The 144,179-nt window shown below is 36.3% G+C and overlaps 2 protein-coding genes across 3 annotated transcripts in view; both read right to left on the bottom strand.

The window, feature by feature from the left end:
* Positions 1–24,957, bottom strand: part of LOC116270319 (dynein heavy chain 6, axonemal-like) — a 58,956-nt gene extending 33,999 nt beyond the window's left edge. Inside the window, exons 1-6 of the mRNA XM_031655385.1 lie at positions 24,677–24,957; positions 23,792–24,161; positions 21,798–21,988; positions 18,465–18,710; positions 6,937–7,058; positions 2,875–3,046 (exon numbers count right to left, since the gene is read on the bottom strand). Of these exons, the coding sequence (XP_031511245.1) occupies positions 2,875–3,046; positions 6,937–7,058; positions 18,465–18,710; positions 21,798–21,988; positions 23,792–24,161; positions 24,677–24,784 (1,209 nt within the window). The 5' untranslated portion in view covers positions 24,785–24,957. The remainder of the gene's footprint in view (positions 1–2,874; positions 3,047–6,936; positions 7,059–18,464; positions 18,711–21,797; positions 21,989–23,791; positions 24,162–24,676) is intronic.
* An 11,311-nt stretch (positions 24,958–36,268) lies between these two features.
* Positions 36,269–139,951, bottom strand: LOC116268619 (dynein heavy chain 14, axonemal-like). 2 transcript variants are annotated; one of them, XM_031655382.1, is made up of 16 exons: positions 139,152–139,951; positions 136,869–137,005; positions 125,475–125,579; positions 121,182–121,312; positions 118,212–118,364; positions 116,784–116,899; positions 113,108–113,170; positions 92,386–92,530; positions 87,742–87,873; positions 71,625–71,875; positions 57,264–57,393; positions 53,687–53,966; positions 53,023–53,068; positions 52,829–52,926; positions 40,377–40,543; positions 36,269–39,305 (listed from the first exon to the last, which is right to left on the bottom strand). In XM_031655382.1, exons 1-16 carry the CDS (start codon positions 139,226–139,228, stop codon positions 38,931–38,933), a joined length of 2,406 nt encoding a protein of 801 aa, XP_031511242.1. In that variant the 5' UTR covers positions 139,229–139,951; the 3' UTR covers positions 36,269–38,930. The 2 variants fall into 2 exon arrangements, with proteins under 2 accessions (XP_031511242.1, XP_031511236.1); XM_031655376.1 differs by having other exon boundaries at positions 36,271–39,305; positions 125,475–125,624.
* Positions 139,952–144,179: the final 4,228 nt, after the last annotated feature.

Genomic DNA, 144,179 nt, shown 5'->3' with positions numbered 1-144,179 from the left:
AGACTCCTGTCTTTTGTCATATACAAAAATCAAATTAAAATGGATTTACCACTTAAATCTGAGACCTCAAATTATTAAACTACTAAAAGAAAATGCTGTGGAAATTCTGCAGGATATTAGACTGGGCAAAGATTTCTTGAGTAGTACCTCATGAGCACAGACAACCACAGGAAAAATGGACAAATGGGATCATATCAAGTTAAAAAGCTTTTGCACAACAAAGGAAACAATCAACAACATAATGAAGAGGCAATCCACAGAATGGGAGAAAATACTTTTAAACTATCCATCTGACAAGGGATTAATAACTATTAATAGAATATACATGGAGTTCAAACAGCTCTATAGGAAAAAAAGTAATAGTAATTTAATAATCTGATTTTAAAATGGGCAAAATATCTGAACAGACATTTCTCAAAAGAAGACATACAAATGCCTACCAGGTTGTATTAGGGTTCTCTAGAGGGAAGGGACTAATCGGATAGAAGTATATATGAAAGGGAGTTTATTAAGGAGTATTGACTAACACAAATCACAAGGTGAAGTCCCACAGTAGGTCGTCTGCAAGCTGAGAAGCAAGAAAGTCAGTTGGAGTCCCAAAACCTCAAAGGTAGGGAAGCCAACAGTGCAGCCTTTGAAGGCCTGAGAGCCCCTGGCAAACCACTGGTGTAAGTCCAATAGTCCAAAAGCTGAAGAACTTGGAGTCTGATGTTCAAGGGCAGGAAGCATCCAGCAAGGGAAAAAGATAAAGGCCAGAAGACTCAGCCAGTCTAGTCCTTCCACATTCCTCTCCCTGTTTTTATCCTAGCTGCACTGGCAGCTGATTAGATGGTGTCCACCCAGACTGAGAGTGGGTCTGCCTCTCCCAGTCCACTGACTCAAATGTTAATCTCCTTTGGCAACACCCTCACAGACACACCCAGGAACAATACTTTGCATCCTTTAATACAGTAAAGTTGACACAAAACTAACCATCACACAGGTATACGAAAAAGTGTTTATTATCACTGATCATCAGGGAAATGCAAATCAAAGTGACAATGAGATATCATCTCACTTCAGTTAAAATGGCTTTTATCTAAAAGACAGGCAATAACAAATGTTGGCAAGGATATGGAGAAAAGGGAACCCTTGTACACTGTGGGAATGTAAATTAGTACAACCACTATGGAGAACAATTTGGAGGTTCCTCAAAAAACCAAAAATAGAGCTACCATAAGATTCAGCAACTCCACTGTTAGGTATATACCCAAAAGGAAGGAAATCAGTATACTGAAGCTGTATCTGCACTCTGTGTTTATTGCAGCACTATTCACAATAACCAAAATTTGGAAGCAACCCAAGTGTTTGTCAACAGATGAATGGATAAAGAAAATGTGGTATATATACAAAATGGAGTATTATTCAGCCATAAAAAAGAATGAGATCTTGTCATCTGCAACAACATGGATGGAACTGGAGGTCATTATGTTAAGCAAAAAAAAGCCAGGCACAAAAACACAAACTTCATATGTTCTCATTTATTTGTGGGAACTGAAATTCCCACAAATAAATTTCAAACTGAAATTTGAAGCAACTGAAATCATGGAGATAGACAGTAGAAGGATAATTACCAGAGGATAGGAGGAGTAGTGGAGAGAATGGGAGAGAGAGAAGAAGAAATAGTTAATGGGTACAAAAAACAGAATGAATAAGGTCTAGTATTTGATAGCTGAATGGGGTGACCATACTCAACAATAATTTAATTTTACATTTAAAAATAACTAAAAGATTATCATTGGATTATTTTTAACACAAAGGGTAAGTGCTTGAGGCTATGGATACCCCTTTTACCTTGATGTGATTATTTTATATTGTATGCCTGCATTAAAATATCTCATGTACCCCATAAATATATACACCTACTATGTATCTACAAAAATTAAAAACTAACAATATATATATATATATATATTTATTTGAGTTTTGTTTCAGCCCAGGTGTTGAGCCAGATTCAAGCCTACTGCAAGCTCCGCCTGCCCACGCCATTCCTGCCTCAGCCTCCCGAGTAGCTGGGACTACAGCCTCACCACCCGCCTGCCAGTTTTTTGTATTTTAGTAGAGACGGGGTTTCACCGTGTTAGCTAGGATGGTCTCATCTCCTGACCTCGCGGATCCGGGCCTGCCTCGCCTCCCAAAGTGCTGGGACAGGGTTTGAGCCACCAAGGCCCGCCAAACTAACAATATTTTAAAAAGTATTAACCTTCTGAAGGAAGTCATGTCTTATATTAAAAAAAAAGATAGGATATCTCTCTTGAAAAATAAAACGTAAGGCCGGGCACGGTGGCTCACGCCTGTAATCCCAGCACTTTGGGAGGCCGGTATTGCATGGATCAATGGTGGTCAGGAGAGATCGAGACTATCCGGCCAACATGGTGAAACCCGTCTCTACTAAAGATACAAAAAATTAGCCGGGTGTGGTGGCGGTTGCCTGTAGTTCCAGCTGCTCAGGAGGCTGAGGCAGGAGAATGATGTGAATCTGGCAGGCAGAGCTTGCAGTGAGCCGAGATCGTGCCACTGTACTCCAGCCTGGGCGACAGAGCAAGACTCCATGTCAAAAATAAATAAATAAATAAATAAAAATAAAAATAAAAGGTAAGGGAACCTGGGCATTCAAAAGTTTGATAATTTGCCAATGGTCATTTAGATTAGTCCATACACTTTTCCTTTTGATAATATTTTTATTAACTCTATAGGTACTAAGAGTTTAAAAAATTGTTGGCAGCTAAAATAAAGAAAATCTGCACTGGAATTAGCTTCTGCAGTAGATTACATTATAACTTTTACTTTACTTCTGTTAAATGATTCACTGCTTTAGAATTGCTATAGTTTTACCTCAAGGCTTTTCTTTATATGTTCAAGATGTATATTACAATTTTGCAGAATTTCAAGGACTCCTGCAGAAGTGGTTATTTGCAAAGCATTCTGTTTGTTTTGTATTTTTGACATTATTTTTTTCCACATGGAAATCACTTGAGAGAAAAGTTCTGTTTCTGCTGGGAGTTGCCTTTAGAAACAAAATTAGATGTCATTTTATTTTTTTGAAGGCACTATAATTAAAATCTATAATGTAATGCATTGCCTTGGAATACTGTTTGAGTTATAAAACATTTGATGTTAAATTTTATTGATAAATCATCAAAGATAGGTTTTAAGTGCCTATTATGTACAAGTGATGTACATGGTAAGAAATGGATAAATTAGACACAACAACCATCAGTTAACAAGATTATACTTAGTATACAGTTGAAGACAGATATATAGAAATTCTACGTAAGGTAAGTAGAAATAATTTGTGTCCTAAGAAATGTAATAAAACAAAGGGTTACTGACATTCTGGAGCAGAAATGGTATCTGCCAAGAGCTTCTTGGAGAAGACACTATTTAATCCGTGTTTTAAAGGAGTAGAGCTTTGATGTGAATAGAAGACACAGACGGCATTCAGCTTAGAAGCAAGAGTATAGAGGTATGTATAAAAACACTGAAGTTCTATTAATGGTCATCTCATCTTAGAGGATAAGAAAATGTAAGGGCCATGTCAGCCTTGGTATATAAATTTTCCTTTACAGAATATTATCATTATTTTCTCCCTTTGGAAAAGGGAAGCAAAACCCACATGTGAGGTGATAAACCGTTAATATATTTAGTTTTGTTTCTGCTGTTATTGGAATTGAATGAGGGAGATATTTTCTACAATTATATAGTTGCATTCTTTCACTTTTTTTCTCTTCACCTATATTTCCTACTCCTCTCCCACCCTAGCCTCAACCTGATTCAAACTCCTCTTGGCTCTGAAGTTGAAGAGGGGAGGAATTTAGAGGGACTTTTTTTTCTTAACTCAGCTAGTGTTACTTTGAATCCTGTTTTGCCTCTTGCATGCCCTCTGTCATGGCAGATATCCATAAGCTACATTGCTGGAGATTTCAGAGCACCCCAACAGGAACCTCTATATCGCAACCTCTTGGCGCTTGCCAGCTGACCTCTTACAACCATTCCTCAAGCTCCTGCTCTAAGTAATACACTTCTGGGACTCCCTTGTTCTGCCATTTTGGGGTGGAGATCTTCCAAGGTGGCTCTAGCTTGGAAACTCCTGCTATGTCTGTCAGGATTTCTCAGTTTCTGCACTGTTGACATTTTGGACTACATAATTCTTTGTTTGGTGTGGGGGGTTGGGGGTAGGGAGAGGTTCTGGTACACTGTAGAATGTTCAACAATATCCTGACCTATACCCATGAGATGCCAGTAGTATCCCCTCACTTGTGACAAGTAAAAATGTTTCCAGACTGTGAAATGTCCCCCAGAGGTCAAAAAATCACCTCTGGTTGAAAACCACTGGTCTAAGATAACCATGTATTCTTGTACTTCTTCCTTGCCCTGTTATTAAAGGCTGCTTTAAAATTCTCCAGAGAAGAGGCAAGCGCTAGTTTCTAATGTCCCTACACTCTAGGGAAATACATGTCAAAATCTCCCAAGAACCCTTCCACTATTATCCCATTCCCTATCTTGTATGATGGACCTAGAAGTTTTCTGTAGCTCAGCAAAAATCCTATCAAGGAGGAGACTTCAGTCTTACCTTCTCTTAAGTATCCTTCCAATGTCTCTGGGATGTCCTAGCACAGCCCTCATAGTTAGTTTGGAGCTCTGGTAAACAGCACTGCATTCTATACTCTCATATATTCCCTTTAGATAGTCTGCCCCTGTAATGCATCTCTTGTCCCATTCTTCTTCTTCATGCTTTTTCCCTGGTATCAGGGCTCATCATCCTGCTCCATTACTCAAAGGCAGATCCATTATAGACCCACTTTTTCTTTTCTTTAGATCTATTATATAGATGCCTTAAGAATCCTATAGTTGAAAACATCTTTTTCAACTTCAGAAAATCCTACAAAGGAACCATTTAGTGACACTTTGAACGCTCTTGCCAAGGATTCTGATCTTTAGTAAAAGGTAGTATTAAAGTTTAAACTTAAGGCTCAACGTTGTTGCATCCATAAGGACATACACCTTAGATATGTGGTTTCACCTTTGAGAACTTTCAGAACAACTACAGATCAATCAAATAAAAGAATCCCAAGCATTCGTATAAGAAATATACATGTGTAACACACATAAGAAATATACATGTGTAATACAAATGGATATTGTTCCCCACAAAGCAATACTTATATTTAAACTGTTCCCTTTTGTAATCTAATGGCTTCCCTTTGCCTCCAAAATAAAATACAAAATACTTGACATAATATTTTGCATTTATGTAAGCCTTATTACTTGACTTATTTTCTAAGCCTTATTACTTGACTATTGGTATAAAAATATAAAGAGCTAAGAAAGAATTGCTAATACATCATTATTGGCTGGGCACATTCACTCACGCCTGTAATCCCAGCACTTTGGGAGGCTGAGGCAGGTGGATCACTTGAGGTCAGGAGTTCAAGACCAGCCTGGCCAACATGGTGAAACCCTGTCTCTACTAAACATACAAAAATTAGGTGGGCATGGTGGTGGGCACCTGCAATCCCAGCTAAAATGATATAATATTTTACACTTGTGTATTTATGTAGCAACCCTGGCTGTATTTTTTTTAAGATGTGGGGTTTCCCTACGTTGCCCAGGATGGCCTCAATATTATGACATAAGATTTTCCAGATTTTCCATTGCTATAATAGGCCTTTCAAATATACACCCAATGTTTTCCTACCTTATTTCAGAATGGCTGCTAAACTAGCTTGTATGATTTGCTATCAATAGTTTAAATTCTGCCTAATTTATTTGTCTCAACTTGAGCACCCTTAAGACCAATCACTTTAAAAAGTCAGAGGTCAATTAATTGGAATGGTATGGTGTTTTTTAAAGGTGGAATTTTTAACAATTGCCGAGGCCCTCTATTCTTCCATCTGGCGCAAAGTAATAGTAATAAATTTATTTATTTATTTATTTATTTTCTTGAAACAGTGTCTCTCTGTGGTATGGATCAGGCTGGGGTGCCATCGTGCAGTCACAGCTCATTGCAGCCATGGCCTTCTGGGTCCAAGCCATCCTCTCACCTCAACCTCCCAAGTTGCTGGGTGGGACCACAGGCATGTGATACCAACCCTGGCTGGGTTTTTTTGGTTTTTTTTTTAGACATGGGCTTTCCCTATGTTGCCCAGGATGGTCTCAAACTCCTGTGCTCAGGTGATCTTGGCCTCTCAAAGTGTTGGGATTACAGGCATGAGCCATCACACTCAGCCTAAGAAATTCTTACTAATGTATGAATGCTACTAAAAACATGTTTATGATTCACATCAAAACCACACTAGTATTCCAGAACGAAAGAGACACATAATATTGTAGTTTTGGGATTATAATGATGTATCTGATACTTTTTTAAAAATACAGAGCAATGCTCTGTCGCCCAGGCTGGAGCAGTGGCACAATCTTGGCTCACTGCAACCTCCACTTCCCAGGTTCAAGTGATTCTCCTGCCTCAGCCCCCCGAGTAGTGGGATTGCAGGTGCCCACCACCATGCCCACCTAATTTTTGTATGTTTAATAGACACAGGGTTTCACCATGTTGGCCAGGCTGGTCTTGAACTCCTGACCTCAAGTGATCCACCTGCCTCGGCCTCCCAAAGTGCTGAGATTACAGGCGTGAGTGAATGTGCCCAGCCAATAATGATGTATTAACACTTCTTTCTTAGCTCTTTATATTTTTATACCAATAGTCAAGTAATAAGGTTTACAAAAATGTGCTTATAATCTTTTATAAAAGAAAAATAATAATGATTCAGCAAATTATACTCCTGTGTCTATAAGTAGGATAGGATAGCTTGACTGTTCATTGAAGAAATGATTTCTCAAGAATTAAAGAAAATAAATTACTCACAATGCATTTTTAACCCGTATATGGTATTTTACCTTCTTATTTCTGAAGAATGAAAGATTGGTTCAAGATAAAGCCAATTTCTTTGACAATTCATCCATTCCTCAAGGGTGTAAGAAAAGAGAGTCAAGTTTTGATCCCATTCATTCACAAGATCCTACAATGATAGAAACAGATATACAAACAAATCGAAATATATAAAATTCTTCTTTAAGAGTTACATAACAGAAACAGATCAAAGGTGATTATCAGTCATTGACATACAGAAATAATTAATAGAAGGTCACATAAATGAATACAGATCTAATTATATTTAGTTGTAGGAGAGGTTTAAGATGTCCTGTTCATCCATTTGCTGTCATATTTATTATACAACAAGCAAATATTTTTGTAAAAGATTTGAGTAACACACATATACATGTAGAAATTAACATGTATGTCTAGCACTCAACACTTATTTCCTACTTCTTATCACAGAGGAAACATAACCAGAAATGTGATATGCATATTATTTCAGTCCTTTCTTTAAGCATAATTTCACATATAGATACACATACAATATCCCTAATGTATTATATAAATATAAATACAACCATATTATATACGTTGTTTTATAACTTGCATTTCATAACAAATAATGTCTTCTAGAGAGGTTTTATGTCAGTACTTACACGTTTTCTTCACTATTTTAATGATTTCAGAAAATTCCATTGTATGGCTATAGTGTCTTTTTCCAACTGCTATGTTTATTAAAATAATAGGAAAATGGTTAAAAATAAATTAATACTAAAAGGCTTATTTGGAAACCAGTGGACTTGCCCATCGCCTAACTCTCTGGCTCCTCATGGGGAACCATTTATAACTCATTTATATTTGACTTCTGGTACTTACCTCCATATTTCTTACTTTTTAACTTTATTTTATATTTCAATAGCTTTATTAAGGTATCACTGATACACAAGAAACTGCACATACTTAAAGTATACAATTTTGTCCGTGCACGGTGGCTCACACCTGTAATCCCAGCACTTTGGGAAGATGAGGCACGCAGATCACTTGAGGTCAGGAGTTTCAGACCAGCCTGGCCAACATGGTGAAACCCCATCTCCACTAAAAATACAACAACAACAACAACAACAAATTAGCCAGGCATGGTGGCAGGTGCCGGTAATCCCAGATACTCAGTGGGCAGAGGCTGTGCCACTGCACTCCAGCCTGGGTGACAAAGCAAGACTCCATATAAAAAATAAATACATTAATTAAAGTATACAATTCTATGAATTTTAACATGTTCTTCTACCTGTCAAATGACCACTACAATCAAGATAACAAACATATCCATTACCCTGAAAGCGTTCTTTGTGTCCTGTTGGAATTCCTTCCTCCTATCCCTTCCTACCCCTACCACCAGGCAACCACTGATCTACTTTCTGAAACTATAGTTTGTATTTTCCAGAATTTTATATAAACAGAAGCATACAACATGTATTCCCTTTGCTCTGACTTCTTTCACTTAGCATAATTATTTTGAGACTGATCCATATTGTTACTTATATCAATAGTTCATTCCCTTTTTCTGTATAACTTTTAGGTTCACGAGTACATGTGCAGATTATACAAGTAAATTGCATGTCACAGGGATTTGGTATACAGGTTATTTTGTTACCCAGGTAATAACATAGCACACAATAGGTAGCTTTTTTATCCTCACCCTTCTCCAACCCTCCACCCTCAAGTAGGCCCCAGTCTCTGTTGTTCCATTCTTTGTGTCCATGTGTACTCAATGTTTAGCTCCCATTTATGAGTGAGAACATGCAGTATTTGGTTTACTGTTCCTGTCTTAGTTTGCTTAGGAAAATGACCTCCATCTCCATCCAAGATGCTACAAAGAACATGATCTCATTCTTCTGGCTGTATAGTATCCCTTGGGATATATGTACCACATTTTCTTTATCCAGTCTACTGTTGATGGGCATTTAGGTTGATTCCACATCTTTGCTATTGTGAATAGTACTGTGATGAACATAAGCATGCATGTGTCTTTATGATAGAACAATTTTATATTCCTTTGGGTATATAGCCAATAATGGGATTGCTAGGTTGAATGGTAGTTCTGTTTTAGGTACTTTGAGAAATCACCACACTAATTTACATTCCCACCAGCAATGTATAAGCATTCCCTTTTCTCTGCAACCTCACCAGCATCTGTTATTTTTTGACCTTATAATAATAGCCATTCTGACTGGTGTGAGATGGTATCTTATTGTGGTTTTGATTGGTATTTCTCTCATGATTAGTGATGAGAAATGTTTCATATGCTTGTTGGCCATGTGTATGTCTTCTTTTGAAAAGTGTCTGTTCATGTCCTTTACTCACTTTTTAATGGAGTTGTTTGTTTTTTACCTGTAAATGTGCTTAAGTTCCTTATAGATTCTGGATATTATACCTTCATCAGATGCATAGTTTGCAAAAATTTTTTCCCATGCTATAGGTTGTCTGTTTACTCTGTTGATAGGTTTTTGTTTTTTGTTTTTTGTTTTTTTTTTTCCCTGTGCAGAAGCTCTCTAGTTTAATTAGGTCCCATTTGTCAATTTTTGTTTGTATTGCAATGGCTTTTGGTGACTTTGTTATGAAATCTTTGCCTTGGCTCCTAGAATGGTATTTCCTAGGTTATTTTCCAGGGCTTTTACAGATTTAGGTTTTACAGTTAAGTCTTTAATCCATGTTTAATTGATTTTTGTATATGTTGAAAGGAAGGGTTCCAGTTTCAATCTTCTGCATATGGCTAGCCAGTTATTCCATAGAATATAAAATTCTTTCCCTGTGTCTTGTTTTCATCAACTCTGTCAAAGATCAGATGGTCATAGGTGTGTGGCTTTATTTCTGGGTTCTCTATTCTGTTCCACTGTTCTATGTGTCTGTTTTTGTACCAGTACCATGCTGTTTTGGTTACTGTAGCCTTGAAGTATAGTTTGAAGTTAGGTGATGTAATGCCTCCAGCTTTGTTCTTTTGCTTAGTATTGACTTGGCTATTTGGGCTCTTTTTGGTTTCATATGAATTTTAAAACATTTTTCTAATTCTGTGAAGAATGTCATTGGTAGCATGATAAGAACAGCACTGAATCTGTAAAACACTTTGGGCAGTATGGCCATTTTAGTAATATTGATTCGTCCTATCCATGAGTGTGGGATGGTTTTCTCTTTTGTTTGTGTCATCTCTGATTTCTTTGAGCAAGCTTTGTAATTCTTGTAAAGATGTTTCACTTTCCTGGTTTGCTGTATTCCTAGTATCATATTCTTTTTGTGCCTATTGTGAAGGGGACTGATTCTTGATTTGGCTCTCAGGCTGGATGTTGTTGGTGTACAGAAATGCTACTGATTTTTGTACATTAACTTTGTATCCTGAAACTTTGCTGAAGTTGTTTATCAGATCTAGGAGCTTTTGTGCAGAAATACGTGGCATTTTCTAGGTAGATAATCATATGGTCTACAAACTGAGACAGTTTGACTTCCTTTCTTCCTATTTGGATGCCTTTCATTTCTTTCTCTTCCCTAATTGCTCTGGCTAGAACTTCTAGCACTATGGTGAATAGGAGTGATGAGAGATAGCGTCCTTGTCTTCTTCTGATCTTCAAGGGGAATGCTTCCAGCTTTTGCTTATACAGTATGATGTTGGCTGTGGGTTTGTCATATATGGCTTTTATTATTTTGAAGTATGTTCCTTGAAAGCCTAGTTTGTTAAGGGTTTTTAACATAAAGGAATGTTTATCAAAAGCTTTTTCTGCATCTATTGAAATAATCATGTGATTTTTGTTTTTAGTTCTGTCTATGTGATAAATCACATTTATTCATTTGTGTATGTTGAGCCAGCTTTGTATCCTAGGATAAAGTCTGCTTCATCAGAGTGGCTTAGATTTTTTGATGTGCTGCTGGATTCAGTTTGCTAGTATTTGTATGTCCATGTTCATCAAGGATATTGGCCTGAAGTTTTTTTTCATTGTGTTCTGCCAGGTTTTGGTATCAGGATGATTCTGGCATCACAGAATGAGTCACGGAGGAGTCCTCCTCCTGAACTTTTTGGAATCATTTCAGTAGGAATGGTACCAGCTCCTTTATACATCTGGTGGAATTTGGCTGTGATCTATTCTTGAGCTTTTTATTACATATTCAATTTTTGAACTCATTACTGGTCTGTTCAATGATTCAATTTCTTCCTGGTTCAGTCTTTAGAGGTTGTATGGGCCCAGAAATTCACCTCTTTCTTCTGGTGTTTCTAGTTTGTGTGCATAGTGGTGTTCATAGTAGTCACTGAAGGTTTCTTGTATTTCTGTCAGATCAGTGGTAATGTCCCCTTTGTCATTTATAATTGCGTTTATTTGGATCTTCTCTATTTTTTTCTTATGATTGTAGCTAGAAGTCTGTGTATCTTAATTTTTCCAAATTACCAACTCCTCAACTCAGTCTTTTGGATGGCTTTCCACATCTCAATTTCCTTCAGTTCAGCTCTGATTTGGGTTATTTATTATCTTCTCCTAGCTTTGGGGTTGGTTTGCTCTTGTTTCTCTAATTCCTCTGGTTGTATTGTTAGGTTGTTAATTTGAGCTCTTTCTTTTTCATGTGGGAGTTTTAGATTGTTAATTTGAGCTCTTTCTTTTTCATGTGGGAGTTTAGTGCTATAAATTTCCCTGTTAACATTGCATTAGCTGTATCCCAGATATCTGGTATGTTGTATATTTGTTCTCATTAGTTTCAAAGAATTTCTTAATTTCTCTCTGAATTTCATTATTTACCCAATAGTCATTCAGGTTATTCAATTTCCATGTAATTGTATGGTTTTGAGAAATTTTCTTAGTATTGATTTCTATTTTTATTGCACTGTGGACTGAGAGTGTGGTTGGTACGATTTAACTATTTTAAGTTTGCTGAGAATTGTTTTCTGTGCCATGTACATAGGAGAAGAATGTACATTCTGTTGTTTTGGGGTGAAGAGTTCTGTAGATTTCTATTAGGTCCATTTGATCAAGTGCAAAGTTTAGGTCCTGAATATCTTTGTTAATTTTCTGCCTCAATAATCTGTCTAATACTGTTAGCAGGGCATTGAATTCTCTCACTATTATTGTGTCATTATCTAAGTCTCTTCCTAGGTCTTTAAGAACTTGCTTTATATATCTGTGTGCTCCTGTATTGGGTGCATATATATTTAGAAGAGTTAGGTCTTCTTGTTGAATTGAACCCTTTACCATTATGTAAAGCCCTTCTTTGTCTTTTTTGATCTTTGTTGGTTTCTAAAGTCGCTTTTGTCTGAAATTAGAATAGCAACTCCTGCTTTTTTCTGTTTACTGTTTTCTTGGTAGATTTTTCTCCATGCTTTTCTTTGACCCTATGATGTCATTGCAGTTAAGATGGGTCTCTTGAAGACAGTACGTTATTGGGTCTTATTTATCCAACTTGCCACTCTTTGCCTTTTAATAGGGGTACACTGTTTACATTCAAGGTTAGTAGTGATATGTGTATATTTTATTCTGTCACTGTGTTGTTCACTGGGTATTATTCAGACTTGATTGTGTAGTTGCTTTATAGTGTCAATGGTCTATGTATTTAAGTGTGTATTTTAATGACCAGTAGTAGTCTTTCCTTTTCTTATTTAGTGCTCCCTTCAGGACCTCTTTTAAGGCAGGTTTGGTGGTAACAAATTCCCTCAGCATTTGCTTGTCAGAAAAGGATCTTATTTCTCCTTTGCTTATGAAATCTAATTTGGCTGGATATGAAAATCTTGGTCGGAATTTCTATTTTGTAAGAATTCTGAATGTAGGCCCCAATCTCTTTTGGTTTGTAGGGTTTCTACGGAGACGTCTGCTCTTAACCTGATAGGGTTTTCTTTGTAGAGTTGCCCCTTCTCTCTAGCTGACTTTAACATTTTTTCTCTTATTTCAAACTTGGAGAATCTGACAACTATGTGTCTTGGGGATGGTCATCTTGTACTGTATCTCACAGGGGTTCTCTGTGTTTCCTGAATTTGAGTGTTGGCCTCTAGTAAAGCTGAAGAAATTTTCATAAACAATATCCTGAAATATGTTTTCTAAGTTGTTTTCTTTCTCTGCCTCTCTTTCAGGAACACCAATGAGTCATAGATTTGATCTCTTTACATAATCCTATATTTCTTGAAGGTTTTGTTCACTCTTAATCTTTTTCCTTTATTTTTAATTTCCTTTTTAATGCCAAGTAGTATTCCAAAGTATATGTATACATGTATGATAATGCTTATCACTTACCTGTTGTACACTTGGGCTGTTTCCAGTTTTTACTGTTACAGATAAAACTGCTATGAACATTGCATTTACAAGTCTTTATATAAACCTAGCTTTCCTTTCTCTTGGGTAAATACCTAGGAGTGAAATAGCTGGATCATATGATAGATGTATTTTTAACTTTTTAAGTGCTTGTAACATTTTACATTCTGCACAGCAGTGTGTGAGAGTTCTAATTCCTGAATATCCACACCAACACTTGGGATGATCTTTTATTAGTCATTTCTTAAGGTGTGTAGTGGTATCTCATGATAGCACCATCTCCCTAATGTAGTTAAACATCTTTTAATGTGTTCTTTTCCATTCATATATCCACTTTGGTAAAGTCTCTATTTTAATATTTTGCCCATTTCTTTACAGGATTATTTTGTTTTCTTATCATTGAATTTTGATAGTTCTTTATATATTCTGGATACAAGTCCTTTATCAGATGTATGCTTTCAAATGTTTTCTCCCAGTCTCTGGTTTGTATTTTTGTTCACTTAAAAGTGTCTTTCTAGGAGCACACATTTTTAATTTTTATGAAATCTAATACATAAATTTTCCTTCTATGGATAGTGCTTTTGGTGCCATATTGAAGAAATCTGCATAAAGCAAGGTCACAAAAATATCTCTTATGTTTTTTTCTCATAGTTTTATAGTTTTAGGTTTTGCATTTAAGTCCATAATCCTTTTTTTGTGTTAAATGTTGTGTATGTTGTAAGATGTGGCTTAAGGGTTTTTTGTTTGTTTTGCATATGATTGTTCAATTATGTTAGCCCCATTTCTTTAAAAATTGGCTGGTTTTTCTCTGAATTATCTTTGCATATTTGTTGAAAATCAGTTGTCCATATGTATGTGGGTCTATTTCTGTACTCTGTCTTTCTTGTCTATTTTTAAACCAAAAAAAAAAACCTGTTTGGATAACTCTGGCCTTATAATGAGCCTCTGAATAAGTAGTTTTAATACTCCAACTTTGTTCTTCTTTTGTAAAATTGTTTACACTATTTTAGGACCTTTACATTTCCATAAGAATTGTAGAATCAGCTTGTCAATTTCTACAAGTAGTCTACTAGGATTCTGATTAGGATTGTATTGAATCTAGAGATCCAATTGGTGATATTTGACATGTTTATTAGGTCTTTCAATGGATGAACACAATGTATCTTCCATTTTTTAAGCCTTCTTTAATTTCTCTCTGCAGGGTTTTGAAGTTTTTTGTGTACAGATCTTATATATTTTTCTCGGGTTTATATATCTTATTTTTACGCTATTTCTCAATGCCAGTATATATAATGAAGTTGACTTTGTATACTAATCATGTATCCTGCAAACTTGCTAAAATAAGTTTAGTTTGTTTGTAAATTTTGTTTGATTTTGTTACATAGGTAATCATGGCATCTGAATATAAATAATATTTTACTTCTTCTTTTTCAATCCAGACATCTTTTATTTCTCTTTCTTACTTCAGTATACTGGCTGGAAACTCCAGTAAAACACTGAATATAATTGGTAAGGGAGAACATCCTTATTCTTGATCTTAGGGGAAAAGTGTTCAGTCTTTCACCATTAAGGACAATATGTTTTTCATAGATGTTCTTTATTCAGAATGTTATCTTCTATTCTTAATTTGTTGAGAGATATTTTAATCAGGAATGAATGTTGAAATTCTGTAAAAATTTTTTTAACATGTACTGAGAATATCATCTGGTTTTTCTTTTTATGTTTAATATGGCAAATTATAGATTGATTTTTGAATGTTAAACCAACCTTGCATTTCTCAAGTTAATCTCTCTTGGTAATAATACAACATTCTCTATATATTAATGGACTTGATTTGGACATTTTTCTTTACAATGTTTGCATCTATATTTAAGAGGGCTATTGATTTCTAGGTTTTTTTTATTTTATTAATATCTCCTTTCTAAATCTGTTGTTTTCTTTCTTTTTTCTTCTTTTCTTTTTTTTTTGATTCGCTCTTGTTGCCCAGGCTGGAGTGCAAATACACGATCTTAGCTCACTGCAACCTCTGCCTTCCAGGTTCAAGCGATTCTCCTGCCTCAGCCTCCCTAGCAGCTGGGATTACAGGCACCCACCACCACACCCAGCTAATTTTTGTATTTTTAGTAGATACGAGGTTTCACCATGTTGGCCAGGTTGGTCTCAAACTCCTGACCTCAGGTGATCCGCCTGCCTCGGCCTCCCAAAGTGCTGGGATTATAGGCGTGAGTCACCGCACCCAGCCTGTTTTCTTATAATATCTTGGTCTTGCTTTGGTGTCAGGGTAATACTGGCCTCACAGAATGTGTTACAGAGGATTCCTTTCTCCACACTTTTCTGAAAAAGTTGGTGCATAACTGATATTATTTTTTCCATAAAAGTTTTGCACAAGCCATCTGGGTCAAGACTATTCCTTGTAGGAAAGTTTTAAACCGTTTTTAACTATCAATTCTATATCTTTAGTACATATTATAGTTATTCCAGTTATCCATTTCTTCTTGAACAAGCTTTATTAATTTGCATATTTTAAGGAATTTGCCTATTTAAGTACTTAAATTTATTAACTTAAAGTTGTTTTTAATATTTCAGTTTACCTTTTAATAACTACAGAATCTGTAGTAATGTCACCTCTTCTATTCCTAGTATTGGTCATTTGTCTATTTTCCCCACTGGTATTGAGAAATTATGATGTTTCTTGTGCTTAAGAATGTAATGAGCGTAAATCTATGGCTTTATGGTTTTCAATACACTTGGAAAATTTCTGGTCATTATTTTCTCAGTAATTTTTTCTGTTTCTCCGTCTCACTCCTCCTCTTGGGGAACGCCAACTATTTATCTGGTAGGTTGCCTGAAGCTTTCCCACAGCTCACTGATGCTCTTTTCATTTTTAACATTTCTCTTTCTCCCTATGTTTCATGTGGAATCATTTCCAATGTTATATTTTTAAATTCACCAATCTTTTCTTCTGCACTGTTTAATCTGTGTTAATTTCCTCCAATGTATTTTTCACTTCAGACACTGTAAATGTTTTCATCTCTAGAGGTTTAATTTTGGTATTTTTTATATTTGTACCTCTCTCTAAACTTTTTAAATATATGGAATAAATGTATAATCATTTTAATGTCCTTTTCTCTAATTTTAATAACTGTGTCAGTTCAGATTCAATTTCCATTGGTTAAATTTTCATCATGAGTTCTATTTTTGGTTCTTTTTTGCATGTCTACTAATCTTTGATGGCATTCTAGAAATTGTACATTTTATCTTATTGGGTACTGGATATTATTATATTTCTATAGTCTTGAGCTTTGATCTGGGTGCAGTTAAATTACTTACAGTTTCATCATTTTAGGTCTTGCTTTTAAGATCTATTAGGGAGGACAAGAGCAACATTTAATTCAGGACTAGTTATTCCATATTACTGTGGCAAGACTCTTTGAGTGCTTATGAATTATGAGGTTTTCGGTTCTGACCGTGCATGCAGGCACTATTCCCAGCCCTATGTGAGCACCAGGCATTGTTCCCTCCAATTTTCTCAAGTAGTTGCTTCCCTGACCTCTGGCAGTTTCACGTGTCATTGATTGGGTCTACTGAATGCTTGTGTAGGGACCCGCCACAAATCTATGAAGATCTCTGTCTCTGCAGCTTTATCTTCCCTGGTAGTTTATCCTAAATACTGTAGCCTACATTGGTTCTCCAGACCTTCAACAGCATCTCCTCATATCAGAAGTCTGCCAGGCTCTGCCTGTATTCCTCCCTATCTCCCCTCTCCAAGGTCTGGAAACTCAAGAAGATAAGTTGGTAGAATCGTAAGGCTTACCTTGTGTGTTTCTCATCTCTCAGGGATCCTTGTCCTTCATTGCCTGATGTCCAGTGTCCCAAAAACCATTGTTCCATATATTTTGTCTAGTCTGATTCGGCTATTTCAGGCAAGCAGGTGCTATGGTTTGAATGTCCCCTCCAAAACCCATATTGAAATTCAATTGCCATTGTAACAGTGGTGACATCTGGGGTCTTTAAGAGGTTATTAGATAATGAGGGCTCTGCCCTAATGAATAGATTACTGCCATTATCACAGGGATGGATTAGTTATTGTGGGAATTCAGCCCCCTTTCTCTCTCCATCTTGTGCTTTCACTTGCTCTTCTGCCTCCACCATAAGATAATAATGCAGCACAAAGGCCCTGGCAAGATGCCAGCCCCATGATCTTGGACTTCCCAGCCTCCAGAACCGTAAGCCAAATAAATTTCTTTTTGTTATAAATCATCTAGTGTGTGGTATTGTTAAGGCAACACTAAGTAGACTAAGACAGATGGTAAATCTGGTCCCTATACTCCATCTTGCTTAGAAGTAGAAGGCTGTGTGTGTGTGTGTGTGTGTGTGTGTTGTTGTTGTTGTTGTTCTTTTCAGTTTCTTGAATGTGCTTATTTATCATTTATTAAATTCACTTTTCATTTTTAATGGAGGCATTTAATGCTTAAACATTCATTTTTGTAGGGCTCTAGCCAATTGTGACAGGTTTGAAACGTGATTTTCTCCTGTTCCTTACTTTTAAATTTAAAAAAATTAGATTACATTTCCTGTATATTCTGATGGTTGCTTTTAAATTTCTATTGTTTTGGGTGTTTTGTTTTGTCTGCCATTTTTGCTGTTTTTCTGCTGTTCATTTTTTTTTGTACTGCATGTGATTAAAGAATAAAGTGTATTGGGTTTATTTTATTCTGTAATTTATTGAGTTTTTTCCCTCAAAGTTTCAGTTAACTGACATTTTCCCTAAATCCTACAAATAATGTGAGTTCCCTTTGTTGTGTATATACTTTCTCTCTCTCCCCATCTATTTATATAGATGCACGTACATATATGTGTGTATATGATTATGTTAATTTTGCTACTTACTATCTCTATTTTATTACATGTCATGTTGAGTTTCTTTACATCTGAAAATAATTATTAGGTATATTACCAGATGTGGGGTTGCACAGTGAGGGACTATCAGGGAACACTGTACACTGGTGATAAAAGTCACGGTAATAAGGTCGTATTTTTCTATGATCTAAATTTATCTTTTCTGCCAAAATAAAACTTTGACATTTCCTCATGAACAATTAAGGCTTCCACAAAAAGTTATTTTTGGTATTCAAACTAGTAAATATTCAATGTAATTTGTATATAAGTACATGAATGATTTATACAATTCAAAGGCAAACTGTAGACTGCAAAAGATTAAAATAATAAAACTATGGAAAAAGAAAACATTTTTCCTTTGCCATAATACTTACTTTAATGGGCCCAATGTGGGGAGATCCTTTAATTGTTGCAAGTATGACTTGAGACTCTTCTAACTGAGCTGATATGTCATCTATAGATGGTATTATGAAGATAGAGTAAATCTCTGTGTGGTGAAGAACTAAATGCAAAGGAGTAATGTTCCAAAAATCAATAATCTTAAATAGCATTTTTTCAAGAGCAGCTTCATTAGTTGCTGAAGTTGACATATCATTTATTTCATTTTCATACTGAAACATCTAAAATGAACAAATTATTCTTTAGTATCCAGTATAGCAAATAATTCCTATGTCTAAAATGGAAATTTTAAATGCATGTTTTGAAAGGCACATCAAAAATATTGAAGATCTAATTCCAGTTAGGTTTACATCCTTACCAGCAACTTTATGGTCTAACCTTCACGACATATCCCTTTGCACTTTAAAATCATCCTATTTCACGCTTTTCATAATCAGTGAAAATTTCCAACTTTCCTCTGATTCTAGCCAGTTATAAAGAGTATATACCTTCTGTATACGTGTAGGTGGTATTATTTCCTTCAGCATTCTTTCCTCTGCCCTAATGCCAACTGCTGAATTACTTTGTGACATGCTTTTACTCTCTACAATATTCTTGGGATATATTCATGTAAGAGAATGCAATTCTGATGGATCCCAAATTCCATGGCTTCCATTTCTTTGCCTCATTTCTTTCAGGATACATGTTTCTTAAAATACATTAGTGGAGTATATACAGACCTTCTTACCATGTGCACTACCCTGCAATTCCTGTAGGACAAGATCCTGATATAAGATCTCCAGAGTCACTCACTACAATAGAGATACTCAGAGACCTTCTCATCTACACATCTTAGAATTAACTAGTTGGGCTTATTGTTTTATAGCTGGTAGGTAAGACTCTGCCACCATTCCTGTATGTCATCTCTATAGTGTTAAAGAATAATGCCCAATCCCTATGTTTTAGTAACGCAACTCAGTGGGGATTATGAATAGATATGACTAGTTTTCATCATTTCTCTTATATGCTTGCCAAAGATGAATTATAAGGATGGTGGGATCAGTTACTTCTTATGGCCTTAAGTAACAGTTTTGGAAAAGAAGCCTACCTTTTGACATAGATTATTCAGTCAAAGGCAGATAAAGAACTATAGAACCATCAAAGTTCGTGCCTAATGCTAACATTCTGAGATTGCTAAAAACTAAATCCAGACACTGATAATGTGTAAAGCAAAATTTCAGTGAAGTGAATCTAGCCTTGTCAAGTCTTTATGGTCAAAGTATGGGACCTGACTGACAAATAGTCAGATCTTCCAACTGACTTGATAATAGCTGGGTGGTTTCAGCTGAATCTTGACGGTTGTAATTAATTATCTAACTTCATTATAAAGCATATGGCTTTCCAAAGTGAAAATTATCAACCATAAAATGATTGATAAGTGTTCATCGCATGCATACCATTGAGCTCTTGCTCTTAATTTACTTCATGAAATGATTTTCATGTGGTAGGTTTTTCAGAGCCTGCACAACATCTTGGACAAAATGGTTGTCATATAACTGCAAGCCATCATACTTTATTCATTTAATAAAACTTCTAATATGACCTATCTTGGAAAGTCTTGCAGCGTGACCACCACCTCTGGGTCAATCCTCCAAAATGCAAGTTTTAATAAATGAAGACTGAGTTTCTGGGCCAAATCCTGTCCATTTTGGCATCTACATTATACTGGATACATTGTCAAATTTCTACAGGATGACCAAAATCATCCAGGAACTCTTAGAGTTCACTTGAAATTACCAGCTGATTGCCTTCTTATCCCTTCTATTATTACAATTATCTTCAAGAAGAAGAAGGAGTTCCTCTAACTCCTCACTGCAGTATTTCAAAGGCTGAAGACCTTGCTCACTTTTGTTCACATGTCAAACTGTCCTAATTGGGGCCCTCTAAAAAATGCATAGGACTTCCTTTCTAAACTATCTATTAATGTTAGACATGTAATAGCTGATTGGAACCCTTTGAGTTATTACAGGCCACCATCCCCATGTAGGCCACCAGCTGCTATCATATGTACCTATCTACCCTAACTTTTATAGCTTGCTGCTACATTTAGTCTGAAAAATTCTCACCCTTTATCTAACTTTACCCAAGAATAGTTCCAATAACCCAAGACTGGAAATAAAAATACCACTAAAATTGTGGTAGATTTTATGCATGCTGATTTGAAATAAATTCATCTGTTGGTATTTGCTCTTATGCTCTGACATCATCTAGCTACCTTGCTGAATTCCCCTTGGCATGTATATCAGTTGGGCATGTATATCAGTTAGGAAGCTCTAAAATGAGATATTTAGATACGATGAATAGTATGAAGAAGATTCAGAATTATTTCATGATTTTTAGTGTAAACAATTGGAAGAATGGAACTACCATCAACTGAGATAAGAAACACAGAGGAAGAGTAGAATTTGGAGATGGAGAATGAAAGGTGAATGTTTTTGACATGTTTTGATACGTTTTTGACATATCTCAACTTAGACATATAAGTTGAGATACTGAATAGGAAATTGCATATGTGAATTTGGAGTTCAGGAGAAAGTTGAGATTAGGGCTGGTGATAAAAAATAATCTAATTTTTAAAAATGAAAGTTGTTTTTTAAAAAATTCTTCTTTTGAAATTCTTTTAAAAAAAAGTGCCCATGTTCCTCATTACAACAGATTATTTAGTAGAGAATTACAGGAATAAAATACGTGTTTTGATTACATTATATGTTGTCAGCCATGAAACATTAAACATAAATGAAGCTTATTGCAAGTTAGGCATGAAAATAGAAAATTTTTAATCATGGAAAAATTGAAAAAAGTATTTTTTATTATAAAACTTACATGGAAAGTCAAATAGTTGTTTATTATGCATTTTAAATATAATGTCAAGTTATATATATGTTAAGGTAGGGCAATTCTTACATGTCTTAACATATTTTCATTTTACATATAATGAACACAGTGGTTTTGATATTTCCATTCCTATAAAATGTGTTCTGTATTAGTAGTACTGTTAAATAATGAAGCACTAATTTCATTTGTCATACATGAAAACCAGTATTACTGTTTTTTAATCACCTAAATAATAATGGAATAATTAATAGCTTACCCAATATCTCCAATTAAATAATTTCCTATCACCTATTATTCTACAAACGTACTATTATTTTCCCAGGCACTCATAAACTTCCTTTCCTAATTCCTATTCGTTGTATATTTACTTGCCTATTTAAAATTGGCCCATCTGGTATTTCAACCTATTTTTTTAAAAAACCATTTTTATTTACCTTGAGAGCTAGAAGATTCTCTACTTTACAGTTTTTATCAAGGGTAACTGACTTCCCAATAGTCTCCTGGAGAGCCTCCCAATGCCTTGGCTTGAGACAGGGATTTCCCAGAGCTATAATGATAGGCAGCTCTTGTTTAAACTCTGTTACCACTTGCTTAAGATGTGTCAGCATATCGCTTTTAGGTAAACCTATAAATGACAATGGGTCAGTAGGCTTACAATATGTTCATTATATTTTTTAAACAAAAAAATTGAGAAAAGATTTTTTTTCTTTAAAATTTGTTAAACACTCCTTTATCAATTATTAAACTACATTAAAATAACATGAAGCAGTGAGCTTTATTAACATCACCCTTCCATGAGAATCAACTATGCATTAAAATAAAGAGAAATAGTTATAAGGACTGCTGACTAAAGCCCAACTATCACAACCAAATTATCTTAGAAAATTTGATACCAGGAGTGGCCAGCTACCACAGGTTTCCCAGATTTTCCCTGACATGATAAATATACAGACACATGGGTACACATGCACATGCACACACACGTGAGCACACACACACAAACACACACACAGCACAAACATTCAGAAGACTGTCATAGATTCTGGGTATTTATTTATTTAAATAACATCTTAACATAGCAAGATGAGGTCTTGCTGTGTTGCCCAGACTGGTCTCAAACTCCTGGCCTTGAATGATCCGACCACCTCAGCCTCCCCAAGTGCTGTGATTACAGGCATGAGCCACTGTACTCAGCTGGTTTGGGTTTTTTAAAGTTTTGGTAAGTAGGGAAGAACATCAAGGGAAAAAATATACCATCACTACGATTTCATTAAAAAATACTTTAACACCAAAATGTAGGAAATGTAGGTGACAGCTTTGCCACAGACCAGCACTAGTCTGTCCTCTGCCACTGACAAACCACTGAAGTACAGGATTCAAAACCTATGGAGTGGAAGATTCAACTCTTACAACCTTTTTACTCAACTTGTAAAAGAAAGAGGAGGGGGCCAAAGTTAGAGACTCAGGAGAACTGAAAACTTCACCCATACACTCAAAAAACCAATTTGTATACATGGGGCTTCTTTTATAAAGCCATATTAAATAGTAATATGTTTTTAAGACCTGATTAAATACAAGATCAAGAGTGTAACTTTAGTTTTGCCAGTCTAGACTTTGGCAAACAGCAAGATTTTATCTGGGGAACCATGGGTAAAAGAAGGTATCATCTAGTTGTTACTTTACTGTTCTCTGAAGCATGTATATAACAAAATATTAAGAGGGGATGCACACAATGAGTGTTATGTTAAAGAGACTGCAATTTGCCCCCAATTGTTCTCTTTTCTAAACTTCTGTGCTATTGTTATACTTCTTACATAATTTTAAAACAACTGAAATAAAGTGTTTTTCTGGCTTTTCTGGAGAAGAAATTTTAGTTTAAGGTATAGCTGAGTGATAGGGGAGAAGTCTTTAAAAAAAATACAAAGATATTCTCTTGGCCAGGTGAAACAACATCTCCCTTTTGGAAAGGGATATGATCTTACAGAAATGCTCTCACAAAAAGCAGTATCTTTGCATTGGCAAGATTTCAAATTTGATAATTAAAATAAAATAAACCTCTAAAAATTACACTGTTTACCCACTGCCCTAAAGATAATGATTATGCAGATGGTCCTTTATCATCAAAACATCTCCGACTAGTGCCCTAAGAAGGGCCATACTCAGGGTGAGGTAGCTGGGGTTCTATGCAGGGAACCAACTTTTAAAGGACATAAAAATTGTTAATTACTTAATAAAACTTTTTTGACAAGGACTTAATCTCTTTTTTGCTTCAATAAAATTCCTACCTATACTCCTGTACTGTAGCTCTAGCCATAATGGTCAACCCCTGAGAACAGGTAAAGAAACAAGCCAAGGACAATGCTCTTGATGTCCAAAGGCCATTTGGTACATAGATCTAGGTGGGAAAATTTGAGAAACACATTTTTACCTTTTTCTAATACCGAGATTATGTGCATCAGTTTTGAAACATTTTTCTGTACTGATTCAACATCAATACTTTGAAGAGAACAATTCCTCCATTCCGAAGAGGCTTGCCTCCACTCCTCTTGTGCTTCCCATAATTTTTTCCTCAAAGTCAAGTCACATTCAATGTCAGAGATCTCTGAAAGCACAATCTGCGTAATTTCTTCCACATTAATAGAATGCATATGAGATTGAGAATCACTGAAACAATCCTGATAGCTTGAATATGCTTTAGCTTTGTTAGTTAAACTTGCAGCTTCCCCTGAGAGAGTCTGGATCATTTCCATTGCCGTTGACACTTGAGTACCAGCACATAACAAAAGAGGAGTTCTTATCTAAAAAATAAGAGTAGGACTTTCTAAGAGAAATCAGTATGTCTAGAACATACTTGTTTTACTGGCAGTGAAAGCATTTTAGTACATAATCTAGGCTTTTACCTGATAAGTGAGTGAAATTGGAACTATCATTACCATTTTGCCCAGACAAAGATAAAGACTGGCCCAGAAAGATTTCAGGGGGTTTTAGTCCTTTTTATGCCATGAGCCCATTTGGCAGTCTCTTGAAGCCTATGGTAAAAGTCACCAGCCATGCTGCTGTTTGTTCCCTACATTCACTCATAGTTGAGAAAATGCTAAGTTCCAGTTAGAAATTAGTGAAAATGGAGATGTAATTTTACTTCCCATTCAAATTCACAAATCACCAAAATTCTGTCTGTGAATCCCAGTTTAAGAATACTTGTATTAAATTGTTTAGCCAAAATTCCACTGAAAGCAAATACCCAAATGCCTGGACTTATGAGACTAAGGTCAAGTTTTTAATTTAAAAAATCCGAAAAAACCTAAAAACTTACCTTGGCTTTTAAATTGCTAACATCAACACGTAGACCACTGATACATGCTTCCAAGTTATCTCTGAATTTAGTTAAAGCAGTGTCTTTATTTACTATACTTAACTTCATAGATGATTTTAGTTGACTAAACTTAATATGAAGAACTTGGAATATGGCAATTTGCTCTTCTGAAATATGGATCTGGTGATGGGTTACAACAGAATATAGCTGAGAAATTGTTAAGTACTCTTTTTCTAATTTAGATATTTTTGAGGAAATTGTATTCAAAAAAATAAAATGCTCTCACCAGTGCCCCCATTTCAACATGTGGGGATTACAATTTGAGCAGCTGCAGATTATGGTTGGGGACACAGAGCCTGAAATCAACATATCACTTATAATCTAGACATAATTCTAAGCATTATTTAAGTACTGGGGCATTAACATGACCAAATCCTTCTACTGTTAACAAAAGGCACTTGAATGTATCCCACAATAATAAAAACATCATATATTAGTCTATTAAGACACTAAAATAAAGTAAATGCTGTGAGACTAACTAATTTTTGAAGAAATGTAAGTATAAATGGCACACAGTTCCATAGACTGTACAATGTAGAACGGCTGCGAGGCCTAATGAATTGCTACAACTTTTTGAGCATGTATTTGATAGGTTCTTTAGGTACATGATCATACTTTATTCAGATAGCATATTTCCTAATTAAGTATTTTTTTCTAATTTGCACAGGAGGAAACTCAGTCTTAGAGGGATTTATTGTACCAAGATCAGAAATGTAGTAAGTTACAGAACTGTGATTCAAACCCAAATTGATTCCAGATCTCATTATTTTCCACCATACTTATATCTATTATATTTATAACCTCTATACTTTTCAAAGGTGTATATAAATTACTCCATAAAATGCTTGAAGTAATTGCATTTCTGTGCTGGAATTACAATTTTGTCATATTTTTTCATGTTTCAAGAGCTCTTAAGGAGTATGCCTGCATAATTTTATGTAATTTTGGTATGAAAGTCAGTTCAATTTTTAATCTTCACAGCCTTGAATTAATTTCATATATGTGTGTGTCTAATGTGATATTAAAATAAATGTTCATGCAAAAATCACAATACACAAAAGTTTATAAGATGGAAAAGTTTATCAGATGGTCAACTATTATTCCATTACCGAGAGATTACCATTGTTAATCCATCAGAAATTTTATTATGGGGTATGTGTGTGTCTCCTTGCCATAGAGTTTATATTAAGAGGCCTTAAAATCAGAGAAACTTATTTTTGAAACCAGCCTCAGTATTTACTAACTGCATGAACCTCAGCAAATAGCTTTATTCTAATAAACTTATTGTCCTCATCTGTACTTTGGAGATCAAATAAAATAATTTAGTAATGGACTTATAATGTACCTGGCACATGGAAGGTGCACCAAGAATGATCATGTCAGTAGACTGAGTAAACATAACTATTTAGACTCCAATACAGATACTAATCAAATGCCCCCCAAATTTTAAAATACATATTTATATCACAAACAACGAAATAATTCCAATCTCATATAAACCAAGAGAATATAAAAAGGTAAAATATACCCAAACTTCATTTATGACACTAGCAACATATTGATACCAAAACCAGATAAGGATGGTAAAAGAAAATTATAGATAACTTTCACTTATAAACATAAATACAAAAACCTTAAAAATAATATGTATGCATGTGTATGCACATGCCGGTAAGGTAAATGTATCAATTTGGATGTGAGATTACCCTTAGAAAGTCAATTAATATAACTCCCCACAAGGTTAAAGGAAAACTGCAAGATTATCTCAATAGATGTAATGAATAAGCATTTGATAAAATTCATTTACAATAAAAACAATAGAAAGTACTTTCTTATTGTTCAATTCCCACCTATGAGTGAGAACATGTGGTGTTTCGTTTTCGGTCCTTGTGACAGTTTGCTGAGAATCATGATTTCCAACTTGGACACAGGGCGGGGAACATCACACACTGGGGCCTTTGTGGGGGTGAGGGGCTGGGGGAGGGATAGCATTAGGAAAAATACTTAATGTAAGTGATGAGTTGATGGGTACAGCAAACCAACATGGCACATGTATACCTATGTATCAAACCTGCACGTTGTGCACACGTACCCTAGAACTTAAAGCATAATAATAAAAAAGAGTATTTTATTTAACCATATAAAGGGAAGCTACCAAAACCCTCAGGAAATATAAATACACCCAGGATAAGCAGCAGCCAGAAAGAGGATGAATAAACAGAACTTTCAGAACAGATTCTTTGAAAAATAGCTCAGAAACAACCTTCTGGTACTGGTACAAGAAAAGGCACATAGACCAAGGGAACAGAACGGAAAACCCGGAAATAGGACCACACACCTACAACTATCTGATCTTCGACAAACCTGACAAAGAGAAGCAATGGGGAAAGGATTCCCTCTTCAATAAATGGTACTGGGATAACTGGTTAGCCACATGCTGAAGATTGAAATTGAACCCCTTCCTTATGCCATATACAAAATTTAACTCAAGATGAATTAAAGACTTAAATGTAAAACCCCAAACTATAAAAACCCTGGAAGATGACCCAGGCAATACCATTCATGACATAGGCACGGGCAAAGATTTCATGATGACGATGCCAAAAGCAATTGCAATAAAAGCAAAAATTGACAAATGGAATCTAATTAAACTAAAGAGCTTCTGCACAGCAAGAGACTATGAACAGAGTAAACAGCCCAGAGAATGGGAGACAATTTTTGCAAACTAGTCATCCAACAGAGATCTAATATCCGGCCTCTATAAGGAATGTAAACAAATTTACAAGAAAAAATCAAACAACTCAATAAAAAAGTGGGTAAAGGACATGAACAGTCACTACATGCAGCCAACAATTACATGGAAAAAAAGCTCAACATAACTGATCATTAGAGAAATGCAAATCAAAACCACAATGAGCTACCATCTAATACCAGTCAGGATGGCGATTATTAAAAAGTCAAAAAATAACCGATGCCTGTGAGGTTGTGGAGAAAAAGGAATACTTATACACTGTTGATGAGAGTGTAAATTAGTTCAGCCATTGTGGAAGACAGTGTGGCGATTCCTCAAAGACCTAAAGATGGAACTACCATTTGACCCAGCAATGCCATTACTGGGTATATATGCAAAGGAATATAAATCATTCTATTATAAAGACACATGCATGCATATATCCATTGCAGCACTGTTCACGATAGTAAAGACATGGAATCAACCTAAATGCCCATCAATGATAGACTAGCTGAAGAAAACATGGTATGTATACACTATGGAATATTATGCAGCCATAAAAAGAATGAGATCATATTCTGTGCAGGGACATGGATGAAACTGGAGGCCATTATCCTTAGCAAACTAATGCAGGAATAGAAAACCAAATACCACATGTTCTCACTTGTAAGTAGGAGCTAAATGATGACAGCACATGGACACATAGAGGGGAACAACACACACTGGGGCCTACTGGAGGGTGGAAAGTGGGAGGAGGGAGAGAGTAAGGAAAAATAAGTAATAGATTAATACATGGCTGATTAAATAATCTGTATAACAAACTCCTTTGACATGTTTACCTATGTAACAAATCTGCACGTTCTGCACGTTCCCCTGAACTTAAAAGTTAAAAAAAGACACAGGTACACACGTTTATAGCACCACATTTTACAACTGCAGAAATATGGAAACAATCTAAGTGCCCATCAACCAATAAGTGGGTAAATTAAATGCGGTATATACACATCATGGAATACTACTCAACTATAAAAAAGGAACAAAACAATGTCTTTTGCAGAAACTTGGATGGAGCTGGAGGCCATTATTCTAAGTGAAGTAACCCAGGAATGGAAAACCAAGTATAATATGTTCTCACTTATACGTGGGAGCTAAGCTATAAGGATGCAAAGGCATAAGAACAATATAATAAACTTTGGGGACTCAGGTGGGAAGGGTGGGAGGGGGATGTGAGATAAAAGACTACATATTGGGTACAGTGTATACTGCTCAGTTGATAGGTGCACCAAAATTTCAGAAATCACCACTAAAGAACTTATCCATGTAACCAATAATCACTTGTACCCCAAAACTATTGAAAAAAAATATATAATAAAAATAAATTAAAAATTAAAAAATGAAGACTGAAAACTGTAAAACTTCTAGAAGAAGACAGGGGCAAAGCTCCATGATGTTGGTCTAAGCAATGATTTCTTGGATATGACCCTGAAAGCACAAGCAACAAAAGCAAAATGAGATGAATAGGATTACATCAAACTAAAAATCTTCTGCAAACCAAAGGAAACAATTCATAGACTGAAGGGACAGCCTATGAATTTGGAGAAAATATTTTGCAAGCTATACATCTGATAAGGGGATAATTTATAAGCAACTCAAATACCTTTACAGAAAGAAAATAAACAATCCAATAAAAAGTAGATATGTCTCAAGAGAAGACATACAAATGGCTAACAGATATATGAAAAAAAAATGCTCAATACCACTAATCACTAGGGAAATTCAAGTTAAAATCACAATGAGTCATCACCTTACACCTATCAGAATAGCTATTATCAAAATGATGAAAGTACATGTGGCAAGGATTTGGAGAAAAGAGGACAGTTGAACACTGTTGTTTGGAATATAATTTCATACTGCCCTTTTGGAAAACTGTATGGAGGTTCCTCAAAAAACTAAAAATAGAATTACCACATGATCCAACAATCTCACTTCTGGGTATTTACCCAAAAGATCTGAAACAAGTATGTCAGAGATATCTGCACTTGCATGTTCCTTTTAGCACTATTCACTTATGGACACTTATGGACACTACCTGTCTATCAAGAGATGAATGGACAAATAAAATGTATTATATGTACACAATAACATACTATTCAGCGTTAAAGAAGAAATTCAATCTGTCATTTGTGTCAATATGGATGGAACTGGAAGACACACTAAATAAAATAAGCTAGGCACAGCAAGGCACTGAAAGACAAATATCACATATTCTCAATTATATGTGGAATCTCAAACAGTGGAACTCATAAAAGAAGAGAGGAGAATGGTGTTTACTAAAGGCTATGAGTGGGGGAAATGGAATGATGGTCAAAGGGTACAAAGCCTCAGATGGAAGGAGTAAGATTTGTGTGTGGGGGGTTTTTTTTTTTTTTGAGATGCATTGCACAGCATGGTGAATATTTTAATAATAGTGTATTGCACATTTCAAAATCACCAAGAGAATAAATTTCAAATGTCTTTATCATAAAAATGATAAGTATTTGAGATGATGGTTATGTTAATTAGTTTAATTATTCCTTATGTTCATAAATCATTATATCACTTTGTACCCTATAAATACATACAACAATATAAATATACACAACAATGTAAAACCCTAAACTGTAAAAACTCTGGAAGATAACCTAGGCAATACCATTCAGGACATAGGCATGGGCAAAGATTTCATGATGCATTTGTTCATTTGCAATAAAACTTTTCAAAAAGACAAAAAATAAAATTAAGAAACAGCTTTGCAATGATTAACTTAATTCCACAACCATTCTAGGTAGGGTAATAATATTATCCCTAACTTACCTTTGAGGAAACTATGGTACAGACAGGATATCTCTATTAATACCTTCCTTCAAATAGTAAACAGAACAGCTAGGTTTTTTAAAAAATCATTTGCATTGAAACATAATTTTTATATAGAAAAATGCTAATTGTTCATTTTGATGAGTTTTAAACACTCATATATATTTGTAACTACCTCCATAAACAAAATATAGAAAACTTCACCGTCCTAGAAAGATGCCTTGTGACCCATCCCAATCTCCTCCCATCCCTGGCTTCAGAAAACAATCTGTCTAGTTATTGTTGCTATAGATCAAATTTGTCTTGTCAAGTTTCATATATGAGTACATGGAATCACATAGTAGGTACTCCTTTGTGTCTGGCTTTTGTTCAACATGTTTTTGATATTTATCCAAGTTGTTGCATGTAGTAGTGTTTTTTTTTTTGTTTTTTTTGTTTGTTTGTTTTTTACTGCTGCATGCTATTCTAATACATGAATATATCAAATATATATCAAATTTTTCTTATCTGTTCACCTATTTATATACACTTGGATTGTTTTCAGGTTTTGGCAATTGCAAATAAAGCTTCTCTGACCACTTGGGTGCAAGTCTTTGTGTGGACTTGCTTTCATTTTTCATGGGTGAATAATATGGAATGGAACTGATGGATTAAATGGTGAGTATTTAACTTTAAAAGTAATTGCCAGTTTTCCAAAGTGACTGTACCATTTTGCATTATCACCTGCAATGTATGAAACTTCTAGTTTCCCCATACCTTTTTTAACATCTGATATTGTCAGTATTTTAATTTTAGCCATTCCAATGTCTATATAGTGAATTGTCATTGGAGTTTTAATGTACGTTTCCCTGAAGACTGTGATGTTTAGCACAGATTGTATCTATTTGTCATCTTCTTTCATTAAATGTCTGATCAAATACTTTGCACACTTTTTATTGGGTTGTCTTGTATTTTTATAGGTACTTTGTCTTGTAAGAGGTCTTCCTTATGTATGATGGATACAAGTCCTTTGTTAGATACACAAAATCCAAAGAGATTTTTCTCTCTTTAAAAATGTTACTCCATTGCCTTCTTTCTTACATAATTTCTCACCAGAAGTCTGTGAAATTTCTTATTTTTCTGTTTATCATTCTTTATCTTTTTTTGGGGAGGAGGTCTTGCTGCATTTACAATTTTCTCCTTTTCACTGGTTTTCAGTAATTTTATTATGTTTTGGGCATTGTTTTCTTTTTTGTTTTCATTGAATTTCATTGAGCTCCTCAAATCTATTGGTTTATACTTTTCATCAAATTTGGAAACTATTTCATCATTTTTCAGATATCTTTTGTCCGTCCACCTTCTCTTTTCCCATGGAACTATAATTACACATGTGATAGGTCACTTGGTATTATCCCACAGACAACTGAGGCTCTGCTTTTGTTTGATTTCTTAGTCTTCTTTCCTCTCTGTGCTTCCTTTGTAATTGATTCTATTTCTTTTTTTTTTTTTTTTCTGTGGTAGAACAATTTATTTTCCTTGGGGTCTATTCCCAGTAGTGGAATTGCTGGGTTAAAAAGTAGCTCTTTTTTAAGTTCTTTGAGAAATCTCCAACTGCTTTCCACAGTAGCTAAACTAACCTACATTCCCACCAACAGTCTATACGTGTTTCATTTTCTCTGCAACCTCACCTACATCTGTTATTTATTTATTTATTTATTTTTTACTTTATTTTTTAATTTTTTTTTATTTTTTAATTTTTTTTATTTTTTTATTTTTTTTATTATTATTATACTTTAAGTTCTAGGGTACATGTGCATAACGTGCAGGTTTGTTACATATGTATACTTGTGCCATGTTGCTGTGCTGCACCCATCAACTCGTCAGCACCCAACTACTCATCATTTACATCAGCTATAACTTCCAATGCAATCCCTCCCCCCTCCCCATAATAGGCCCCGGTGTGTGATGTCCCCCTTCCCGAGTCCAAGTGATCTCTTTGTTCAGTTCCCACCTATGAGTGAGAACATGCGGTGTTTGGTTTTCTGTTCTTGTGATAGTTTGCTGAGAATGATGGTTTCCAGCTGCATCCATGTCCCTACAAAGGACACAAACTCATCCTTTTTTATGGCTGCATAGTATTCCATGGTGTATATGTGCCACATTTTCTTAATTCAATCTGTCACTGATGGACATTTGGGTTGATTCCAAGTCTTTGCTATTGTGAATAGTGCCGCAATAAACATACATGTGCATGTGTCTTTATAGCAGCAAATGGGATCTCATTAAACTGAAAAGCTTCTGCACAGCAAAAGAAACTACCATCAGGGTGAACAGGCAACCTACAGAATGGGAGAAAATTTTTGCAATCTACTCATCTGACAAAGGGCTAATATCCAGAACCTACAAAGAACTCAAACAAATTTACAAGAAAAAAACAAACAACCCCATCAAAAAGTGGGCAAAGGATATTTTGAGACATTTCTCAAAAGAAGACATTCATACAGCCAACAGACACATGAAAAAATGCTCATCATCACTGGCCATCAGAGAAATGCAAATCAAAACCACAATGAGATACCATCTCACACCAGTTAGAATGGCAATCATTAAAAAGTCAGGAAACAACAGGTGCTGGAGAGGATGTGGAGAAATAGGAACACTTTTACACTGTTGGTGGGATTGTAAACTAGTTCAACCATTATGGAAAATTGATTCTATTTCTATTTTTTCAAGTTCAGATTTTTTTCTGCAGTGTCTAATCTCCTATTAATCTCATCAAGTTAAATTTTCATTTAGGATACAGTCAGCCATCCATGTCTGTGGGTTTCACACCCATGGGTTCAACCAACCACAAATGGAAAGTGTTTTTAAAAAACAATTAAAAAATTAAAACAATAAAAAATATACAATACCATATAAAAATTACATAGCATTTACATTGCATTTGGCATTAAAAGTAATCTAGAGGTGATTTAAAGTATACAGGAGGATGTGGGTAGGTTATATGTAAATACATGATTTACATAAGGGACTTGAGTATCTGTGGGTTTTTGTATCCTTGGAGCCCTGAAACCAATCCTCCACAAATACAAAGGGATGACTGTATTGTATTTTTCATCTCTTTAAGTTTTGCTATTTTGCTCTTTTTAAATATCTTTCATTTGTCTATTTGTTATGTTCATGTTTTCATTTAAATACTTGTACATAAATATATAATCTGTTTTAGTGTCCTTTTCTGATAGCCCCATTTTGTCATTTCTGTTTCCATTGATTTTTTTTCTCTCAGTTGTAGGTCACATTTTACTGTTTCTGGGCATGTTTAATAATATCTGGTTGAAAATCAGGCATTGTCAATGTTGCATGTTATATATCTGATTTTTGCTGTTTTCATTTAAAGAGTGTTGTCTTTCATTTTTTCAGGTAATTAAATGCAGATCAGTTTGATCTCTTTGAGGTCTATCTTTAATCTTTGGAAGGGTAGGTATAAAACAGACTTTCCTTTAGGGATAGTTGGCTCTATTGCTAAGGTTTACCCATTCGGGGTCCACATTAATGCCTTGTATAATCACTGAGATCCTCCACTCTGGGCAGTCAGAACTTGGTGATTTCTAAAGATTGTTCTGCTTACAAGTACTGGTTCCAATTCATCTTTGTGAACTTTCACCCTACGAACATTCAGCCTACTAAGCAGAGTCACAGGACCCCAGGGCAGATTTCTGGGGCTTTTTATTTTCTTCATAGCTTCCTTCTTTATAGGACTCTGCCCTAAAAATTTCAGCCATTTCCTCAACTTATTGAGGCCAGTTCCCCCACCCTGTACATATTTGTAGTCCAAAAACTATCCCCAGGCAGAAATCCTCTCTCTCACTTGTTTCCCTTATTTCCAGAATCATAATCCTGTACTACCTGCTAATCAGTGTCTGAAGGTATTTATTTATTTCTCTTTCTCTCTCTCTCTCTCTCTCTTTTTGAGAAATAGTCTTACTCTGTTGACCATGCTAGAGTGCAGTGGCATGATCAACTCACTGCAGCCTCAACTTCCTGGGATCAAGCCATCCTCCCACCTCAGCCTCCTGAGTAGCTGGGACCACAGGTGTGCACCACCATGCCTGACTAGTTTTCTTGCACTTTTTGTAGAGATGGGTTTTCACTACATTGTCCAGGCTAGTCTTGAACTCTTCAGCTCAAGCACTCCACCCGCCTTGGCCTCCCAAATTGCTGGCATTACAGAGGCATGAACCAATGTACCCCACCAGTATTTCTTTCCTTTATTTTATTTAGTTGTTTATGGAAGGAGGTTAAGTTCAGTCTTTGTTTCTCCAACATGGCTAGATCACAGATTTTGAACTTAGGCAGTCTCACATCATAATCAATGTTGTAAACATTATATTCTCATTCCTGTCTACATAGCTAAATGGATGAAGATGAACTTTCTGGGAGTATGTAATTTATGTGCTATATAAGGACTTTTAAAACAGAAAATACAACCAGGTGGTGGTTTATGCCTATAATCCCAGCTATTCAGGAGGCTGAAAGGATCACTTGAGGCCAGGAGTTAGAGATCAGCCTGGGCAACATAACAAGATCCCATCTTTAAAAAAAAAAAAAAAATCTAGCTATAGTGGCACACGCCCATAGTCCCAGCTACTCTGGAGGCCCAGGTGGGAGGATTACTTGAGTTTGAGGTTGCAGTAAGCTATGATCACCATTGCACTATAGCCCCCAACACTGAAAATAAAGAAAAGACATACTTCTATTTCAGTAATAGTCTAGAACTGAAAGTACTAAGCTATCTCAGTGAAGACTAACTGTTGAGTAGGGAGTGGGAGTTCGGTTGTTCCAACATCTCATTTCTGGAGAAGGGGAGAATTAGAAAGCAACACCATTCTTGAGATCTCATTTTATTGGCCTGAGGAAATGCTATGGAGGAATATGGCATGTTAGAGGATAAACATTTTGTTTTCTCTTAATAGCAGATAAATACATTTTATTGTGAGAATCAGGAGAGGGAAGATTATCATTAAAGAAATTTAAAAGTAGAATAAAACTCCCAAAATCAACATAGTGAAAAAAAAAAAAAAAGGGAGGTCACTGAAGATCAGCCAATCAATAGAGCAAAAATAAGGACAAAAACTTTAAGGAAAAAGTAAAATATAAGGTGAAATGGAAAAAAAGTGCATTAATTGTTATAAGTTAACAAACTGATTTTTCTTTTTAAAAGATAATTATTAACTGAGTTATAAAACAAAATTCAGAATTACGCTATTTATAAGAAGCACACTTGAAGAGAATATAAAAAATAAAGCAATGGGCAAAAATTAACTTGGCAAATATACATACACAAAAGAAACAGAAGTTAGTTTTTATCAGGCAAGTTAAAAGTACTTTAAAGATTTTTATAACGTTTCGATAAACGACATGCTTTGTGAAGATGATTTAACAGTCATAAACTGGCTGGGCGTGGTGACTCATGCCTGTAATCTCAGCACTTTGGGAGGTACAGGTGGGTGGATCCCGAGGTCAGGAGTTCAAGAGCAGCCTGGCCAAGATGGTAAAACCCCGTCTCTACTAAAAATACAAAAAAATTAGCCGGGCCGGTGGCACGCGCCTGTAATCCCAGCTACTCTGGAGGCTGAGGTAGAGAATTGCTTAAACCTGGAGGGGCGGAGGTTGCAGTGAGCCGAGATCACGCCACTGCACTCCAGCCTAGGCGACAGAGTGAGACTCTGTCTCAAAAATAAATAAATAAATAAACAAATAAGTAGTCATAAACCATACAGTATAGAAGCTACTATATATAGGAAAAACCACCAGAAATGCAAGAAGAAATTTATTTAAAGCATAATTATAATGAAAAGTTTTAAACAGATTTTCAGGATTTGTATATGTCTGATACACAAAAAATAAATAAGGATATAGAAGAAATATGTAATATCCTAAAACTATTAATTTGTAAGAGTAGAACTTTATAGACAGTATTATAATGACATAACTTAATTTTTCCTCCCACTTTTGGGGGTTTAAATGAAGAAAAGACCTTTGGATAAAATATACATCAATACCCAAGACTTTTCTGGTCACAAAGAGATAATAAAGTCCTCTGGTCACTTTTAATTTTAAAAATCCATAAATTAAAAATCAAGTCCCTATGTATTAATAATAGTCAAGGCTCCAAAATTTATTTAAAATTAATGTCTGCAGTAGAGAAGGTGGGTGTGTAATTAGCTGCTTTTGTATTTGTATGCCTTTTATTTATTCAATTACTTCCAGTTCCTAGCCACATCTTCTGACCCCTCCAGGGGTATAGTAGGAGACAGGAGGAGAGAGAAGAGGCAGAAAATGTCTTTACTGCCTGCCACTGTCTGACCTGGCATTAACGTCTCTGAGCTGGGCAGATGTTTAGAGCTGACTCTGTCTCATGGAGAGCACTCACAGATTCCTCAGTGATTCTCCACTGGGAACCCCACAACTGTAATTTCCTGGTTCTTTAGGTTTCTGTTGTAGGTTCTCTTCTAGTCTCCCTATACACATAAACAAGGGCATTGTCATTCACTCTGTTGATTTCAACAACCACTTGTTTCTGATCATTTAAATATATATATTTCCAGTGTAGATACTTTCTTGATACCCAGATATGTATATCTGGTTATCCCTACTTGAATATTATTATGCAATTTAACAAGTACTATGTTCCTCCTCCCAATAATTTGCATCACTGCCCACCCTGTTGCCCAACCCAAAACCTGAAAACATAATTAACTTTATCCTATTCCTTATATTCAGTCAATACCATATCCTCTTGATTCATCTCCTAGATGTATCTCATATCTATATATTGCTCAGAGTTCTCATTGTTACTACACTGAATCAGGCTATCGTCACCTCTCCCCTAGATTATGGAAACAGCTTTCCTCCTGTTTTGCCCAACTTCAATCTATTCTTCACACTGCAGCCAGAGGGTCCACACAAAAATGCAAATTACATCATGTCACTTCTCGGCTTAAAACCTCTCAATAATTCCCATAGTCTTAACAATAATGTTCCAGGTGCCTGACATGGCTTACAAGGTCCTCTTCTCCATTTCTTAGCTGCACCTCTTGCCAGTCCCTTTTCACAGACTATATTCCCACCTAACTGGCTTCATTCAGGTCTTCTTTAGGTATGCCTTGTTCTCTTTTGACATTTCACTTGCTGTCCCCATTTTCTGATGTCAGTTTCTGCTTGATGCCTACCCCAAACTTCATTTTCCTTCACCACTTTAGTAAAAAATCCTGAGTTTGTTTGGGGTATCATGCTCCCAGTTAAAAGACTACCATTCTCAGTCAGTCCTGCAGCTAGGCGAGGGCACATAACTAAGTTCTAGTAAATAAAATAAAAGTAAAAGTGTGGGGGAACCTCTGGGAAATATCAAGTGGAATTGAGAGATTTTCTTTGCTGCCTTCTTCCATCCTGCTGCCTGGAATGAGGATATGACAACCAGTGCATGAGTATCATGCTCTAGGGAAGGCAGAGTGGTAAGCTAGAAGCATCCTATGTCCCTGATGGCTTCGTGAAGCCAGCCATACTAGTCCTATGTGGTCTGTTTCTCCACTAATTTTACCTGAGAGATAAATTAGTTTTATACTTGTGTAACCCACTGTTATCTTTTGTTTTCTGTCATATGCAACTGAATCTAAATTAAATCAACCTACTCCTGCAATATTCTGACCTTTCTTTCCAGTGTTTCCACACCATCTCCCATTGACAAGGCAACTCCCACTCCTCCTTTAGATGGTAAGACTTTTTCTAGCAAATTGTCTGTGATTGTTCACCTGGGTTATGTTAGGTATTTCAGCTAGCATATTCTTCTAGATTAGACTCTATTGAATCTATCCCTCTCACCATTACATTTCAGGGGCTTAGCACAATGCCTGGCACACGATCAATGCTCAACAAATATTTGTGGTCTGACTTAACAAATTAACAAATAGTAGGTATTATTATAAATTCATATCCTTAAACAGGTCTGAGGTACAGCTGTGGTTGCTCGTATGGACAATGGCTGGTCTATTAGGATCTAAGCTGTCCTACAAACTTATATGGATGATAGGTAGGAATAATTAATGAAGGGGCAGGTTATTTTGCTCCCAGATCTTCATACTTTCTCAGCTTGGGAATCTCCATAGTCTCTCCAAACCACTGTGGTCCCACAGGAGATCTGCCCACCCAGAATACTTCCTTAAAGAGGTCAGCCCTAATATACAGTGAAACTCCAATATTCATCTGTATTCAAAGATTTATCTTAGATACTCCATAGTATGATGAAGCTTACATTCTAATGGAATAGACGATCAACAAACAAACAAATACATAACATAATCAGGTAGTAATGTATGTCATAAAGATAAAACAGGGAAAGAAGCAGGAAAGTGATATGGAATGCAATAGAAGTGGTGATCAGAGGTTTTTTGAGGAAGTGATATTTTATCAAAAACACAAACAAATGTAATACACATTAAAATTTTCTGAGGATAATATTTATCATGCATATCTTCATTTTTTCAATTTTATCATACTCTGCATGTGACATCTGATATCATATATTCTCTAAGTATATATTTTAAATTTAAAATTTACTAATCTGAAACATTATTACACAATAAGAATTTTCAAAATACTTACTTCCAATAAATTTTTGTTCTTTTTTTCAATTACAGATCGCATGAGGGTGTGACTCATATGTATGACGTTGTCAATATACGGTAAGCATTCTGATTGATAATCAAGACTTACAACCTTGAAAATACCAATACGCTTCTCAATGGCCATATTCACAATATGTCTAAAATAATTTCCGAATCTATTTAAAATAGCTTCAAATTCTTTTGAAGTTAATTCTCCCATAGATGATATTTTCATACTCATGATTTTGGCCTTTTCTACCATGGTACAATACTTCATAAACTTGCAGCTGTAAGCATTAACTAGGCCCATTGAATTACCAACAATAGTCAGGAGATTCACAATCTGTAATTAAGAATGTTAAGATGTTAGAATTTTTATTTTTAGAGTGAAAAATGGTTTGACATGCTAATAGTTTCTGAGAAAATAAAATAATAGTGCCATGTGGAGTTTAAGAACTGCTATTAAAAATCTAAATATATTGGAAACATAAGACTTTAAGAAATTTAGATGGCTTTCTAATATTTGGCTTTTACCTAAAGGCTTATTAGGCTATTTAACTTTATAATTAACATGTTATTTTGAGCCATGTACTGGAGACACCAACCATTTATCCCCTTGCTTGTTACCCCGTTTTAGAGTACACTATGCTTAGCCCGAGAAAAGGCCAGGCCCCAACCCCCAGGCCGGAGAGCAGTGCCAGTCCATGATCCGTTAGGAACTATGCCACACAGCAGGAGGTGAGCAGTGGGTGAGCGAGCACTACTGCCTCAGGTCCACCTCCTGCCAGATCAGCCGTGGCATTAGATTCTCATAGGAGCTCAAACCCTATTGTGAATTGCACATGTGAGGGATCTAGGTTGTGTGTCCTTTATGACAATCTAACTAATGCCTGATGATCTGAGGTGGAACAGTTTCATCCTGAAACCACCCCTCAGCTGCTGTCCATGGACAAACTGTATTCCACAAAACCAGCCCCTGGTGCCAAAAAGGTTAAGGGCAGCTGGTATATAGTATGTGACCTCACCCAATTCAGCAAAGACATAACTATTTAGAGGGGGTAGAATCCTAAATCAAGCTAAGCCAATTAGATTCTCTTGTAAATTTGGACAAAAATACCCAGTTGATGCTAATGGGAAGAGTTAAGGCATGGCAAGTCAACAACTGATGAGTCTACATTATGAGGGAGCCATAAAAGAGCAAGCTTATTTTCACAGAAGTTGGAAAAATCACACAGAGGTGAGCAGTGATGACAGATCATGGGGAAAACAAATGGGGAGATAAGCTGGGAATGATTTTCCAATTGCTATGAATATAATACCCTAATTTTTCAATAAATTCATTTCATGTAAGAATTCAGTGGGTCTCTGCTCCTTAAAGTAAATATTCCCTAAAATGAACTGTTTTAAAACTTACTATATTTTGGTAGGCAGGATCCATTTCAAAAAGGATGTGACAATCTGGCCATCTGGTCTGCTCTGTATAATGTATTATGCTTCCTATCTTATTAGGTAAATCCATTGTTGAAACCAAATCAATGAAGATAGACAGGTGAGGATCTTGGCAAAGAGGAGTAATTGTGGCTAAAATACATAATTTAAAAGTCAGTACTTCAGATATGCCATTGAAAGCAACACTTCAAAATTATCCATGACATCTAGAACTATTGAAATTGGGGGCTGATTTATTATGAGGGCTAGACAACATTCTATACTTATAACTGGAATTTAAAAACAGGTGTAAAGATTTAGATTTAATATTATAGAAACAAAAGAGCCACTCACACATAACTGAGTGGAGGTGATGGGAGGCATGATTGAAACATAAACTGAAAATAAGTCATTCAGTTTACAAATATTTGACATGTATCTATTATGTGGAGGGTATTATACCATTACAAGGATACAAAAATCAGGAGACACGGCCTCAAGAGTTCACAGTCTAGATGAACAACGGGATGTCCACAGGCCTAGATAGACAGACAGACAGACAGATAGATAAACAAACCTCAACCTATACCTCACACTTTATAAACAATTTCAACTCAAGATGAGTCATATACCTAAATATAAAACACAAATCCATAAATCATCAAGGGGAAAATATAGGAGAGAAAATCTGTGTGATTTGAGTAAGGTAAAAAGTTTTTAGAAACAAAACCAAAAGTATAACCCATAAAAGAAAAAAACCAGGGAGCTGTACTTTATCAAAAGTAAGTAGTTAAGCTCTGTGAAAGATAATGAAATAATAAGACACAGATTGGGAGAAAATCTCACACAGATTGTTTGCAAGTCACATATACAATAAAAGAATTATATTCAGAGTATGTATAAAGACCTCTCACAAACCAACAATAAGAAAACAAAAATCTCAATTTAAAAAAAATAGGTGCTGGGTGTGGTGGCTCATGCCTGTAATCCCAGCACTTTGGGAGGCTGAGGCGGGTAGATCACAAGGTCAGGAGTTTAAGACCAACCTGGCCAAGATGGTGAAATCCTGTCTCTACTAAAAATACAAAAAAAAATTAGCTGGGCATGATGGTAGGCACCTGTAATCTCAGCTGCTCAAGAGGTTGAGGCAGAGAATTGTTTGAACCTGGGAGGCGGAGGTTGCAGTGAGCTGAGATTGTGCCACTGCACTCCAGCCTGGGTGACAGAGCAAGACTCCATCTTAAAAGAAAAAAAAAAAAAAAGCAGAGGAGGTTCCAAGATGGCCAAATAGGAACAGCTCCAGTTTACAGTTCCCAGCGTGAGTGATGCAGAAGATGGGTGATTTCTGCATTTCCAACTGAGGTACTGGGTTCATCTCACTGGGGCTTGTCGGACACTGGGTGCAGCCCATGGAGCATGAGCTGAAGCAGGGCGGGGCATTGTCTCACCTGGGAAGCGCAAGGGGTAAGGGAATTCCCTTTCCTAGCCAAGGGGAGCTGTAACAGATGGTACCCGGAAAATTAGGACACTCCTACCCTAATACTGCGCTTTTCCAATGGTCTTAGCAAATGGAACACCAGAAGACTATATCCTGCTCCTGGCTCAGAGGGTCCCATGCCCACAAAGCCTTGCTCACTGCTAGTACAGCAGTCTGAAATCGAACTGCAAGGTGGCAGCGAGGCTGGGGGAGGGGCGTCCGCCCTTGCTGAGGCTTGAGTAGGTAAACAAAGCAGTCGGGAGACTCGAACTGGGTAGAGCCCACGACAGCTCAAGGAGGCCTGACTGTCTCTGTAGACTTCACCTCTGGGGGCAGGGCATAGCTGAACAAAAGGCAGTAGAAACTTCTGCAGACTTAAACGTCCCTGTCTGACAACTTTGAAGACAGTAGTCGTTCTCCCAAGGAGTTTGAGATCTGAGAACGGACAGACTGCCTCCTCAAGTGGGTCCCTGACCCCCAAGTAGCCTAACTGGGAGGCATCTCCCAGTAGCGGCTGACTTACACCTCATACGGCCGGGTGACTCTCTGAGATGAAGCTTCCAGAGGAAGGATCAGGTAGCAACATTTGCCATTCTGCCTTATTTGCTATTCTGCAGCTTTCGCTGGTGATACCCAGGCAAACAGGGTCTAGAGTGGACTTCCAACAAACTCCAACAGACCTGCAGCTGAGGGTCCTGACTGTTAGAAGGAAAACTAACAAAGAGAAAGGACATCCACACCAAAATCCCATCTGTATGTCACCATCATCAAAGACCAAAGGTAGATAAAACCACAAAGATGGGGAGAAACCAGAGCAGAAAAGCTGAAAATTCTAAAAGTCACAGCGCCTCTTCTCCTCCAAAGGAACACAGCTCGCCAGCAGTGGAACAAACCTGGACAGAGAATGACTTTGACGAGTTGATAGAAGAAGGCTTCAGACAATTGGTAATAACAAACTTCCCTGAACCAAGGGAAGATGTTCAAACCCATCACAAAGAAGCTAAAAACCTTGAAAAAAGATTAGATGAATGGCTAACTGGAATAAACAGCATAGAGAAGACCTTAAATGACCTAATGGAGCTGAAAACCATGGCATGAGAACCACATGACACATGAACAAACTTCAGAAGCCGATTCAGTCAAGTGGAAGAAAGGGTATCAGTGATTGCAGATCAAATGAATGAAAGGAAATGAGAAGAGAAATTTAGAGAAAAAACAACAAAAACAAACGAACAAAGCCTCCAAGAAATATGGGACTATGTGAAAAAACCAAATCGACGTCTGATTGGTGTACCTGAAAGTGACGGGGAGAATGGAAACAAGTTGGAAAACACTCTTCAGGATATTATCCAGCAGAACTTCCCCAACCTAGCAAGGCAGGCCAACATTCAAATTCAGGAAATACAGAGAATGCCACAAAGATACTCCTCGAGAAAAGCAACTCCAAGACACATAATTGTCAGATTCACCAAAGTTGAAACGAAGGAAAAATTGTTAAGGGCAGCCAGAGAGAAAGGTCGGGTTACCCAAAAAGGGAAGCCCATCAGACTAACAGCGGATCTCCTGGCAGAAACTCTATAAGCCAAAAGAGAGTGGGGACCAATATTCAACATTCTTAAAGAAAAGAATTTTAAACCCAGAATTTCATATTCAGCCAAACTAAGCTTCCTAAGTGAAGGAGAAATAAAAGCTACAGACAAGTAAATGCTGAGACATTTTGTCATCACCAGGCCTGCCTTACGAGAGCTGCTGAAGGAAGCACTAAACATGGAAAGGAACAACCGGTACCAGCCATTGCAAAAGCATGCCAAATTGTAAAGACCATTGATGCTAGGAAGAAACTGCATCAACTAACAAGCAAAATAACCAGCTAACATCATAATGACAGGATCAAATTCATACATACCAATATTAACCTTAAACGTAAATGGGCTAAATGCTCCAATTAAAAGACACAGACTGGCAAATTGGATAAAAAGTCAAGACCCATCAGTGTGCTGTATTCAGGGGACCGCATCTCACATGCAGAGACACACATAGGCTCAAAATAAAGGGATGGAGGAAGATCTATCAAGCAAATGGAAAACAAAAAATGCAGGGGTTGCACTCCTAGTCCCTGATAAAACAGACTTTAAACCATCAAAGATCAAAAGAGACAAAGAAGGCCATTACATAATGATAAAGGGATCAATTCAACAAGGAGAGCTAACTATCTTAAATATATATGAACCCAACACAGGAGAACCCAGATTCATAAAGCAAGTCCTGAGAGACCTACAAAGAGACTTAAGACTTCCACACAATAATAATGGGAGACTTCAACACCCCACTGTCAATATTAGACAGATCAACGAGATAGAAAGTTAACAAGGATATCCAGGAATTGAACTCAACTCTGCACCAAGCAGACCTAACAGACATCTACAGAACTCTGCACCCCAAATCAACAGAATATATATTCTTCTCAGCAGCACATCACACTTTTTCCAAAATTGACCACATAGTTGGAAGTAAAGCACTCCTCAGTAAATGTAAAAGAACAGAAATTATAACAAACTGTCTCTCAGACCACAGGGCAATCTAACTAGAACTCAGGACTAAGAAACTCAATCACAACCACTCAACTACATGGAAACAGAACAACCTGCTCCTGAATGACTACTGGGTACATAACGAAATGAAGGCAGAAATAAAGATGTTCTTTGAAACCAATGAGAACAAAGATACAACATACCAGAATCTCTGGGACACATTTAAAGCAGTGTGCAGAGGGAAATTTATAGCACTTAATGCCCACAAGAGAAAGCAGGAAAGATCTAAAATTGACACCCTAACATCACAATTAAAGAACTAGAGAATCAAGAGCAAACACATTCAAAACCTAGCAGAAAGCAAGAAGTAACTAAGATCAGAGCAGAACTGAAGGAGATAGAGACACAAAAAACCCATCAAAAAATCAATGAATCCAGGAGCTGGTTTTTTGAAAAGATCAACAAAATTGATAGACTGCTAGCAAGACTAATAAAGAAGAAAAGAGAGAAGAATCAAATAGATGCAATAAATATTGATAAACGGGATATCACCACCAATACCACAGAAATACAAACTACCATCCGAGAAAACTACAAACACCTCTACGCAAATAAATTAGAAAATCTAGAAGAAATGGATAAATTCCTGGACACATAACACCCTCCCAAGACTAAACCAGGAAGAAGTTGAATCCCTGAATAGACCAATAACAGTTTCTGAAATTGAGGCAATAATTAATAGCCTACCAACCAAAAAAAGTCCAGGACCAGACAGATTTACAGCCGAATTCCACCAGAGGTACAAAGAGGAGCTGGTACCATTCCTTCTGAAACTATTCCAATCAATAGAAAAAGAAGGAATCTTCCCTAACTCATTTTATGAGGCCAACATCATCCTGATACCAAAGCCTGGCAGAGACACAACAAAAAAAGAGAATTTTAGACCAATATCCCTGATGAACATCGATGCAAAAATTCTCAATAAAATACTGGCAAACCGAATCCAACAGCACATCAAAAAGCTTATCCACCATGATCAAGTGGGCTTCATCCCTGGGATGCAAGGCTGGTTCAACATATGCAAATCAATAAATGTAATCCAGCATATAAACAGAACCAAAGACAAAAACCACATGATTATCTTAATATATGCAGAAAAGTCCTTCAAAAAAATTCAACAGCCCTTCATGCTAAAAACACTTAATAAACTCACTATTGATGGAACGTATCTCAAAATAATAAGAGCTATTTATGACAAACCCACAGTCAGCATCATACTGAACGGGCAAAAACTGGAAGCATTCCCTTTGAAAACTGGCACAAGACAGGGATGCCCTCTCTCACCACTCCTATTCAACATAGTGTTGGAAGTTCTGGCTAGGGCAATCAGGCAAGAGAAAGAAATAAAAGGTATTCAGTTAGGAAAAGAAGAAGTCAAATTGTCCCTGTTTGCAGATGACATGATTGTATATTTAGAAAATCCCATCATCTCAGCCCAAAATCTCCTTAAGCTGATAAGCAACTTCAGTAAAGTCTCAGGATACAATATCAAAGTGCAAAAATCACAAGCATTCCTATACACCAATAACAGACAGAGAGCCAAATCATGAGTGAACTCCCATTCACAATTGCTTCAAACAGAATAAAATACCTAGGAATCCAACTTACAAGGGATGTGAGGAAACTCTTCAAGGAGAACTACAAACCACTGCTCAGTGAAATAAAAGAGGATGCAAACAAATGGAAGAACATTTCATGCTCATGGATAGTAAGAATCAATATTGTGAAAATGGCCATACTGCCCAAGGTAATTTACAGATTCAACGCCATACCCATTAAGCTACCAATGACATTCTTCACAGAATTGGAAAAAACTACTTTAAAGTTCATATGGAACCAAAAAAGAGCCTGCATTGCCAAGACAATCGTAAGCCAAAAGAACAAAGCTGGAGGCATCACGCTACCTGACTTCAAACTATATTACAAGGCTACTGTAATGAAAACAGCACAGTACTGGTACCAAAACAGAGATATAGACCAATGGAACAGAACAGAGCCCTCAGAAATAATACCACACATCTACAGCCATCTGATCTTTGACAAACCTGACAAAAACAAGAAATGGGGAAAGCATTCCCTATTTAATAAATGGTGCTGGGAAAACTGGCTAGCCATATGTAGAAAGCCGAAGCTGGATCCCTTCCTTACTCCTTATACAAAAATTAATTCAAGATGGATTAAAGACTTAAATGTTAGACCTAAAACCATAAAAACCCTAGAAGAAAACCTAAGCAATACCATTCAGGATATAGGCATGGTCAAGGACTTCATGACTAAAACACCAAAAGCAATGGCAACAAAAGCCAAAATTGACAAAGGGGATTTAATTAAACTAAACAGCTTCTGCACAGCAAAAGAAACTACCACCAGAATGAATAGCCAACCTACAGAATGGGAGAAAATTTTTACAATCTACCCATCTGACAAAGGGCTAATATCCAGAATCTATAAAGAACTTAAATTTAGAAGAAAAAATCAAACCACCCCATCAAAAAGTGGGCAAAGGATATGAACAGACACTTCTCAAAAGAAGACATTTATGAGCCAACAGACACATGAAAAACTGCTCATTGTCACTGGCCATCAGAGAAAAGCAAATCAAAACCACAATGAGATACCATCTCATGCCAGTTAGAATGGCGATCATTAAAAAGTCAGGAAACAACAGGTGCTGCAGAGGATGTGGAGAAATAGGAACACTTTTACACTGTTGGTGCGACTGTAAACTAGTTCAACCATTGTGGAACACAGTGTGGCGATTCCTCAAGGATCTAGAACTAGAAATACCATATGACCCAGCCATCCCATTACTGGGTCTATACCCAAAGGATTATAATTCATGCTGCTATAAAGACACGTGCACACGTAAGTTTATTGCGGCACTATTCACAATAGCAAAGACTTGGAACCAACCCAAATGTCCATCAATGACAGACTGGATTAAGAAAATATGGCACATATATACACCATGGAATACTATGCAGCCATAAAAAAGATGAGTTCATGTCCTTTGTAGGGACACGGATGAAACTGGAAACCATCATTCTGAGCAAACTATCAGAAGGACAGAAAACCAAACACCACATGTTCTCACTCATAGGTGGGAATTGAACAATGAGAACACTTGGACACAGGGTGGGGAACATCACACACTGGGGCCTGTCATGGGGTTGGGGGAGAGGGGAGGGACAGCATTAGGAGATGTACCTAATGTAAATGAGGAGTTAATGGGGGCAGCACCCAATATGGCACATGTATATGTATGTAACAAACCTGCACATTGTGCACATGTACCCTAGAACTTAAAGTATAATAAAAAAATAGGCAAAAGATCTAAAAAGACATATGACAAAATAAGATATGCAGATGGAAAACTAGCATAATAAAAGATGAACAATATCATTTGTTACTAGTGATGAAAATTAGCACAAAGAGATATCACTACACAGGTATTAGAAGGCTAAAAGTTTTTTGTTTTTGTTTCTACTCTGGCAATACCAAGTGCTGGCAAAGATATGGAGCAACTGTAACTCATACAACCACCTTGCAAAACAGTTTGGCCATTCTCATAAAGTTAAATATATAACTACCATATGACCCAGCAATCCTACCCCTAGATATTTGTCCAAGAAAAAGGAAAGCTTGTATTAATCCAAAAGCCTATATGTGAATGTGTATAGTAATTTTGCTTATAATTTCCCCAAACTGGAGACAACCCAGATGTGAATGGATAAGCAATCTGTGATACATCCAGACAACTGAATACAGCACAGCAATTTAAAAAAAGACTATTGAATCATGTAACAACATGGATACTTTTTTTATTTTTTATTTTTTGAGACAGGGTCTTGCACTGTCACTCAGGCTGGAGTACAGTGGTACAATTTTGGCTCACTGCACCTTGACCTCCTGGGCTCAGGCCATCCTCCTACCTCAGCCTCCCAAGTAGCTGGGATTACAGGTGCGTGTCACAATGCTTGGCTAATTTTTTGTATATTTTGTAGAGACAGGGTTTCACCATCTGCCAAGGCTGGTCTTGAACTACTGGGCTCAAGTGATCCACCCACCTGGGCCTCCCAAAGTGCTGGGTTTACAGGTGTGAACCACTGTACACGGCCAACAAAGCTGAATTTTAAATGCCTTTTTCTATGTGAAAGAAGCCAGATCCAAAAAGCTACATATGCATTTATATGACGTTCTGGAAATGACATAACAATAGGGATAGAAAACAGATAAGTGGTTGCCACAGATAAGGGAATGGGGAGAGTGTGACTACAAAAGGGCTGCACAAGGGAACTGGGGGATGATGAAACTGTTTTATATGGATCTGTGATGGTGGACATGTACCTGTGCACTTGTCAAAACCCTTAACACCACCCACGAAGAGAAAACTGTACTTTATATAAGTTATAAAAAGTTAACCAGGTTACTGAGAGAATCCAAGTTGGAATGCAGCCTGTAACAAATTAATCTAACTGCATTACAAACAAACTACATAACCTCACTGAAAAGGGTGGGAAAGAAAGGAGTTAACATGAGCAACTTCAGAAAACAAGTTTGGACTGGAAACTCTAAGATTATATTTTTTAAAAACTGTACATAAACTCACTGTATTTTAGTTGATACATTTGTTTTTCACAGAAGTATGGAGTAGCAATTCTGAAATTACATGTACAGCCATGCATTTAATGACAGGGATACATTCTGAGAAGTGTGTCCTTAGGCAATTTCATCATTGTGTGACTATCACAGAGTACTTACACAAACCTACTGCACACCTAGGCTATATGGCATACCCTGTTGCCCTAGCTACAAACTTGTACCGCATATTACTATACAGAATATTGTAGGCAATTGTAAAAGAGTAGTAAGGATTAAATATTGAAACATAGAAAAGACACAGCAAAAGCATGTTATTATAATCTTATGGGACTACCATGTGGTCTGTCATTGATTGAACCATCTTTATACAGTGCATGACTGCATAACAAACAAGTTATTAGTTGATTAGTGATTATGTCACCCGGATTTCTCATAGCCAGAGAAAAAAGTTACATATAAGGAAAAGGCTAGAATGAATCCTGAGGAGTTGGATTGGGGTCTGAGGTATCAGTATGAATTCATAGTTTAAAATGGACAAACAAAAAGATCTAGGAATAAGTATAGTTGTGTGTGTATGCATGAGCTAGTATACACACATACATTTTCTAGGTATTTTCTCTGGTAGGCTAGGAAGTAGTGACACTCCTGTAGCAATGAGCACATCTAGTGTGTAGTTCTTAATTCCTAAATTTCCTTCTTTAATCCAGGGTTCCTTGGAGAAACAGTTGATTCCAGGGCTGGGCAGAGAAAACACAAGATGAGCCTGAAGCATCTTGAGGTGACAGAAACTAAGGAAGTAGTCACAAGAAAAGGATGGAGGTACACTGAAGGGCACAGGAGCCAACTGGGGAGAATCACTCCTTCAAAACTAAGCCAGAACACCTTGAGCAAGAAAATAGATAACAATAATACTGTATTATAGTCTAAAGACTAAAATAAATATCAACGAACCCAGGAAATTTCCAAGGGAAAAAAAGTGAAAAAGGAGATGGCTAATAGATGCTAGAAATAGTACAACGCTACATAATAACTAAAACAGTATAATACTGGTACATAAGTTACAGACATGTCATCTGCATAGCCCAGAAATAAAATGGAAAACATTCTGGAATATAAAAAATTATAAATGTGGCATTTCAAATCAGTGGGGATAAGGAATGGATTAGTCAATACATGATGTTGGGACAGGCAGATTAGTCATCCGAGAAAAAATGAAAAGTAAAGTCCTACTTCACAACATATGCCAAATAAATCTCAGAGTGAACAAATATTTAAATATAAAAATGAAATCATAATAGAATTAGAAAATAAGTGAGAGAATGATTTTATAATATGATCATTTTGAAGGCCTCTCTAACTATGATACCATACACTGAAGCCTTCTAGAAGAGGTTCTAAATGCCTTTGTAATATCTGTGATATAACACTAAGTGATCATATAACATTTAAAATATACATTTGACTAATGTATGAATATAAATGTAAATTGCAAAACGAAATAGTTGTCATATATGGGTAGTTGAAATGGGGTGATTTAAATGATTATTTCTAAGGTAAATATATATACACACATATATACATACATATATACATATGTATGTATATATGCAAATATTATCATATATGTATGTATATATGCAAATATTAGTGAGTCCATATTCATATAAATAAATGACTGAAAAATTAAATAAATGGAAAAGGAACAGCTACTCCTTACAGAAGAATTCTAATTTATGAATGTATATGGGATAAAATCAACAGAAAATCACCATTAAGAACACCACAGTAATAACTGCCACAGGCAAGGCAAGGTCCACTGATAAATGTTAGAATTAGTAGGTAAAATTTTCAGGAGAAATAAGATATGTGTATAATCTCAAAACTTTTCCTCCCACCCCAAGTTTACTAATTACAGGAGGAAATGTAACTTCATCATGGAGAAACCTGGCAGACATGACTTTAACCAAGTCGTCAGGGTGAGCATCACCAGTAAAAAGGTTCATCAATGTCATGTACTACCAGGTTGATATATACGTAAAAGGGCACACACTCAGTATGGTATTGTCCCCCAAGATGTGTATCTCAAACTCATCATGAGACAACATCAGACAATCCAAAATTGATGGACAATCTGTAGAGTAAGTTACCAGTACTCTTCAAAGATCTCAAAGTCATAAAAGACAAGGAAAGACTGAGCAACTGGTACAGATTGGAAAGATTTAACAGACATAACAACTATTAATATATGCAACATGTGATCTGGGATTAGATCCTGGCACAGAAAATGAACATTAAGGAAACAACTGGGAAAATCCAAATAAAATCTATCATTTCATTAATACTATTATACTAATAGTAATTTCTTCATTTTCATAACTATACTGTGGTTAGATTAAAACATATAAAGAGTATATAGAAACTCTGTAGTATGTTTGCAACTTACAGAAGTCTCAAATTATCTCATAATAGAAACTTAAATAAAATAGTAGAAACATTTCATAACAAAGAAAAAAGAAATAGAAATAATCGGATGTTTAGACCCAGGAAATCTAAAGATGAAAAACAAAAAATCCAAACGGAAAAAAGGAACATATGGAAAGACCGATAAAAACTTAGTTCTTCAGACTGAAGAGCCTCACTGGATGTTAAGAAAGCTTAACATAGAATTATATATATGACTTTATTATAGAAAAGTTCCTACTTCAAATGATAAATTACTAGACAGAAATCACAAGTATACAAAGGAAGGAAAATCACAGTAGCATCAGACTTCTTATTTACATTATTAAAAGCTAGAAGGCAGTAAAACAAATTTTGGGCTACTGAAGAAAATGAGTATGGGAGGGGTCATCCTATCAAGACAGCACAGTTGTTTAAAATGTCCATAAGTGTATAATGTTGCAAAATACTAATATCTCTGGATTTTACTCAGCAAGAAACCCTTACCAAGCTGATTCAAAATGGACTGGGTAAAAAATTATAACAACTTTGTGATAATTCTTGATTTTAAAACAAGCCCATGTTCTTATGCACATTTCATCTTCATAATACAATGCAAACTTTAAAATAAATATGAGATGTCAAGGGACATACTGACTACATTTTGGCCAGTTTGGGGAAATGGAGTAACTTAATATGTGGTGGTAGTTACAAAGCATAGTGAAAAAGACTGAATTATTGGGACTTGCATAAACAAAATCAAACAATGCATGAGATACCAGCTTAGCTTGGAAATAGGAGCCCTCTGAACTCAGCAAACTATGGTGACATGACTGGAGAATGATGCAACATTTAAGAAGTTGCCAAAAGTCCTGCTGTTTTAAGATCTTTGTAAAACTTACTGTGAGAAAAGAATAAATTCTTTGGTCAGGCTAGTAATTGCCTGCAATTTCAGATTGTGTACACACAGCTGCAAAATAATTAAAATCTCTTTAAGGTAGAAACAGTATCTTTGTTACACTATGACATAAAAGATCTTGCTCATTTGTATTAAGTGTCATAACATTCTATAGAACATAACTGAAAAAATCCAAACCGTGAATATTTTCCTAATTCCCATCTTTTATGCTCTCTAAGGCTATGTGTAAAATTCACACATCATCAAATAATTCCAAATTCACAGTGCCTGATCCCAAGGACTGTGAATTTATGATAGACTAACATTCTGTAACATCTGTCACATCCCTGGGTAAAAGCATCAGATGCCTAAATTTAAGAAAATATTGCCAAAGAAGACAATGCACTTCACTAAGCTTTAAAAACACTTACTTATACATTTTTCCATATTAGTCAACATATTTTGAATTTTTACTGAAAACTCCAATCTGTTGGGATCTATAAAGAGATTTGTAGGAAATTCTGGAAATCTAACAGAGAAAACAATAAAAGCATGTTTCAGAGAAATATAGTAACTACTATATAAAATATAATGACTTGTAATTTTTAAAATGTCTAATACTTACTCATAATACATGTATTTATTCTCAAACTCAGTCTCACTTTCTGTGTCTATTAGAATCCATTGAAAGAAAGAGAGAATACAAAATTGATTGATATTTATGTCAGGTAAATGACAAATTAATATATGCCAGTGCTTTACACATATCCTAAGAATAAACTCAAGAGGTCATTTGAGAGGCAATACTGAAGCAATACACCCCATCCCAAGGCTCTGATTAAAGAGATCTGAGAACAAACATCCTAGATGTTGTTCCTCTTGATGAACGGGGCCCTCAGCTCTGCTTCAGTGAGAAACTGTTTGGGTTTTGAGATGAAAATGAATAACAGTGTCATTACTTACATGCACAATAATGATCTGTAAGTTTATCCTTACTTTTAGCAGTATTTACCTTAAGATTTATAAAATCATAATCTACAAATTATAATACACAGACTAGTAAAATGATCTCTCATTTGTTTTTTTCCAGTTGTTAAGATAAGATATTTCCCTTCATTCCTTTTTTTTTTCTCCCTCCAAGACACAAGGACTCACTGTGTTGCCCAGGCTGGTCTCAAACTTCTGGCCTCAAGTGATCCTCCCACCTTAGCCTCCCAGAGTGCCAGGATTGCAGGCATTAGCCACCACACCTGGCAACCCTTCATTCTTTATAGTCTCAATTGTCTTACCTGAAAGAATATCTTCAAGATTGTAACTAATTTCTTTTGGTTTCTTGGCTTTTGGGAGCAATTCTTCACTTAAGTGTTTTTTGACACATTTGTCTTTATTTTCTGACATTTCATCTTCAAACATTACACACTCTTCAGGGCACAGGTCAGATTCGTGAAAGTTCTCTTTAGGATTTTCTGAAGATTCACTCTCAGCAGGAATTCTCAAGCATAGATTTACTTCAAATATTGGTGCATATGTTTTTCTCAAATCCTTCCCCACTTCAACACTATTCAAAATCTAATTTAACAGATAATGTGAGGGTGCCAGTGACAACATATAAATTACAGAACATTTAATTTAGACTAATACAGACCAAAATTTTAAATGAGAAATCATAACTCCAGTATAACCGAGTAACACTGTATTATCAAATACCTGAAACTTGCATGTTAGAATAAGTCAATTACATGCGAAACAAATGACATTGTAATGAGGGCGTTCTCCCCAAAATACTGTAAATTGATGACAGAGTTAGTATATCATAGTCCTAGTCACTGAGCGCTTATTTAAAATACAAATTCTTAGGTCCTATCCCCAGAGATTTTGAGTTAAAAAGTCAGAGGCAGGGCCCAGGACTCTTAATCATCTACAAGCTGAACAGGTGACTCTATTGTGCACCTGGGTTTAAGAACTACAAATCAAGAAAACACACTTTAAACTCACTACAGTAAGTCCTAGCTCTTCACTTTAATATACATATACTAATATGGACATCTCCAGTGAAAAACACTAGGGGATAAATATCTCATTTATGTAACATAATTGTTCTTAGGCTCTGTCTGGGCTTGGGTTCTCAATCTACTGCTCCTTCCTACCTTATAAATAATCAGTTATGCTTAAGTTACCTACTGCATATGACTCCTCTGTGTTTCTCAGGGTGATCACTTGAATAATCTGCTGAAACCTTAACCTCTGATTCCAGTCATTAACAAATTAAGGCAGTTAACATTATAAATAAACCTCATAGCACCTTGCTAAGCTGCCGGGGAAAGAGCATGAGTAGATATTGAAGGTGACTTGTAAATCTTAAATGTTCACACAAATGGGTATAGTGTTTGTTCAGGATGATGAAAACGCTGTAGAAATGGAAAGTGGTGATGGTTGCCTAACACTGAATGTACCTAATACCACCAAACTGTACACCTAAAAATGGTTAAATGGAAAATTTTATGTTATGTATGTTTTATTGCAATAAAAGAAAGTCTACCCAGACAATTCTTAATAAATATATAATGTGCTGCTTAGCTTATTCTGGAAAATAACCTCTAATTAACTCTGGGAATACTGGACCTTAAGCTATATACACCTTCTAATACTACTGCATATAAATATTGTGCATTAAATCATTCTTTAAGTGTAATTATGGTTACAGTGAATCACTATAGTAAACAAGTTACTACCTTCACCTAATCCTCATAAAAACCCCGAGAGACAGAAATTATTAATTTCATTGCACATACCAAAAATTCTGGAAGCTTAATTTGTCAAAGGCTATATTGCTAGCATGTGGTAAGGCTGAAGTTGACTCATGGGTCTGTGCGATCATTATAATATGAACTACCTGGGGCCTGAAAATATTTTTGAGGTGAAGAAATCTCTTAGCTGTTACACTTTTTGCGCCAAGAAGAATCAACCAATAAATGGTTTTATTCCTCTAGATTGTAAACTACAAGAGAGGAATAGCCACAGCTAAATCAAACTATAAATTTTACAGATTACAATGGGGATTAGGAAAGGAAGGAGGAGACAGCACCAATGATTACCAGATCCACAACTTTAGCTCTTATCTCTCGCTTGAGATTCACACCTATGTTTTCAACATTTTGAGCTCTGTACAGAAAAAAAGAGGAGCAAACCAAGGTCAGATACTAGAGGGCAAAGTAGGTGCAAGATGCCCAAACTTGGGCGATGGGACAAAAGTGGACATAAATTTAGGCCACCTTAGTGGCAGTCTGCTCGTTCATGCAGCCTGTGTCCAAATCTCCACTCAGTCAGCCTGCATTGAACACATACATGTGTATATATATATATATATATATATAATAGATGTGTGAATCTTATTGGTTCTGTCCCTCAGGAGAACCCTGACTAATACAAGTTACATGAAAAAATGCTCAACCAAACCAGTAATAAGGGAAATTCAAATTAAAACTTTGGCAAAATGCCATTTCACACCTATCTGATTGACATTAAATATTGACGAGGATTAGTAAGCTTATGGAGCAATAAAAATTTATGAATTGCTAAAGGTCACTGAAACTGGTACAAGCATTTTAGAAAAACAATTTTATGTCACTCAACACAGTTGAAAATAACATGTTTTTGCCCAGAAATTTCACACCTTAGCAATAAAGAAAGAAATAGTAACTCTTGTTCATGTATACCAAAGGAGAAATATACAGGAATGTGCAAGGTAGAATTATATGTAATAGCAAAAACAAAAACTGAATATAACCCAGATGTCTATCAACAGTAGAATGGTAAGTGAACTGTTTCATCAGTAAAGGATGAATAGGAGACACTGAATACTTTTAAGTTGGGTGAAGCCTACATGAGTGTTTGCTTGTATTTGCAGGTATCGTACACTTAATACAAAACATTATAAACATAATACATATGCATTGTACAAAATTTAGACTACCTAGAAATATATATATATATGTAAAATTATTCAAGGTTCCTACCACCCACAAATAACGATTGTTAATATTTCGATGCAAATATTTTCAGACTTCAAACTACATAGTGTGTATGTGTGTATGTTTGTTTTACTAATATATGTGAATATTTCCCTTGTCATGAAATCTACCTAGTTTAAAAAGAAAAGATATATATAAAGGCCATATTATACAAGGCTACTTTTACCAAATAGGATAAGCACATAACATATAAAGTTTAAATCTCAACAAAGTAATAACAACGGAGAGAAAAACAATTCTGGCAAGAAAAGATTTCTTAATGAAAGTTTATCTAGGATTCTTTCAAGGTTTGCTATTTTGCTTCTCCCATTTTTAAGATAAGAACACAACAAAAATCCATTGAACAAAAGCAAAGACAGAGTAGTGTAGCAGTGGGAGGAGGGGGTAGATGCCACTTTAGATAGGGTGGCCTACCCTTATCATTCCTATGTAAAATAGCATACAACATCACTCCTGCATTCCCTTCTTTTCCATCGATTTTCTTCACAGTACTCATCACTTCGTTTATCTGTCTCCTCTGGTAAAATATAAGCTCCAAGAGGTCAGAGAATTTGTTATGCCCACTGCTGTTATTTCAGTGCCTACCTAGTTCAGTGCCTGGAACATAGTAAGTACTCAATAAACCACATGGTGAATGAATGAACGAATGAACTAAATGAGATAAGTGCCATTATGGCTTTTTACAGTGGGAACAGGTAAGAGTGTGTATGTGTGTTGGGGAGGGTATGTTGGGCAAGGGGTTGTGGGTATTAACCATAAATCACATTTTAAATTTCAAAATGTATTCATTTTATAGCAAAAAATCTATGTTTATATTTTTCAAAGATCATTTTACCTCACTAATATCAAAGTCTGTTTTTACTTCTGACTTTTGAACAGAAATAGCATGTGTCTTTGAATTATCAACAAGTTCTTCACAATCATTTGTTGTCTTTCCAGTAGGAAAAGAGTTGTCCTTGAATGTTCTGGATTAAGAAATGGGAAGAAAAAAATCATTTAAAAATCATTTATATCTACACATATAAAGAACACATACAACTCAACAACAAAAAGCAACCCAATTAAAAAACAGGCAAAGGACCTGACTAGACCTTTCTCCAAAGAAGATACACAAATGGACAATAAGCACAAGAAAAGATGCTTAATATTACTAATCATTAGGGAAATGCACTCCATAACACACTGAGATATTATATCACCTCATACCCATTAGGATGGCTATTTAAAAAAAAAAAAAAACAGAAAATAATAAATATTGGCTAGGCTTGGAAGTACAAGGAGAGTATAGACCACCAAGAAGATTTAACCTAAAGAAGACTACCCCAAAGCATTTAATAATCAAACTCCCAAATATCAAGACAGAGTGATACCCTGTCTCAAATACATAAATAAATAAAGTACAGAGGACAAAAAAAAAAAAACATTCAACCCTAGAATGGTACACCTGGCAAAAATATCTTTCAAACACAAAGGAAAAATAAAAATCTTCCCAAACAAAACCAAAGGGTTTTGCCAGACACTTATAATCAATACCAGATCTATCCTATAAGAAATGCTAAAGGAAGTGCTTCAATCTGAAAGAAAAGGACACTAATGAGCAATAAGAAATCATCTGAAGGCACAAAACTCACTGGTAACAGTAAGTACACATAAAAACACAGAATATTGGCCTGGCACGGTGGCTCATGCCTGTAATCCCAGCACTCTGGGAGGCCGAGGCAGGCAGATCACCTGAGGTTGGGAGTTCAAGACCAGCCTGACCAACATAGAGAAACCCTGTCTCTACTAAAAATACAAAATCAGCCAGGCATGGTGGCACATGCCTGTAATCTCAGCTACTCGGGAGGCTGAGGCAGGAGAATTGCTTGAACCCAGGAGGCGGAGGTTGTGGTGAGCCAAGATTGTGTCATTGCACTCCAGCCTGGGCAATAAGAGCGAAACTCTGTCTCAAAAAACAAACAAACAAACACAGAATATTATAACACTGTAACTGTGATGTGTTAATTACTCATATTTTAAGTACAAAGATAAAGAACTGATCAAAATAAGTTTTCAAGACACAGATTATACAATAAGATATAAAAAGAAACAATAAAAGTTAAGAAGCAAGGAGATTACATATAGAGATTTTATAACTCTCCTTATCTTATTTGTATGTTCATTTATACAATCAACACTAAGTTGTCATGAGGTTAAAATAATGGGTTATATTAATTGCAAGATTCATGGTAACCTAAAATCTATAAACATACAACAGATACACAAAAAAGAAGCAAGAAATTAAAACATATCACCAGGGAAAATCACCTTCACTAAAAGGAAGGCAGGAAGGAAGAAAAGAAGGAAGGGGACACCACAAAAGAACCAAAAAAACAAGTAACAAACTGGCAGGAGTAAGTCCTTACTTAATAATAAGAATGGATGTAAATGGACTCAATTCTCTAATCAAAAGATATAGAGTGGCAGAATGAATGAAAAACCAAGAATCAACCTTCTGCTGCCTACAAGAAACACTCTTCACCTTGACAAACAGACTGAAAATAAAGCTACCAAAAAAGATATTCCACACAAATGGAAACAATAAAAGAGGAGTAGTTATACTTTCATCAGACAACATAGATTATACAACAAAAAGTGTAAAAAGACACAAAGAGGGTCATTATATAATGATAAAGTGGTCAATTCAGCAAGAAGATAGAACACTTGTAAATATACATGTACCCAACACTGGAGCACACAGATACAAAAAGCAAGTATTATTGACAGAGCAGGAGCACTGTCATCTTCGACAAACACTGCCACTTTAAGTTCCAGCTCCCTTTCTAGCCTTACGCATTTCAAGGAAATCACTTCTCTTCTAATTACATGCAGCCAGAAAGAGCAGATAGTAAAACACAGATAAGACAGCTCAGGCACAGAGGGAGGTGACGGGAAGGTCTCTTGGGTAACTGCCAAACTTCACCCTCATACACTGGACCCCAGTAAAACAGTAGGCCTTAATAAGCATATTCCTTTCCCTTCATGCGCACTAAGATAGGGAAGACAAAAGCAGACTCGGGGGGTATGCTTGCAGCTTCTGAAAGATGTATGGGAACAGACAAATGACTCTCTCTCCCAGATAAGCACAACAAAGAGACACAGAAGCAGTCCAAGCCTCTGATAAACTCTCCCACCCTGAATCCTTAAAAACTCTTAGTCTGGGCAGGGCACGGTGGCTCAGGCCTATAATCCCAGCACTTTGGGAGGCTGAGGTGGGTGGATCATAAGGTCAGGAGTTTGAGACCAGTCTGGCCAACAAAGTGAAACCCTGTGCCTACTAAAAATACAAAAAATTAGCTGGGTGTGGTGGTGTGCACCTGTAATCCCAGATATTTGGGAGACTGAGGCAGGAGAATCGCATGAACCTGGGAGGCAGAGGTTGCAGTAAGCCAAGATCTCGACATTGCACTCCAGCCCGGGTGGCAGTGTAGGACTCTGTCTCAAAAAAAACAAAAAAACCTCTTAGTTTGTAAGAGAGTGGGTCTCTGACCTAACTCAGCCAGAAGGCTCCTCTCAGGTTCGTTTTCCTTAAAATAAATCTGTCTTGACTGGCAAGCCACCTTTCGTGTTTCTTTCCTCTTTCTTTAATTCTTACAATTATTAGATCTAAAGGGAAAGATAAACCCAATACAATAATAGCTAGAGACTTCAACACCACACTTTCAGCCTTGGACAGATCATCCAGACAGAAAATCAACAAAGAAACATCAGACTTAAAATGCAGGAAAAACCAAATGGACCTAATAGATATTTACAGAACATTTCATCCAATGACTACAGAATACACATTCTTCTCAGCACACAGATAATTCTCAAGGATAGACCATATGTCAGGTCAAAACACAAGTCTTAAAACATTCAATAACATCAAAATAATATCAAGCATCTTCTCTGACCACAAACAAAACAAAACAAAACAAAAACCCTACAAATCAATCAGAGGAGGAATTCTGGGAACTACACAAACACATGGAATTTAACCAACATAACATACCCAAACCTATGGGGATACTGCAAAAGCAGTACTAAGAGGGAAGTATATAGGCATAAGTTTCTATCTCAAAAAAACAAAACAAAAAAACTTTCAAATAATACAACCTAATGATACATTTTAAAGAATGAGAAAAGCAAGAGGAAACCAAATCCAAAGTTAGTAGAAGAAAAGAAACAATAAAGATCAAAGCAAGAAAACTACAGAAAAGATCAATGAAACAAAAAGCTGGTTTTTGAAAAGATAAAGGAAACTGACAAACCTTTAGTCACACTAACTAAAAAAACAAAGAGAACAAAGACCCAAATAAATAAAATCAGAGATTAAAAAGGAGACATTACAACGGATACTGCAGAAATTCAAAGGATCACTAGAGGCTACTATGAGCAACTGCATGCCACAAATTGGAAACCCTAGAAAAAAGGGATCAATTGTTAGACACATACAACCTACCTGCCACTAAGCTAGCAGAAGACAAGAAATAACCAAAATCAGAGCCAAACAGAAGGAAATTGAGACACACACACACACAAAAAAAACATTTAAAAGATCAAAGAATCCAGGAGCTGTTTTTGAAAAAATTAATAAAAGAGAGGCCACTAGCTACACTAATTAAGAAGAAAAGAGAGAAGATGCAAATAAACACAATTAGAAACAATGAAGGGAATGTTACTACTGACCCCACAGAAATTTAAAAAAAAAAAAAATCACAAACTACTAGAAACACCTCTGTACACAAACTAGAAAATCTAGAAGAGATGGATAAATTCTTGGACACATACACCCTCACAAGACTGAGCTGGGAAGAAATTGATTCCCTGAACAGACCATTAATGAGCTCTAAAATTGAATCAGTAATAACAGCCTACCAAGCAAAGAAGCCCAGGACCTGATGCCCTCTCTTACCACTCCTATTCAACATAGTGCTGGAAGTCCTGGCCAGAGCAATCAGGCAAGAGAAAGAAATAAAGTGCATCAAAATAGGAAGACAGAAGTCAAACTATCTGTTTGCATACAACTTGATTCTTTATCTATAGTTTCAGCCCCAAAGCTGCTCCTTCAGCTGATAAACAGCTTCAGCAAAGGATACAAAATCAGCATACAAAAATCGCTAGCATTCCTATATACTAACAACAATCAAGCCAAGAGCCAAATTGTGAATGAATTCACATTCACAATTGCCACAAAAAGAATAAAATACTTGGAAATACAGCTAACCAGGGAGGTGAAAGATCTCTACAATGAGAATTACAAAACACTGCTCAAAAAATCAGAGAAGACACAGAAATAGAAAAACATCCCATGTTCATAGGTAGAATCAATATCATTAAAATGGCTATACTGACCAAAGCAATTCACAGATTCAATGCTATTCCTATCAAACTATCAATGACAGTCTTCACAGAATTGGAAAAAAATTATTTTAAAATTTATGTGGATCCAAAAAAGAGCCCAAATAGCCAATGCAATCCTAAGCAAAAAGAACAAAGCTGGAAGAATCACATTACCCAACTTCAAACTACACTACAAGGCTACAGTGACCAAAAGAGAATGGTACTGCTGCAAAAACAGGCACATAGACCGATGCAACAGAATAGAGAGCCCAGAAATAAGGCCCCATATCTATGACCATCTGATCTTTGACAAAGCTGACAAAAACAAGCAATGAAGGAAACACTCCCTATTCAATAAACGGTGCTGAGATAACTCTCTAGCCATATGCAGAAGATTGAAGCTGGACTCCTTTACACCGTATGTAAACATCAATTCAAGATGGATTAAAGACTTAAATGTAAAACCCAAAACTATAAAAACCCTGGAAGAAAACCTAAGCAGTACCATTTTGGACATAGGAATGGACAAAGATTTAATGACGAAGACACAAAAATCCGTTGCAACAAAAGCAAAAATTGACAAGCAGGATCTAATTAAACTTAAGAGCATCTGCACAGGAAAAGAAACTATCGACAGAGTAAACAGACAACCTACATAATAAGGGAAAATATTTGCAAACTTTGTATCTGACAAAGGTCTAATATCCAGCATCTATAAGGAACTTAAATTTATAAGAAAAACACAACCCCACTAAAAAGTGGGCAAAGGACATGAACAAACACTTCTCAAAAGAATACATACAGCAGCCAATAAGCATATGAAAAAGAGCACAATATCACTTATCATTAGAAAAATGCAAATCAAAACCACAATAAGATACCATCTCACACCAGTCAGAATGGTTACTATTAAAAAGTAAAAAAATAACGGATGCTGGTGAGGTTGCGGAGAAAAGGAATCCTTATATGCTGCTGGTGGGAGTGTAAATTAGTTCAACCATTGTGGAAAACAGTATGGCGATTACTCAAAGAGCTAAAACGAAAATTACCATTTGACCCAGCAGTCCCATTAGTGGGTACATACCCAAAGGTATACAAAGCATTCTACCATAAAGACACATGAACACCAATGTTCACTGCAGCACTGTTCACAATAGCAAAGAAATGGAATCAACCTATATGCCTATCAATGACACACTGGATAAAGAAAATGTGGTATATATACACCACGGAATATGATGCAGCCATATAAAAGAACGAGATCATGTGTTTTACAGGAACATGGATGGAGCTAGAGGTGATCATCCTTAGCAAACTAATGCAAGAATACAACCAAATACTGCATGTTCTCACTTATAAGGGGGAGCTAAATGATAAGAACTTATGAACACAAAGAAGGAAACACAGCAGACACTAGGGTCTACTTGAGCCAGGAAGGTGGAAGGAGGGAGAGGGGCAGAAAAGATCATTATTGGGTATTGAGCTTAATATCTGAGTAATGTAATAATATGTACAACAAACCCCCACGACACATATTTATTTATGTAAAACCCTTCACATGTACCCCCAAACCTAAAATAAAAATTTTTAAAAAATTAAACTGAGAAGTCTTTCAAAAGAGTCTCCCATTACCTAGAACTCTACACCCAGTGAAAATATCCTTTATAAATGATGGTGACATAAAGTTCTTTTTCAACAATTAAAAACCAAGGGAACTCTTTCCCAGCATTACCGCACTGGAAGAAATACTAGATTGTTTTTCAGGAAGAAGGAAAATGACCCCACACAAACAGAAACAAGCAAAAGGAAAAAACACAAGAAATGGTAATTACATGGATAAACATAAATGGATATTGACCATTCAAAACAATACTTTTAATGTCTTCTGGAGTTAAAATATATGAACAACTAAAAATGTATTTATAATATAGTAAAAGAATGCTGTAAAAGGCAAGAGGAAAATAAATGGAGTTGAAGAGTTCTAAAGTTTTAGCAGTATCATGGAAGTGATAAAAGTAACAAAAATAATTTGTATTAGCCTGTAAGAAGAGCTGCTTTTAATCAGTTTTTTTATTCTCTTAATATTTTTCCTTCTCTTAGCTTTTTAGACATCCTATCACTATCTTTTAGCGGTTACTCGAGAGCATGGGTCAGCAAAGCTTTTCTGTAAGGGACCAGATAGAAAATATTTTACGTTTTGTGGACCATATGTGGTGGTCTGTCACAACAACTGAATTTTGCCTTTGTAGTGCAAAAGTAGCTGCAGACAATGGGTAAACAAATGGGTGTGGCTATAGTCCAACAAAACTAATTTATAAAAACTGTCTGCCACAGGATTTGGCCTATGGGCTATATTTTGTTGACACTTGGTCTAAGTAGAAATTCTTAAATTGTCTACCAAAGAAAAGTTATTACAACCGATAAGTGAGTTTAGTAAGGTTACAGATATAAGGTCAATATGCAAAATCAATTGTATTTCTTTATACTAGCAATGAATAATTAGAAACCGTATTTAAAATAGGGTACCATTTTTAATACTATCAAAATATGAAATAGGTAGTTTAAAACAAAAATGTGCAATATTTGCACACTGAGTTCTATAGAACACTGATGAGATAAATCAAAGAATATCTAAATAAAGGAAAAAGTATACCATATTCAGGGCTTAAAAGACTGAATATTGTCGATTCTCCCCAAATTGATCTATATATTCAATGCAATTGCAATCAAAATCTCAGTAGGCCTTTTGAATAAATCTGCTAGTTAATTATAAGACACATATGAAAAAGTCAATGAATTAAATAGTTAAAACAATTTTGAAAAAGAAGAACAAAGCTGAAGAATACATACTACCTGATTTCAAGACTTAATATAAAATTATAGTTATGAAGACTGTGAGATATTGGTGAAAGGACAGATTCACAGATCACTGGACTAGAAAAAAGCATTCAGAAATAGACTCACGAATATATTTAATTAATCAATTTTCTACAGTATGTTAAGGTAATTGTCTGGAGGAAGATTAGTCTTTTCAACAAACTACTGGAGGGATTAAATACCTACATATAACAATATATACCTCAAACCACACCTGACACTATTTGCAAAAATTAACCAAAAAAGGATCACAGATACAATATAATATTCAGAAGTATAAAATTTCTAAAAGAAAATATTGGAAAAATTCATCCTGCTGTTGCATTAGGAAACAATGCTTTAGATCAGAAATCAAAAGCCCAAACCTTTGAAAGAAAAAATACTTAAACTGGACTTCATAAAAATTAAAAACTCTTGTTTATCAAAAGACACTTAAGAAAATTAAGACAATTTATGAACTGGGATAAAACATTTGTAGAACACAGATATCATGTAGTTTTTACATGTATAAATTCCCTCTAAGCACTGCCTTTGCTGCCTATAGTAAGGTTTGGTATGTTGTGCTTTCATTTTCATTCATTTATAAAACCGGATTTTATTCTAATTTCCCTTGTGATTTCTGCTTTGACTCACTGGTTATTTAGGAGTATGTTATTTAATTTCCATGTATTTGTGACCTTTCTCAAACTTTCTTCTGTTATTGATTTCTAATTCTAATTTATGTTCTAATTTATGTTGGTCAGAGAACATACTTTGTATGATTTTAATCATTTTAAGTTTATTTTGTTTTATCACCTAACATATGAAGACTTTTACTTTTTGAAACACTCTCCACTTGGTATCCACGGGTTGCAATGATGATTTAGGATTAGTTGATTTTATAACAAATTCTTCAGAAACTTTTAGGATGGTAGAAAAGACATTTATTTTTTATAGGTTTGATCAATCACATTATGTCTTATGCTATTTTCTTATCATTTTACTGTTGTCATACTCTCTTCTTCTCACTTTTTCAAATATGTTTCTTGTTCTGTAGGGTATATGACATACTTTTTAGGGATCACTTGACCACCCTTTCTTCTTGATTTCCTCATTAACTCCTATCAATGAATCTTCCCCCAGACCAGATTCAGTCTCACAATACCCCAAACATCTTCTTTGTGGCATTTATTGTAATGTTAAATATATTTGTGTTGTCAGTAGATTAATCTCTCTCCCTTCCTCTAGACTGTAAACTACATTAGAGCAAAAACTGTCTATTTTGCTCAGCATTGTATGTCCAGGATCTAACAAAGTATCTGACAAGTGATATGTGCTAAATAAATAATACTTTATTTTTAATGTCAGGTTTATTGAGGTATAATTTATATCCAGTAAAATTCATGCTTCTCAGATATGCAGTTCTAATGAATTTTGTCAATCACACACAGTTAACCACTACAATCACAATGACTAAATGTAGTACATTTCTGTCATCTAAAAAGTTGTATCAGGCACCCTTATAGAAGGTACCTCTCACCCCCACCTAGCCCATGGCAATCACTGATTTGATTTCTGCCCTTCCAGTTTTGGTTTGTCAAAATTTTATATAAATGGAATCATCTAATATATAGTGTTTTGAGTCTCGCTTCCTTCACTTAACATTAGAGATTCATTCGTGTTGCATAAGTATAATATTTCACTCATTTTTATTGCTGAGAAGTACTCCACTTCATGGCTATCCACTTACAGATATTTAGATTATTTCCAGATTTCAACAATTATGAATAAAGCCATTATAAATATTTACATATTTTTTTTTCCATAGAAAAGTGTTTTCTGTTTTTTAGGGTAAATGGCTAGGAGGAGGCTTGCTAGATTATAGAGTAAGTTTATGTTTATAAGAAATTGCCCAACTGTTTTCCAGAGCATCTGTATCCTTTTGCATTCCCAGCAGCCATGTATTAGAGTTCCAGTTGCTCCTCATCCTCATGAGCACTTTGTATTGTTGGTATTGTTTTAGCCATTCTAGCAGGTATGTAAAAGTGTCTCATTGTGATTTTAATTTGCATTTCTCTAATGTCTAATGATTTACAGCATCTTTAAAACACAAAAAATTTGCAATCTGTTTCTTCTTAGATGAAATGTCTGCTTACATCTTTCACCCATTTTAAAATTAACTTGTTTGGGATTTTTTTTTAATTGACAAGAAAATCAATAAAACCAAAAGTTGGTTTTTAAAAAGATCAACAAAATAAACAAATGTTTAACTAGACTGATTAAGAAAATAAGAGAAAAGCCTCAAATTACTAAAATCTGTAATGAAAGAGAAGATATCACTATTGACCTTACAGAAATCAAAACAATTATAAGTGAATACTATAAACAACTGTATACCAACAGTTTAAATAAGTTAGATAAAGTGGACAAAATCCTAGAAAGACATAAATTACCAAAATTTTATCAAGAATAAATAGAAAATCTAAACAAATCTATAACAAGTAAAGAGATTTAATTAGTAATTTTAATACATCGCACACACACAAAAGCTGAGGCCCAGACTTCACAGATGAATCTTTTAAATATTTCAGGAAGAATTAACACCAATCCTTCATAAAATTTTCAGAAGACAGGTGGTAATAACGCTACCCAATTCACTCTATGAGGTGAGTCTTATCCTGAATCCAAAACCAGACAAACACATCACAAGAAAACTACCAACCAATGTCCTTTACGAATATAGATGTGAACATTTTCAACAAAATAATACGAAACTGAATCCAGCAGCATATACGAAGGATAATAAACTAAAATTAAGTGGGATTTATCCCAAGAATGCAAGATTGGTTCCATTTATGAAAATGTATGTATGTAATATAATATGCTATATTAACAGAATAAAGTAAAAGACACATGGTCATCTCAACAGACACAGAAAACAAAAAGCATTTGACAAAATCCAACACTATTTCATGACAAAAACATTCAAGTAAGACAGGTGGTGATATGGTTTGGATTGTGTCCTCAACCAAATCTCATGCCAAATTGTAATCCCCAGTGTTGAAGGAAGGGTCTGGTGGAAGGTGACTGGATTAAGGGAAAGATTTCCTCTGTGCTGTTTTCATGATAATAAGTTCTCATGAGACCTGGTTGTTTTAAGGAGTGTGTAGCACTTCCCCCTACATCTCTTCCTCCTGATCCAGCCATGTAAAACATGCCTGCTTCCCCCTTCACCTTCTGCCATGATTATAAGTTTCCTGAGGCCTCCCAGACATGTTTCCTGTACAGACTGTGGAACCATGAGCCAGTTAGACTTCTTCTAATTATAAATTACCTAGTCTCAGGTAGTTTTTTATAACAATGTGACAACAAACTAATACAGATGAGAAATTCCTCAACCTGATAGGAAGCATCTGTGAAAAACCCCCGGGCACATCATACTTAATGATGAAACACTGTATGTTTTCCTCCTGAGCTCTGGAACAAGATAGTGATGTTCGCTTTCACCATTTCTATTCAACACTCTAAAGTACTTACTAGACAGGGGAATTAGGCAATAAAAAGAAATAAAAGGTATCAGATCGGTAAAGAAGTAAAATTATCTCTATTTGCAGACGACATGATTTTGCATATAGAAAACCCTAAACAATTAATTTTAAAAACCTGTCAGGGATAATAAAAAAAAGTTCAACAAAGTAGCAGGATATGAGATCAATATACAAAAATCATTTGTATTTCAATATGCTGGCAATGAACAACCAAAAAATAAAATTTAAAAATAACTCAATTCACAACAGCATACAAAATGATAAAATATTTACAAATAATTTTAACAAAAAAATGCATGACTCATACACTGAAAACCACAAAATATTGAAAGAAATTAAAGAATGCCTACATAAATGGAAAGACAGCCCATGTTCATGGATTAGAAGACTATACTATTAGAATGAAAATATTCCCCATATTTATCTCCAGTTTTGATGCTGTCTCTATCAAAATTCTAGCTGAATATCTGCAGAAATTGTCAAAGTGATTCTAAAACTCATATGAAAATGCAAGGGACCCAGAACAGCCAAAACAATGTTGAAAAAGAAGAGCAATGTTAGAAAATTCCCAATTCCCAATTTCAAAACTTACTACAAAGCTATAGTAATCAAGACAGTATGGTACTGGCATAAGGACAGACATGGAGCAATGAAATGAAATAGAGTGTCTGAAAATAAACCCATACATTTTTAGTCAGCTGATTGTCAACTAGGGTGCCAAGACAATTCAATAGAGAAAGAAACAGTGTTATTCTTTTCAACAAATAGTACTGGGACAACTGGATATTCATATACAAAAGAATAAATTTGGACCCCATCTCAAACCATATACAAAAATTAACTCAAAATGCATCAAAGCCTAAATGCAAGAGCTAAAGTTATAAGATCTTAGATAAAAACAAGAGTAAATCTTCAAGACTTTGGATTATGCAACGATTTCTTAGATATACTTAAAACACAATCAATCAAAGGTTAAATTAAATAAAAATAAAATTAAAAATTAAATAAAAAATAAAAATTAAAAACTTTTATACTCCAAAGGATACTATTAAGAAAAGAAAAGATGACCCACAGAATCTAATAAAGAAATAACTCTTAGAACTCAGCAATCAAAAGACAAATAACTTAGCTGGGCATGATGGCATGAACCTGTAGTCCCGGCTATGAGGGAGGCTGAGGTGAGAGTATCACTTGAGCCCAGGAGTTCAAGACAAGTCTGAGAAACACAAGCCCCCATCTAAATAAATTAATTAATTAACTAACACAATTTTAAAATGAACAAAGATTTTGAACAGATATTTCCTCAAAGAATGTATATAAATGGCCAAAAAGCACATGCAAAGATGTTCAACATCATTAGTCATTATGGAACTATTATACCAACCAATACTGTTAAGAGGTCAATGGAAACAGATTCAACAATGATTGATGCTTTTTATCAGACATTTACTGTGTTTATTCTCAAACAACATTATGGCATAGGTATTACTGTTACCTTCATTTTATAGATTAGAAAGTTGAAGTCTAAATTATTTATTTATTTATTTATTTATTTAGTGATCATGGCTCACTGCAGTCTCAACCTCCTGGGCTCAAGCGATCCTCCCACCTCAGTCTCCCGAGTAGCTGGGACTACAGGCATGCAGTATCACGCCTGGCTAATTTTCTTAGTTTTGTTGTTGTTGTTGTTGTTGTTGTTTGTAGAGACAGGGTTTCACTTTGTTGCCCAGACTGGTCTTGAACTCCTGGACTCAAGTGATCCTCTCACCTCAGCCTCCCAAAGTGTTGGGATTACAGGTGTGAACCACCATGCCCAGCCAAATTTATTCAACCTCTGTTGGGTTAATAGCTCAACTAAGTAAAACTAGCAAGAGTCAAATCAGAGATTAAAACCGAGGTGGTCTGACTCCACAAAAAGATGTGCTTAAACATATATATATATATTTTTTTTGAGATAAGATCTCACTCTGTTGCCCAGGCTGGAGTGGAGTGGCATGATTACAGCTCACTGAAGTCTCAACCTCCCAGGCTGAAGTGATCCTCCCACATCAGCCTCCCAAGTAGCTGGGACCACAGGTGTGTGCCAGTGCCACTGTGCACAGCTAATTTTTGTATTTTTTGTGGAGACAGGGTCTCGCCATGTTGCCTAGGCTGATCTTGAACTCCTGAACTCAAGTAATTCATCCTCATTGGTCTCCCAAAGTGTTGTGATTACAGGCGTGAGCCACTGGGCCTGACCTATATATATTCTTCCTGTAACATAAAAAATGCATACAGGAGACACTGTATTTGAAAAACGAGCCATAAAACAGTACACTAGGATTACACCAATGGAAAACCATATAGGAAAAGACTATAAAAATAATATAAAATAAGATGTTGTAATTAAGTGATAGAATGAAGGGTGATACTTGTTTTCTAAATTTGCTATAATATGATGAATTAATTATAATAATATCTTTCAAAAACTATGTTAAGAATATAAAGACCTCTCCTAAACACACACACACATTGTTTTAAAGGAAATAAAATTATAATGCACTAAATAGTTGTGTTCTTACATAAGTTAAAATCCTGGCACTGACTCAAACCAGTTAGAAGTCCTTAGATAAGTGATGTTAGCTCTGTAGATTCAGTAATAATTAGAAAAACAAAATATTATCTTGAATAATCTTTAAAATTTTTTGAATTGATATATTTTCAGCTATCTAGTTATAAAACTTTAATTAGCCTAAAATGACATTATTAAATTTTGATAAATAAAAATTAAAGCATGCCATCATTTCAATTCATAGTCCTGTTTCACCAGCTACAAAGTATGCCATCATTTCAATTAATATTCCTGTTTCACTAGTTATGGTAGATATATCTAGTTGTTGAAAATAAGAAAAATGCTTTGTTTTTAACAGTAGTGTTTAGAAGGTAAAAATGTTTTTCAGATAGTTTTCTCATTGGGAAAATATTCAACAGATATTTCTTGGAATTGACTCAAATTCCAATTGGACTTTGTAGCTCCTTCCAGAATTCTCACATTATCTTTAAAAACTAACTCTGACCTTGGAAGACAGAGTATACCTAGGTGCAGAATTGCCAGATATAACAAATAAAATATATATTTGCTAAATTATCAGAGAAATCTGAATTTCAGATAAACAATAATTTTTAACATAGGTAATACTTAAAGTATACTAAAAATTATGTATCATTTATGTGAAATTAAAATTCTACTTGGCATCCTATAGCACCAATATTAAGTAAGGTATTACTAAATAATAATTTCTGTTAATAGCAAAAATGAGTACATGTACTCTGCCACCAGGAGAATTTTCAAACTCTAGCTTAAATTATTGAATATTTCCTCCATATGTGGCAATATGTTAAAATATTATAATTGTAAGTTACTTTTTGAGTTCAAAAAAATAATTTACCTGATGAGATTTTCATTCTTTTTTTCCACTGAAAATGGCATTCCAGCAGAACCATTAAATAATTCCAAAAGTAGTGTGACTGCAGTGTTCATAAGTTGACGAATGAGTTCCTGAAATATGTAGTCAATCAGCATTACAAACTTGAAAAATGTTTCTAATAAACGTCTATATTTAGGCAGCTTGAAATGTGTTGTGTCATCTTCAGAGAGTTTTGACTCAAAATACCTTTTGATTTCATTCTTTTCTGCAACCTACAATTTAAAAAAAATTGAGAAACAAGTATTGATTTTCTTTGTTTATATGATTTCTAGTTTATAACAATTTTTACCAATATTAACTTTAATTAGATGTAAATGTTAAGAATTGATAGTTTAATACCTCAAGCAAAAAATGATTTAACGGGTAGGCCCAAAAAGTAACATATGAATTAAAATAGAATTCTAAAAATTCTTTAAATAATACTAAAGAAGCCAAAAGAGGAAGGACAGCGGGAAAAAAAAAAAAAGACAGAGGAGACTAACCAAAAACAAATAATAAAATAGCAAATCTAAATTTAACAACATGAAAATCACATCATGTTTTTACTTGTTTGTTTTGTTTTTATTTGTTTCTTTGTTTTTTCTTCTACTTTTATTTTAGGTTTTGAGGGTACATATGTATGTTTGCTACATGGTTAAATTGTGTATTGCTGAGGCTTGGGGTATGAATTATCCCATCACATGGGTAGTGAGCATAGTCAACAATAGTTTGCCTTCTAACCCATACCTTCCCCTCACCCTCCTCCCTCAAGCAGTCACCAGTGTCTATTGTTCCCATCTTCCTGCCCATGTGTAACAAAGTGTATCTCCCACTAATACGTGAAGATATATGGTATTTGGTTTCTGTTCCTGTGTCAGTTTGCTTAAAATAATATCCTCCAGCTGTACCATGCTGCTGCAAAGGACATGATATCATTCTTTTCACGGCTGGGTGGTATTCCATAGTGTATATGTACCACATTTTCTTTATCCAGTCCACCAATGACAGGCGTCTAGGTTGATTTCATGTCTTTGCTATTGTGAATAGTGCTGCAACAAACACAAGCATGCATGTGTCTTATTGGTAGAACGATTTATTTTCCATTGGGTATATACCCAGTAGAGGGATTGCTCGGTTGAATGGTATTTCTCTCCTAAGTTCTTTAAGAAATCTCCACACTGCTTTCCACAGGGGCTGAACTAATTAACACTGCTACCAGCAGGGTGTTTCCTTTTTGCCACATTCTCACCAGCAGCTATTGTTTTTTGACTTTTTCGTAATAGCCATTCTGATTGGTGTAAGATGTTATCTCATTGTGGTTTTAATTTGGATTTCTCTAGTGATCGGCGATCATGAGTATATTTTTCATATATTTGTTGGTTACATGTATGTCTTCTTTTGAGAAGTATCTGTTCATATCCTTTGCCCACGTTTTAGTGGAGTTACTTGGTTTTTTGTTTGTTGGGGTGTTTAAGATCCTTATAGACTCTGGATGTTAGAACTTTGTCAGATGCACAGATTGTGAATATTTTCTCTCATTCTGTAAGTTGTCTGTTTACTCTGTTGATAATTTCGCTTGCTATGCAGAAGCTCTTTAGTTTCATTAGGTCCCACTTGTCACTTTTGTTTTTGTTACAATTGCATTTAGGGACTAGGTCATAAATTCTTTGTCAAGGCTGATGTCCAGAATGGTATTTCCTAGGTTTTCTTCTAGGGTTTCTACTGTTTTAGGTCTTACATTTAAGTCTTTAATCCATCTGGTGTTAATTTTTGTATATAGTGACAGAAGGGGGTCCAGTTTCAATCTTCTGAATATGGATAGCCAGTTATCCCAGAACCATTTACTGAAAAGGGAGTTCTTTCCCCATTGTTGTCACTGTAGACAGTGTGGCTTTATTTCTGGGTTCTCTACTTTGTTCCATTGGTCTACCTGTCTGTTTTTGTACCCTTACCATGCTGTTTGGTTACTGTAGCCTTGTATAGTTTGAAGTTGGGTAGCGTGATGCCTCCAGCTTTGCTTTTTTTGCTTTGGATTGCTTTAGCAATTCAGGTTCTTCGGTTCAACATGATTTTTAGAATAGTTTTTTTTTTGAATTGTGAAAAATGATGTTGGTAATTTGATAGGAATAGGATTAAATCTGTAAAGTGTTTTGGGCAGTATGGCCATTCTAACAATATTGATTCTTCCTATTCACGAGCATGGAATGTTTGTGTCATCTCTAATTTCTATCAACAGTGCTTTGTAATTCTCATTGTAGATATCTATCATCACCTTGGTTAAATGTTGGATATTTTATTCTTATTGTGGCTATTGTGAATGGCATTGATTTGGCTCTCAGTTTGGATGTTTTTGGTGTATAGAAATGCTACTGATTTTTGTACATTGATTTTATATCCTGAAACTTTCCTAAAGTTGTTTTATCAGATGTAGGAGCTCTTGGACAGAAACTATGTAAGGTTTCCTAGATAATCATACAGTCTACAAACAGATAGTTTGACCTCTTCCTATCTGAATGTATTATGTTTCTTTCTCTTGCATAATTGCTCTGGCTAGAATTTCCAATACTGTGTTTAACAGGAGTGGTAAGAATTGGCATCCTTCTCTTGTTCCAGTTATCAGTGGGAATGGTTCCAGTTTTTGCCTGTTCACTATGATGTTCACTGTGTGCTTGCCATATATGGCTCTGATTATTCTGAGGTTTGTGGCTTCAATGCCTAGCTTGTTGAGAGTTTTTAACATGCAGGGATGTTGAATTTTATCAAAAGTATTTCCTGCATATGTTGAGATGATCATGTGGCATTTGTTTTTAATTCTGATTACATAATAAATGACACTTATTGATTTGCATATGTTAAACCAACCTTGCATTCCAGGAATAAAGCCTACTTCTCCATGGTGAATTAACTTTTTGAGGTGCTGCTCGTTCAATTCAGTTTGCTGTACTAAGTTGATAATTTGTGCATCTATGTTCATTAGGGATATTGGCCTGAATTTTTCTTTTCTTGTTGTGTCTCTGCCAGGTTTTGGTATCAGAATGATGCCGGCCTTATAAAATAAGTTACAGAGGAGTCCTTCCTCCTTGATTTTTGGAAATAATTTCAGTAGGATTGGTACTAGCTCTTATTTGCACCTTTGGTAGAATCAAATCCATCTGGTCCAGGGCTGTTATGGTTTTTAGGTGTTTTATTACTGATTCAATTGGTCTGTTATTACTCTTTATTGGTCTGTTCAGGATTTCAATTTCTTCCTGGTTTAACCTCAGGAGACTATGTGTTTCCAGGAATTTACTCATTTCTTCTAGGTTTTCTAGTTTGTATATAGAGAGGTGTTCATAGCAGTCTTTGAGAATTTTTTTTTTTTTTTTTTTTTTTTTTTAAGACAGAGCCTTGCTCACCCAGGCTGGATTCCAGTGGTGCGATCTTGGCTCATGGCGATCTCTACCTCCTGGTTTCCAGTGATTCTCCTGCCTCAGCCTCCTGAGTAGCTGAAACTACAGACACGTGCCACCACACCTGGCTAATTTTTGTATTTTTACTAGAGATGAGGTTTCACCATGTTGGCCAGTCTGGTCTCAAACCCCTGACCTCAGGTGATCTGCCTGCCTCACCCTCCCAAAGTGTTGGGATTACAGGCATGAGCCAACTTGCCCAGCTGAAATTTTTTTTGTATTTCTCTGGGGTCAGTTATGATGCCACCTTTGTCATTTCTGATTGGGTGTATTTGGGTCTTCTCTATGTTTTTCTTTATAAATCTAGCCACCAGGCTATCAAACTTGTTTAATCTTCTGAAGAACCAACTTTTGGTTTTGTTGATCTTTTGTATGGATTTTCATGCCTCAATTTTGTTCAGTTCTGCTCTGATTTTTGTAATTTCTTTTCTTCTGCTAGCTTTGGGGTTGGTTTTCTCTTGTTTTTCTGGTTCCTTGAAGTGCAATCATTAGAGTCTTAATTTGAGATCTTTCTAACTTCTTGATGTAGGTGTACAGCACTATGAAGTTTCCTCTTAATCCTTCTTTAGTTGTTTCCTGAGTATTCTGGTATGTTGTGTCTGTTTTTAGTTTCAAAGAATTTTTTTAAATTTCTGCCTTAATTTCATTCTTTAACCAAAAGTCACACAGAAGCTTGTGCTTGAGCTGTGGTCCAACAGTGTGGTTGTTATGGTTTTGATTTTTGTGATTTTGTTGTGACTTGCTTTATGGACAAATATGTGGTCAGTCTTAGAGTATGTGCCATGTGCTGATGAGAAGAATGTATATTCTGTTGTTAGGCGTAGTGTTCTGTAGATGCCTGTTAGATCCAATTGGTCAAGTACCAAGTTTAAGTCCTGAATAGTTTTGTAGTTTGCTGCCTCAACAATCTGTCTAATGCTGTCATTGGGGTGTCGAAGTCCTCCACTATTATTATGTGGTTGTCTAAAACTCTTCATAGGACTCTCAGTACTTGTTTAATGAATCTAGGTGCTCCAATATTGGGTGTGCATATATTTAGAATAGTTAGGTCTTTTAGTACTGAACTTTTTATTGTTATGTAATGGCCTTCTTTGTCCTTCTTGATCATTGTTTGTTTAAAGTCTGTTTTAGCTGATATAAGAATAGCAACCTCTGCTCTTTTTTTGTTTTCCATTTGCCTGATAGGTCTTTCTCTAACCCTCTACTTTGAGTCTATGGGTGTCGTTACTTGTGAGATGGGTCTCTTGAAGACAGCAGACAGTTGGGTCTTGCTTCTTTATCCAATTTGCCACAGTCGGCCTTTAAAGTGGGGCATTTAGCCCATTTACATTCAAGGTCAATATTAACATGTGAGGATTTGATCTTGTTACTGTATTATTAGCTGGTTGTTATGCAGACCTAATTATACAGTTGTGTTATAATGTCAATGGCCTATGTACTTAAGTGTGTTTTTGTGGTCACAGGGAATGTTCTTTCATTTCCATGTTTAGCACTCCCTTTAGGATCTCTTGTAAGGTAGGTCTAGTGGCAACAAATTTCCTTACCATTTGCTTCTCTGACAAGGATTTCACGTCTCCTTTGCTTATGAAGCTTAGTTTCGTGGGATATGACATTTTTGGTTGGAATTTCTTTTCTTTAAGAATGTTGAAAATAGGCCTCCAATCTCTGTAGACTTGTAAGGTTTCTGCTAAAAGGACTGCTGTTAGCCTGAAGGGGTTCACTTTGCAAGTGATCTGCCCCTTCTCTCTAACTGCCTTTAAGATTTTTTCTTTCATGCTGACTTTGGGGAATCTGATGATTATGTGTCTTGGGGATGATGAACTTGGGGATGATCAACTCCTTCATACAGTACTTCTCTGAATTTCTTGAATTTGCATCTTGACCTCTCTAGCAAGATTTCCAAATTGTCATGGACTATATCCTCAAATATGTTTTCCAAGTGGCTTGCTCTCCTCTTTCAGGAAAGTCAATCTGGTTAAGAACCTTTGCTGTTTGAGCTCTTTACAGAATCCTATATTTCGCAAATGTTTTGTTCATTTTTAAACTTCTTTTTTCTTTATTTTTCATTGCTTCAAGTGAGCAACCTTCCAGTTCTGAGATTCTTTCCTCAGCTTGGTCTAATGCCTCCAATTATATTTTGAAATTTTTGTAGTGAATTTTTCATATCCCTAAGTTCAGTTTGGTTCTTTCTTAAAATGGTTAGGTTGTCCTTCAACTCTTGGATTGTTTTACTGTTTTCCTTGGATGTGGTTTTGACCTTCTCTTGTACCTCGATGAGCTTCCTTGCCATCCAGATTCTGAATTAAACATGTGACATTTCAGCAATTTCAACGTGTTTAAGAACCTTTCCTGGAGAGCCAGTGTGATTGTTTGGAGGTGAGAAGACACTCTGGCTTTTAGAGTTGCAGAGTCCTTACACTGTCTGTTTCTGATCTGTGAAGGCTGATATTCCTTTTTCCTTTGAAGTTGTTCTTTGGACTGGGCTTTGTTTTTGTGTTCTTTATTGCTCTCAAGGATTTGGCTGTGGTGCAAGTTGGGTAAAGTTGAAAGGCTTTGTTTCTGAATGCGTTCAGCAGGCCATCTCTCATTTCAACACTCCTGGGCAGCACACTTTAACCCTGGGTGGCTGGGACTGGGCCCATGGCTTTGTGCTCTGACCACTCAAGGGCAAGCCCCAGCTGGGCTGGAGAGGCCAAGGTGCTCCCAGACTGCAGGCAATAGCACTACACTAGAGGTTGCAGGGTAGCCATGGGTGGGAAACACTCCAATGTGGCAGTGGTGGAGTCATTAGTAACCATGCTCTGGTGGGAGGCAGTCAGCAAAAGTGTTCCAGTGGGGGAAGGATGGGAAACCCAAGTGGGAAGTTCTCTGGTAGGGGCACCAGGGGTGCCATGAGTGAACACATTCTGGCAGGAGGCTGCCAGCAAAAGTGCTCCAGTGGGGTAGCAGGGACCTCATGAGAGAGCACAATGGCAGTGGCTGCTGGCAACGGCAGCCCAGCAAAGTCTACAGTATTTTTATTAGCCTGATTAACATATATTGGAATTTAACTTTATCAACAACTTTCATTACAACTTTTACTACATGCTCACACTGTATTTAAACATTAGACAAAAATAAGACTATTTACATGTGCTGAAGCCTGTAAAGTTTGGTGTCTCACTTATAAGCACATGACTTAAGTTTTGGAAATCAAACAAGGAAGTATATACTAATAAATATCTGTGTGTTCCTCCATAAAAGGATCATCCTCCAACATAGTGAATGTCATCTTGAAAAACAAGGAACTATGTCACCTCAAAATGAAAACAATAATACTCTAGTAACAGGCCCCAGTCATAAAGAAATGTATAAGATGCCAGAAAAATAATTCAAAATAATAATCTTAGGAAAATTCAGTGAAATATATGAGAATACAGACAGACAATTCAATGAGAACAGGAAAACAATTCATAAATTGAATGAAAAATTGAATAAAGACATCATAGAAAAGAACCAAACAGAAATCCTAGAGCTGAAGAATTTAATGAAGGAAATTTAAAAATGCACCTGAAACCTTCAGCAACAAACTAGACCAAGCAGAAGAAAATTTCTGAACCTGAAGACCAGGTGTTTGAAATAACACAGGCAGACAAAAAAGAAAATAAAAAGAAAAAAGAATGAAGAAAACTCACAGGATTTAGGGAACACCATTAAGTGACAAATATTCAGATTATGGTTGTTGCAGAAAGAGAAGAGAGGAGAAAAGCAAGGAAAATACGTTTAATGAAATAATAGCTGAAAATTTCCCATGTCTTGGAAGACAAATGAACATACAGGTCTAAAAAGCTAAACAAACCCAAAGAGATTAAGCTTAAACATGTCCTCTCTGGGGCACATTATAGTCAAATTAACAAAGTCAAAGAGAAAGAAAGAATTTAAAAGCATCAAGAATGTCAAGTCACATATAAGGGAATTTCCATTAGATAAGCAGATTTCTCAGCAGAAAGTTTACAGGCCAGGAGATATTGGAATGATATATACAAAATATTGAAGGAAATAAACTATCAGCCAAGAATATTACTCCCAGTAGAGAAATTCTTCTGAAATGAAGAATAAATAGAATCTTTTACAGACAAGCAAAAACTGAGGGAATTCTGAGGAGGAAAAGTTAAATATTAAATTTGAACTCAATTGAACATGGACACCAAGGGACAATGGTCACCAAGTCCCAGAAGAGGTTGTGTGAGCTGCTTGAGGCATTCATCCAGTACTGTTTCAGAGCCTATAAATTAGTTATTGAAAAACAATAGACAATCACAAAAAAAAGTGGACCTTTTTGTGTTCCTTGAGCCCAGTCATGAAAAGCTCTCCTGACTGGACCTCATGCCAAAAAACTTGTTACAATAAGAGCTACAGTCCCAGACTGAACCAAAGCTACATGAGACCTCTCCTTGTCTGTGCACAGATGAGTGGCCAACTCTAGAGCCCAGGCTGTTGCTTCCCACTCTGGTGGTAAATCCTCCATTGTATGGTGAGTACGGTATCCAACTCTGGAGCCCAGGTTGTTGCTTCCCAGTCTGGTGGTAAATCCTCCATAGTCTGATGAGTGTAAATACCTTTTCCTTCTCCTTTTCCCATTGCAATTTGCTTATTATATCAATCTGCTTATTATATCATTTGCTTATTATTATATCAATTGCTTACTATATAATTTGTTTATTACATCTACATTGCCATTTACATGGGATAAAGGTTGTTTACCCTTAAGGTATTGTGTGTGTGTCTTTTGTTCTCCCCTCACACATTTCCCAAACAGAATAAATTCTTCATCTCTAAAATGGACTTACAAGAAATGCTCAGGAGAGTCTTAAAAGTAGAAGTGAAAAGATTATAACCACCATTGTGCAGACATGCGAAACTATAAAACTCACTAGTAGAGCTGATACACAAAGGAGAGAGGCAAATGAATCAAACCTTATCACTACAGAAAACCACCTAACTGCAAAAATAACAGTAAGAGGGGAAGAAACAAAGGATATTAAAAAACAACCAGAAAACAATCTAAAATTACAGGAGTAAGTCCTCATCTATCAAGAATAACCTTGCAAGTAAATGGATTACATTTCTCATTTAAAAGATGTGGACTGGTTGAGTGATTAAAAAACAAGACTCAACTATACGCTGCCTATAGGAAACCTACCACACCTGTAAAGATATGCATAGACTGAAAGTGAAGGGATAAAAAAGATATTCCATGCAAACGAAAACCAAAATCAAGCAGAAGTCTCTATGGTTATAGCAACAAAACAGATTTAAAGTGAAAACCTATAATAATAGACAATGGAGGACATTATATAACAATAAAGGAATCAGCTCAGCAAGAGAATATTACAATTGTAAATATATATGCACCCAGCACTGGACTATCCAGATATTAAATCTTTTAATATCCAGATATTAAAAAGCAAATATTGTCAGATCTAAAGGAAGAGATAGACCCTAATATAATAATACTTTGGGACTTCAACATTCCACTCTCAGCATCAAATAGATAATCTAGACAGAAAACCAACAAAGAAACATCAGATTTGAACTGAACAATAGGCTAAATGGACCTCACAAACATTTACAAAACATTTTGCCCAACAGCTGCAGAACACACATTATTTTCACCAGCACATGGAACATTCTCCATGATTGATCATATTTTAGAACACAAATCTCAACACATTTCAGAAATTAAAATCATATCAAGTGTCTTATCTGAACACAAGGGAATGGAGTTAGACATCAATAACAAGAGAAACAGTTGAAGCTATACAAATACATGAAAATTAAACAGTTCCTGAACAACAAATGGGTGAAGAAACTAAGAATGAAATTTTAAAATTCTTTCACCAAATGAAAATTTGAAACATAATATATCAAAACCTATAAGACACAGCAAAAGCAATACTAACAGGCAAATTTATAGCAATAAGTGCCTACTTAAAAAAAAAAAACAAAAAAAAAAACTAGGGAGACAAGATGGCCAAACAGAAACAGCTCCAGTCTGCAGCTCCCGGTGAGACCAATGCAAGAAGTGAGTGATTTCTGCACTTCCAACTGAGGTACCTGGTTCATCTCACTGGGACTGGTTAGACAGTGGATACAGCCCACAGAGGGCAAGCCAAAGCAGGGTGAGGCATTGTCTCACCCAGGAAGTGGAAGGGGTCAAAGAACTCCCTCCCCTAGCCAAGGGAAGCCATGAGAGACTGTACCATGAAGGACAAGGCTATCCAGCCCAGATACTACATTTTTCCCACGGTCTTGGCAACACACAGACCAGGAAATTCTCTCAGATGCCTACACCACAAGGGCTGTGGGTTTCAAACACAAAACTGGATGGCTGGTACAGCAAACACCAAGCTAGCTGCAGGAGTTTTTTTCATACTTCAGTGGCACCTGGAACACCAGCGAGACAGAACCATTCACTCCCCTAGAAAGGTGGATGAAGCCAAGGAGCCAAGTGGTCTTGCTCAACAGATCCCACCCCCAAGGAGCCCAGCAAGCTAAGATCCACCGGCTTGAAATTCTCACTACCAGCACGGCAGTCTGAAGTCGATCTGGGATGCTCAAGCTTGGTGGGGGAAGGGGTATCTGCCATTACTGAGGCTTGAGTAGGCAATTTTCCCCTCACAGTGTAAACAAAGCCCCTGGGAAGTTTGGACTGGGCAGAGCCCACCACAGCACCTGAAAGCCACTGTAGCTAGACTACCTCTCTAGATTCCTCCTCTCTGGGTATGGCATCTCTGAAAGAAAGGCAGCAACCCCAGTCAGGGGCTTATAGATAAAACTCCCATCTCCTTGGCACAGAGCATCTGGGGAACGGGGTGGCTGTGGGCAAGCTTCAGCAGACTTAAACGTTCCTGCCCGCCAGGTCTGAAGAGAGCAACGGATGTTCCAGCATAGTGCTCAAGCTCTGCTAAGGGACAGACTGCCTCCTCAAGTGGGTACCTGATCCCCGTGCCTCCTGACTGGGATACATTTCCCAGCAGGGGTTGAAAGACACCTCATACAGGAGAGCTCCAGCTGGTATCTGGTGGGTGCCCCCTGAGACAAAGCTTCCAGAGGAAGGAGGAGGAAGCAATCTTTGCTGTTCTGCAGCCTCCACTGGTGACACCCAGGCAAACAGGGTCTGGAGTGGACCCCCAGCAAACTCCAGCAGACCTACAGATGAGGGGCCTGACTGGTAGAAGAAAAACTAACAAACAGAAAGCAATAGCATCAACATCAACAACAAAAAAAAAGGATCATGCAAAAACTCCATCTGAAGGTCACCAAAAGCAAAGACCAAAGGTAGATAAATCCACGAAGATGAGGAAAAGCCAGTGCACCAAAGCTGAAAACTCCAAAAACTAGAATGCCTCTCCTCCAAAGGATCACAACTCCTCACCAGCAATGGAACAAAACTGGATGAAGAATGAGTTTGACGAACTGACAGAAGTAGGCTTCAGAAAGTGGGTAATAACAAACTCCTCCAAGCTAAAGGAGCATGTTCTAACCCAATGCAAGGAAGGTCAGAACCTTGATAAAAGGTTAGAAGAACTGCTAATGAGAATAACCAGTTTACAGAAGAACATAAATGACCTGATGGAGCTGAAAAACTCAGCACAACAACTTTGTGAAGCATACACAAGCATCAATAGCCAAAGCAATCAAGTGGAAAAAGGATATCAGAGATTGAAGATCAACTTAATGAAATAAAGCTTGAAGACAAGCCTAGAGAAAAAACAATGAAAAGGAATGAACAAAGCCTCAAAGAAATATGAGACTATGTGAAAAGACCAAAGCTACGTTTGACTGGTGTACCTGAAAGTGATGGGGAGAATGGAACCCAGTGGGAAAACACTCTTCAGGATATGATCTAGGAGAACTTCCCCAACCTAGCAAGACAGGCCAATATTCAAATTCAGGAAATACAAAGAATATCACAAAGATACTCCTTGAGAAGAGCAACTACAAGACATATAATCATCAGATTCACTAAGGCTGAAATGAAAGAAAAAAAGTAAAGGTCAGGCAGAAAGAAAGGTCGAGTTACCTACAAAGGGAAGTCCATCAGACTAACAGCAGATCTCACTGCAGAAACTCTACATGACAGAATAGACTGGGGGCCAATATTCAACATTCTTGAAGAAAAGAATTTTCAACCAAGAATTTCATATCCAGCCAAATTAAGCTTCACAAGTGAAGGAGAAATAATATCCTTTAAAGACAAGCAAATGCTGAGGGATTTTGTCACCACCAGGCCAGCCTTACAAGAGCTCCTGAAAGAACCACTAAATACGGAAAGGAAAAACTGGTACCAGCCACCGCAAAAACATGCCAAATTGTAAAGACCATCGATACTATGAAGAAACTGCATCAACTAATGGGCAAAATAACCAGCTAGCATCATAATGACAGGATCAAATTCACACGTAACAATATTAACCTTAAATGTACACAGGCTAAATGCCCCAATTAAAAGACACAGACTGGCAAATTGGATAAAGAGTCAAGATCCATCAAGTGCTGTATTCAGGAGACATATCTCATGTGGAAAGACACACATAGGCTCAAAATAAAGAGATGCAGGAAGATTTACCAAGCAAATGGAAAGCAAAAAAAAAAAAAAGCAGAGGTTGCATTCCTAGCATCTGATAAAACAGATCTTAAACCAACAAAGATTAAAAAAAGACAAAGAAGGGTATTACATAATGGTAAAGGGATCAATGCAACAAGAAGGGCTAACTATCCTAAATATACATGCACCTAATACAGGAGCACCCAGATTCATAAAGCAAGTTCTTAGAGACCTACAAAGAGGCTTAGACTCACACACAATAATAGTGGGAGACTTTAACATCCCACTGTCAATATTAGATAGATCAATGAGACAGAAAATTAACAAGGATATTAAGGACTTGAACTCAGCTCTGGACCAAGCAAACCTAATAGACATCTACACAACACTCCACCCCAAATCAACAAAATACACATTCTTCTCACCACCATATAGTACTTGCTTCTGAATGACTACTGGGTAAATGACAAAGTTAAGGCAGAAATGATTAAGTTCTTTGAAACCAATAAGAACAAAGACAGAGAACAAACACATAACATATCAGAATCACTGAGACACAGCTAAAGCAGTGTTTAGAGGGAAACTTATAGCAATCAATGCCCACAGGAGAAAGCAGGAAATATCTAAAATCGACACCCTAACATCAAAATTAAAAGAATTAGAGAAGCAAGAGCAAATAAATTCAAAAGTTAGCAGAAGACAAGAAATAACTAAGATCAGAGCAAAACTGAAGGAGATAGAGACAAAAAAATCTTCAAAAAATCAACGAATTCAGGAGCTGGTTTTTTCTCAAAAGATTAACAAAATGGATAGACCACTAGCCAGACTAATAAAGAAGAAAAGAGAGAAGAATCTAGTAGACACAATAAAAAATGATAAAGGGGAGACAACTACTGATCCCACAGAAATACAAACTACCATCAGAGAATACTGTAAATACCTCTATACAAATAAAATAGAAAATCTAGAGGAAATGGACAAATTCCTGGACACATACAACCTCCCAAGACTAAACCAGGAGGAAGATGAATCCCTGAATAGACCAATAACAAGTTCTGAAATGGAGGCAGTAATTAATAGCCTACCAGCCAAAAAAAGTCCAGGACCAGATGGATTCACAGCTGAATTCTACCAGAGGTACAAAGAGGAGCTGGTACCATTCCATCTGAAACTATTCCAAACAACAGAAAAGGAGGGACTCCTCCCTAACTCATTTTCTGAGGCCAGTATCATCCTAATACCAAAGCCTGGCAGAGAAACTGCAAAAAAAGAAAATTTCAGGCCAACATCCCTGATGAACATGGATGCAAAAATCCTCAACAAAATATTGGCAAACCAAATCCAGCAGCACATTAAAAAGCTTATCCACCACGATTAAGTCAGGTTCATCCCTAGGATGCAAGGCTGGTTCAACATACACAAATCAATACACATAATCCATCACGTAAACAGAACCAATGACAAAATCCACGTGATTATCTCAATAGATGCAGAAAAGGCCTTCGATAAAATTCAACACCCTTTATGCTAAAAAGTCTCAATAAACTAGGTATTGATGGAACATACCCACAGCCAATATTATACGAACAGGCAAAAGCTGGAAGCATTTCCTTTGAAAACTGGCACAAGACAAGGTTGCCTTCTCTCAGCACTCCTATTCAACATAATATTGGAAGTTCTGGCCAGGGCAATCAGGCAAGAGAAAGAAAGAAAGGGTATTCAAACAGGAAGAGAGGAAGTCAAAGTATCTCTCTTTGCAGATGATATGATCGTATATTAAGAAAACCCCATCGTCTCAGCCCAAAAACTCCTTACGCTGATAAGAAACTTCAGCAAAGCCTCAGGATACAAAATCAATGTGCAAAAATCACAAGCATTCCTATACACCAATAATAGACAAACAGAGCCTAATCATGAGCAAACTCCCATTCACAATTGCTTCAAAGAAAATAAAATACAACTTACAAGAGATGTGAAGGACCTCTTCAAGGAGAACTACAAACAACTGTTCAAGGAAATAAGAGAGGACACGAACAAATGGAAAAACATTCCATGCTCATGGATAGGAAGAATCAATATTGTGAAAATGGTCATATTTCCCAAAGTAATTTACAGATTCAATGCTATTCCCATCAAGCTACCATTGACTTTCTTCACATAATTAGAAAAAACTACTTTAAATTTAATATGGAACCAAACAAGAGCCTTTATAGCCAAGACAATCCTAAGCAAAAAGAACAAAGCTGGAGGCATCATGCTACCTGACTTCAATATATTACAAGGCTACAGTAACCAAAACAGCATGGTACTGGTACCAAAACAGAGATATAGACCAATGGAACAGAACAGAGGCCTCAGAAATAACACCACACATCTACAACCATCTGATCTTTGAAAAACCTGACAAAACAAGCAATGGGCAAAGGATTCCCTATTTAATTAAAAGTGTTGGGAAAACTGGCTAGCCATATGCAGAAAACTGAAACTGGACCCCTTCTTTATACCTTATACAAAAATTAACTCAAGACAGATTAAAGACTTAAATGTAAGACCTAAAACCATAAAAACCCTAGAAGAAAATCTAGGCAATACCATTCAGAATAGAGGCATGGGCAAAGACTTCATGACTAAAACACCAAAAGCAATTGCAACAAAAGCCAAAATTGACAAATGAGATCTAATTAAACTAAAGAGCTTCTGTAAAGCAAAAGAAACTATCATCAGAGTGAACAGACAACCTACAGAATGGGAGAAAACTTTTGCAATCTATCCATCTGACAAAGGGCTAATATCCAGAATCTGTGAAGAACTTAAACAAATATACAAGAAAAAAATAACCCCATTAAAAGGTGGACAAAGGATATGAACAGACACTTTTCAAAAGAAGACATTCATGCAGCAAACAAACATACGAAAAAAAAGCTCATCATCACTGGTCATTAAAGAAATGCAAATAAAAACAACAAGATACCATCTCACGCCAGTTAGAATGGCGATCATTAAAAAGTCAGGAAACAACAGATGCTGTGGAGAAATAGGAATGCTTCTACACTGTTGGTGGGGGTGTAAGTTAGTTTGACCATTGTGGAAGACAGTGATTCCTCAAGGATCTAGAACTAGAAATACCACTTGACCCAACAATCTCATTACTGTGTATATACCCAAAGGATTATAAATCATTCTATTCTAGACACATGCACACGTATGTTTACTGCAGCACTACTCACAATAGCAAAGACTTGGAAGCAACCCAAATGCCCATCAATGTTAGCCTGGATAAAGGAAAATATGGCACATATACACCATGGAAAACTACACAACCATAAAAAAGAATGAGTTTGTCCTTTGCAGGGATGCCGATGAAGCTGGAAACCATCATCCTCAGTAAACTAACACAGGAACAGAAAATCAAACACTGCATGTTCTCACTCATAAGTTGGAGTTGAACAATGAGAACATATAGGCACAGGGAGGGGAACATCATACACTGGGGCTGGGGCTGTCAGGGAGTAGGGGGTAAGGGGAGGGATAGCATTAGGAGAAATAACTAATGTAGATGATAGGTTGATGGGTGCAGCAAACCACCATGGCACATGTATACCTATGTAACAAATCTGCACATTCTGCACATGTATCCCAGAACTTAAAGTATTAAAATAAAAAAAAAGAAAGAAAGAAAGAAAAGAAATGTATATCCTCAGACTGTGCCTACCGAAACAGAAATCTCTTGTTTTATGAAGCCTTCGAGGTGATTCTCTTGGCCACTCTAAGTTTGAGAATCATCATCCTTTTCATTTAAATATATTAAATTTCATAAGTTGTATATAGATATACACATATATGCATTCATATATATAAAAATATATATTTATTTGCATTTTACATCATACCTGGAAAAATTATGGTATATAGTAAATACACAGTACCAGTTAGTTGTTAATTAACCACCTTTGTTCCTTACCTTCCCATTTCAGATACTTTTTCCAGGGATGCAATTTGGATCAATTGCTATAGCCAGTAAATTGCAACTTTGATAAATATGATATAATTAAAGAATTACCTTTAGAAAAGTACTTTTCATCTCTGAAATTGCCTTATCCCTGATGTCCTCAAGTTGTTTCAATGCCTGGGTAGCTTGCTGTAACTGCTCTTCACAAAATTCATCTAGAGAATATGTTCGAGAACTATCCAGCTAATTAGATGATAGTATATGTTCAGTGTTAGAAAGTCAAAATTCATATTTAAAAAAGATAAAACATTTGGTCTTTTCATGTCATAAGGAAGACCCCATATTTTACATTTTGTTCTGTATATCCCATATGATTTACACGTTTCTCAAATTTAAACACTTGTTAAATCTAACTAAATCTTGATTAAAATAAAGAAAAATATATTATTGTTTTAAATAATAACTAAGATTAAACTGAAGCAGAAAATTCAAGAGTTGATGTGTTTTTGAAACATTTAGGCATGCAGAAAATCCACCAATCCCAGAAACTACTTTTACTTTTGAAGCCACAATTATCTGTAACAATTTAAAACACAAAGATAAAATACAGCATTATCAGGGGAACCAGTCCCCAGTATTTCAACGTAGGTTCTTTTCTATTTTCCCTAAGTGTTGGTCGGTCTGAGAAATAAAGAGAAAGATTACAAAGAGAGAAATTTTACAGCTGGGCCTCTGCGGGTGACATCACATATTGGCAGGTTCCATGAGGCCCCCTGAGCTGCAAAACCAGCAAGTTTTTATTAGGGATTTCAAAAGGGGAAGGAGTGTATAAATAGGAAGTTGGTCACAGACATCACATGCTTCAAAAGGCAATAAAATATCACAAGACAAATGGCAGAGCGAGATCACAAGGCCAGGGCGAAATTAGAATTACTGATGAGGTTCCATGTCCCGCTGGACATGCATTCTCATTGATAAACATCTTAACAGGAAACAGGGTTTGAAAGCAGACAACCGGTCTGACTAGAATTCGCCAGGCTGGAATTTCCTAATCCTAGCAAGCCTGAGGGCACTGCAGGGGACCAGGGCATATTTCATCCCTTATCTTCAACTGCATAAGACAGACACTCCCAGAGCGGCCATTTTAGAGACCTCCCCCTGGAAATGCATTCCCTTCCCAGGATTATTCCTTGCTGGGAAAAGAATTCAGTAATATTTCTCCTATTCGCTTTCTGCAAGAAGAGAAATATGATCCTATTCTGCCAGGCCCCACAGGCAGTCAGACCTTATGGTTATCTCCCTTGTTCCCTGAAAATTGCTGTTATCCTGTGCTTTTTCAAGGTGACCAGATTTCATATTGTTCAAACACACATGTTTTACAAACAATTTGTGCAGATAATGCAATCACCACAGGGTCCTGAGGTGACATATATCCTCAGCTTACGAAGATGATAGGATTAAGAGATTAAAGTAAAGACAGGCATAGGAAATTATAAGAGTATTGATTGGGGAAGTGATAAATGCCCATGAAAGCTTCACAATTTATGTTCAGAGACTGCAGTAAAGACAGGCATAAGAAATTATAAAAGTATTAATTTGGGGAACTAATAAATGTCCATGAAATCTTCACAATTCATGTTTTTCTGCCGTGGCTTCAACCGGTCCCTTCATTCGGGGTCCCTGACTTCCCACAACACAGCAAAAAGAGGGTAAAATTACATGATTCAAACAAAGTTAATTTTATTCACAATTCAGTCAGAATCTATATGGAGGAAATCTCCATCAACTATGCTATGAATTAATCTCTGGTAATACAAAAACATAATGTTCCATCCATGCGTGTATATTCCATCATTCTTCCTTCTTTCAGTATTATTTTTCCACTACTGTGTTAATTCTCTGAACAAAATATATTTTCATTAATAAATATGCAGATATCCTTATTTTTTATCATATAGTTATACTATAAAAATTAATAAATGTATCTTCCCACAACAAAAAAGATTGGAAAGTACTGCTCTTGCTTAAAATTTTGGATTTCCTCTTTTAAGTTTCCATTCTCCTGGTTCCATATCTGACTACCAGGTCTGAATTTGTCAAAACCTCCCTGCCATTCTGGTCTTACTGACAACATCCTAATTAAAGTCTTTATTGCTTATACCTGCATTTATCCAGTACCATAATAACTGATCTCTATCACCCAAGTATCTCTCCACTTCCAATTTTTCCCAAAGACCAATATTACAATAATTTCCTAAAATACTATGTTCAAAAACTTTGAATAGTTATTCTTTAAGAGTAGTTCTCAAAATTTATCCTGCATAAGAGTTAACTGAGGAACCTATTTAAAATGTAGATTACCAGTACCACTCACTGCCCTCTCATGCAAAAGGAATGGGACACAAATATTTACATTTTTATTAAGCACCCAAATACAGCACAATAAAACAAATTTCACTCGAATGTGAAACATAATCCAAAGTCTCAACTCTACACGATTCTGTCAACTTGGATAAGTGACAATCTCTCTAGAACTAAGTTTTGTTCAAATAGGTGAATTTTATTCAAAATTCATTCAGAATCTAGCCGGGAGAAATCTCCATCAACTAAGCTAAGAATTCATCCCTGGTAATACAAAAACATAATGTTCCATCCATTTGAAAGTAAAGATTTGAACAAACAACATATGTTCTTTACCTTCCGGTTCAAGAAACTCCGCCCTCTTTAAAGGTATGCTTTCATCCCAGCAGAGTACACGTATGACCACCATTAATGGCATTAACTTCTGAACAATCCCATTCCTCACATTCATAACCTTGCTTCATACTCCTTATGTCCTCATTGTCAGTCTTCATTGGTGTCTGCATCCCTGGGCTATGCATAGCCTTCCGATTCTAATGCACAACTGGCCACCTTTGACTCCTGACCCCAGCTTGGTTCTCCAGGATATGAATCTCTGCTCTTCCTCCATCGAAACCTGGCTTTTCCACATACAGTATCACAAATTCCCATTCTTGTAAATTGCCCTCATAACAATCACCACTAGGAGTTCCCCTGCCCTATGGGCAGGTTGAAATCCTACTTTTCCCTTACTGTGTTATTCTTGGCCTGACATTCATGAGCCAATCTAATTTTCAAATCAAATATATATTGAATGCCTTACTCACATTAATATTCTTTATTTAAAAGCCTCATCTCCTCCCCTATGGCTATTCAAATCCAGTACAGCCTAGCTCAAAATATGAGGCATGACCTAACTTTAATTCCAAATAAGGCTAATCTCTGCCTTCTCTGGATTTCTGTAACATGACTGTTTTACAAGTATTGTTTGCACATAAACATTTCTTACCTTATACTTTGCTAATGATTAGGTAGAATGATTAGCACAACAAAGAAACTATCTCTCAAATTAGTTTTCATTTTTATATGTAAAGAATTATTTCTTCCCATGAACTGTAAGCAGATTGAAAACAGCAAAGCTTTGCTTTTCACTTTGTATTCATCTCCTTTGCACAGCACTTTGCATATAATAAATAATAAATACTTACATATTGTCTGGAAAAGTTTGTTCTCTTCCTCCTGATGTTCTATATTAAAGCTGACATGGCCTAAGGTCTCTAGGAAAGAGTCCTAACATTTCTTCTCTATCACTGGTCATGTTCTCTATCATTTGTTAGCATTTAAGGTGCAGACTTCAAAGGTATTTTAAAGTGTTTTATGCCTTCCCACCCATCATTAAAAATTAATAAATTTTGTCACTCAGCCATTTACAAAACAATCTAATATCACAGAGTATTTTATTTCCTTCTACATGAAAACCATATCCTATTTCCTTCTACATAAAAACCAAATCAAAAAGATTCCTCTGTGAAACGTCTCCCACTTAAGGTGAATTTAATCCTTTTGAAACATAAACATTCTCAATATAGGCATAAAAAATAAAACAATACAGGTATAAAAAAATACATCTGTGTAATAATTCCTCTTCCTTCATTAATTTATTCTTTTATTCAAAGACTAGTGTTGAGCACCTACTATGTATCAATCACTACACATAATCAATTCTAAACATCAGATGTTGATTTACAAGTATTAATCTTGTTACATGTAGTCAACACAACTGATTTTCGAGCTAATTATCAAATATTTAACTTGTCCAAGCCCCTTAAGAATTCCTCTTTCTTAGTCTAGATAACTCTACCAATTTTGCTTTTCTCCCTCATACATTGAGTGAGTGAAGTAAAAACTGCTAGAATCTTGTTCAATTGTAGACTAGTTCTAGGTACTTAACCACTCAAAAGAGCTATCTTATAGAAATTAAATTATTCCATTAAGAGGCTCACTTTTTCTAGAATCTTGAAATAGGAGAATTCATAAATTTAACCAAAACTTCTGAGTTGAAGCTTATGATAATATCTTGACAGCTATACAGGAGGAAGAATAGTTGATAACTATCAATTATGTATAAGAAGTAACTGATTATTTTAAATAATATTACACATTTGGAAATACATTTGAAAATAAAGGGTCTTATGGACTTAGGTTACTCATAAGGAAGAAACTACAAGAAATGTTAACTATTAAAATGTATTGCAAGGAACTCATGTTCTTTGCAGATATTTTAGAACAGTAGTAATCGAAAGAGATGGTTTATTTATGAATTTAGAAATCTGTATATTTTTTAATTCAAATGCTATATGTTCTTCCTAGTTTCTATATACCAATATTAGCTTATAGTAGTATACTTCTACTCACCTTTACAAGGCATATGGCAGATAGATTATTTTCATGGTCATTATAATTTTTGAGATTAATTGCATCTTCACAAAGTCCTCTTATATAAAGCAAACAGGCTTGAAATAAGTCATCAGCCAAAAAAAGATGGTGGTACAAAAATGATCTGAAAGTTAAAAAATTTCTACAGATGTATCTCTCATTCAAAATGAATAAAATTAATTTAGAGGTAAGTAGTATGGTTTAGTTAATATCCTTATAGTCAAAATGTTTTACATCTACCCCATTTTAAATGATAATGATTAGTAAGCATTAGGGGTTGTGTTTCGATGATAATGTTGTAGGCAAGGCTTTGGGGACTAGGTGTGTTGAATAAGAACAAAATAGGGGGAACAAGTAATGACATTCTATTATGCCACTGAGTTCTAATTTTGAAATATGAGGAAGTATTATCTAAAATGAATTATATGTCCTCAATGTATTAAATTCACTAAATCAAAATAAATTCCTTCAATGTACTTTTCTCCCAATTATAGGAAAAAATACTAACTGGATTACAGACCATTGGGAGAATGTTTCTTAAAATTTCCAACTACTTATACTAAAATAAAGAAGATGGACCCTTTTCTTTTCTGTCTTTTTCTACTAGTCTAAATAATGATCACAAAGGTGAGACAAATCACTACTAACTACACTGGAAATAATAGAAAGACAGAACTTGGGGAGAAAAGGGCAGAGTAGAAGAGATGAGGTTCCTTAAAAATTGGATCAAGTAAAGCAAACTTTCCTGTGCAACAGTGTGTAGAGAAGAGGGGGTCTTCTGCCCTGAATCATCCCTTTGGAGTGGCTGATTTTTAAGGGTTATCAAGCTCATAATATACAGAAAATATAATAATCAGAAATTATCTCTTCCCTCTTTCTATTTTATAGTTGAAGGCTTTATATATTATAAAGCTAGTGAATTTTAAGCTTCATGGGTTCATCATTTACACTGCCTATTCCAAAGTCCTGTACTATTTATCTTAAAGAACCCTCCCAATTATATAAGCCTCACATAACATAAAACTACTCCTAGACACAGAAGAATTTGATGACATCCCTTTAAGTATCTGATACAGAAAAGGAGATTATGCTAAAGACATGTGGTACATCACGGAAAGTAAAATATCACAAAAAGCAAATACAATCTCAGTATTTATTAACAAGAGGTTGACTATCAAAATTTAGGTAATAATAGACTCACATTATTCAGTGTTTGTTTAAAGTTTTCTTTTTTTCCTTTAAAAATGTACTAAATTTTGGTTTGCATATTTCAACATAGATATGAAAATGGGGAGGGTGCACATAAAAGTAATTATAAGAATGGAAAACATGAAAAAATTTATAGCTGTAATGCATTATCTGACAGGAGAAAAATAGCACATCGACTAATGACTGTCTTCAAGCATAAGTATTATAAGGAACTCATCACAAATTTCTATTTTATTACCAAAGAAAACCAAATACATTCTACACAACATAACACACACACAAACTAGAACTGCTTGGTATTAGGGAACATACCACAAAAGACTATTACTACTCAGGTACTGGATTCCAGGAAAAATGAAATAGACATACTTTTCACTGTTCTTCCTGCTCAGCACAACTAAAAACTCTGGATATTACATTAAAGCCAACATAACAAAACATTGAAGGGTGGGGAAGAAAAGGCAAAGGTGTCTAGAAATGACATGGTGGTAAGTTCCCTGGATTTTCTTTTTGCCCAATATATCCCAGACTTGAAGCTGAAGAAACCAGTAACCTAGAAATGCCAATGGGTGCAGATTAAGAAAAAAAAAGTCCATTGTCTAGGCAAAGGACCAGGACAGGGGCAGCCTACCATGACAGAAACTTTTATTCAGTAACTATTCTATTCCAGCCAAATACCATAGGGAAAAAAGGGTGAGTGGGAAGCCTAGAGTTCCACTCCTGGAGAATTGTTATAAAGCACCCTTAATGCCTCCACGGAGGGTTTTCAGGGAAAGCGAAGTAGGGAGCTTGGATACTTGTCCCCAGTGGGTGGTAATATGTAAAGAAATAGAAGACATAAAGAAGAACCAAATGGAAATTTTAGAATTAAAAAATACAATGACAGAAATACAAAAAACTCAACGGATGAACTCAATGATAGAACGAAGTAGACAGAGAAACAAATCAGTGAACTGACAGAAAAACAGAAATTATCCAATTCAAACAACAGCAAAAAAAAAAAAATGAGGGAAATGAATCGCTTGAACCCAGGAGGTAGAGGTTGTAGTGAGCTGAGATCATGCCACTGCACTCCATCCAGCCTGGGCAACAGAGTGACCATCTCAGAAAAAAGAAAAAAAAAAAAAAAAAAAAGAACAAATCTTCATTCACCTGTGGAATTACAAAACTGATCTAGCATTTGTGTCTGAAGTCCCAGAAGGAGAGGTTAAAGAAGACAGGGCTTAAAAAAAATAAAAAATACTTGAAGAAATAATGGCTGAAACATTCTAAATTTGTCAAAAGAAATACAAACCTAGAGATTCAAGAAGCTAAGGGAACTCAAAACAGGATAAAGACAAAGAAATCCACAACCAAGACACATCAAAGTCAAACTTCTGAAAACTAAACACAAAGAAAAAAACCTTGAAATCAGCAAGAGGAAAAACACTTTATCTATAGGAGAAAAACAATTCAAATGACCATGGAGGTTAGAAGTGACACAATGTTTTTCAAGTGCTGAAAGAAAGGAACTGTCAACCCAGAATCCTATATCTAGCAAAAATGTTCATGAATTAAGAGGAAATTAAGACATTCTAAGACAAAGGAAAAGTAAAAGAACTTGTGTACTAACAGACCTACACAAAAAATATGTCTAGAGAAAGTTCTTTAAACAGAAATCAAACAACCAAACAATAAAAGAAGGAACACTACAACATTAAAAAGGAAGAAAAAACATGATAAACAAAAATATAAGCAAACAGAATATTCCTCTCATGAGTTCTCTAAATTCTATTTGATGATAGAAGCAAAAATAATAACATTGTTTGATAAAGTTTCAAATGTATGCGTAAAAGCTAAGACAATATATTACAAACAGGAAGGTAAAGAAACACGAAGGTGTATATGTGCCATCATCCTTAGCAAACTATCACAAGAACAGAAAACCAAACACCACATGTTCTCACTCATAGGTGGGAACTGAACAATGAGATCACTTGGACTCAGGAAGGGGAACATCACACACCGGGGCCTATCATGGGGAGGGGGGAGGGGGGAGGGATTGCATTGGGAGTTATACCTGATGTAAATGACGAGTTGATGGGTGCAGCAGACCAACATGGCACAAGTATACATATGTAACAAACCTGCACGTTATGCACATGTACCCTACAACTTAAAGTATAATAATAATAAATAAATTAAAAAAAAAAAAAAAAAAACACGAAGGTTGCTACATGTTCAAACTGATAAAATTATAACACCAGTAGACTGTAATGTATATATAATCTTATACTACAGCAGCCATTAAAAAAGCTACACAAAGAGATACATTGAAAAATACTATAGATAAATCGAAATGGAATTCTTAAAAATGTTCAAGGCAGGAAACATAAAACATAGAAACAAACAGCAGAGAGAACTAACAGAATAAAAAAAAAATGGCTTATAACTTAAAGCCCATATAAATAATCAGATTAAATTCAAATAGTCTAAATATGGCAATTAAAAGACAGAGATTGGTAGAATGGGTTTTAAAATATGGCATAGGTTAGGCACAGTGGCTCACACCTGTAATCTCAGCATTCTGGGAGGCCGAGGCGGGCAGATCACCTGAGGTTGGGAGTTCGAGACCAGCCTGACCAACATGGAGAAACCCTGTCTCTAATAAAAATACAAAATTAGCTGGGCGTGGTGGTGGGCGCCTGTGATGCCAGCTACTTGGGAAGCTGAGGCAGGAGAATGGCTTGAACCCGGGAGACCAAAGTTGTGGTGAGTTGAGATCTTGCCATTGCACTTTAGCCTGGGCAACAAGAGTGAAACTCCATCTCAAAAAAAAAAAAAAAAAAAAAAAAAAATGCATGGCACAACTGTATGCTGTCTATAAGAAACTCACTTCAAATATAGGCATATCAAAAGTAAAAGCATGGAAAAGATATATTGTGTAAACACTAATCAAAAGAAAACATTGTGGCTATATTAAAACCAAATAAAGAAAACAACCAGTACAAAGAACAAATAAAACTACCAGAAATACTGAGGGACACTATACAATGTTAAAAGCATCAATCCACCAAGAAGATAGAGTAATTCTAAGCGTGTATGCACCAAACAATAGGGTTGCAAAATGTCCAACAAAAACTGAACTGAAAGGAAAAGGAGACAAATCCACAATTATAGCTGGAGACTTCAGCACTCTCTCAACAACTGACAGAACAACTAGGCAGAAGATCAGCAAAGATCTAGAAAGCTAAACAACTTTATCAACCAAGTGGGTCTAAGCAGTGTTCTACAGAATACTCCACCCAACAACAGAAGAATACACAATCTTTTCAAGTTCCCATGGAACATATATCAATAAAGACCATATCCTGGAAACAACAACAACAACTCAACAAGTTTTTAAAAAATCATACAGACTGATTTCTCACCACAATGAAATCAAACTAGAAATTAGTAACAGGAAAAAAACAAAATCTCTAAACACTGGAAATTGAACAAAACACTGCTAAATGGGTCAAAGAGAAAGACTCGAGGAAAATTAAAAATTCAGTGAACTGAATGAAAATACAACATATCAAAATACATGGTATACAGCTAAACCAGTGCTGACAGAAATTTATAGCACTGAATGCTTACATTAAAGAGGTATTGCAAAATCAATAATCTAGGCTCTCACTTTAAGAACTTAGAAAACAAAGAACAAATGAAACCCAAAGCAAACAGAGGAAAGAAATTATAGTGATAGGAGCAGAAATCAATGAAATGGAGAAAAGAAAAACAATTGAGAAAAATTAATGAAACAAAGAGCTGATTCTTTGAAAACATCAATAAAGCAAACTTCAAATAAAATTGAAAAAAAGTGAAAAGACACAAAGTATCAGGAACAGGAATGAAACAAGATATCAAGACTGATTCTGTAGACATCAAAGGTATCATAAGGGAATATTATGAATAATTCTATACATAAAACTGACAACTTAGATGAAATGTACCAATTCCTCAAAAAACACAAACTACAACAACTCACCCAATGTGAAACAGATAATCTCAGTAGCCCTATACCTACCAAGAAAACTGAATTCATAATTTAAAAACTTCCAAAGAAGCAATCTCCAGGCCCAGATTACTTCACTGGACATTTCTACCAAATGCTTAAAGAAGAATTAACACAGATATCAGTAAAGGGTCAAAATACAGGGTCTCAGGACTTTATTACCTCCCACAGAAAGTTAAACTAGCAACTATTCACAAACAAGAACACCTTTGTGTTCCCAAAACTTGGGAAGGCCTGAGAAAGCTGCATGGACCACAGAACACAGAACCAAAAAAAAAAAAGAAAAAGAACTGCCTTTGAAGGATAAGAGAACTTATCTCACTTTGATCCCACTGCCCTTCCTTTCCCCAAGATGGCTCACTGCAACAAAGAAAAAATTTCCCAGGGCCCACAGTTTCTACAGCAGGAAAATAGAATAGAAAGCAGACATCCCATTTCCCTGGCATTCTGATATGCTTCCCAAGAAGTCTACTTCAGTCTCACTTCTTAAGGAACACAGAGGGTAACAGCATGGCTAGACCACCTGGGGTCAGGTAGAGATAAAGCAAGGAGACAGAGCCCATGGCAATTAGCCTGCAGATCTTGATGGCAGCTCTGTGTACCTGCCAGAGGTAGTACACAATCTGAGGTACCAGCTAACAGCATAGCTCCCTCACAAATCCTAGCTGGTCACTCTCAGAAGTGTTGGGAAATTCTACCTGGCTTATATCCCTAGATGGCTCAGCCTCCAGTCCAGCCTCAGACCCTGCCCCAACGCCCCATACAGGGAGAGAAATACCCACCACAGTGCAATGTAACAAAGCACAGAAGCTAGTTCTTCCACACCCAGAAGGTTAAATAGCACTCAGTTCAGGCTCAAAGCCCACCCCAAGGCCCTGCATAAGCAGGAAGGCAAACCTTGTCTGTGTATTATGTACTAGGCATAGCAGCTGGTCCCCTCCGTCCTAAGCAGTGACTCCACCTAACCTTGGAGCTCCTCTCACAACCCCACCCAACTGCAGTGGTACCATTAGGCCAGGGAATATATGTTGTGGCTCAGCCAGATGAAAGACAATTGCAGTGTCCAGCCAGCAGTTCTGCTTGATTGCAGAGCTCAGTCGGGGTCTCACCAGAGAGTAGAGTCCAGCCAGCTTCCCTACCCTAATCAAAGACAGCAGCTCAGCCGGGTGTGGTGGCACATGCCTGTAGTCCCTGCTACTCGGGAGGCTGAGGCAGGAGAACTGCTTGAACCTGAGAGGCAGAGGTCACAGGGAGCTGAAATCGCGCCAGTGCACTCCAGCCTGGGCAACAGAGGAAGACTCCGTCTCAAAAAACAAAACAAAACAAAATGCTCAACATCACTAATCATTAGGGAAATGCAAATTAAAACCATAATGATCTAGCCAAAGTCCAGCCTATTAAAAAACACAATGAAATATCACCTCCGAAAGGCTACTATCAAAAAAATGAGAAATAAACGAGTGTTGGCAAGGATTTGGAGAAAAGGGAAGGTTAATACAATGTTGTGAGAATATAAATTAGTACAGCCATATGGAAAACTATGGAGGTTCCTCAAAAAACTAAAAATAAAGTCACCATACGATTCAACAATCCTACTTCTAAATATTTACCCAAAAGATTTTTGAAATAAGTATGTCAAAGATATATCTGCACTTCCACATTCACTGCAGCACTATTCACAGCAGCCAGGTTATGGAATCAACCCAAGTGCCCATTAACAGATGGACAGATAAAGAAAATGTGGTATCTATATGCAACGGAATACTATTCAGAAAGAAATTCTGTCATATGACACAACATGGATAGAATCGAAGAACATTATGTTAAGTTAAATAAGCCAGGCACAAAAAAACAAATGACACATGTTCTCATAAGCAGAATCTCAGGCAATCAAACTGAAAAAAGCAGGGAGTAGGATGGTGTTTACCACAGGCTGAGGGTAGGGGAAATGGAGGAGATTATGGTCAAAAGATACAAAGCCTCAGATGGGAAGAATAAGTTGTTGTTTTGAGATCTATAGCACGGTGTGGTGAATATAGTTAATAATGGTGTGTACTATATATTTTGAAAGTGTTAAGAGTAAATTTCAAATGTTTTCACCAAAAAAAATAAGTGTTTGAAGTGATAAATATGTTAACTAGCTTGATTTAATTATTCCACATTGTATTCATAAACTTTAACATCATTTTGTACCCTAAATATATACAACTATAATCTGTCAATGTAAAATAAAAGTAAATAAATATATAATATCATTTAAGACAGAAAAAAAGAAAAATTAATACCAATTCTGCACAATCTCTCCTGGAAAACAGGAGGAAGAAGAAACACTTCCTAGTTCATTTTATGAAGCTAGTAACATCCTGATATCAAAACACTACAGACCATCATTCCTCATGCAAAGATCCGTAGCAAAATATTAGCCAAGAAAATTCTCTAAAATATGTAAAAAGAATTATGCATCATGACCAATAGGGATTTATTCCAGGGATGCAAAGTTGGTTTTGTATCCAAAAATCTATCAATGTACTTTACCATATTAATAGATAAAAGAAGAAAAAAATCACATGGTCAAATAAATTTATACAGAAAAAAGCATGTGACAAAATTTAGCACACTTTTAGGATAAAAACTCTCAGAAAAATAGGAATAGAGAGAAACTGCCTCAACTTGACAAAGAGCATTTATTAAAAATCTATAGCTAAAATTTTAATAGTGAAAGACTCAATCCTTTCCTTTAAGATAGGGAAAAAGTCAACAATGTCTATTCTTCACCACACTTATTCGACATAATGCTGGAAGTTCCATCCATTATATAAGGCAAGAAGAGAAAATAAAGCCGTATAGATCAGAAATGAAGAGATAAATTGTCCCTATTTACAGATAACCAATATTCTATATAGAATATCCCAAAAAATCCCAAAAAATATACAAAAAACTCCTAGAACTATTAAGTGACTTCAACAAGGTTATAGCATGTAAGATCAATATATGAAAATCAATTTGTTTCTATATACTAGCAATGAATGCATGAACATGTAAATTAAATACTCAATCCCATTTATAATTACTTGACATAAAATGAAATAGTTACAAATCTAACAAAACATTTCTGGTGATTAAATTTATGTGTGAACTTGAGTGAGCCAGCAGTTGCCCAGATTTTTATTTAAACATTGTTTTGGGTCTTTCTCTGAGGCATTTCTGGATGAGATTAGTATTTGAGTAGGTAAATTGAGTAAAACAGATTGCCCTCTCCAGAGGGGTTGGGCCTTGCTATGGTTTGAATGTTCCCTCTAAAATTCATGTTGTAATTTAATTACCACTGTGATGATATTAAAAGGTAGGACTATTAAGAGTGATAAGGTCATTAGGGCTCTGCACTCATGAATGGATTAATGCCATTATTGAGGGAATGCATTATTACTGCTGGAGTAGGCTCCTGATAAAAAAGAAGAGTTCAGGCTGGGCACAGTGGATCACACTTCTAATCCCAGTAATGGAAGACTGAGGCAGAAGGATAAGGAATTTCAGACCAGCCTGTGAAACACAGTGAGACTGTATCTCTAAAAATGTTTTTAAAAATCAGCCAGGTATGGTGGTACATGCCTGTAGTCCCAGCTACTTGGGAAGCTGAGGTGGGAGGAGGGCTTGTGTACAGGAGCTTGAGGCTACAGTGAGCTATGATCACAACACTGCACTCCAGCCTGGCTGACAGAGATCCTCCTAAAAATATATATTTATAATAGAATGATTTATATTCCTTTGGGTATATACCCAATAATGGAATTGCTGGGTCAAATGGTATTTCTGGTTCTAGAGCTTTGAGGACTCACCACACCATCTCCCACAATGGTTGAACTAATTCACATTCCCACCAACAGTATAAAAGTGTTCTTATTTCCCCACAGCCTTTCCAGCATCCATCGTTTCTTTACTTTTAATAATCGCCATTCTAACTGGTGTGAGATGTGGTTTTGATTTGCATTTCTCTAATGTTCAGTGATGTTGAGCTTTTTCGTGTATGTTCACTGCAGCACTATTCACAATAGCAAAGACATGGAATCAACCCAAATATCCCTTAATGATAGACTGGATAAAGGAAATGTGGTACATATATACCATGGAATACTTTGCAGCCATTAAAAGGAACAAGATCATATCTTCTGCAGGGATACAGATGGAGCTGGAAACCATTATCCTCAGCAAACTAACGCAGGAAAAACAACCAAACACCGCATGTCCTCACTTATAAGTGGGAGTTGAACAATGAGAACACATGGACACAGAGAGGGAAACAACACACACTGGGGCCTGCTTAGAGGTGGAGTTGGGGGAGGGAGAGCATTAGGAAAAATAGCTAATGCATGCTGGGCTTAATACCTAGGTGGTGGGTTCATAGGTGCAGCAAACCACCATGGCACACATTTACCTATGTAACAAACGTGCACATCCTGCACATGTACCCCAGAACTTAGCTCACACCTGTAATCCTACCACTTTGGGAAGCTGAGGGAGGTGGATCACAAGGTTGGGAGTTCAAGACCAGCCTGGCCAACATAGTGAAACCCCATCTCTACTAAAAATACAAAAAATTAGCTGGCTGTGGTGGTGGACGCCTGTAATCCTAGCTATTCAGGAAGCTGAGGCAGGAGAATCGCTTAATCCCAGGAGGCGGGGGTTGCAGCGAGCCAAGATTGCACCACTACATACCAGCCTGGGTGACAGTGCAAGACTCCAACTCAAAAAAAAAAAAATTTAAATAACTAAAATAAAATAAAATAATTCAACATGATTTCCTCTGTCTCACAAGTTTGCTTGCTTGCCCTTCTACCTTCCACCTTCTTCCATGGAACAATCCAGTACAAAGGCCCTAACCAGATGCCAGTTGTCAAGTTCTTGAACTTCCCAGCCCTCCAGACCCATAAGACAAATACGCTTCTTTTTCTCCACAAATGATCCAGTCTGTAGTATTTGCTATAGCAATACAAAATGAACTGAGACAGGCCTCATCCAATTCATTGAGGCCTGAATAAAACAAAAATACTGAGTAAGAGACAATTCTGTCTCTCTCTTCCTGTCCTCAAGCTGACACAGTGGCTTTCTCCTGTTGTTGGATTTGAACATGGACTGGAACTTAAATCACTGTCTCTGTTGGTTTTTAGGTCTTTGGAGTCAGACTAGAAGGGGAATTATACTATACCATCAGATCTCCTGGGACTCTAGTTTACCAACTACAGGTCTCAGGTCTCTCTCTCTCTCTGTGTCTCTCTCTCTCTCTGTGTCTCTCTCTCTCTCTCTCTCTCTCTCACTCTCTCCCCACACCTCCCCCCCGCCTTTTCTCTCTCTCTCTCCCCTCATATATTTGTAGCTATTGTAAATGGGACTACTTTCTTGATTTCTTTTTCAGATTATTCGCCATTGGCATATAGAAATACTACTGATTTTTGTATGTTCATTTTGTATCCCGTAACATTACTGAATTTGTTTATCAATTCAAATAGATTTTTAGTGGAGTCCTTAGGTTTTTCCAAATATAAGATCCTATCATCTGCAAACAAGGATCATTTGATTTTTTACTTTCCAATTTGGATGGCCTTTATTTCTTTCTCTTGTCTGAGTACTCCAGCTAGGACTTCCAGTACTAGTTTGATGGGCATCTTTGTCGTACTCCATATCTTAGAGGAAAGAATTCCAATTTTTCCACATTCAGTACAACAATGCTAGCTGTGAATCTGTCATATATAGCTTTTATTATGTTGAGGTATGTTCTCTTTTATAGCCAGTTTTTAGGAATTTTTGTCATGAAAGGATGTTGGATTTTATCAAATGCTTTTTCAGCATCAATTGAAATGATCATATGGTTTTTGTCCTTCATTCTGCTGATATAATGTTTCACATTGATTGCATATCAATCAATATGCAAATGTTGCAAATGCAAATGTTGATATGTTCAACTATCCTTGCATCCCTGGGATAAATTCCATTTGGTCATGATGAACAAAGTTTTTAACATGCTGTTGAATTTAGTTTGCTAGTACTTTGTTGAGGATTTTTGCATCTTTTTTTTAGGGATATTGGCCTGTAGTTTTCTCTCTCTCTCTTTTTTTTTTTTTTTAATAAGCCTTTGGTTTTGGTATCAGGGTAATACTGTCCTCATACAATGAGTCTGGAAATATTCCCAACTACTCTATTTTTCAGAACAGTTTGAGTAGGATTGCTATAGTTCTTCTTTAAATGTTTGCAAAATTCAGAAGAAGCCACCAGGTCCTAAGGTTTTCTTTGCCGGAAGACTTTTTTTGTTACAGCTTTGATCTTGTTACTTGTTACTGGTATTTTCAGGTGTGCTTTGGGTTATATCTCCTTGGTGTTCTATAACCTTCTTGCACTTGAATATTAATATCCTTCCCTAGGTTTGGGAAGTTCTCTGTTATTATTCCTTTGAATAAACTTTCTACCCCTAACTCTTTTTTAACCTCTTTTTTAAGGTCAATAACTCTCAGATTCACCCTTTTGAGGCTATTTTCTAGATTTTGTAGGCAAGCTTCATTCTTTTTTATCTTCTCTGTGTATTTTCAATTGTCTTCAAGCTCACCAATTCTTTCTTCTGCCTGATTAATTCTGCTATTAAGAGACTCACGCATTCTTCAGTAGATCAACTGCATTTTTCATGTCCAGAATTTCTGCTTCTTTTTGATTATTTCAATTTGTTGTTAAGTTTATCTGATTGCTTAATTCCTTCTCTGTGTTATTTTGAATTTCTTTGAGCTTACTCAATACAGCTATTTTTTTTAATTCTATTTTTCGATGTTATTGGGGTACAGGTGGTATCTAGTTACACGAGTAAATTATTTAGTGGAGATCTGTGAGAACCTGGTGCACCCATTGCCTGAGCAGTATACACTGCACCATATTTGTTGTCTTTTACCCCTCGCCCCCACCCAGCTGTTCCCCACAAGTCCCCAAAGTCCACTGTATCATTCTTATGCTTTTGCGTCCTCATAGCTTAGCTTCCACATATCAGTGAGAACATACCATGTTTAGTTTTCCATTCCTGAGTTACTTCACTTAGAATAATAGTCTCTAATCTCATCCAGGTCATTGCAAATGCTGTTAATTCATTCCTTTTTATGGCTGAGTAGTATTCCATCATATATATACCAGAGTTTCTTTATATACTTACTGTTTGATGGGCATTTGGGTTGGTTCCACGATTTTGCTATTGTGAATTGTGCTGCTATAAATGTGCATGTGCAAGTATCTTTTTTGAACAATAACTTCTTCTCCTCTGGGTAGATACCCAATAGTGGGATTGCTGGATCAAATTGATAGTTCTACTTTTAGTTCTTTAAGGAATCTCCACACTGCTTTCTACAGCAGCCGTACTAGTTTACATTCCCACCAGTAGTGTAGAAGTGTTCCCTGATTGGTGCATCCACGCCAACATCTATTATTTTTTGAATTTTTGATTGTGGCCATTCTTACAGGAGTAAGGTGGTATTGCATTGTGGTTTTGATTTGCATTTCTCTGATCATTAGTGATATTGAGCATTTTTTCATATATTTGTTAGCCATTTGTATATCTTATTTTGAGAATTTCCTATGTATGTCCTTAGCCCACTTTTTGATGGGATTGTTTTTTCTCTTACTGATTTGTTGGAATTCATTGTAGATTCTGGATATTAGTCCTTTGTCAGCCCACTTTTTGATGGGACTGTTTTTTTCTTACTGATTAGTTTAAGTTCATTGTAGATTCTGGATATTAGTTCTTTGTCAGATGTATATATTGTAAAGATTTTCTCCCACTCTGTGGATTGTCTGTTTGCTGACTATTCCTTTTGCTGTGCAAAAGCTCTTTAGTTTAATTAAGTCCCACCTATTTATCTTTGTTTTTATTGCAGTTGCTTTTGCGTTTTTGGTCATGAAATCCTTGCCTAAGCCAGTAGCTAGAAAGGTTTTTCCAATGTTATCTTCCAGAATTTTTATAGTTTCAGGTATTAGCTTTAAGTCCTTAATCCATCTTGAGCCAATTTTTGTATAAGGTAAGAGATGAGGAACCAGTTTCATTCTCCTACATGTGGCTAGCCAATTATCCCAGCACCATTTGTTGAAAAGGGAGTCCTTTCCCCACTTTATGTTTTTGTTTGCTTTGTCAAAGATCAGTTGGTGTAAGTATTTGGGTTTATTTCTAGGTTCTCTTTTCTGTTTCATTGGTCTATGTGCCTATTTTTTTTTTACCAGTACCATGCTATTTTGGCCTTATGGTATAGTTTGAAATCAGGTAGTGTGATGCCTCCAGATTTGTTCTTTTTGCTTAGTCTTGCTTTGGCTATGCAGGCTCTTTTTTGGTTCCATATGAATTTTAGAATTGTTTTTCCTAACTCTGTGAAGAATGATGGTGGTGATATTTTGATGGGTATTGTGTTGAATTTGTAGCTTGCTTTTGGCAGTATGGTCATTTTCACAATATTGATTCTACCCATCCATAAGCATGGAATGTGTTTCCAATTGTTTGTGTCATCTGTGACTTCTTTTAGCAGTGTTTTGTAGTTTTCCTTGTAGGGGTCTTTCTACTCCTTTGTTAGGTATATTCATACGGTTTTTTTTTTCAGCTATTGTAAAAGGGGTTGAGATCTCGATTTGATTCTTTGCTTGGTCACTGCTAGTGTACAGAAGAGCTACTGATTTGTGTATATTAATATTGTATCTGGAAACTTTGCTGAATACTTTTATCAGTTCTAGGAGCTTTCTGGAGGAGTACTCAGGGTTTTCAAGGTAAACAGTCATACTGTCAGCAAATAGGGACAGTTTGACTTCCTCTTTACCAATTTGGATGCGCTTTATCTCTTTCTCTTGTTGGACTGCTCTGGCTAAGACCTCCAGTACTAAGTTGGAGAGGAGTGATGAGAGTGGGCATCCTTGTCTTGTTCTCGTTCTCAGGGGGAATGCTTTCAACTTTTCCCCATTCAGTATTATGTTGGCTGCAAGTTTGTCATAGATGGCTTTTATTACACTAAGGTATATCCCTGTATGCCAATTTTGCTGACGGTTTTGATCATAACCTCACCTAACACATAAGGAATCACATAAACTTAAAGCGGTGGAAAAAGGCATTTCATGCAAATTGTCACCAAAAGTGAGCAGGGGTAGTTATTCTTATACCAGACAAAACAAACTTAAAAGCAACAGCAGTTAAAAGAGACAAAGAGGGACATTATACAATGGTAAAAGGCCTCATCTAACAGGAAAACATCACAATCCTAAACATACATGTGCCTAACACTAGAGCTTGCAAGTTTATAAAACAATTACTAATAGACCTAAGAAATGAGATAGACAGCAACACAGTAATAGTGGAGGACTTCAATATCCCACTGACAGCACTAGACAGGTAATCAAAACAGAAAGTCAACAAAGAAATAATGGATTTAAACTATACCTTGCAACAAACAGACTTAACAGATATATACAGAATATTTCATTCAACAACCACAGAAAACACATTCTATTCAACAGCCCATGGAACTTTCTCCAAGATAGACCACATGATAGGCCATAAAACAAGCCTCAATACATTTAGGAAAACTGAAATTCTATCAACCACTTTCTCAGACCACGGTGGAATAAAACTGGAAATCAACTCCAAAAGGAACCCTCAAAATCATGCGAATACATGGAAATTAAATAACCTGGTCTTGAATGAGCATTGGGTCAAAAATGAAATCAAAATGGAAATTTAAAAATTCTTCAAACTGAATGACAATAATAACACAACCTATCAAAACCTCTGGGATATAGCTAAGGTGGTGCTAACAGGAACATTTGTAGCTCTAAACGACTATATGAAAAAGTCTGAAAGAGCACAAATAGACCATCTAAGGTCACGCCACAAAGAACTAGAGAAACAAGAACAAACCAAACCCAAACCCAGCATGTTGTATTTTTCCTTACACGGGGCACCAGTTGGGTATTGCTCCTCACAAGAGTGCATTAGCAGACCCTGACCCAAATGCCAGATGGATAAAACGTACACTGACACACAGATATTCTGCTTTGCCAGTCCAGTTGAGTGTCCAACCACCTGCACACCAAGAGAGGTTTATCACTAAGCAGCTTGCACTCCAGGCATTTATTTAGTATACAATTAACAATAGAAGCGCTGAGTCAACACACTTGTGGATAATTAACATGATTAAGAGAGTAGTTCTACAAATGATTAAAGCTCAGGTACTGGCGGTCTAAAGTAAACACCATTAGGGGGCAATACTCCTAGTTGACCTCCCTCCTGAGAGGGCCATTTGGCTCAAAGGTTAGTTAATGGAGGTAGGGTAAACAGACTTAACTGGGGAAGCCTCTATTGTCCCTAGTATTTACCCTATGACCTAATGCTGTAAGGTAAAAACTGGCTGCCTTCAGCCTGTTCAATAATTACAAGCTATGTAAGCTTTCGGCCTTCCAAAAGGTTTGTGACTATTTCCTATAACTTTCCCTAATATTTCCCTTTAATATTTCTGCCACAATCCTGCGTGAATCCCAACACCAGCAGAAGAAAGGAAAAACCAAGATCAGAGCAGAACTAAATGACACTGAAACAAACAAACCAAAAATACAAAAGATAAATGAAACAAAAAGCTGGTTCTTCGAAAAGATAAATAAGATTGATAGACCATTAGCAAGTTTAACCAAGAAAAGAAGAGAGAATATCCTTTATCCATATAATCTAGAAAACCTAGAAGAGATGGGTAAATTCCTGGAAAAATACAACCCTCCTAGCTTAAATCAGGAAGAATTAGATACCCTAAACAGACCAATAACAAGCAGCGAGACTGAAACGGTAATTTAAAAATTACCAACAAAAAAAAGTCCAGGACCAGAGAGATTCACAGAAGAATGCTACCAGACATTCAAAGAAGAATTGATACTCATCCTTTTGACACTATTCCACAAAATAGGGAAAGAAGGAACCCTCCCTAATTCATGCCATGAAGCCAGCATCACCCTAATTCCAAAACCAAGAAAAGACACAACCAAAAGAGAAAACTACAGACAGATATCCTTGATGAACATAGATGCTAACATCCTTAACAATATACTAGCTAACTGAATCCAACAACATATCAAACAGATGATCCACCATGATCAAGTGGGTTTCGTACCAGGGCTGCAAGGAAAGTTTAACATACACAAGTCAATAAATGCGATTCACCACATAAACGGAATTAAAAACAAAAATCACATGATCATCTCAATAGATGCAGAAAAAGCATTCAACAATATCCAATACAGCTATTTTATTTTTTAATTTATACTTTTAAGTTCTGGGATACATGTGCAGAACATGTAGGTTTGTTACATAGGTATACACGTGCCATGGTGGTTTGCTGCACCCATTAACCTGTCATCTACATGAGGCATTTCTCCTAATGCTATCCCTTCCCTAGCCCTCCACATGGAGCTGGGGGTGGGGTGACACAAGCCCCACTGTGGCCACCACCACTGGGATTGCACTGGGTCAGATGTATGTTCACTCAAGGACCTAAGACTCTTCAATCAGTAGCTGGCAAATCCAGCCAGGCTTGTGTCCTTCTGGTTAAACCTGAAGCCAACAGTCCTGGGTCTCACCAAAGCCTTGTAACCACTACCTGGCTACTGCCTATGTTTACACAAGAACCTAGGGCTCTACAATCAGCAGGTGGCAAAGCCCACCAGGCTTGCGTCCTTCCCTTAATGGCAGTGAGTTCCCCCAAGCCCTGGATAGGTCCAGAGATGCTGTCTGGGAGCCAAGGACTGGAGTCCAAACCCTTAGAAATTGACATGATGCTCTATACTACCGCAACTGAGCTGGCTCTCAAACCACAAGACAAAGTCCTTCCTATTCTTCCCTCCTCTTTCCACAAGCAGAGGAAATCCCCGTGGCCACCACCACCATAGGCCCATAGGGAGTACTTCCAGGCTACCACTCATGTTTCTCAAGGGCTTTTCAGTCAGCTTGTGGTGAATGTGCCAGGCTTGGGACTCACCCTTCAGAGCAGTGTGCTCTCCTCTGCCCCACTGCAGGTCCAGAAATGCCATCCAAGAATCAAGGCCTGGAATCGGGGACACCAGGAGTCCACTTGGTATTCCATCCCACTGTGGCCAAGATAGCACTTAAGGTACAAGACAAAGTCCCCTTTACTTTTCCCTCTGCTTTTCTTAAGAAAGAGTCTCACTACAGCCACCACAGCTGTGAATGTGCTAGGTCTCACCTGAAGCCAGCATGCCACAGAGTCTCACCCAAGGCCACTGTGTACTACCTGGTTAACACTGCTGGTCATTCAGGGCCCAAGGGCTCTTTAGTCAGCAGATTATGAATCTTGCCAGAACTGGGTTCTTCCCTTCACAGCAGTGGGTTCACTTCTAGCCCAGGGTATGTCTATAAATGTGTGGGATCTAGGACCTGGAATGGGGACCTGATGACTGCCTGGTACCCTCTCCTACTGTGGCTGAGCTGGTCTCTAAGATGCAAGAAAAATCAAAGTCCTCTTTAGTCTTACCTCTCCTCTCCTCAACAAAAGAAAGGAGTGACTTTCTTTGCTGTGAGGTGTGCTGCCTGGGGTTAGGGGAGGTAGGTGCAAGCACTCCTTAGCCTTTCCAGCTGATGTCTCACTAGGTTGGGGCCCCCCACATCCATTGGCTCAAAGTCCAAAACAGCAGTAGGACTTGTTCAAGAATTGTGGTCCTTGTGGCCTACACTGCCTTTCAAGTTTATTGACGACCACATAGCACTTTAGTCTGCAATGGCGAGGCTTGGTGGAACTCAAGTTCCAACCACTGGGATGGGCGATTCCAATCTGGCTAGAACTGGTCTAAATTCTCCCTCTGTGGGTGGCTGTCAGTTGAGTTCAGCTAGGTTTTGATTTCTGCTGTGACAGGGCAGCAATGAGTTCAATTAACAGTCCCACAAGCATTGCACTCTCCTTCCTCTAAGTGCTCAGATTATCTCTCCCCACCACACAGCCACTGCCATGGGTTGGGGGAAGGATGCGATCAGTGATTCAAGACTGTTCCCTTCCCTCTTGAGTGCCTCTTTCAGCAATATGAAGTTAAAACCAGGTATTGTGGTTGCTCACCTGAGTTTTGGTTATGAAGATGGTTTTTTTGTGTAGATAGCCGTCACATTTGGTGTTCCTGCATGAGATATAATCAGTGGAGGATTCTATTCTGCCATCTTGCCCCACCCTTAATCCAAATAATTGTGATATTTTAATAAATATACACAATGTGTTAGTAAATCAGGATAATTAGCATATTCATCACCTCAAACCTTTATCATTTCTTTGACTTGATAACATTCAATATCCTCTTTTTTAAGGGCCAGCCACAGTGACTAATGCCTGTAATCCCAGTACTTCGGGAGGTCAAAGTGGGAGGACTACTTGAAGCCAGTAGTTGGTGACCAGCCTAGGCAACATAGTGAGTCCCCATCTCTACAAAATAAAAATAAAAAATAGCTGGGCATGGTGGTGCATGCCTGTAGCCCCAGGTATTCAGGAGGCTGAGGTGAGAGGACTGCTTGAGCCCAGGAGTTTGAGGCTGTAGTGAGCTATGATCACATGACTGTACTGCAGCCTGGGCAAGAGTTGAGACTCTGTCTCTAAAAAAAGGAAATAACAATAAAATGCAAAATCTTCTAACTATTTGAAAAAATTTAATGAATTATTGTTTACCACAGTTACCCTACAAAGCTATAGAACACTAGAACTTATTCTTCCCATCTAGCTGTTAACCAACCTCTCTCTATCCTCCCCTCCACAACACCCTTCTCATCATCTAATAACCACAATTCTACTCTCTACTTCTATGAGCTCAAATATTTTAGCTCCCACATATGAGTGAGAACAAGAGATATTTGTCCTTCCATGCCTGACTTATTTAACTTAACATAATGTCCTCCAAGCTCATCCATGTTGCCATAAATGACATAAAGACAGAATTTTATTCTTTTTTTTCTGGCTGGTTTTCTATTTTGTGTATATATACATTGTCTTAATTCATCTGTTGATGGACTTTTAGATTGATTCCTATCTTGGCTGTTGTGAACAGTGCTGCAGTAAACATGGGGATGCAGGTGTCTCTTCAATATACGTACGGATTTCCCTCCTTCACGTAAATACCCAGTAGTGGGATTGTTGGCTTGTATGGTAGTTCTATTTTCAGTTTTCTGAGAAACCTCCATACTGTTTTTTCATTTAGTTGGGCTAATTTACGTTCCCACCAATAGTGTATAAGAGCTAACTTTTCTCCATATCCTCATCAGCATTTATTTTTTGTCTTTTTGATGACAGTCATTCTATCTGGGGTGAGGTGATATCTCATTGTGGTTTTGACTTGCATTGCCCTGATGATTGGGGATGTTGAGTATCTTTTCATATACCTATTGGCCATTTGTATTCCTTCTTTTGAGAAATGTCTATTCTGATCCTTTGCCCATTTTTAAATCAGATTATTTATTTTTTACTGTTGAGTTCCCTGTATATTCTGCATATTAATCCCTTAGAGAATGAACAGTTGCCAAATATGTTCGCCCATTCTGCAGGCTGTCTCTTCACCCTGTGGATTATTTCCTTTGCTGTGCAGATACAGCATTCTTTTCTTGAAAACCATTTAATTGAGGTATGATTGACATGCAAAAAGCTGTACCTATTTAATGTATACAATTGGTGCATGTGGAGATAAGTATACATCTGTGAACAATCTATGCCATAAACTGTCACCTCCAAAAGTTTCCTTCCCTCCTCTTGATTTATTGTTATTTATCATAAGAACATTCTTGAAAAGATAAAATTACAGAAATAGCTAACAGATTAGTGGTTGCCACCGGTCAAGGAGGGAGCAGGAATAGGAGGGAGGGGGGTATAGCTATAAAAGGCCAACACAGGGGATCCTGTGGTGATAGAAGTGTTCTATATATTGATTATATATCATTGTCAATGCCCTGGCTGTCAAAATAGACTGTAGTTTTGCAACATTTGGGAGGGAAACTGGGTAAAAGGTACATGGGATATCTCTATTATTTCTTATAACTGCATCTCAATCCACAACTATCTCAAAATAAAAAGTTTAATAAAAACAATTTTAAAAAACATTTGGCTGTTGGAGATTTCACAAAATAAGATTACTGTTGTCTACTTTAAATGACTTAATTATTCTTCTTCCTGGAAGCAAGAAGTTAGATAAAGTGATCAAGGGAACTCATCAAGGTTTTCCATAGCTCTATGACCATAGAATGGTATACTGCAAAATACAGTGTTTAATAGTCTTTAAAAAATAAAAATGGGTTAAGTTTCATCATAAAGCAATGGAATATGACTTTCTAATCACTGAATGAAAATGAAATTATATCTGCTTCCACACTACATGTAAAACATATAGCTTCCTTTTGAAATTTTTATAAATATATTGCATATCAAAACTTACCTGCTCTTCTCTGTCTTAATTCTTTTAACATTCAATTTCCAGGTGACAAATGCTTTATTCATTCTGAAAGGAAAAATGCTTCTTATATTCCATATCCATAAACCATTTATATGGAATAAATTTAGTAAAAGCTTAGTAATATCAGAATATTCTCTAGAACATGTTTCATTCATCCTGAGTTACCTAAAGTAAATGCTAAACCATATAAATTTTCTCCCAAACTATCAGCAGAATATAGAGCAAAAGGTAAAGGTAAATGAAAGTCCTTATAATTCTCACAGATGCAGGATTCACTTAGCTGCAGCATTCCAATAAATATTAAAAATGATTTTTAAAATATTGTTTTCCTTTATATGTTTATTGGCTTACTTTGAAAAGAGACTTCATACTTCAAGAAAAGTCAAGATTCAATTTTCAGTAATAATGAAAAGGTACATTGATAAAAAGTCTCTATAGTGGTAAGTAGAAAATTAAGGTAATGTATGTCATTTTGATATTATTTAATACTTATGTAAAAAATGCACTTGTAATTTTTAAAACTCAAAGAACCTACATGAGAAGGAATTGGAAAGTTTCCCTGGTTATGATTCATCATCAATAATTGTCATGCATTCTGAAAAAGACATGCCAACTGTTTCTGCAAATCTCTCTCAACTCTAAATGAATATTGCCACCTACATTATGCACGTGTGGGACTAGTCTAATGCAGTATCACAATTGCTTCCTTGGTAGCCTTTGCATCTAGAGGAAAACAACCACCTTTAAATAAACACTGAGATGTGATACTTGTTTGCCAATGTGAGATTACTTATGTAGCTGGTGAGAGCTAGTGGGTAGCAGAAAATCGTGGGGATAGGGGTGTGTCTGAGAAGCCAAACAGCCAATCTTAGTGATGACATTGGCTAATTTTGAATCAAAGAAGGCTGAAAGGGGCCTGGAGCCATCCAAGCAGTTCAAAGAGAATCCCATGATATCCTTCAAACAGGCTCACCCGAGGCCTTGAAAATCAGGACTGCCTCAATCAAAATCTAGTACCTTGACCTTAAATCCAGTTCCAAAGAAGCACTCCACATAAGTTACTATTTCACTTTAATCCAAATCCATAGAGTCATGGTATCTCAGAACCCTAGAAGATCCCTGAAAATCCTTAAGAATCAGAGGGGAACCCAACGGTGTAAGGCGTATCTGCACCAGGTCACAAAAACTAATATACCAGAAAAGTTTCATGAGGTAAAACAATGATGCTGATGGTCTAATCACCCCTGTACTGGCATCACCAGCTTAAGTTGTTAACACTTCATCTTTATCTCATTTTTCTATTTGAAATATTACCTTTTACAATATCGTGATCTAAGAAAAACTATGAAAATATTAAAAATAAAATTTAAAATTAAGTAAGTATATTAAGTATATATAAAATTAAGTACAAACTAAGTAAATATAAAATTTAATTTATTTTTTTCTTAACATGAATAAAGAAAGTGAATCATTTTGACTATAGACTTTGATACCAAATGTCATGTAAAAAGATTATTCTTGTCCCAGTTGCAGCTGAATTTAAAAAGTTTAATAAATGATAACTATTTAGAGCAGAGCAGACCCTGAGGATGTATCAAAAGGCAAGCATAACAGTGGAAAGTCTGACACTGACAGAGTCTCAAATAAAAAGATACAGAAAATATTACTTTGGATACTATCTTAAATTGATAACCCAGAATCAAAAACCTATCTAGCCCCAATTCTAGCTCCTAAATTACAGGGATGCAACTATCACCTCTCTTTGACGAGAAACTTAGAACTGTTACTCAGTCACCTACGCTACATGTGACAGGTCCCAGAAAATAACCGAACCAGCTTCATTTCCTACCAACTTCATTCCAGGAACACCACTTCTACTGTCAAATCCATACTAAACTAGTTCCTGCTTCACAACTTTGAAACTTGCATCTTCTGGAGCTCCCACAGGGCTGCCTCGTTTTCATCATTTAGGTCTCTGCTTCAATGCCACATCTCCGACCATCCTATCTAAAGAACCAATGCACACACACATCTCTAATTCCCTGTTTTATTATATTTCTAGGCCTCATCACGATCTGAAATTATTTATTTACCTATTATTATCTATCTCCTTCCATTAGAATATAAGTTCTATAGGAACAGAAACCTTGTATATTTTTTCGTAGTTCTGTCTCCAGTTCTTAACACAGGTGAAACAAAATAGGTACACAATAACATTTATTCAATAATTAATTTCTCTGTCACAAAATCCTTCTTCTCTTACCAAAAAAAAAAAATTCTCAGGTCCTTAGTTATTCAAGCTATTTACATATTAAATAAACAATTTAAAATATTATTTATCTGTTTTCCTAGTCCCCAGCAGACAAGAACATATCACAAGAAAAAGCAGACATTAGAGAAGAAACAAGAAAATTATAGAACTAGATACAAACACTAAAAGAACAATAACCTGGAACTACTCTGTGAAGAATCAGTCTTGGGAATCCTAATGTGATGTGATATAACATAATGTAACATAATGTACCTTAAAACTAGATAAATTTTTAATCATGAACTTGAATCAACAAGCTGCCTCCAGCTCCCTTACTCTGTTTTATTTTCCTTCAACCACATTTAGTCTCCACTCAATATTTCACATATTTGCATGTTTTCCATTCTCTCTCACCCACTATGATATACATATTTGAGTGCAGGACAATTGCTTGGTTTCTTCAATACAATATCCCTGGCATCTAGAATATGCCTGGTTCTTAACAGACTCTCAATAAATATTCATATAAATAAATATATGCACGGAAAAAAAGGCAAACCCAAGCCAACATAGCTGACTCTTGAACAACATGGGTTTGAATGGCACAAGTCCATTTACATGTACATTTTCTTCCGCATCTGCCACCCCTGAGACAGCAAAACCAATCTCTACTTTTCCTCCTCCTCCTCAGCCTACTCAATGTGACAATGACAAGGATGAAGAACTTTATTATGATCTACTTCCATTTAATGAGTAGTAAATTTATTTTCTCTCCCTTATGATTTTCCTTTTTCTTTCTTCTAACTTACTTTATTGTAAGAATACAGTATACATGTACCAGACAAAATATGTTAATGATTGTTTATGTTACTGATAAAGCTTCTTGTCAACAGTAGACTATTAGTATTAATAGCAAAGTTTGGGTAGAGTCAAAAGTTATACTCAAATTTTGAACTGTGTAGGGGGTCAGGGCCCCTAACCCTTGCATTGTGGCAGAGTCAACTGTAGGGTGTATTTAAGTTTGCTTGACTATAAAATATTTTTACAATATTTATCCAAAAAGACTAAAATTAAGAGTTGTAATACTGAAAAGGGTAAACTTCCTTCACCTAAAAAATTTTTATGGAACATCCCATTCCTCTGTAACTTATGGCATTTCCTCATAAGTTACCGGTAACAAATGCTTTATTAATTCTGAAAGGAAAAATGCTTCTTAAATGCCAAAATTATTGGCATTTCTTCATAAGTTACAGAGGAAATGGGGTGTTCCATAAAAATTTTTTAGATAAAGGAATTAGTACTATTTTCTACTGGTATTACTGTAGTAGAACCCAGATGTCAATCGGGCAACTGCTCCTTCAACAGGATCAAACTACAAAGAACTGGTTTCATTTTTTTTCACCTCACCGGAAATCAGAAAATATCTTGAATTGACGTAATAAATAGTAATGTCTTCTTTCTGATAGCCATTCCAAAGTAGGTATGAGTTCTACTTCCTCTATACTACCAACGATATTAGTGACCTACAAAATAAGGCACAAAAGCATTATTTTATTTATTTTAAAAATATGTACCATTTTCAAGAAATTAAGAAAGCCTGTATTTGGCTGATAACTTCTTGCCTTTATAACTAAGTTTTTTCCATGTATGAATCCTCAGCTATTTTATCTATACCCAAATTTGATTTCCCTCAACACACTGCTTCTACACTTGCTATTTTCTTTTTTTTTTTTGTATTCTTTTTATTTTTTTTATTTTTATTTATTTATTTATTATTATTATTATTCTACTTTAAGTTCTAGGGTACATGTGCATAACGTGCAGGTTTGTTACATATGTATACTTGTGCCACTTGCTATTTTCTAACGCTATTTCTTGTGCTCCGACAGAGAGAAACTTCCTCCTCACCCTGAGATACTTTTCACAAATAGCTATTCAAATTTGAGTATCACAATTTTTACATTTTCTATAAAAGTAGTATTTATGAACTTAATTTTAGCTACAGAGATGCGGTAGTCCAAAGTGGCTTATAATCTCACTACCCACATATCCTATATTGACATTCAAAAACTACATGCCCTTCATCAAGGAGTTCTCTCTCTTCCCATGAGTGGCCCTCCCCTATCTGAATGTCACCATTTAAAAAAAAAATTTTATTCCAGAGATAAAAGTATGCATATTTTTATCAGCACATATGTATCTATGTGTATATTCATATATATATATAGAAGTTTTTCCTCCATTCTCACTTGATACTATTAGAGGTATTTCTGTATCTGCACATACAGATCTACCTCATACAAAGATGTGGTCTTGCCCATGCATAAAGTTCATTTTAGTTGGGAGGCTGGGAGGGCAGAAAAAGGCAGACAGACATTAAACAAATCATTAAAACAAGTAATTGTATATTTTCAACTTGTGATAAATATCAAAATGCTATATAAGAGTGTAAAAGGGGGATTTCTACATCTGGCAATAAAGTTTCTGACAAATGTGCCAATAAAGAATATTCTTTTCTTTATTATTATAGTTCCCATTATGTTAGCAAATGCTTGTTTTGTAGTTCTTCCTTTAAAAATTTACTCCAAGTATTAACAAAGTATTTGATAGATGAAAAAATTTATTAAAGTTGAATCTCCAAACCTAAATCTCTACACAAAAGGGAAAACTTCACTATTAAATAACATTCTCCCAAAGAGATTCTTATATACAAACTGCTCCACAAATGACCAAGTATCTCTGAAACAGAAAGATAAATGTACGCAATTAAATTCTACATTGGATAATATTTTTGTATTGTAATTCCAAAAGCTTAAAACAGCCATTAAACATTACCTTTGAGATAAATGAAGCAGTAATAACCCAAAATTCTTTGCAATGTTTAGCAGTATGAGCCGATACTACCTGAAGATCATACGGATTGTAAAGGGCTTTAGGACTTTTCCGAGGAAGGCAATATACAAATTCTCCATCATCTTCCAAAGGTTTCTGAGATTTAAAAAAATAAAGAAATTTAATTAATTTGACTAAATTAACAAAATTAATACAATGGCTGAACTGATTATCCACTAAATTGAAATAATTTAAACACAGATTAAAAATAAGAATACTATATTTGGAGAAAGCTAACATCAAATTGTGTCTAAACAATGTTCAACAAGATCAATCTTATGAAAGATTTAACATATTTAATTTTCATCCTTAAAAAAGGATCCTTAATTCAGAAAAAAATATCTATATGCTTAATAATACATGCTTACTAATCCAAAGAACTCGACGACATACCTTTTACATAACATGCCATCTTCCAGTATTTGTCTGCCAACACCAGAAATCTTTGGGCACGTTAAATTTGTCATTTATTTTGATAATGATGGCGGTTTAGTATAAGATAAAAATAGCTATTATTTGTTAAGTAATAAATAATGAGTAATAACTCTTTCATATACATTATCTTTACAACCATAAGAGTTTAATCTATTAACATTCACCTCTCAAATTTAAAGAAACTAAGGCTTGATATTTTTAATCTCACTAAACAATTGCAGAAATTAATACTTTGAGGGAACTGAGTGAGGTGGCTCACGTTTGTAATCCCAGCTACTCAGGAGGCTGAGGTGAGATCACTTGAGCCCAAGAGTTTGAAGCTGCAGGGAGCTTTACTCACACCATTGTGGCTTCAGCCTAGGTGACAGAGAAAGACCCTGTTTTTCAAATTTAAAAAAATGAATATTTTGATAAGTTAGATAATTTGAGAAAAGTCACAAATTCAGGAAATGGTGAACTAGGGATGTGAATCCAAGTCTGACTCTAAATCCATATTCTAAGCTATTGCAATAAATTATAATGCCTCTCCCATATTTGGCATTGAAAAATCAGCCATTACACATTAAGGAAAATTTTAAGTAAAATGTATTTATTTTAGCTTTAAAATAAAAGTTTCCTGAAACTTTTAACTTTTATTGATAAAAAATTCTAAAATCACAAGAAAACTTTAGTCTTTTCTGGATAAATTTTACCATAAAAAAGCATTTAGTATTTAGTGATGTCCTCAGAAACTATTTAATTGTGTAACTAAACGGTTTCCAATCATTGTAGTTTTAAATTTTGGATCCAGTTTTACACTTTTTAAAATTCTGTCTTCCTTGAAGATTACTTGTTTCTTCTCAATTATTTTAGCTGTTTCACTTTCTTACTTCAGCTTCTAATATAATCAATATTAAACCCTCAAAAACAAGTTTAAAAACTGCAAATAAGAGGAAATAAATGAGCTCTAAATGATGACTTGTATAATGTATGACCTTTTTAATTGTTATTTGGTTATTTGAGTCATTTATGTTCTAAATTAGGTTTCAAAACATTACTAAGAAACAAGATAGATACAAATCTTCCAAATGGATCATATATATAATTAAAAAATCAAATCATAAAAGCATAAAAATATGTTCCAATTAAATTATTTTTTCAATTAAAAACAAGTGTTTAATCATATTCTCAATCCTTTCTTCACACACAAATGAAATTCACTTTATTTGAGAGTCCAAGGAACCCACGTACAGCTATGGTTTTGTTTTGTTTTTAAACTACTGTGCCCACCACCTGCCAGGCACCATGGCATATATTTAATTTTCACAGTCCTCCATGGTAACTATTATTATCTCCATTTCAAGGTCAAAAAACTAAAGCTCAAGAGGTTAGGAACTTGATAACATGGTGAGTGTACAGGTTCAAAACTAGGTAAATCTGATTCAATTATACATGTACTTTCCTTCGCATTGTTGCCTCTGAAAAATGATCAAAAGATGATTTATCTTCATGGTAACAGTGTAGAGCAGGGCAAGGTGCCTGTTTTTGTAAATAAAGTTTTATTGGAACACAGTCACATCCATTTATGTATGTATTATCTATCAATGCTTTGGTACTACAGTGACAGAGTTGAGTAGTTGCAAAATCTAAAGTATTTATTACCTGGTCCTCTTCAGAAAAAAATCTGCTGATCCTTGGTTGGGAGCAGTGGTTCTTAATTGTGTATTAGAATCGTGGAGAACTGAATAAAATACAGATCGCAAGGCTCTGCCTCCAAAGGTTTCTGATTCAGTGGGTCTAGGGTGCAGATAAGAATATGTATGTCTAGTAAGTTCTAAGGTGATTCCAGTGTTGCTTGTCTGGGGACCACATTTTGAGAGTCCCCTTTCTAACAGTAGGGAGAGATGATCCTGTTCAATCTTAGAGCACCTGTAATAAATGAGGTCTCAGGACACAAACCTTAGTTCTTACCACAGCTTCTACCCTCTGGTCATGTGACCTTGGACAAGCTAAAATTTCTCTGAAGACAGAGGCTAATGGGTAAGAAAAAAATGAATAGCATAAGGAAACACAGACCAGATGAGATAGAAAATCAGGTACCAGGGAGTTAGAGTGTGAGAAGAATAGAATGTTACATTACCTAACAATTTCTTCTTAAATCACAGAAAAAGTGATATCCAGAAACCAAACAGTAGATTCAAGTTTCAGGCAGATGATACACCTTTCCTGGGGACTCACTCAAAGAAAGTGATAAGAGGGGACAAACACAAACATTTTGATGTGTCATAGACTTAAAGTTTATATGCTTGATCTATTCTCCATTTCTTAAATAAGTAAAATGAAATGATGTCAAATACTTTTGCATTTACCATGAAATAATTGTAACTTGATATTAATGTAATGTTTGACTTTGACATAATATCTGAAATGAAATAAAAATAAAAATATAATTTCAACATTGATTTTTAAAGATCAAAATTAAATAAAATAGAACAATACCTTTAAAGTAATCTTCTGAACTGCAATTTTGGAACTTCCATATTTCAAACTGTGCTGCGGTAATACAGTTTGCCAACCAAGCTTTTCTCGTAGCCTAATAATATTTCTTATCACATCATCATCTTTTGGTTCTGGTATAGAACAATTTAAAAATCCAATATAAGTGCAAATGTGGGCATCACTTAAGGATAATGCAAAATATTCCAAATATTTCTATATAGAGAAAAAATCTAAATGGTAACTTAAATGATTATATTATTAGAGGAGAAAATATAGCTTAAAATTCAGTTTTAACAGAAGTTGGAAAGAGGGAATAATATTTATCAATTTAAGAAAGACGTCACGAAAGACCTAATTCATAATTACACAGGTAGTAATAAGAGAAGAGACTAGGAACAGGAACTGGTTATAAGGCTTTTCTTAATAAATGCCTAGGCTGGGGGAGGGGCAGTTGGATCAGAAAAGCAGGGATGACAGGGTGGGATGGAAACATTTTTCCTAAGGATACTCATCCCACAGACACCTTTCAGATCATCTCTCACTTAATCTCTTAGCCAACAGTTGACAATCCTCTCGTTCTTGAAAGAGTCTCTTTTCTTGGCTTTTATTCACTATGCTATACAGGTTGTCCTGTTGGCCCTTAAACTTATTTTCTTGATAGAACAAATCTTGGAAAGAGAAGCATACAGAAAGTCATGCTAAGAAGTTATATTTCTGGCCCTCTAGAAATTACAAACAACATTGGACTAAAACAACTTCTTTTCTAAGGATTAAATGAGACTTGAGTTCTTGTATAAGACAGTATGATAACTAGGATGAGGCACTTGCATGACTCTAAGAGTGAGTCCCTCTTTACATTTTGTGCCCTAGGTGAGGTATTGAAAATTAGTATTAAGGATATGGTACAACTGTGTATGTCTGACAAGAGGATAAGTAACATTATAGACCCAGATATAAAAATATGTACCTTCTAGAAATCAAAATAGTGTGGTATTGACATAGAAAAGCAAAGAAGTAGAACAAATTAGAGTTTCGAAATATAACTACGTATACAAGCCAATCTAATAAGTGAAAAAGATAATTCAAATCAACAGAAGAACGATTAACTATTCAATAAATCATAATGCAAAAGTGGTTAGCCATTTGAAATAAATATGCAGTTATATGCAAGCATAAATTATAGATGGATTAGAGCTGTAAATGTGGAAAAACAAATTATAGAACTACTAGAAGAAAATATGGCAGAATATGTTTATAAAACTGGGGTAGTGAAGGCTTCTTGAAAAAGAATCAAAGCATGTTAAAAGGAAAACAATGATACATTTGACTTGCTCAAACTTAGCAACTTATATACAAGAAAAACCACCATACACAAAGTTAAAATGTAATTAACACATTTTAAAAAGATGTTTATAACCTATATAACAGGCTAGAGATTACTATACCAAATATCTCAAGAATTCTTAACGATTAAAAAATAAACATTTTGATAAAAAGATGAACAAAAAATTTACAGGAAAAGATAAACGGCCCATAAACATATGGAAAAGTATTCAACCTCATTAGTAATCAGGGAATTGCGAATAAAATAAAAATTAAAACACATATCTCACTCAGACTAGCAAAAAATTTAAAATTGGAAAATATCAGCTATTGGCAAGGGTATTCCCCTTGTGTAATATCATGAAAGTATCATAAATTAGCATTTTCATTTTTGAGTGTGATTTGGCAGATTCAACATCTGACAAAGACTGTTCAAAAATGGAGGCAATTTCAGCAAATAAAGAACCCTTTTTCAGAATAAATAGTAAAATATAAGGAAGGCGTAACTTTCAAAAAGCTGGAAAGAAAACATCTTTCTAAAAAAGAGTTAGGTTAGTTCATGACAGAATCAAGAATGCTTACTAAAAAGAAACAAGGTCAGGAGTCTGGCAAATTTTGGCTGGGTCCTCTGCTCAGGGTCTTACAGGACTGAAACCAAAGTGTCAGCTGACCATGCCCTTATCTGGAGGCTGGGCTAGCGAAAGACTTGCCTCTAAGCTCCTCAGGTTTGAGGTGGAATTCGTTTCCTTATGGCTGTATTACTGAGGTCCCCATTTTCTTGGTAGTTGGCTGGGTACAGTTCTCAGCGAACTTTAGGGTTCTTGCCATGTGGCCCTCTCTACAACACGGCAGTTTGCTCCTTCAAAGGCAGTGGCAGGGCCTCTGCTACTACTTGCGGTCTCTTAAGGGTTTATCTGATTAGGTCAGGCTTGCCTCTAATAGTCTCCTTTGATAAATTTAAAGTCAACTGATTAAGGGTCTTAAATAATCTGAAAATCCCTTTGCCATATAAATAATATAAAAGCATGGGAGTGACAGTCTATCTTATTCACAGGTTCTATTTCCACTTAGGAGTAGGCAATTATACAAAGCATGTATACCAGAGGGTAGGAATACTGGAGGGCATATTAGAATTCTGTCTACAACTTCCTTTTTTTAAAAAATGACTAAATGTTGTTAAATCCTGGTAATGAGTACATGAATACTAAATTATTTTCTCTATATTGTATATTTGAAATATTTAATAATTGTTTTAAAATCTAAACAAAATGCTACTTAGGTCTTTGCCAGTTTACGTATTCATGAATTTATAGAAGCTAAATGAGGGAAGCAAATTAAAGAAATGCAATCAGTAAAGAATTAGAATTTTATCTATCTGGCAACCATTAAACCTAAATTACTGGCCTTTCTTACACTAGATACCAATTTCAAAACACTAAAGGACAATGCAACTAAATACTAAGAATTCTTAATGTACAGCAACATTTGTTGCAATAAAGCCACTGTATCAGTTTCCTGGATGCATGATATGGTGTGGCTCTGTGTCCTCACCCAAATCTCTCACCTTGAATTGTAATCCCCATAATCCCCATGTGTCAAGCGTGGGACCAGGTGGAGTAAGTGGATCATGGGGGTGGTTTCCCCCATGTTGTTCTCATGATAATGAGTGAGTTTCACGAGATCTGATTGTTTTATAAGCATGTGGCATTTCCCCTGTTTGCACTCACTCCATCCTGCCACACTGTGAAAAAGGTGCCTGCTTCTCCTTTACCTTCCACTATGATTGTAAGTTTTCTGAGGCCTCCCCAGGAATGCAGAACTGTGAGTGAATTAAACCCCTTCCCTTTATAAAATACCCTGTCTCAGGTATTTCTGCATAGCAGTGTAAGAATGGACTAAAACAATGCATAACAAATTACTGCAAATTTAGTGGCTTCAAACAACATGTATTTACCATCTCACAGTTTCTGTGGGTCAGGAGTCTAGATACAGCTTAACTGCATCCTCTGCTTAAAGTCTCAAAGGCTGTAATCATGGTGTTGGTTGGTAATGGATTCTCATTTGGAGGCTCTATTGGGAAAAGATCTGCTTCCAAGCTCCCTGAGGTTGTAAGAACTTGTTTCCTTGTGATTTGAGTCATAGTAGCTTGCTTCTTCAAAGCCAGCAAAGGGGAGAGACTCTAGAACAAGTCCACCAGCAAGGTGGAGTCTTGGATAATGTAATATAATCACAGCATTGACAGCCCATCACCTATTAGTTAGAAGCATTCACAGGTCCTTTCCACATTTAAGGGGAGAGAATTATACAAGGGCATGAACAACACCACGTCTGCGCAAGTTTTGTGCTGTATGAGGTACTTATAATTTTGAGGATATTTATTTAAAGAAAGGGCGAAGCCTGTGTGAGTCAGGGGACTTGAAGCTTAGGCTTCAATAGCTTTATGATAAATCTACCTCTGTATCATGGTGTTTCAATGAAAATAGAAAAGTTTTCTTTCTCTTATAAAATGTAAAATATTAATACTAAGAAGAATTTCAGGCATAGAGAAAACACAAACTAGAAGATGTTAGTGGAAGAAAATCTATTTAAATAAACTATTTATTTGGAGATTTAAACTCTTTATCAGACAAAGGTATAAAATTGTTAAATAAAATGAAATCATCACGTTTTACTACAGTTATATGTAAAACACTATACAGTTTATATTATAGTTCTAAAATCATAGCCTTCAGAGATTGTTCTTAATTAAGAATAGTGATTAAACAATCTCTGTCAATTATTCAATGTAATATTTTAGATTTTCAAAAAGAACTTAAAAAGCATTTTAATAATCCTTTAAGCAACTAAACACATAAAATTCAGTAATACTGTTTTTTCTAAAGTCAGTGTCCAATATAAGCAAACAAACCACAGAATAATTTGAAAAAGTACCGTGATTTCTAAGCAATCTGGTTCAATGATACCACATACCTGTTCTATCATATGACACAGGCCTGGCTTTCCTAACTTTTGGACAAGCATGAGTTTGATCCTTTTTTCTCCATGACTTCCCTTTCTCCCTAAGCGAAGCTGGTTCTGGAGAAACCATATGTTGTTGAGTTATATTTTCTTTAAGGTAATCTGAAAATAAAACCATTATTAACTGAATAACTAGTGTGAGATATAAATAATACCATAGTAATTCCACATACCCAGCAATACAGTTAATGATTATATAAGGCAGTATAGCATAGTAGTTAAGAGCACAGGCTGCCTGGGTTCCAAGCTCATATACAAGCTTTAACACTCATAGTCATGTGATTTACTTTGTAAGTTACCTATCTGCCTTGCTTTCCTCACCTTTGAAATGAGAATTGTCATAGTAAGAACCTCATAGGTTGTTACAAGAATTAAATTAGTTAATACATTTAAAGCACACAGTAAGTGCTTACTAAGGTGAATGTTAGTTAACTTTATTATTAGGTTGATACAAAAGTAATTGTGATTTTTGAATATTATACTAAATCTTTAAAGTGTGAATCCTCACATGAAATAAATACAGAAATGAACCTTTTTATTAACTGTAATTTGATAACTGAGCAGAGAAAATATTTAGATATAAATACAGAAAAGTAACAAAAGGTCTATTTCTTATTTTGTCTATGGTTTGCCTAATTGGTAGACTTAACACATAGAAGAATGGGGAAAATAGTAAAAACAGAGCTTTGAAGAAAGAAATACATTGTCTTGTTCTCATTCATTTAACAAATACTTCTGTAGTGCAAGGCACTGTGCTACAATTTAGGAAGGCAAAAGACAGGATAATTACAAACAAAACAAAGGGGTACAAATGAAATAAATAATAAGTTTTATTTCAACCAATAATCCTAATTCAGAAGAAAGAGAGATAATTTCCCACTTGTATAATCAGAGGAAACCACAGACCTCTCCTGTTCCAAAGACCAAATGTTGAATGATGGTAAGGCTTTCAATTGTGGGGTAGTGAGAAGAAGGGTAGCTGGGGATGAGAGAAAGATAAGAAAACAAGAGAATTGTTCAGGAGATCACAATGAAAAAAAAATTTGGCATTAGTGGAAAGATTCGTGAGGTAGTTGTGAAAACTTTCTTCTATCTTTAAACTCTATTCCTCTCTACCTTAGCTGAAATCTAGTTATTCCCTATGGCACTACTGACATGCGACCCTCTGGTTAGTGGCTGTATATTCCCACACTCCATTTACCTCAAGATTGGAAAGTGAGCTTGTTTTAACACTCCTCACTCTCCATTCACCACTTCCAAATCATTACAACTTGCCCTCTTTCTTTAATAAATAACATAAAAATCTATTCCTTTGAAGCTCATGCTTTTTGATTACACTATATTCTTCCACTTTTTATTGATAAGTACCAATTGCCTGGTCACTCAATCTGGAACTCTGGCTAAAGGGAGAGCCAACTTTCACCATACTAAATCTGCCATCATGTGGATGACTTCAGTGTTCACGAATTAAGACCTGTCTAAAGCTGTGCTCTCCTCCCCTCTTTTCTGGATGTCCTCCCATCACTAACTCTACATAAACCAACCACATTCCCAATTACATAATAGTGCTTGTCATCACTTGCCCTCCATCCTCTCAGCTTGTTTGATTCTCCCAACATGACCATTCTTTAAGCTCATCAGGAACTCCAGTCCATTGCTCTATTGCTTTCTTACAATCCATCATCCTCTATTTTATTTCATCTTTCTCTTTATCCAGCTTAGATTACGTCTTTCCGCAGCACTCTTGCCAATATCCTAAACTCCCTCTTTCTGTTGGCCTCACCTGTATGGCAAAACACTGACCCTGGATAAAACCAACTCTAGGGGGCGGAGCAAGATGGCCGAATAGGAACAGCTCCAGTCTCCAGCTCCCAGCACGAGCGACACAGAAGACAGGTGATTTCTGCATTTTCGACTGAGGTACTGGGTTCATCTCACTAGGGATTGCTGGACAATCGGTGCTGGTCAGCTGCTGCAGCCCGACCAGCGAGAGCTGAAGCAGGGCGAGGCATCGCCTCACCTGGGAAGCGCAAGGGGGAAGGGAATCCCATTTCCTAGCCAGGGGAACTGAGACACACAACACCTGGAAAATCGGGTAACTCCCACCCCAATACTGCGCTTTACCAAGGGTCTTAGCAAACGGGCACACCAGGAGATTGTATCCCACACCTGGCCGAGAGGGTCCCACGCCCAGGGAGCCTCCGTCATTGCCAGTACAGCAGTCAGCCATCTAACTGCAAGGCAGCAGTGAGGCTGGGGGAGGGGTGCCCGCCATTGCTGAGGCTTAAGAAGGTAAACAAAGCCGCTGGGAAGCTCGAACTGGGTGGAGCTCACAGCAGCTCAAGGAGGCCTGCCTGTCTCTGTAGACTCCACCTCTGGGGACAGGGCACAGCTAAACAACAACAACAACAACAAAAGCAGCAGAAACCTCTGCAGATGCAAACGACTCTGACAGCTTTGAAGAGAGCAGTGGATCTCCCAACACAGAGGCTGAGATCTGAGAATGGACAGACTGCCTGCTCAAGTGGATCCCTGACCCCTGAGTAGCCTAACTGGGAGACATCCCCCACTAGGGGCAGTCTGACACCCCACACCTCACACGGTGGAGTACACCCTTGAGAGGAGGCTTCCAAAGCAAGAATCAGACAGGTACACTCGCTGTTCAGCAATATTCTATCTTCTGCAGCCTCTGCTGCTGATACCCAGGCAAACAGGTTCTGGAGTGGACCTCAAGCAATCGCCAACAGACCTACAGCTGAGGGTCCTGACTGTTAGAAGGAAAACTATCAAACAGGAAGGACACCTACACCAAAACCCCATCAGTACGTCACCATCATCAAAGACCAGAGGCAGATAAAACCACAAAGATGGGGAAAAAGCAGGGCAGAAATGCTGGAAATTCAAAAAATAAGAGTGCATCTCCCCCGGCAAAGGAGCACAGCTCATCGCCAGCAACGGATCAAAGCTGGACGGAGAATGACTTTGATGAGATGACAGAAGAAGGCTTCAGTCCATCAAACTTCTCAGAGCTAAAGGAGGAATTACGTATCCAGCGCAAAGAAACTAAAAATCTTGAAAAAAGAGTGGAAGAATTGATAACTAGAATAATTAATGCAGAGAAGGCCATAAACGAACTGACAGAGATGAAAACCATGACACGAGAAATACGTGACAAATGCACAAGCTTCAGTAACCGACTCGATCAACTGGAAGAAAGAGTATCAGCAATTGAGGATCAAATGAATGAAATGAAGTGAGAAGAGAAATCTAAAGAAAAAAGAAGAAAAAGAAATGAACAAAGCCTTCAAGAAGTATGGGATTATGTAAAAAGACCAAATCTACGTCTGATTGGGGTGCCTGAAAGTGAGGGGGAAAATGGAACCAAGTTGGAAAACACTCTTCAGGATATCATCCAGGAGAACTTACCCAACCTAGTAGGGCAGGCCAACATTCAAATTCAGGAAATACAGAGAACGCCACAAAGATACTCCTCGAGAAGAGCAACTCCAAGACACATAATTGCCAGATTCACCAAAGTTGAAATGAAGGAAAAAATCTTAAGGGCAGCCAGAGAGAAAGGTCGGGTTACCCACAAAGGGAAGCCCATCAGACTCACAGCAGATCTCTCGGCAGAAACTCTCCAAGCCAGAAGAGAGTGGGGGCCAATATTGAACATTCTTAAAGAAAAGAATTTTAAACCCAGAATTTCATATCCAGCCAAACTAAGTTTCATAAGTGAAGGAGAAATAAAATCCTTTACAGATAAGCAAATGCTTAGAGATTTTGTCACCACTAGGCCTGCCTTACAAGAGACCCTGAAGGAAGCACTCAACATGGAAAGGAACAAACGGTACCAGCCATTGCAAAAACATGCCAAAATGTAAAGACCATCGAGGCTAGGAAGAAACTGCATCAACTAACGAGCAAAATAACCAGTTAATATCATAATGGCAGGATCAAGTTCACACATAACAATCTTAACCTTAAATGTAAATGGACTAAATGCTCCAATTAAAAGACACAGACTGGCAAACTGGATAAAGAGTCAAGACCCATCAGTCTGCTGTATTCAGGAGACCCATCTCACACGCAGAGACATACATAGGCTCAAAATAAAGGGATGGAGGAAGATTTACCAAGCAAATGGAGAACAAAAAAAAGCAGGGGTTGCAATCCTAGTCTCTGATAAAACAGACTTTAAACCATCAAAGATCAAAAGAGACAAAGAAGGCCATTACATAATGGTCAAGGGATCAATTCAACAGGAAGAGCTAACTATCCTAAATATATATGCACCCAATACAGGAGCACCCAGATTCATAAAGCAAGTCCTTAGAGACTTACAAAGAGACTTAGACTCCCATACAATAATAATGGGAGACTTCAACACTCCACTGTCAACATTAGACAGATCAACGAGACAGAAAGTTAACAAGGATGTCCAGGAATTGAACTCATCTCTGCAGCAAGCAGACCTAATAGACATCTATAGAACTCTCCACCCCAAATCAACAGAATATACATTCTTCTCAGCACCACATCGTACTTACTCCAAAATTGACCATATAATTGGAAGTAAAGCACTCCTCAGCAAATGTACAAGAACAGAAATTATAACAAACTGTCTCTCAGACCACAGTGCAATCAAACTAGAACTCAGGACTAAGAAACTCAATCAAAACCGCTCAACTACATGGAAACTGAACAACCTGCTCCTGAATGACTACTGGGTACATAACGAAATGAAGGCAGAAATAAAGATGTTCTTTGAAACCAATGAGAACAAAGATACAACATACCAGAATCTCTGGGACACATTTAAAGCAGTGTGCAGAGGGAAATTTATAGCACTAAATGCCCACAAGAGAAAGCAGGAAAGATCAAAAATTGACACTCTAACATCGCAATTAAAAGAACTAGAGAAGCAAGAGCAAACACATTCCAAAGCTAGCAGAAGACAAGAAATAACTAAGATCAGAGCAGAACTGAAGGAGATAGAGACACAAAAAACCCTCCAAAAAATCAATGAATCCAGGAGTTGGTTTTTTGAAAAGATCAACAAAATTGACAGACCGCTAGCAAGACTAATAAAGAAGAAAAGAGAGAAGAATCAAATCGACGCAATTAAAAATGATAAAGGGGATATCACCACCGACCCCACAGAAATACAAACTACCATCAGAGAATACTATAAACGCCTCTACGCAAATAAACTGGAAAACCTAGAAGAAATGGATAATTTCCTGGACACTTACACTCTTCCAAGACTAAACCAGGAAGAAGTTGAATCCCTGAATAGACCAATAGTAGGCTCTGAAATTGAGGCAATAATTAATAGCCTACCAACCAAAAAAAGTCCAGGACCAGATGGATTCACAGCTGAATTCTACCAGAGGTATAAGGAGGAGTTGGTACCATTCCTTCTGAAACTATTCCAATCAATAGAAAAAGAGGGAATCCTCCCTAACTCATTTTATGAGGCCAACATCATCCTGATACCAAAGCCTGGCAGAGACACAACAAAAAAAGAGAATTTTAGACCAATATCCCTGATGAACATCGATGCAAAAATCCTCAATAAAATACTGGCAAACCGGATTCAACAACACATCAAAAAGCTTATCCACCATGATCAAGTGGGCTTCATCCCTGGGATGCAAGGCTGGTTCAACATTCGCAAATCAATAAACATAATCCAGCATATAAACAGAACCAAAGACAAGAACCACATGATTATCTCAATAGATGCAGAAAAGGCTTTTGACAAAATTCAACAGCCCTTCATGCTAAAAACGCTCAATAAATTCGGTATTGATGGAACGTACCTCAAAATAATAAGAGCTATTTATGACAAACCCACAGCCAATATCATACTGAATGGGCAAAAACTGGAAAAATTCCCTTTGAAAACTGGCACAAGACAGGGATGCCCTCTCTCACCACTCCTATTCAACATAGTGTTGGAAGTTCTGGCTAGGGCAATTAGGCAAGAGAAAGAAATCAGGGGTATTCAGTTAGGAAAAGAAGAAGTCAAATTGTCCCTGTTTGCAGATGACATGATTGTATATTTAGAAAACCCCATTGTCTCAGCCCAAAATCTCCTTAAGCTGATAAGCAACTTCAGCAAAGTCTCAGGATACAAAATTAATGTGCAAAAATCACAAGCATTCTTATACACCAGTAACAGACAAACAGAGAGCCAAATCATGAATGAACTTCCATTTACAATTGCTTCAAAGAGAATAAAATACCTAGGAATCCAACTGACAAGGGATGTAAAGGACCTCTTCAAGGAGAACTACAAACCACTGCTCAGTGAAATAAAAGAGGACACAAACAAATGGAAGAACATACCATGTTCATGGATAGGAAGAATCAATATCGTGAAAAATGGTCATACTGCCCAAGGTAATTTATAGATTCAATGCCATCCCCATTAAGCTACCAACGACTTTCTTCACAGAATTGGAAAAAACTGCTTTAAAGTTCATATGGAACCAAAAAAGAGCCCACATTGCCAAGACAATCCTAAGTCAAAAGAACAAAGCTGGAGGCATCACGCTAGCTGACTTCAAACTATACTACAAGGCTACAGTAACCAAAACAGCATGGTACTGGTACCAAAACAGATATAGACCAATGGAACAGAACAGAGCCCTCAGAAATAATACCACACATCTACAGCCATCTGATCTTTGACAAACCTGACAAAAACAAGAAATAGGGAAAGGATTCCCTATTTAATAAATGGTGCTGGGAAAACTGGCTAGCCATAAGTAGAAAGCTGAAACTGGATCCTTTCCTTACTCCTTACACGAAAATTAATTCAAGATGGATTAGAGACTTAAATGTTAGACCTAATACCATAAAAACCCTAGAAGAAAACCTAGGTAATACCATTCAGGACATAGGCATAGGCAAGGACTTCATGTCTAAAACACCAAAAGCAACGGCAGCAAAAGCCAAAATTGACAAATGGGATCTAATTAAACTAAAGAGCTTCTGCACAGCAAAACAAACTACCATCAGAGTGAACAGGCAATCTATAGAATGGGAGAAAATTTTTACAATCTACTCATCTGACAAAGGGCTAATATCCAGAACCTACAAAGAACTCAAACAAATTTACAAGAAAAAAACAAACAACCCCATCCAAAAGTGGGCAAAGGATATAAACAGACATTTCTCAAAAGATGACATTCATACAGCCAACAGACACATGAAAAAATGCTCATCATCACTGGCCGTCAGAGAAATGCAAATCAAAACCACAATGAGATACCATCTCACACCAGTTAGAATGGCAATCATTAAAAAGTCAGGAAACAGCAGGTGCTGGAGAGGATGTGGAGAAATAGGAACCCTTTAACACTGCTGTTGGGATTGTAAACTAGTTCAACCATTGTGGAAAACAGTATGGCGATTCCTCAAGGATCTAGAACTAGAAGTACCATATGACCAGCCATCCCATTACTGGGTATATACCCAAAGGTATATATCATGCTGCTATAAAGACACATGCACATGTATGTTTATTGTGGCACTATTCACAATAGCAAAGACTTGGAATCAACCCAAATGTCCATCAGTGACAGACTGGATTAAGAAAATGTGGCACATATACACTATGGAATACTATGCAGCCATAAAAAAGGATGAGTTTGTGTCCTTTGTAGGGACATGGATGCAGCTGGAAACCATCATTCTCAGCAAACCATCACAAGAACAGAAAACCAAACACCACATGTTCTCACTCATAGGTGGGAACTAAACAATGAGATCACTTGGACTCGGGAAGGGGAACATCATACACCCGGGCCTATCATGGCGGGTGGGGAGGGATTGCATTGGGAGTTATACCTGATGTAAATGACGAGTTGATGAGTGCAGCACACCAACATGGCACAAGTATATATATGTAACAAACCTGCACATTATGCACATATAACCTAGAACTTAAAGTATAATAATAGTAAAGAAAAAAAACAACTCTATGTGTTCTTTGCATACATTTGCACATTCCAGTGCTATTAGAAAGAGGTCCTATGTGGATTGGTAACCCCCAAAATTCATTTTAATTAACCACAAATGGACCCTGAATGCAAACCAAAAATCCTATTGTCTAACTTGCTCTTCTTCCTTTTCAATGACTATTTCAGATTTTCTCCACGCTCCTCAAATCTCTAAACCTTTACCTTTCAGTCTTTCTCCTCCAAATGATCTCAATGCCCACTTCCCAGGGAAGAAAAAAGCATCAGTGGGAATTCCTTCAACTTGCCATTTTCAAGCAAATGAAGCAACCCACTTGTGCACCCATCTTTCCCTCCTGTCCTCCTGACTTAGTAAAAAGGTATCTGGTTTTCCTCTCATCCAAGACCAATCCTTTCCACATTTTGTTTAGATCCTGTCTCTTCATGCCTACACTATTAACTACTCCTTTTTTCTTTTGCATATCCAAGCAGCTCCTATCTCAAATAAAACCACAGCTCCCTCTGGTTATCAGTCTATATTCTGCCTTTCTTCACAGCTAAACTTCTCTGAAGAGTTGCACATAATCACTAACTCTATTTTCTCATTTACTATCCATTTCTTATTCCAATCTGGTCTGGCTTTGGAACGTCACAAAAACAGCACTCGAGTCCCATATTCTCGAGGTCAGTAAATTCAATGGACATTTTCTAGTCCTCATTTTACTTACCAGTGTTATTTGATACTTTAGACCACTTCTCCTTTTGGATACAATTGTTTCCTCTGAGTGCTGTGACACTTCCCACTCTCTTTCTTGTCATCCTATTCAGCTTAACTCTGACCAATCCCATGTTCTTTGCCACTGTCCTTTACCTGGCTCGTAACTGCTACATTTCCTTGGCCCTGTTTTAGTCTCACTTTATACATTCTCCCTGGTCAATCTCATCAATGGCTATGGCTTAAACATCCACACACATGATTACTCCCAAATACATCACCTCACCCCTAACTTCTCTGAGCTCCTGACACATATATTCAACTGCCTCCTAGACATCACTGGCATGTGTCAAAGGTACTCCAAATTCAACATGTCCAAAATTGAACTCATGATCCTTCCTCTAAACTCCTGACCTTTTTTCAAGGACTTCCAGTCTTAGTGAATGGGACCACTATTGGTTATTTTAAGCAAGCCCAAGGTGTAGGTATCATCTTCGACACCTCCTTCTCTCTCACCAACCCATCACCATAACTGATAACTGTACCTTCAGAATATCTACAGCCTCCTAAATGGTCCCCCTGTATCGATTCTTGTTCTCTGTCAATCTGTTCTTCAATATACAGCCAGAGTGATCTTTGCAAAACAGAAATCTTCATATTAACTCCTTGCTTAAAACCTTTCCATGGCTCTTATCTTCAAAGCATAATGACAAAATTCCTTAACGTGGGCAAATCCTTGCTTTACCCAACATTTGTATCCCTATCTAGCCTTATATTTCTTTCCTCTTTCCTAAGAAAAATAGCAAAAGTCTCAGAGTACTCCTTCTACTTTTCACTCTTTTGGAGGGAAAGCTTTGATAAGCCTGCAAACACAGCTATCTGTAAGGTCTAGGCACTCCACAGATTAAAACATTCTGGCCCAATGAAGGCCAGAATTCTGGAAGCTCAGGCCCCTTCCAGAAATCAAATACACCCATCTTCAGGCAGAGGATGAAGAAAACTAAAGGTATACCTAAATATTGTTTGCGGTATGCATTTATTAGGTAAAATAGGAAGAAATACAGTCATGTATTGCTTAATGACAGGGATACATTCTGAAAAATGCATCATTAGGCAATTTTGTCACACAAACATCAAAGGGTGCACTTACGCAAACCTAGGTGGTACAGCCTAGTACACACCAAGGCTATATGGAATAAACTATTACTCCTAGGCTACAAATCTGTACAGCACATTTCTGTACTGAATACTGTTGGCAACTGTAACACTATACTATGTATTTGTGTATCTAAACACATCTCAGTGTAGAAAAGGTACAGTGAAAATACAGTATTATTATCTTATGGGACCATCATCATATATTCAGTCCATCATTGACCAAAATGTCATATGCAGAACATGACTATATATTATTACTAAAAACAAAGTATGGTCTAGTCCATAGAGAAGAGGAAACACTAATTTTGGCAGACCCTAAAACACCTGAGAAACAATAACATTTAAAGGCAACACAGAGAAGTAAAAAACCCATAAAACAGACTGAAAATGAGCAGATAGACAAGTATAAAGAAAGCCAGGTGAGTATTTCCTTAGAAGTCAAGGGGGAAAAAATGGAAATAAGTGGTCAAATAATAAAATATTGCAGAATGATGCAGTGAAATACAAATTATTTTATTTACAAATTAATTATTTTATAAAGATTAGCGACGAGGAGGTATCTGGTGACCTTGAAAGAGTCTTACCAATAGAAGGAAAGAGGTAGAATCCAGGTTGAGGAATGAATTAGAGGTAAGGAAGTCTAGGCTACTCTTTCAAGAATCCTGATAACTGTGAGAAGGCAATACAGAACCAAAGATGTTTCTGGGTTGTTTTGTTTAAGGTGTTTAAGCATGTAGCTTGTTTATGTGCTGACAGAAAAAGAGCCAGGAGAAAAAAAGACATCAGAGAACATATCTGATGGACCCCAATTTCCTGAGGAAATGGCAGAAGCAGAGCTCCAAAATGAGCTGGTGGGATTTACTTCAAAGGAGAGGAGGTACAGTTTTCCCCACACAAGCACCATAAATGGGGCTGAAAGCTTATAAAAGTGAGGACATAAAAGTGTTGGATGAGAAAGGAAGTTGTGGTAAAAAATAAAATCAAATCCTGGAAATGGTAGAATTTGAGTGAAGAAGGAAAGAAGACTTAAAAAATGGAAATATGTGAGGGAGTAATTAGATACTAGTAGGTAAGAGCAATAAAGGAGGTCACAACACAGTCAGAGGCACTGGGGACTTAGGAGAACCGTGACCCTCCTATAAGGTCTGTACCTCAAAACAATGACATGATATGCATGAAAAAGTGATGGAAACTGTAAAGTGCTATAGACATATCAGATATTCTGACATTTCACTGGTATTAGTAATATTCCTGTTACTTTTATTATTATTATGAATAGTTAGATTATGTTCCCGTTGAAGAGCAAGCTTTGTATTTGAAGACACTGCTAACTGCTATGACTAATGAAGTGAGTAAAATACCCAACTTTATATTTTGAAAGTAGACACTAATATTTCAATATGTTTCACTTGTTTCCTTAATTTAATGCTATGAAAAATTTATTTCAATTTCCATAAACTAAAATATAAACCAACATGCCTAAATAGTAATCTTGATAAATACCTTCTGTTTTCTCTGACTTCAAAGATTCAGTGAACGCTTTAACTGTTTTATATTCCAATTCCTTTTCTGCTATTTCAGTTGGTTGAGTCTCTAATGGTTTTATATCTTCGTGTTTTTTCTCTTCATATTTTAAAAGTCTAAATGACAAAGAAAACAATTCTAAGAAAATAAATGGAAAAATCACACCAACAAAATACTGAGCTATTAGCATATTACCTACAATTTCACATTTATAATTAAAACAGCTTCTTAGGTTTAATAAATACTATGATTAACATTCTCCATAACTGAAAGATTAAATATTTATTCTGACTTTACAATACAATATAATATCTATTCACTCAAATATTTTTGATAGGCACTTTGAAAAAGATCTGCAACATTTACATGGAGAGTCTAGTTAGATTTTAAATAGGTCTAACTGGTGTTAGGGCCTTGTGAATCTTGATCTCATTTTAGAAGATAAGAACTGTTACCCAATTAAACAGAGTGAAGTCAGAACATAATTTTCTGAAATTTCATATCCATATATTGCCTTCCTTTTTTTTCACAGGACATTGGCCAACTCTCTACTGTTGGAAAAACTTTTTCATAAGAACAGAATCCAAAATTACTGCCTACAATCGACTTATATTATACATCACAGTTTTATAAAGCAGAGAAAATTCTAGGTTCTGTAAAGTCTTATATGTACTGTTAAGGGAAAAAAAGTACTTTATCTATGGCATATTAAAGAAAAATACTTAATCAAATCATTAAGAAGGTAATATTTCTTTTCTATGACAAAGAAAGCACAATGTCTTTGAACTTATTTATAGATCGCTTATTACGTATTATTCTTAAATCCTTTTCCTTTGAGCGTTTTGAGTTCCCACTTTGTTTATAAACATCTTGAAAATTTTCCTCTTCATTAAAATGTCTATCTATATCTGTTGTCCTCCCCACCTTTTTTTTTTTTTTTTTTTTTGGTACTGAATTTTTTGCCATTTTGTAAACAATGTGTAGTAGTTATTTACACATTTTGAGCAGCAATCTTTTGTCACTTTATATCTCTCATTTGGAATTATCTTTTCACTTTCTTGATGTCTTTATAAACAGAAGTTACTAATTTTAATATAATTTATCTGCATTTTCCTTTATGGTTTGTATTGTTTATGACTTCTTAAGAAATCTTTCCTCAATCCAAGGTAATGACAAAATGAGCTTATATGTTTTCCTAACATAAAGTTTTACCTTTTACAAGTCTTTTAATTAATACATAAGTCCTTAAATCCTTGACTTTTGGGTATATTGTAAGAGACAGGCTCCATTTCTTCCCCTGCCCCCAGCCAATAAGGATATACAATTGTCACAGCACCATTACTGAACATGCCCACTTAATCTTCACTAACCTATAACGCCAAGTCTATGTTCACTTAAAATGAATACAGTGGTCTGTTCTTGGGTTCTTTATTCTTTATTTGTGTATCCTTGTTTCTACAGCACACTCCTTAATTATGATAGCTTTATAATAAGTTTTAAGAGTTGTAGGTCAAGATTATCAGATTTTCTTTTTAAGGAGTGTTTTACATATTCTTGACCCTTTGCTTTTCTATATAAATTTTGTTGAATTCTGCATTAAACTTTATAATTTTTTCATAAAGGGCATAATTACATCATTTAAAAAAATAGTATTTATTTGGGAGGCCGAGGTGGGTGGATCATGAGGTCAGGAGTTCAAGACCAGCCTGGCCAAAATAGTGAAACCCCTTCTCTACTAAAACTACAAAAAAAATCAGCCAGGTGTGGTGGTGGGTGCCTGTAATCCTAGCTACTAGGGAGGCTGAGGTTGGAGAATCACTTGAACCTGGGAGGCAGAGGTTATAGTGAGCCAAGATCATGCCACTGCATTCCAGTCTAGGTGACAGAGCGAGACTCTGTCTCAAAAAACAAAAAAGTATTTATGTATCTAATGTACCTATTTTTCAATACTATTACAAATGATGCCTTTTGCTTTCCTAGGATTTCTCAGTTGTTGGTTAATTTCTCATATCCAACAACCTCCTTCTCACTGTTTTGGCATATCCAAGGTTGGTCTGGGGGAAGGAGCCAACAACCAGTGTTAACTTGCCTATCTTGTTAGAAAATACTCCCTGAGAAACTAAGGTTTTTCTAAACTCTAGAATCATCAGTAAATTCTGATATATTTTAAGTCTTTCACTGTCAGAATGGCTTACCACCAGCCATACACTGCTGAAATCTCACTTTAGAAAAAACTCTCATTATATTTTATCTTATTTTTACCTTGGTTTTGTGTTGGTTTCCTCCTTGTCCATCTCTTGATTTTCAGATGTCAAATCAATGGGTATAAATGTCTCCATATGTTTTTCTGAGTGAAACTACAAAGTAACTGGCTGTAAAGAAAATTCACATTATTATCTTTAATATACAATACAATCTGACAACTATGACTATTGGTATTCAGAATGGCATATATAGTTCCCAGCTTCTCAATAGGCTTAATATAATATCCTGACTGCCTTTGTTTCTTATATACAGTATAATTTCCAAACCCTTCACAAAGCTAGTTAGCTTTCTCAGGGCAATCTCTATATTGTCTAACTTCCTTTCTACGGCAATTTTTTTCCATCTTACATGCATTGGTTTATGTACATACAGTTTTAGTTTACATTAAATAGCATGCTAAAGATAATGGTAAGTTTTAAGATTATTTTCTTAGGGGAAATTATCAAAAAGAACTTACGAAAGTCATCAGAACTGGTAGCTGAAGTTGATGAACTAATTTCACCATTCACTAAGCACTAAAAGGCCACATCCATATATTACCAGCATTCTTCAGATAGAATAGAACAAAAGGGAGTCGGTAATGAAATATAAAAAGGTGAGTTTCTTTCTGATTACTGAGGAAAATCTAACAAGATACAGAAAGTCTTTAAATAAAGTTGATGTGCTACATGGCCATGCACCATAACTGAAGAATTAAAGGTAAAAATTTAAGACTGGAAAAAAATTCAACAGCCCTTCATGCTAAAAACTCTCAATAAATTTGGTATTGATGGAACGTATCTCAAAATCATAAGACCTATTTTATGACAAACCCACAGCCAATATCATACTGAATGGGCAAAAACTGGAAAAATTCCCTGTGAAAACTGGCACAAGACAGGGATGCCCTCTCTCACCACTCCTATTCAACATAGTGTTGGAAGTTCTGGCTAGGGCAATCAGGCAAGAGAAAGAAATAAAGCGTATTCAGTTAGGAAAAGAAGAAGTCAAATTGTCCCTGTTTGCAGATGACATGATTGTATATTTAGAAAACCCCATTGTCTCAGCCCAAAATCTCCTTAGGCTGATAAGAAACTTCAGCAAAGTCTCAGGATACAAAATTAATGTGCAAAAATCACAAGCATTCTTATACACCAGTAACAGACAAACAGAGAGCCAAATCATGAATGAACTTCCATTTACAATTGCTTCAAAGAGAATAAAATACCTAGGAATCCAACTGACAAGGGATGTAAAGGACCTCTTCAAGGAGAACTACAAACCACTGCTCAGTGAAATAAAAGAGGACACAAACAAATGGAAGAACATACCATGTTCATGGATAGGAAGAATCAATATCGTGAAAATGGCCATACTGCCCAAGGTAATTTATAGATTCAATGCCATCCCCATTAAGCTACCAACGACTTTCTTCACAGAATTGGAAAAAACTGCTTTAAAGTTCATATGGAACCAAAAAAGAGCCCGCATCTCCAAGACAATCCTAAGTCAAAAGAACAAAGCTGGAGGCATCATGCTACCTGACTTCAAACTATACTACAAGGCTACAGTAACCAAAACAGCATGGTACTGGTACCAAAACAGAGATATAGACCAATGGAACAGAACAGAGCCCTCAGAAATAATACCACACATCTACAGCCATCTGATCTTTGACAAACCTGAGAGAAACAAGAAATGGGGAAAGGATTCCCTATTTAATAAATGGTGCTGGGAAAATTGGCTAGCCATAAGTAGAAAGCTGAAACTGGATCCTTTCCTTACTCCTAATACGAAAATTAATTCAAGATGGATTAGAGACTTAAATGTTAGACCTAAAACCATAAAAACCCTAGAAGAAACCCTAGGTAATACCATTCAGGACATAGGCATGGGCAAGGACTTCATGTCTAAAACACCAAAAGCAATGGCAACAAAAGCCAAAATTGACAAATGGGATCTAATTAAACTAAAGAGCTTCTGCACAGCAAAAGAAACTACCATCAGAGTGAACAGGCAACCTATAGAATGGGAGAAAATTTTTGCAATCTACTCATCTGACAAAGGGCTGATATCCAGAACCTATAAAGAACTCAATCAAATTTACAAGAAGAAAACAAACAACCCCATCAAAAAGTGGGCAAAGGATATGAACAGACACTTCTCAAAAGAAGACATTCATACAGCCTACAGACACATGAAAAAATGCTCATCATCACTGGCCATCAGAGAAATGCAAATCAAAACCACAATGAGATACCATCTCATACCAGTTAGAATGGCAATCATTAAAAAATCAGGAAACAACAGGTGCTGGAGAGGATGTGGAGAAATAGGAACACTTTTACACTGTTGGTGGGACTGTAAACTAATTCAACCATTGTGGAAAACAGTGTGGCGATTCCTCAAGGATCTAGAACTAGAAATACCATTTGACCCAGCCATCCCATTACTGAGGATATACCCAAAGGATTATAAATCATGCTGTTATAAAGACACATGCACATGTATGTTTATTGCGGCACTATTCACAATAGCAAAGACTTGGAATCAACCCAAATGTCCATCAGTGACAGACTGGATTAAGAAAATGTGGCACGTATACTCCATGGAATACTATGCAGCCATAAGAAAGGATGAGTTCATGTCCTTTGTAGGGACATGGATGCAGCTGGAAACCATCATTCTCAGCAAATGCTCGCAAGAATAGAAAACCAAACACCACATGTTCTCACTCATAGGTGGGAAATGAACAATGAGATCACTTGGACACAGGAAGGGGAACATCACACACCAGGTCCTATTGTGGGGGGGTGGGAAGGGATAGCATTAGGAGATATACCTAATGTAAATGACAAGTTAATGGGTGCAACACACCAACATGGCACATGTATACATATGTAACAAACCTACACGTTGTGCACATGTACCCTAGAACTTAAAGTATAATATTAAAAAAAAAAAAAGGAAAATGTGGTATGTATACAAAATGGAATACTATTCAGCCATAAAAAAGAACCCTGTTGTTTACAGCAACGTGAATGGAACTAGTGGCTATTATGCTAAGAGAAATAAGCCAAGCACAGAAAGACGGATATCACATGTTCTCACTCATATGTGGGAGCAAAAAAAATGACTCTCATGCAAATAGAGTAGCATGGTAGTTACCAGAGGCCAGGAAGGGGAGGGGGATGAATTGAAAAAGAGGAATAAATATATTTATTACCACTGAACTATACATGTAAAAATGCTAAAGATGGTAAATTATATATGTATATTTTACCTCGTTAAAAAAGAAATAACAATTTTAAAAATAAAATACTTGACTGACAGTTATTTTCTTCTCAGCATTTTGAGGATATTAATTTATTGTCTTCTGGCATCTGTTGTCTCACAAGCCAGTTAAACAATACACTTTTAGTCTTTTTATTTTGACAGAGTAAGTAGAACCCTCAGATTCACTGGATTATACTCTAATCCTTTTCCCCTATACCTTGTCATCATTAATCTTGGCATGGCCCTTTTAAACTAATCAAAAAATGGCCAGGCGTGGTGGTTCACGCCTGTAATTCCAGCACTTTGGGAGGCCCAGGCGGGTGGATCACAAGGTCAGGAGATTGAGACCATCCTGGCTAACATGGTGAAACCCCATCTCTACTAAAAATACACACACAAAAAAAATTAGCTGGGTTTGGTGGCGGGCGCCTGTTGTCCCAGCGGCTCGGGAGGCTGAGGCAGGACAATGGCGTTAACCTGGGAGGTGGAGCTTGTAGTGAGCTGAGATCGCGCCACTGCACTCCAGCCTGGGTGACAGAGCAAGACTCCGTCTCAAAAAAAAAAACAAAAACCAGAACTAATCAGAAAACATGTTGAAGTAATAAACATCTGCAAACCCACTGTATAACACAAGACAGAATATTGAACAATATTTTTTATCTATGAACTTCTTTTATATGGTTTGGCTCAGTGTCCCCACCCACATCTCTTGTTGTATTGTATTTCTTTGTGTTGGAGGAGGGGCCTGGTGGGAGGTGACTAAATCATGGAGGCAGATGAATCCTTTGTGAAATAAATGTTAAATGTTATTTCAGTTGTCTATTACTGTGTGACAAACCACCTTAAACTCTTGTAGCTTCAATTAACAACAGTTTCTCTTGATTCTAGACTGAGCTGAGTAGTTTTGCTGCTCCATATGGCATTGCACTCATTCAGCTGGCTGCATTCATTTGATGGCTGATCTGGGCTGAAGCGAAGAAAGCTTCACTTACATGGTGCTTTAGTGCTTTCTCACATACTATTCCATGTGGCTGACTTGGGTGGTCATGGTCATCTCAGAGTAGTCAGACTTCCCACATAGTGGATAGCTTTAAAAGGGAAAGTGAAAGCTGGCAGGTTTCTTAAGGGCTGGGCCTAGAACTGGCTAATATTATTTTCACAGTATTCTTTTTTTTTTTTTTTTTTTTTGAGACGGAGTCTCGCTGTGCTCCCAGGCTGGAGTGCAGTGGCGTGATCTCGGCTCACTGCAAGCTCCGCCTCCCGGGTTCATGCCATTCTCCCGCCTCAGCCTCCCAAGTAGCTGAGACTACAGGCGCCCGCCACCACGCCCGGCTAGTTTTTTGTATTTTTAGTAGAGACGGGGTTTCACCATGTTAGCCAGGATAGTCTCGATCTCCTGACCTCGTGATCCACCCGCCTCGGCCTCCCAAAGTGCTGGGATTACAGGCTTGAGCCACCGCGCCCGGCCTATTTTCACAGTATTCTGTTGGTCAAAGGAATTCACTAAGACCAGCCCAGATTCAAAAAGAGGAGAAATAGACCCCACTTTTTGATGAGTGGAGTAGCATCCATGTATATCAATCAATTAATGGTGGTTATCTTTGGAGGCTGTGTGTTACATATCTTTTGTAAATATCCCACAGTGTGCAGCTTGTCTTTTTATTTTCTTTAGAGTGAGGTTTAATAAATAAATCCCTAATTTTAATACAATTTAGTTTTTGGAATTTTATATTATATTCTTGTTTGTAAGTTATTCACTATCCCTAGATC

Source organism: Papio anubis, chromosome 1, assembly GCF_008728515.1.
Source record: "Papio anubis isolate 15944 chromosome 1, Panubis1.0, whole genome shotgun sequence".
Lineage (NCBI taxonomy): Eukaryota > Metazoa > Chordata > Mammalia > Primates > Cercopithecidae > Papio > Papio anubis.
This window is presented reverse-complemented; position numbering and strand designations above follow the sequence as displayed.

Excerpts from the sequence above, each read along its gene's own strand:
- LOC116268619 (XM_031655376.1), bottom strand. The coding sequence starts at position 139,228 with ATGGAGACATTTATACCCATTGATTTGACATCTGAAAATCAAGAGATG. Across the intron at positions 137,006-139,151 it reads GAAACCAACACAAAACCAAG|ACTTTTAAAATATGAAGAGA; the intron begins GTAAAAATAAGA and ends TTTGTCATTTAG. Across the intron at positions 87,874-92,385 it reads CTGCCATATGCCTTGTAAAG|CTGGATAGTTCTCGAACATA; the intron begins GTGAGTAGAAGT and ends TCATCTAATTAG.